The sequence below is a fragment of the Elgaria multicarinata genome, chromosome 3, assembly GCF_023053635.1.
Source record: "Elgaria multicarinata webbii isolate HBS135686 ecotype San Diego chromosome 3, rElgMul1.1.pri, whole genome shotgun sequence".
NCBI classification, from domain to species: domain Eukaryota; kingdom Metazoa; phylum Chordata; class Lepidosauria; order Squamata; family Anguidae; genus Elgaria; species Elgaria multicarinata.
In genome coordinates this window covers 80,192,843-80,337,021 of record NC_086173.1, presented here as the reverse complement: position 1 = coordinate 80,337,021, position 144,179 = coordinate 80,192,843, and the positions used below count along the sequence as shown (strand labels likewise).

General features: G+C 40.8%; 2 protein-coding genes across 2 annotated transcripts; both read left to right on the top strand.

Annotated features, from left to right (window-relative positions):
- Positions 1–26,497: 26,497 nt before the first annotated feature.
- Positions 26,498–85,013, top strand: SLC22A4 (solute carrier family 22 member 4). Its single transcript, XM_063120703.1, has 10 exons — positions 26,498–26,933; positions 48,375–48,478; positions 50,919–51,073; positions 61,841–62,012; positions 68,979–69,105; positions 74,999–75,096; positions 76,747–76,961; positions 78,429–78,611; positions 79,181–79,316; positions 82,303–85,013. The coding sequence occupies exons 1-10, from the start codon at positions 26,541–26,543 to the stop codon at positions 82,385–82,387; spliced, it is 1,668 nt and encodes a 555-aa protein (XP_062976773.1). The 5' UTR covers positions 26,498–26,540; the 3' UTR covers positions 82,388–85,013.
- An 11,820-nt stretch (positions 85,014–96,833) lies between these two features.
- Positions 96,834–140,042, top strand: LOC134394888 (organic cation/carnitine transporter 2-like). The gene is made up of 10 exons (XM_063120702.1): positions 96,834–97,404; positions 121,601–121,704; positions 124,340–124,494; positions 125,139–125,310; positions 129,105–129,231; positions 132,686–132,786; positions 134,083–134,297; positions 135,425–135,607; positions 136,835–136,970; positions 137,780–140,042. Exons 1-10 carry the CDS (start codon positions 97,012–97,014, stop codon positions 137,865–137,867), a joined length of 1,674 nt encoding a protein of 557 aa, XP_062976772.1. The 5' UTR covers positions 96,834–97,011; the 3' UTR covers positions 137,868–140,042.
- Positions 140,043–144,179: the final 4,137 nt, after the last annotated feature.

Sequence of the window (144,179 nt, the reverse complement as noted above, 5' to 3'; positions counted from 1 at the left end):
TAACATGAGTGGAGTGTGATGATGCACCATTTCCCATTGTTGTGTGCAGTTTCACACATCTTCTTAAAGTTCTCTGAATTACTGGCTGTTTTGCTCCCTCTCATGGTCCCAGGATAAAACCAGCTGATTTTGGAATACAGAAGGTTGCTCCGCTAAAATGTCAACTTGATGTCAGCTGAAGCTGATAAAGCAAATACTGTAAAATTGTCATTAAATACCAGAGTGAATCAATTTATTGAAGGCAACCAAATACAGGTTTTAGCCAATTACATAGACAAAAGTTATACGCAGAGTATAAAAGCGTGTCATGTAAAAAAGAATAGATAAAATGTTATAAAATGTTAAATCATACATGCACATACAACTAAAACCTTACATATTAAAATGTTAAAACATACATGCACATACAACTAAAACCTTACATATTAAAATGTTAAAACATACATGCACATACAACTAAAACCTTACATATTAAAATATTAAAACATACATGCACATACAACTAAAACCTTAGATCTCAAGGCAGGCCACATGAGTTTGTCTAAGCTGAGCAGCCTTCATAGCAAATTTGGCTGTGTTAAACATTACAAACCTGTCTGTACTGGACAGGAGATATTTGACCTTGTCCATATCACTGAGGGTAGGAATCACCCTTACAAGCTTAATACAGTTCTTTGCACACAAATATAAACAACTGATATGCAGGCGATGTGATGTGCATGACACAACACTCGAAAAACAAAACATGTGCTACTTGTGGTCATTTGTTTAGTTTTGGGAGAGAAATATAATTTTGATTCACCTACAGTCTAGCCATAAATTTAATACCAGTGCTGTATTCCCCAAAACACTTGCTCTGATGAACCCCTCAGCAGAACCTGGGAAGAAAGTGAAAATATTTTTTTAAAAAAACTGTCCCAGGTGATTCTATCTTTGCCCTCTCAGCTTTCTTCGGAGCATCACTCACAAACTCTGCATTCAGGATTGCACATCATATGAATCATATTGATGCAAGACGTTTTCCTGAATTTATTTAGACAGGCTAACAGCACCTCTGATCCCTAGTGTTAGTATATTTAGAAAAGCTAACATTACACCAGGAATTTCCACTTGTTCAGGAATCTGTTTTTCTAATAGTGAATGAGCCGTTCAAAAGAGTAAGACTCCCTTTAATGTCAATAAAAAGTTGTAAGCAATGGAGGCCCTGCCTGGGCATTTATGAGCCAGAAAATAGACCTTGCGTTTGGAAGTTCTTCGAGGCCCCTGTGGTATTCAGAACTGCACTGTAGGTCTGTTACAGTCCAATTCTAAACGTATCTACTCAGAAGAGAGCGATCCTAACCCCCTTCAGATGGCTGTCTGACAGGGGTTAGATTAGCACATAAGTGCCCGCCTGCCAGCAGAAAAGAGTTATACTGACAAGCAAACATCCACCCTACAAAGCTCACAGTACACCCTTGGAAAGCATGCATAAGTCTACTACCAGTGGTATTCATAGGTATTTTATTTATTTATTTATTTATTTATTTATTTATTATTAATTACATTTCTATACCGCCCAATAGCCAGAGCTCTCTGGGCGGTTCACAAAAATTAAAAACATTCAAAGTATAAAACAACAATATAAAACCATAATATAAAATACAATGTAAAAGTTCAACCAGATAAAAACAGCAGCAATGCAAAATTACAAATTTAAAACACCAAGTTAAAATTTATTTATCGACTGTTAAAATGCTGGGAGAATAAAAAGGTCTTCACCTGGCGTCTAAAAGCATATAATGTAGGTGCCAAGCAAACCTCCTTAGGGAGCTCATTCCACAGCCGGGGTGCGACAGCAGAGAAGGCCCTCCTCCTAGTAGCCACCTTCCTCACTTCCTTTGGCAGGGGCTCGCAGAGAAGGACCCCTGAGGATGACCTTAGGGTCCGGGCAGGTACATATGGGAGGAGGCGTTTCTTCAGATAGCCTGGCCCCAAGCCTTTTAGGGCTTTAAATCCACTACCAGTGGCATTCCTGTCAGCAGTAGGTGCTGAAATTGGCATTCCAGAGGCAGGATGGGGCAGAGGCAGCCTTGAATGCAGCACCTCCATTTCCCCCAGAAGGCCACAGGATCGAGCCCATGCCTATTCTGGCATTACCCTCCTGTTGCAACTGACAGGAGAGGAAAATGTTAAAAAGAAGTGCCAGGGACAATGAAAAAATCCCAGTTAGTGTCGCTCTGCAAGTTTCATTGATATTGTCATGGGTTGTTGTTGTTGTTGTTGTTATTATTATTATTTATTGCATTTTTATACCGCCCAATAGCCGAAGCTCCCTGGGCGGTTTCAGTTTCAGTTAACAGGACTATCACTGCAGGTATTGCTTAAGTCAATACCTGGCCAGCGTCTTGGATCTGACAACAGAATGTTAATAGCCCAAGATATTCAGGTGATGTCTCTAAAAATGGGAGCTAGTTGTTAGTAGATTGTTTCTCGACACAGGACCACTCCAGAATGTTTAGAACAGGAAAAGAAGGAGGCAGGAGGCATATCTTCCTCCCTAGATAAATGTGATGTGATCTAGGTCTCTGGGGTTGGGGTGGGGAAGCAGGTTTGAGTTGGAGAGTGAGAAGTGTGTGTGTGTGTGTGTGTGTGTGTGTGTGTGTGTGTGTGTGTGTGAAAGAGGGGGGGAGGGAGAGCTAAGCTGTAATATGTGGAAGCATTTTGTGGGTGCTGGCTGCCACATTGGAGATTTGATATGGGGGTGGGGGAATGACAGTGGAAGTTGATTGTATGTTAGAGAGTTAAACTGTGCATCAGCTGTTAATTTGAACCTGTTTAGCTTCAGAACCTACACTGTTTGGGTGCAAGACACCCCAGTGGGTACCAAGCCAAGTCAGAATAGGTAAGCATCACCAAAGACTCAGAATTTAATTAAAAAGTATAAAATGCTGTGAGATTATAAAACCTAAGAGTTTGAATGGTTGCATGAGCATAATTTGGAAGGATTATCTGAGTGTTCTTCAAAGATCCTTCATCTGGGTATCTTATCTAATGGACACAGTGTCTTACTCATTATCGTATTGGCATGTTTCCCACTGGTACATCTTCTTTGAGCATGAGGTCATGCTGCCTGTTGTTCCTACTGTTGTGATTTTTTCCCTGAACCAAGAGGCGTCAAGTAAGAACATTCAAGTCTTCTTATCAGCTAATAATGAGCTACTAAGCACAGTCTTTTTCCCTAGTTAGTATCTGAGTATGCATCAAAGCTGTCTTTCATATCAGCAGCTGTAAGGTGCTGACGTTGTTGTCCAAACAACATTTGTTTTTCATTCTCTGATGTTGCAGAAGGAAAAATTGAAGCATAACAAGCTGCACTAATTTTTGTAATGAAAGCTTTTTTCACAGCCTTTAGTTCAGAGATGTTATAATTCCAAAGCATTAAACACCAGAGATCAAAAGTCCAAAATCTTCTTGTACATGAGTCTGGAGTCTAGAACATAAGTCTGAGCAGTTTGCAGCTTCTTCAGAACCCAGTCAACATTATTCAAACTTTTCAGTACCAGAAAGACATCACTTATGCTCAACCTGTATAATTTGTACCTATGCTCAAGTATTACAAAACAAAGAGAATCTTCAAGTGATCCTTCCTTCCAAGGGAAAGCAAACTCAGATGAGCACTCACCACTTGAGAAAATACAGTGCACACAACAATATGTTTAAACCTAGGAAGACAACTATGGCTGACTGTAGCCTAGTTTGCACAATCAAAATAAGACAATCATAGCTTAATTAAATTGCAGTGCATGCCATGGGTTGTTCTAGGGTTACTGGAGGGTTGTTTCCCCATGCTGCCTGGGTACAGATGATAGGACAAGCTGCACCTGGGCGGTGATTATGAAAATTGCGCCTGTCATGTACCATGATTTAATAAACCACAGTGGGTTACTTTGATCATGCCGACCCGCCCTCTGGCTAATGCATTGGGATATGCTTAACAACATTCAACTTTGAGTTGGGGAGGGTGGTCTTCTATTATTATTTTGATGTTTTCTATGTTGCCTCAAATATATCCACTCGTTTCTCTCCTAAGCAGAATTACTCAAGAGCTTTATGAGGAAGTGAGTTGTGAAGGGTGACCACATTACACCAGTTTTAAAATCTCTTCACTGGCTGCCAATTAGTTTCTGGGCGAAGTATAAAGCGTTGGTTATCACCTTTAAAGCCCTACATGGTTTGAGTCCAGGCTACCTGCGGGATCGCCTTCTCCCATACAATCCGCCCCGCACACTCAGGTCCTCTGGGAAGAACTTCCTCCAGCCAGGCAAAACTAGGCTGACAGGTATTACCCAGAGGACCTTCTCTTCTGCTGCTCCCAGACTGTGGAATGACCCGCCGGAGGAGATTCATAAACGTAACAGTCTTTAGCATTTAAGAAAGCTATAAAGACTGATTTCTTCCGGCAGGCCTATCCAGTGGAATTTTAGGATGCTTTTAGTATGTTTTTAGGAAGTTTTAACAATGAATACTGTGTTTTGATTAATATTTTATGTATTTTGTACTTGTTGTTGTTCCCCGCTTTGATCGGGATGGAAAGACGGGTTAGAAATAAATTATTATTATTATTATTATTATTATTATTATTATTAAATCATCTTCCACTGGAACCCTCACAATGCTTTCAGGAAGCAATTTTGATACCACATGTTCATTACATCCAAAACTTTTTAAATATTAGTGGTTGGTTGATTTTATATATATATATTTCAGTATTTGTACCTCACCTTTCCAGTCATATCTAAGTGCTCAGAAGAGGTAACATAATACATTAAAAATAAAGAATAATGGCACAATTAATAAACAAATACAACAAAAGACGAAACTACAAAAACAATTTCTGGATGAAGAAAAGTCTTGCAAAGATCAAGCAGGCTACTATAGGCAAGCTACTGCTTGTGTCATTTGTCTTTCCTTGACAATAATCCTATAATTGTGAATCTTGTGTAAATAATAAATGAATAGATTAACTTAACAGGATGATAGAGCAAGCAGGGGCTAATTGTAGTAAATTTCCACAATGTCGTTTTCACGTTGCAAAATTAAAATCCTGAGGGTAAGAACCAGCCCACTATAATATTCTTCATTTGCGTCTTAACATGAAATGTCCTTTCACACTATGCCCTCAAGCAGAAGCAGTATTTCCATAGCATGAACATATGTTGCAAAAGAACAAACTCTTTTCCTGTTTTCTCAGAAGGGCAGGCCATGGCTTATTCCACACAGTATTGCAAAGATGAAATGTTCCCCAAAGGGATATGTAAAATAAAGCTTTTGGGGGAAACTACTGTAATTAAATCCAAGTGTTACAAAACCATGAGACCATTGTTCATCTCTAATAAAACTGGTGTCATATGAGCCCCATAGCTTTTCTTCAGGTTTTCAAGCTTTCCTTTTAAGGTGAACCATTTGTGAACCGCCCAGAGAGCTCCGGCTATTGGGCGGTATAGAAATGTAATAAATAAATAAATAAATAAATAAATAAATAGGTCAAGGGTTAAATCATTACATAGAGAATATCCTATGAGCATATCACTGTTTGCCAGCGACAAGTCCTATGACTGTGTCTGTTTACTCACCCTATCATCCCCATTCAAGGTGAACACAAGCTCTTATACCCCTCAACGATTCTGTATTTAGCTTTGCAAGGAATCTGGAATGCCAGGCTTTGCTTGCTGGAAAAGATCCCTGCATTTATTTCACTAGAATATGTGAATGGTGAACTATGGGATGACAACAGGAAGGGAACTAGTTGGTCCATATGAATTTTTGATGAACAGGATAGGGAGTATAATTTGAGTTGCAAAAAGATGCATTCTTACTTCTTTATTTAGTTACTCTGCATGCTGAGCATTATGTCTCTGGCTGGTACAGTGCAATTTCATGGCTCCAGGAAACAGGCCTTGAAGAAAAACAATTCAGATAAAATTAAACATCCTTAAGCTGTGTTGAATCAGTGAGATTTAAGTGTGCTTAACATTCTCTAGGTTCTGCCCTAAGAATGTGATGTTTGCATTCTAAAACACTAGATGATCCAATAAAGCACATTATTTTGTTTTCGCTCTCCATGAGATGAACCAGGCTACAAATACATTTATTACCATACAAATATATAAACAGTGTGACTTAAATTCTAATCGTACTATAGAAGTTGAAGGCACCAGGATCTACTTATTTTTGTAAACAGAATGGTGCTGTGATCCTAAACATACTCACTATGGAGTAAACCCCACTAAACACAACAGGGCAAAGATCCATAAGACCGTGTTATAGAGCTGTTTCTTTGCAGACAACAGGCATCACCCAAAGAACCAAGAAACTAGTTTCATCAACCCATGAGGGCTTTAGACTGATTTCTATTTAATAGTAGTCCTAATCCCCACCATGACAAATACGTGGTAAACTATTTTCAAGACTGAATTGATCTTCAAAGTTAGTTCAAAACGACACGGATGGCAAGTCGTTCACAGAAAAAATGTTGTACAATTTCATTGAGCTAGCACAGGCCCTCATGCAAGCCTACATTGCTCTTTGGATCCAGGCCCATAATAGCTAGAGGAAAAAATATAAGATATTGTTTTTACCAATTGCATAGACAAATGGCAGAGATTATATGCTCTAAGGACAACCCAAAACGAGCAGAAAAGCTTGGGATGGGTCAAGTCACATAAGGGAGCCAACTGGCCCCCTTCCAAAACTGAATGATTCTATTTATTTCAGGGCTTGCCCTTGGAAGCGCTAAATCTCTGTTGCACAATTTCTGATACTAGCAGAGACATGTTTCTATAAACTAAAGTGCAGACAGTGCAACAAATGGCAGATAATTCTAAGAATAGGGACCCTGCACATCCCAGATGAAATTAGCTCACAGAACACACACACACCCCAACACCACTTGAGTATCTCTAAAAAAGACAGTTAATCTCCTTTATTTCCTTTCACATTCACACACTACTAAATTATATCATCCTTAACTGGGTAGATGAGTAAGGTATGTTCCCAATGCCCTTTTATTTTATTATATTTATTTTATTTATTACATTTTTATACCGCCCAATAGCCGAAGCTCTCTGGGCGGTTCACAAAAAACTTCTGTGATCAGTTTTTTGTTGTTGTTTTTTCTATTCAGAAATCCCAGAATGGTCCTCTATCAAGAAGTAATCTCTAACAATTAGCTCCCAGGGCAGGGATGGGCAATTTCAGGAGGTCCAGTGGGGATTTTTGCCCCTTTGACATCCCCCTTCCCCATGGGCTGCACTCTGTGGGACACCAGGGGGAGAAATGGTGTTTGCAAGTTGAATTTGCAAGCTACTTTTGACCATTTTGGTGTTCTGCAGTGCTACAGATGCCATTTTTAAAAAAGAAAGAAAAAAAGGGGGGTTGCATTTGATGTTGTGGCAGGGGGCATAGCAGGGGGTGGGTGACAGGGGTCACATATGGCCTCCTCCTGCTGTCCCACAATAGCAATGATTTCTTTACAAGGGGATAGATAGAGGAAGCAGCAATGACTATGTGGCCCATTTTTATTGCACTGCTCTTCTTGCACACAGCAAGATATGGTGGCAAGTTTTGCTTAAAAAAAATAAGTCGGATTTGTCACTGAAAAAAATCCAGAAAGGGTGGGAGACACGCGGGAGGCAGATGGCGTCATCAGAAGGATGCACAAAAAGCCATGAGTGGGTAGGTACAAGCATGCAATAAAACACTCATCGAATGATGATGTTTAAGGTTAAACAATATAAAGTAGTGTATATTAAGAGGAATTGTTGCAGTTCCTTTATATATTATAATAACTGTACCAATGTTATTAACAGGCCCCCCATCTATACGACAACAGGATTGCTCCTCATTGAATATAAACCCGAATTTTCGTTTATTTGAATCTATGTAAAGAGCGTCACACTGCAGCAACAGCGATTTATCTCCTGAATTTTTTTTGTAGTGCAGTTATCAATGCACATTATCACATATACGATGCTATGGAGTATAGATGAGTGAAGCTATAAATTTTATCTGCGGAGCTCCGCAGATTCATAGAAGAGGAAAACCAAGGGCTTAAAAGAACAAGGCAACAGAGGATGTGAGAGGGGGACTGAACACATCTCCTCTCTTTTGCTGTCCGTTCTCCCCTCTTTGTTTTAATTTTAAAAGCTGTATATGCCAGTTCCCCTTATAGGAGGAAAACCGATTGAGGATAGGAACGAGGCAGCCAAGGAGGATGCAAGCGGGGGACTGGACACATCTCCTCCCTCTCGCTGCCCGTTCCCCCCTCTTTGTTTTAGTTTTAAAAGCTCCATCTGCAGACCTCCGCAGATTCATATAGTTCCACATGAAAACGGCGGGAAGGAACAAGGCAGCCAGAGGACACGATAGGTGGGAAGGCAGGAAATCGGCCAATCACTTTGTCCTGTCCTCAAAGTTATGCCCACATGTCAAAATGTGATTTAACTCCCCCAAGGACACATAACTCTAATGCAGTGCAAACTCGGACATTGATCCAAAAGTCACAGTAAATCGCAAAAGCAAATATGTGCATTATCATGTTAAAAACCCGGTACTGCAGTGAATGAACAGCTGCATCATGTGTCCTAAAACGTGAATCTGCACATTTACGTTGGGGTAAATAAGCCGTATAGACAACCCCCAGGTCAGTCCCTTTCTCCCTCTCTTTTTTGAAGCAAAGTGCATTGTGTCTTACTTCATACACTGATACCCTTGGGCTCTAAATAGAGTCCCCAATAAATTTTATTATTATTTATTATAATAAATTTATTATTATAAATTTATTATTATATGGTGTGGGTGGAAAATCAGACAGATGAGCCCCTGTCAAAGGAAGTGAGGCAGGTGGCTACTAGGAGGAGGGCTTTCTCTGCTGTGGCACCCCGGTTGTGGAATAAGCTCCCCAGAGAGGTCCGCCTGGCGCCTACACTGTACTCCTTTCGTCGCCAGCTGAAGACCTTTTTATTCTTTCAGTATTTTAACACTTAATTTTAACTTAAATTTAAATTTTACTGTTCTAACTCTGTATTTTAATCTTACATCAATTTTTGCTGCATGGTTTTATCCTGGTTGTGCTTTTTATATTGTATTTTGTATTTGTGCTTTTAACCTGTTTTGTGAACCGCCCAGAGAGCTTCGGCTATTGGGCGGTATAAAAATGTAATAAATAAATAAATAATAAAATAAACCTGTTGGTTGTTTTATTATGGTTTTAATTTTTGTGAACCACCCAGAGAGCTTCGGCTATTGGGCGGTATAAAAATGTAATAAATAAATAAATAATAAATAAATAAATAAAATGGTATGCTACTTCAGTCCATGTACCAAAAGCAATTTTGCACAGTAAGTACTAATTACGTGTAAGACTGGATAGCTATGGATGGTGATTCCACATGGGAATTCAGTCAGCTGCAATGTCAAATCATGAGCTGAAGAAAACGTTACCATATAAGTAGAAATCTGGTGAAGCAGAGTATGATGAAAAAAATTCATCATCTATCTGGCTGCCGCAGACAAGTTGGTTCCTGAGTGGCATCTGTAGTTATCCACTGAAGTAACAGCCATCCACTGAGTATTTCTATTGTTCATGATCTATGTGTAGAACTGTTAAGCTAGAAAATTATTGGAACCATCCAAGCAGTCATTAGTCATTGGAACCATTCACAACAAGTCACTGCAGGTTTAAGAGTTCTGGTTGGTAACCATTTCTACAGGGCAGTAACAAGAGCACGAGCATATCAATAGAAGTAATAAAGGCCCATAAGGTATAAAAAGTAGTTTATGATTATACCAGAGCAGCTGTAAAATTTTACGATAGACCAAGGGCCTTGCTAGACCTACCGGGTGTTCCGTGTTTGAGGAGCGGTGGAGCCTGTTTTTCCCGTTCAGGTGTGACACCTCATGATCCACATCTTCTTTGGATTAGCACGGTATTGGAGAGAGCTGGTTGCGGAAGTTTGCTGCGGTTGTGCTGCTGGCGCCTCAAGCACGGGTTGGCAGCCACACCGGGCTGATTTCCGTGGGTTTTGCGCACGTGCGAAAGACCGCAATCGGCGTACATCCCTAGCGCAGCCGACAGCGCTGCTGCCGCTGTCGGCAGCAGCGGTGGCTGAAGTGCTGCTGCTGCTGCATGCCACCCCCCTCAGGCTGGGCAGAGGGGACCCAGTTGGCATTGGGGGATGGCTCACAGGAGGCGCGGCCAGCGAGTGCCGTTGTTGAGCGGCAACATTGATGCTGTCACTTCCTGATGGGGGTCGTGGCAGGTGTACTGTGACCCGTGGTCAGTCATCTGCATGGCCACTCTGCGCCTACATATCCCATCATGCCTCGGAGTGTCGCTGGCGATGACCGGCTCTGTGCTCTCCCCCCCCCCAGCAAATGCACTCGGAAGGACAGGGGAGTGTATTGAGGCAGTTTAAAGGGCCTCCAGGGCAGGTGCCACCCCCCCTGGGCTGATGCTACCTTGACCTTCCGCCTGCCGCCACGTGGCCGCTGGAAGATGGCCGCCCACCCTCGCTTGTTGCCCCCTTCCAGCCAGCTGCCGCATACCCACACCAATAGGCACACAGCCCTTCATGCCTGTACCATCCCCCTCAGTCCCCGCTGGCCTTTACATCTTCCGCACAGCGTAAAGCACCGCCATTATACGGTCCCTGTGCCTGCCCACTGTGAGGAGTCACCAACTTCCCATTACTGTTGGATGCCCGCCTTTCCGAAAAGTGACCCACACAGAGGTTGCAATAAAAAAAACAGGTGCACATACCCCATACCCCCCCAACAACTCACCAGCCACTTCTCCGGTCCTCCGTTCGTGCGCAAACTGTAAATGTTGGTATATAAAAAAAGCTGCCGCTCCGCTCTGTTGCCACAGCTGCGGACTGGGTGCAAATGGCAGAGGCGGCTTGACCGAAAGCGCTAGCTACTCCCCTTAGCACGCCTTTTCCTGACCAGTGCTGACCACGCCGGAAAGCGCACTGACCTCACGTCCTCCCACACCTCCACCTCCCAAATCCAAATTAGCGCGCGCCGGCAGGAAAAGGCACACTTAAACTCACTTTTAAAAAGACGGGAGAAAGGAGGCTTCACCACAGGATGACGACGGATCCTGGTGAACGTCATCTGGATCTGTCGACACGACTACGGTATGTAACGCGCGCTACAGCCCCGTCTAGCAACGCCCCAAAAGGATAGACTGATAAGATTTGGCAGCATTTTGACAGGTTAAATACTGGTTGGTATAAGGGTGAGGAGGATGGTGGCAGCTGCTGCAGGCTCTGACCCTGTGGGCTCTCTGCAGCTGCCCACCCGTGCCAGCCGCTAACACCTGGCTTGGAACACGCAACTCCTGCCAGGGCTTGTCAATTAGGCTATACACATTAACCTGCGAGTAAGTCCTACTGAACTCAATGGGGCTTATTTTGGGGTAGATATTATAAGATTTGCACTGTTAAACTTTTTAAAATGTTTCATCATTACATTCTCCTCTATGTTCATTTATAGGTGTTTATTTTTCTCCCATTTTTTTCTTTTAAAAAAGATGAACCTTATATACTTAATGCCCCATGTTTTTACCTCCACAGGCCTCCATTAGCTACAAAAGTTGGGTCACTGAGGGACAATTCAATAAGAAAAGCAGCTGAATACTTTCATAGGGAGCATGAAATTGCAAACTTAGTGATCAAACAGAAGCCAAATGTGGATGTCCTTCATTGGTCAGTCTTATCACCAAACTGTGAAAAGGAGTAGGGGAGATATATAGACTTATTGCCTTCTCAAAAGCAGCATACTGGCCCTGTCTTTTATGACATATTTTTCAGAAGTAGAATTTTGGGAATCAGATCCCTAAATAAGTAATATAGGCTTTGGCTTAAAAGTTCAATAATGGTGGCTCCTCAGAATCAATGGGCCCTGCCCCAATGCCAGCCACATTTTGCTGCTGAGATTCACAGATTACTTTATGGATGTGATTTGGCAACTGCTTTGAGTGAGAAAGCAGCTCAACATAGCATGTGAACCATCTGAGCTTCCCTGCTTTGTTCCCAAAGCCAATTCCTGTGATGAGGTTAAACCATCTCACAGCCTTAGAAATTATCATCAGTTGCCATAACTAATCATCTTTATTTTAGTTCATGTATTTATTTGTCACCTTCCCATAAAACCTGCCATTAAAAAAATCCTTTTAGAAACAGCACTCTTTCACTCACTGTGAACTTTAAATTTCTTTCTAATAGCTCTCAAACGTGGGAATGCTTAGCTAATTCTCCTCCTCCCACCTAAACCGGCTTATAGGCTCAGAAGGTTTTAATACCAAAGTACAAGGCTAATTCTACACATGTAATTAGCTTTCTTGTGGAAATCCTGATTAAATATGGGGTACGCTAATCAGTAGAGATGACAGTCTTCTTCATGTTCAAGATGGTTTACTTAGTAGAAGACAAGAAACCAGTTTGCACAATCTGATTCTTTGAAAGAAGAATGCCATCAGAAGCCATACGTGTTTCTGAAGTGTTATGTTTCATGAAACATTTAGCATCTGATGCTTGCCTCATCTAAAATACAGTACTATTTTGATGTATTCTTCAAGTTAATATCACATGGGTAGTAGCAGTTCATAAATAATTTCAAGAACATATTTCTAAAGGAGAGAAATACTTTAAGTAGTCTAGGATAATGCAGTACCATAGCAGAAACTAAAAAGCCTAACAGCTCTATCCTATGCATATTTAGAGCGTCATCACATGGGGGGAAATTGCGTTTGGTTACCGTTGCTTCTCTGCCGGCCTATTTGTCCTTCATTACTTCCTCTTTTGAAAGAGGAAGTAAACAATGCATACGGCCCATTCAGTGGGCTATTTTGATCCCACTGCTTCTCCTGCACACAGCAGGAGATAGTGGCAACTTCTGTCTTTAAAAATAAGTCAGACTTACTGGGGTGTTTTTTTGTCGTGCAAAGAAGGCTAGAAGGGGCAGGAGGTGTTCAGGAGGCAGACGACGTCATGAGAGGGACCCGTCATGAGTGCCCAGTAATGAGTGTGCAATAAAACACTTGTCTGATGGAGCTCTTAGATGGGGAAAATAGTCATGCTGGCTGGGGAATGCTGAGCAATTAGGACTTTTTTGTCTAAACAAAAGTGCATAGGATTGTGCACTAAGAAGCACAGAGCCTAAGAAGGGTCCATCTAGTCCCGTATCCTGTTCCAACACTGACCAGCCAAATGTAACTCATAGTAGTACGGAGAGGTAATTTTAGACCCTGGACTTAATGGTATTTTGTTAATAAATCACTTGGAATTACTAACAGGAATCCTGCTAGAATCCTGGTAGTGCCTTCAGGAAACAATCTTGACACCACATCTCCATCACATCCCAAATTGCTCATAAACTATTGTTTTATTTTGTGTTTATTTAACTAAAGGATTTGTATCTCATCTTTCCATTCACAACTAAGTGTTCATGAGAGGTAACATAATATATTAAAAACAAAGAACAGTGTTTACAAATTTGGCATAATTGGTAAATAAACACAACAAAAGATGAGACTACAAAAACAATTTCTGGAGGGAGAAGAAATCTTACAAAGATCAGGCAAGCGACTACAGGCAAGCGACTGTTTTATGTCATTTGTCTTTCGTTGACAATGATCCCGTAATTGTGAAACTTGTGTAAATAACATATTGAATAGGTTAACTTAACACAAATCAAGCAGAGGCCAATTGTAGTAAATTGCTAGTATGGCACGTGTATGTATGTTTTTGATAGCCATGTGTATTATTTCAGTTGTAAAGCACACAACTAATATTTCTCATGCTTTAACATTCACTTCTATATTCATGATATGTCATTGCAAACAATAATATTAAAAGAACTATTTGTAAATCTGACAAACAAGAAATATTCTGTGCATGTGCAATTTCAAATTTTAAACTCACTTAAACCAAAGCACCATCATGAAAACAGGAATAAAATTGCTTCTGTTGCCCTGATGCTAAAGACATTTACTTGAGAATAAGTAATATTGTTTGATAGGAAAGGAAAATATACGTTTAGAATTAAAATGGTAAAATAAGCATCTGTAACCATATACATGCCAGGACAGATGGCTGCCCCCTGACTATAAAACGTTATTAAGTTGTCAGACCACTTGCCCTTCCCCAAAGGATAGTGATGGAGACCTTGGTAAAAATGTGCTCTAGGATTAGAAGGTGGACCTGTGAGCCACTGAACCACACACTCTCCCTCCTCCTGCAGCTCTTAGTAGAACTAAAGCAAAATATGTTATTTTGAAAGATAGACTGCCAAATTATCCTAGAGCTTCAGATTTGGTCTGAATTCTATGCACGCAAAGTTAGAAATACTAGAATTTGTTTACTTTTCACCAATGTTAGCAGCAGGGGTTGGGGGTGCTTTTGCACATGTCCTGCTCATGGATTTCCCATGGGCAGCCAGCTGGCCACTGTGTGCAAAAAATGCTGGACTAGATTAACTGTTTTTAACTTTTGTAAACTGCCCAGAGAGCTTCGGCTATGGGGTGGTATATAAATGTAACAAAAATAAAATAAAATAAACCTTCGCCTGATGCAGCATGTCTCTTCTTATCCTATGTTCTTAAATATGGACAACCATCTGTCAGGGATGCTTTAGGGTGGATTCCTGCATTGAGCAGGGGTTTGGACTCGATGACCTTGAAGGCCCCTTCCAACTCTGCTATTCTATGATTCTATTATTCTATATAGAATGCCTCTGAGCATATGCAGAATGCTTTTTTTTTCACTAAGCACTTGCATTCTCCCCTACTATGCAGTAAGCCTGTATACACTAGTTGCTGGGGAACATGGGTGGGAAGGTGCTGTTGTACCATGTCCTGGTTGAGAGCTGGTTGGCCTCTGTGTGAATAGAGTACTGGATGGACCCTTGGTCTAATCCAGCATGGCTCTTCTTATGTTCCGCTCCATATAGCAATCCTTCCTCATTCTACCATCCTCCAACAACTCTTCATAAAAACAGATGTCTTGTTTTGTGCAACTCCCTTCTACATCCTCCTTGTTATGCACAATCTCTCATTGTATATTCCTGCCCATAACTTTATTGTGCCAAAAGTGCACAAGAATTCAGCCAATAAATTTGTTTTCAAAAATAGGCTAAGTAATGGAGAACCTATGAGCATGCACTAAGTGCCCTCATAACTGAAGCTAATTTATGCAAAATAAGAAAACACAAATGACAAAATATTCATAGGACTGGGATATAAAGGAAGTCAATTCCTAAGGCCAAAAGAGGAATTAAAGCCCCTGAATTTAAGGCATTGGTGACCACACTAGAGCTCAGCTGATCAAGAAGAGATCCTGGCCCTCTGTGTGACAACCTTTCAAGTATTTGAAGAGTGCTAACATGTCTCCCCTCTGTCTTCTCTTCTCCAGGCTAAACATGCCCAGTTCTTTCAGTCTCTCCTCATAGGGCTTTGTTTCCAAACTCCTGATAATCCTCATTGCCTCCTTGGAACCCTCCAACTTGTCTGCATCCTTCTTGAAGTGTGGTGCCCATTACTGGATGCAATACTCAAGATAACCAGTGCCAAATAGAGGGGAACCAGTAACTTGCGTGATTTGGAAGCTATACTTCTATTAATACAGCCCAAAATAGCATTTGCTTTTTTGCAGCCACATCACACCGTTGGCTCATATTCAGCTTGTGATCTACAACAATTCCAAGATCCTTCTTGCTTGTAGTATTGCTGAGCCAAGTATCCCCCACCTTGTAACTGTACATTTGGTTTCTTTATCCTAGGAGTAGAACTTGGCATTTATCCCTATTAAATTTCATTCTGTTGTTTTCAGCCCAGCGCTCGAGCCTATCAAGACCACTTTGAAGTTTGCTTCTGTCTTCCAGGATATTAGCTATCCTACCAATTTTGTGTAATCTCTCATCATACTTTTACTTTCACGGTACCAATGTGTATGTATCTAGGCAGGGCAAGCTGCCTATTAGAAATCTCTGCTATTCATTTGTAAACAGAACGTTGCCCACAGGTTTTTCTCTTTTGTAATTTATTGAGGTCACTCCTCCAAGGCCATCTGCCAATTCCAGCTGTTCAAAAAAGGGGGGGTCTAGCAGGATGTGGATTAGAGAAAAGCCGCAGTGCACTAATACACTTGTAAAGACCCATTCACCTCCATTTTCACTTGCAGAAAACTAAATTTAAGCAAGGTTTGGGTTTAAGCATGTACTTTTCAACCTCTTGTACGTGCTATCCATAGAAAATATAGGATAGTGTGTATAGACCACAGTAACATGCTGAATAGGCTATTTTGCATGTTCATTCTCAAAGAATGATCACATCTCAAGCAAACCCCCTCCTTCTTCTGCTTTTTGGAATCCTGGCTGTCCTGATAGGCTGCAAAACCTTGTGACTTTCAAGCATTGTCTGCCCTTACCTCTCCCTCTGCTTTTGGCAAGGAGATGTAGAATTTCTGGAAAATTTGATGCCATGGGGGTCGGGGTGGGTGGATTTTTCTGAAAGGTGGTAAAAAAGAACATTTGGGGAAATTTTAAAAATATGCTATACTTATTATTTTTTTAGTGTTCCTTAGAGCTATAAAATCATTTTGTTACTTGATGAACCGTTTTATCCCAGGCTCGTTACTCCCCACTTACGGATGTTCGCGGGTCCTTTTGACGACGACGTCCACCTCCCATGCGTCTCCTGCTCCTTCTTGCCATCACAAAATAGAACCCTTTAAATCCAATATTTATTTATTTTTGAAATAGAATGCACTGCCATTTCCTGCTGTGTGCAGGAAAAGCAGCACAATAAAAGTGGCCACTGAATGACCCAAGCCTCAAAGTTCATTTTCTTTAAAAAAGAAAGGTCAGATTACTAACACATTATTCCATTGCATGTAGTAGCAGTGGCAGGACAGGCAATGTATTACATATAACTTGGTTTTTTCATAAAAATAATTTGTATTAGCATATCATAGGCTGAAGACCAACTGTTTGGCATCTATTATAAACTCAAGTATTCTTTGAAATATCAAAATATGCCATTATCCAAAAGGGCTCAAAATATGCCATTATATTATTGGAAACGAATGCCTTCAGGTTTGCTGTACAGGTGTCAATTCCCAAGATCTATTCCTGCTGGCAAATTCTCAGAGATACGTTATAGTAGTAGGAATGGAGATGAAACAACCAAGGCCATATTAGAAGCCCCATTTTACTTGCAAGTTTATACTTGCTGCATTCACACTTCTCAGTATAACCCTACTTCTTCTATCAGCAATCTTATCTAATGGTGGGAACCATAGGACTTAGGTTCATACAGAAGTGGAGGGGGGCAGGAATTCTGGCCTCAAAATAGCCTACCAAAACCTCTGTTCTTAAAGTGGGGTAGGGAGAAATCCAGTGATATAAAAACAAGAACTGGGGAGAGGGTGAACTAAAGGAATGCTCAGATAAATCAACAATTTAACACAAGTCTTCTAAACAATGAAATAGAGGTGGAGCCCAATCATTATATGATCCACAAATTTCTGGCTGCAAAGTCCAGGGCTCAGAGGTAGCTGTAAGCCTGATTCACTGACAGTTAATGGTGGAGCAGCTGCTAAATGGCCACTGTGGGAAGGCAGAACAATACTGCTGCTGCTCTCCTTCCCAGTCTTCCCTCTGTACTTCTCAGGATTTCTCTTCTATGTTCCTCTATCCCTCTTCTCCGTCATCCTCAAAAACCTTCTCTAGGGTGACCATATGAAAAGGAGGACAGGGCTCCTGTATCTTTAACAGTTGTATTGAAAAGTGAATTTCTGCAGGTGTCATTTGTATATATGGAGAACCTGGTGAAATTCCCTCTTCATCATCACAGTTAAAGCTGCAGGTACCCTGCCCTCTTTTAAATCTGGTCACTCTATTATAGCTCCTGCAGCTTTAACGGTTGTGATGAAGAGGGAATTTCACCAGGTTCTCCATATATACAAATGACACCTGCTGAAATTCCCTTTTCTATGTAACTGTTAAAGATACAGGCGCCCTGTCCATCTTTTCATATAGGCACCCTAAGCCTTCTCCCCCAGAACCAACCCTTTCATAGGGGTCAAAAAGGACTGAGCTCTAGGTATTTCCACCAGAGCGCTGCACTGCTGTAGGTATTAGATATCTCAAGTTGATTATCATCAATTCCACTTGATTCCAAACACAATAAACTCAGACTGAGCAACCCTATTAGTACTGACTGTGCTTCGCAAATTATGTTCTGAAAAAAGTTAGCAAAGAAAGGAATATCAAACTTTTTAGTTGGTAGCACTGAAGATCAGCATGAGTGTTAAATGCGAAGCTTACATCCCCATAGGCATAAATAAGTAAACACAGGTAGGTGAACTAAGTGGCGAGACAGGTGGGGAGAGGAGCCTCTCTTGAAATCACTACTAACTTACACTCAAATCTCAGACCCAATTTGAAAGAAGGTATTTATTAAAGGAATAAGGGAAAGCAGATTCGGTACCTGAAAATAAAGTTAAAAGCATAATGACCCTATGCTAAACTGTTTGGGGTAAAATACTCACAATGGAAGGGCCACCTGTAGAGTTGCAACATGAAAAGCATCTTTGGGTGGTCATAGGAGGAGATGATTAGAGTGACAAAGTGACAGACCAGAGTAACAAAGGAATAAAGAACCATATTTCAATGTTATGTTTGGTGAGTACCTGACAAGGACTGGCAAGTAAACAGGAAAAACCTCTTCTCACCTTTGGGACTAGGAGATGGACTATCAAAATGTTAATTGAAACAGAGACAGTTCTAGCTATTTCAGATAAAATGAATACATCCCATGGCATCCTGTTTTGTGGATCTCGAAGCCCCAGAAAAAAATATTTCAAAGTAGGCTATGGATGCAAACATCCTGGTCAAAGGTGCTTGTAGCTTTAAATAAACAGAGACTGGAAGGAAGCATAGAATATAGGACCTTCTAAGTGATATGATGTCTTTATAAGCCAGCCCTCCACAACCTGGTGTCCTCCAGATATTTAACTACAACTCCCATTATTCAGTCAGCATTTGTTCATTGAGCCATAGCACAGATTGATGTCCCTGTATCTATGAAAAGTTCTATTTCTTTCCCATGCGGATTTTGTGTCCTATTTTGTCTTATGTGCTGTAGATATGGTAAAAAGCATATGGGCCAACTCTAGGGTTCTCACATTCAGCAGTCTCTGCAAATCATGGAAGCATGTTGAGTCTAGTTACTCAGGGCCAGGACCAACTGTATTGAGAGTCTTCTGTGCCTTTGGATCTCTGTGGTGAGGTGGACTTTTGGAGAAGATGGCCACTGTGATCTTCAAGTTGCAGCAAAATGATTCAATTTGCCACATTTCTTACAAATATTTCCTTGGCGGGGCATGAAAGTATTTCCTCTACAGTAGTAGCAGAGATACATAGTTGCTGTGTTAACATATGAGAAGTCTGAATCTGGTTTTTGCCCATTTTAGGTTTAACAGTCAATGCAAATCCTTCTATGCTAGCAGCATAGTGAGCTTCCATTTGCTGGGCATGGTTTCTGCCTTCTCACAGGCAGAAGCAGTACACAGATTTTACAGAGTGGCACATCTGGATCCTTCAATTGCATTCTGAGATATGTAAGCTCAGACCTCTCTATGCTGCTGAATTCAAGGACATACCATAGGTAGACTTCTCTAATATGCATTAAACTCATTCATTTTGTTCACCTTGCTACTTTCTAAATCAACCATTATGGTCTAGTAGTCACTTGTGAAATCTAACCTCACCTCAATTTCAGGAGGAGGCTTATACACTCCAACCCCCAGAAAATAAAACATCATGGATTTTAGGGGTTTGCATGAACTGAAGCTGATGTGAAGAATTTGCTTTAAAAAGGTTGCAACCTCCAAAATATCATGAAGGTTGCTAACTAGTTTTGCTGACAGATACGATGCATCTGATCTAGAGGGGGATAAAATTGAGCTTTGTCTGGGCTGGAGCAACTAGAAGCCAGAAAAAGCATGCAAAGTGGCTCTTGCTTTGCTCCCACAGATCTTTCTGCTCTCTTTTTTGAGAACATTACTCAGAAAAGGAAACAGATGTCTATCTTGTATAGAAAGTGGAAACACTCTGCCTCTCTCTCTCTGCCCAATCACACCCCTTTATTTCATAAGAATCCAGGATGGGGTAAAATGCAAACTCTTAGCCAGAGACACAATTTGCTGGTAACACTCTAGCTAGCTATCTAGAGGAAAAAACAGGAACACAGCACACATTTAGCTCCATTACATGGGAGGAAACACGCTCCCTACCTCGCTACTCCGCCCATGCTTTCATTGCTCAGTTACTTCCTCTTTTAAAAGAGGAAGTAAGCAATGAGCATGAGGCCCATTCAGTTGGCTGTTCTAATCACACTGCTTCTCTTACACACAGCAGGAGAGAGCAGCAACTTCTGGGTTTAAAATATATCAGACTTTGTGGAGAGTTTTTTTGTCATGCAAGGAAGGCAAGAAGGGGCAGAAGGCACGTGGAAGGCAGACGACATCATGGGAAGGACCTGCAAAAAAATCTGTGAGTGCCCAGTAATGAGCGTGCAATAAAATGCTCGTCGGATGGAGCTCATTGTCAGCAGCATGTAAACTCCTGCTTCAGTCTAATGGGACCAACAGGTGCACCCACATACCTCTGTCTGCCTACTAACAGCCTGAACCTATATACATGTTTACTCAAAAGGAAGTTCCACTGCATTTTATTAAATTTATCACAGCTTTCCACCAAAAATGGTGCTAAACAGACAGTATCATTCTGCACAAGTGATATCGTGTTAGTAACACGATATCACTTGTGCTAGCAGAATAAGGGCCTTAGCTAGACCTAAGGTTTATCCTGGGATCGTCCCGGGGTCATCCCTGTGCATCTAAATCATCTTCTTGGCTCGCCGCTCTGACCATGTTACTCCACTGCTGAAATCTCTTCATTGGCTTCCAATCCACTTCAGAATCCAATATAAACTTCTATTGTTGACCTACAAAGCTTTTCACTGTCTAGCTCCTTCCTATCTTTCCTCTCTCATCTCACACTATTGCCCCGCTCGTGCTCTTCGCTCCTCTATGCCATGTTTCTCACCTGCCCAAGGGTCTCTACTTCCCTTGCTCGGCTTCGTCCATTTTCTTCGGCTGCCCCTTACGCCTGGAACGCTCTTCCAGAACATTTGAGAACTACAAGTTCAATCGCAGCTTTTAAAGCTCAGCTAAAAACTTTTCTTTTTCCTAAAGCTTTTAAAACTTGATTTTGTTCTGACTTTTATACTGCCTGTTTGGTGCATTCTCTTCCCCTCCTTATTGTTTTATTATGATTTTATTAGAATGTAACCCTATGCGGCAGGGTCTTGCTATTTATTGTTTTACTCTGTACAGCACCATGTACATTGATGGTGCTATATAAATAAATAAATAATAATAATAATAATAATAATAATAATAATAATAAATGACACACAGGGGATCCCGGGAACAGGCAGGAATGACCCCGGGATAAACCTTAGGTCTAGCTAAGGTCTAGGTTCCAAACTATGCGCAAGAGGAAAACCCAACTAAAGTTACATATGTACAAGCAGTTGTGCATTATGCTTTCACAACTGCTTGTGCAACAGAAAGATTCTACAGAGCTCCACTAGTGTTATTTGAATTTGCGGAATGCCACTGTTGGATGCTCAAGAAATCTAATAATAATGATAATAATAATAATAATAATAAAATCAAGATTAAATCAAGAACAATTAACAAAAATTAATTTAAAACATAACAATAAAAGAGGTAAACAACACCCAAACCATCTAAACCATCCTTCAGCAACAGATCAAAGAAGCACCATGGCTTGATTCAGTAGCTCAGTGGTTTCCAGAGCACTGCTAAGAAGCAGGAAATATTGCTTTAGCTCCTACTGTCGACAGATGCTGCTACTGCATCCTTTCAGTGCAAACTTTCTGTATTCCATGAAAATCAAGTCATATAACTAGTCCCCCAGTTCCAAATAATAGCTTTAATAGTTAAGAAGCAAACAGTTTTCTAGGTAGTAGGACTAGAACACTGCCTCGCCCTGCCCCCAAAGGCAATTCCATAAACATCTATAGCAACAGGTTGACATAGCACTGTAAAGCATCTTGTTTGTCATCTCCAAGGGGTCTGGTCTGTAAAAGGCTACCTTTCCTGGCCACTCCCTCTCAAACTGCTAGCCATGTTTTTCAGTTAGGAATCAGCCAGGCAGGGACCAAAGTTCAGTGTCAGAGAATGTGAGTAATGATCAAGACCTCAGATTCATGTTCTGGTAACTCCAGTGACAGAGACTCTGATGACAAGCATGCCAACGGACAGAGGACAAAGACCCATTCCTGAGATACTGCAGAGCTGCTACTAATCTCTAGGGGTGTGCACAGACCCCCCCGATCCGCTTCTCTTCCAGATCCGCAATTTGCGGATCGGGCCGCTTCGCTCTGCCCCGCTCCGCCTATAGTCCGCTCCGAATCCGGATCGGAGCTCCGCTTTTCCCCCCCATAGGCTTGCATTGAAATACAAAAAAGTATACAACTTTTTTTCTGTTAAAGTTAGAAACCTCAAGTTTGGCACCATGACACCTCATGGACGTATACACACGCATGCCAAGACTCAAGCCAATCCCATCATCCCCTGATTTTTGGGGAATTTATGAAAATCGGACACCCCATTTGCAGACATGGGCTTTTCTCCGACATTTTGACAGATAAAAAAAATTGAAGCAGGCACCCCCACAGATGCCATCTAGAGCCACATTCATGGCAAGACTCAAGCCAATCCCATCATCCCCTGATTTTTGGCGGGGCTCTAACCTTTTAACTCACCCCAATTCACACCCCTTTCGAGATCTCCGTCAATTTGCACATCAGAAACCTCAAACTCGCCACCATGATAGATTATCCAGGGATACACATGCATGCCGAGACTCAAGCCAATCCCATCATCCCCTGATTTTTGGGGAATTTATGAAAATTGGACACCCCAGTATCTCAGGGATTTAAAGCTGCAGACAGCTCAATGGGGCCATTTCAAAGGAAATCCCAACATGCCATGAATTGGGGAGTAGAGATAAACCTAAAATATGAATCTTCTTCCACACTTGAAAAATTGATTTGGAACTTCCAAAACTCTAAGTGAGCGCAGGAAGGACTTCTCCCCTGAGTCAAAGCAACACACACACAAACCATCCCTGCGAGGCAGGCAGGGGAGGAGGAAGGGAAGGCAGGCAGGCAGCAGACATTTCTGGGGGCATAAGGAAGTGAGCCAAGGTTAGTTTCAAAGCCAGTAATGCATATAAAATAGAATAAATAAATAAATAAATAAACAAAGGAGGGGTGGAATTAAAAGCAGCAGTGTTGCTGAATAAACAACAAGAAGAACTTTTTTAAAAAGGCTATATCTGTCTTTTACAAGTAAGAGGGGAGTGGACGTGCCCAGGGGGAGGGGGAATCATCGTTGCCAATTTGACTGTCCCTGTCTAGGGAACAGTCTTTAAGAAGCAAACTTTCACTTCAACTCATGATAGGCATTCTGTCCACAGGTTAACCTTTGGAGGGCTCTGATGGCCCTCCAAGGACAGGAGAGTGCACTGGGCACGTCCACATGCCCTAGGGGAGCTCATCCCCTTGCACCACATCTATTCAGTTGTTCCCAAAAGTTAGGGTGGGTAGCAGTGCTGTGTTTCCTATCTGTTAGTATATGATTTCAGGTTGTGTTTGTGCATTTGGTGGAGCTACTGTTTTAAAAAAACACTGGGAAAACTCCATTCAGAGTAGAAAGAGAAGTTTCCCAGAATCCCAAGTTACCCATTTTGCCTATCCCCTCCTCCAACTTTGGGATCATGTGATCATGACTGGGAGTTGACTCTGCCCCTCAGCCCTTCAAAAAGGTACATTTTCCCACTGTTTTAACCGGGTTTTTAAAAAATTCTAGCAAGCGAACCGCAGCACGCAGAGAGCTGAGAGTAGGCTCAAGATGACCCCCAGCCACGACTCTCTAAGCACAAGAAGTTTCATAAAGATAGCTTAAAAAACAACACAGTTAACCCCTATTCTTTTCCGCAATGCAATCCTATGGGTGAAATTTTTCAAAATGGCGATTAGATCGCGCCACGAAAAGAGAAGCGCTCCGCCTATGGGCGCTTCTCTTCGCCGTGCTTCTACGGGTTCCCGGTCCGCTTCTACTCCGCCTCTGGGCAAGGCGGAGCAGGCCAATTCACTTCTGATTCTCCGCTTCTAATCGGAGCGGAGCACATCCCTACTAATCTCTAACCATTTTTGACAGGGGGAGGTTTCCAAGTCTTTAGGATCAGATGCTACCCATCTAATCCAGGACACCTATGATTTAAGGCCAAGTTTTACTGGTATATATCCAATTATTAATTTATTATTATTATTATTATTTATTTATATAGCACCATCAATGTACATGGTGCTGTACAGAGTAAAACAGTAAATAGCAAGACTTTGCCGCATAGGCTTACAATCTAATAAAATCATAGTAAAACAATAAGGAGGGGAAGAGAATGCAAACAGGCACACGGTAGGGTAAGCAGGCACAGGGTGGGGTAAAACTAACAGTATAAAGTCCGCACAACATCAATTTTTAAAAGCTTTAGGAAAAAGAAAAGTTTTTAGTTGAGCTTTAAAAGCTGCGATTGAACTTGTAGTTCTCAAATGTTCTGGAAGAGCGTTCCAGGCGTAAGGGGCAGCAGAAGAAAATGGACGAAGCTGAGCAAGGGAAGTAGAGGCCCTTGGGCAGGCGAGAAACATGGCATCAGAGGAGCGAAGAGCACGAGCGGGGCAATAGTGTGAGATGAGAGAGGAGATAGGAAGGAGCTAGACCGTGAAAAGCTTTGAAGGTTAACAGAAGTTTATATTGGATTCTGAAGTGAATTGGAAGCCAACATATCACTCACAAATAGTTTGTAGAATAAGGTTGATTTGCTGTTTCATTTCTGTCCAGACAGTATGAACAACTTTGTAATTCCAATACACATCAGTCGGGGTGGCATCAAGTCTCCACTTCTCCAACAATTGGGGTTATCTGAGTAATTAAACAGTATTGTTGGAGGCCAGTGCATTATTAATAATACTTCTTTGCTTAATAATGCTTTAATGAGTCTGAGCCACAAGTCAAATAGTGTTGAATTTATTACATAATTGAGGGCCCATAGTGTACATGCCAAGTCTGATGTGCTGTAACTACAAACGCATGGGCACAATGCTGCCAGATGTACATCAGCCCTTTGGAGTTACTGACAAAGCTGGCAAGCACAATTTTTCAGAGCAAACTTGGCAAAACTACAGATGAGCAAGCCAGCCCTAAGCCAGTACTTAAACTTTTCCTATGAAGTTATTTGCTTCTGCTCTCTCCTTAGCTTTCTATAACTAGAGCAGCACTTACAGAGTTCACATCTCTTTTGGGTGGCAGAATATGGACCAGTGGAGGTTACTGATTTCCACACCATGCCTGGACATCTTCAGGACCAAGAAGGTCATTGCACCACATCCTGCTTATTCATCCCTGGCCGATGGCTGGTTAGCCACTGTGTGAACAGAGTGCTGGACTAGATGGACCCTTGGTCTGATCCAGCATGGCACTTCTTAAGTTCTTAAGGGAATGCCCACAAATGAAATGCATTCTGCAGATGCTCAAGAGCACTTTTCTCAAATGTCTTTTTTTTTTTTAAAAAAAAATGTTCCTGTTGACAGAAAATAACAATGCATACTCAGAAACATTCAACCTAAGGTGCAAGAATGTTCAAGGACAACTTTAGTGGGGTGATACAGAATTAATGCTTTTCAAGAATGTATTTAAAATCTGCCAGAAAATGTACATGGTCCTTTTTCTAACAGCGAAGTACTTCAGAGTACCTGCTTTGCTTGCAAAAGGTTTCAAGTTCAATCCCGGGCATCTCCAGGTAGGGCTGGAAAAAATCCGCCTGAAACCCCTGGGAACTGCTGTCAGTCAGTGTTGACAATACAGGGCTAGGTAGACCCATGCTCTGACTCAGTATAAGGCAGCTTACTACGTTCCTCTATCTTCAGCGGGTTTTCTGAGTAACAAACAGCCCTCACGCTCACATTCGCCCACACCGAGTCTGCTAGGCTGCCTGCGTATCAGCCCGTAGCTTGCTTTTCCCGCCCAAAGCGCCGGATGTCGTTACCAAGACGCCTCTGGGCGGGCCGACGGTGACAACCCCCACAGGCGGCGGGAAACCGCGGCTCACAGATCCAGCAAGGAAGGTTATCTCGGGCAGGGCGGGCGCCGGTGGCCCAAGCGAGGGGTGTGTGCGCGGGAAAGGCGGAGTCCGCCAGGGAGAGACCCCACCTCCGGAGGGATGACAGAGCCAGTCAGGAGGGGGCAGGTCGGCTGCTGTTGCCTAATACACGGACAACGGCGTGTGCTTCGCTGCGCCTCCATCAGCGACTCTTTGTGTGCTCCGCCGCCGCCGTTGCTATGCGGGATTACGACGATATAATCGCCTTCCTGGGCGAATGGGGGCCCTTCCAGCGCCTCATCTTCTTCCTACTCAGCGCCAGCATCATCCCCAACGGCTTCAACGGCATGTCCGCCGTCTTCTTGGCCGGCACCCCCGAGCACCATTGCCTGGTGCCCGGCGACGCCAACCTGAGCGCCGAATGGCTCAACGCCAGCATCCCCCTGGAGGTGCGCGACGGGCGGCAGGTGCCCAGCCGCTGCCGCCGCTACCGCCTCGAGGCCCTGCGCAACTTCTCCGCCGCGAACCTGGAGCCCGGCCGGGACGTCAACCTCAGCCAGGTGGAGCAGGAGAAGTGCCTGGACGGCTGGGAGTACAGCCGAGACCCCTACACCTCCACCATCGTCAGCGAGGTAGGGAGGTGCCTCCGCCCTCGGCGTGGGTGCGGGGAGGAAACAACCTCCGAGGCGGCGGCTGGTTGCTTCGGGGGGCTGAACGGGGATACAGGAGCTGCATGTGCTGGGCGAGGCGGGCGTGTGTGGAGGCTGGCGGCCGCCGCGTCCGTCATGGAGTAGGTAGGGTCGGGGCGAAGGGAGGCGGGGCCTCGCTGGGGCCATGTTGTGTAAAGCTTTCTGAAGAGGAAGATGCGCGTGGGAAGAAGGCAGAGCGCCAGGCTTGCCTTCGCGAGCAGTTCGTGGCAGCTGCTGCTGCTGCTGCTGCCCGTGGGCACGTGTCACTCGTGCGCTTACGGCCACGTCTTCTGTGTTTCCGTGCGGCTACTATTGTCTGGTTTCCCTAAAGGGGAAGAGAGAATTAAGGCGTCTTTAGCCTGCTCGGGTGCTGAAGAAGGGTAGCTTCTCATTCCTCAGCGGGGTTGTTTGTTACAGGGATAGCGAAAGTTTCGTCTGGCATCGCGTGGCTCTCTCCTCCAGATGGTGCGTTTGAACTCTTAAAACTAAACGGCGTTCTCCATAGCTTTCCTTCCGTACTTAGGAAACGTGGGGACTATGCTACTTCGTTTGCACGTGTGTGTGTGAGAGAGAGAGGGTGGGGGACGACGACGACGACACGACACGCGCAACCGACGTCTATGCTTAAATTGGGCCCTCTTGCGGGCGCTTATGATGCTTTCGTCTTTGTATGATAGGAAAATGCCCTTTCTTTATTTGGCCCGGTTTTAGGAGGGTGTGTAATCAGAGGACCCGAGGTGATTCATAGGTGCAATATCTTAGATTTTTAAAAATAATAATCACAGCAGATCAAGGTGGAATCATGGCTATGAAATGAAGGTACAGTAGACAAGAAATAAGAGGAAAATAAACGAATTTCAGAGAAACTATAATACAATGATTACATGAAAAGTGCAACGTGGAAAAACTTGGATGCAACAATAAGTAGTAGTTTTTACATACAAGACTTACAGTATGTAAAATTGGCTACAATTAGGCCTTTCTAAAACCCTACATGTACCCCTAATAAAAAAGAAGCAGAAATAAGGAGAACGGAAGAGAATCCTAGATTTGTGTAAAAATTACAAGAAGCAGTTCTGATAAGTGAAAAGTAAAATCTTCCAAAATAAGTAATGAGAATAATCAGAACTTCGCAAAGATTCTGTGGAAAACTCAGCAGTGCAATACCTAAAGTATTGTAAAACTACAAGTACAAATAATTAGATCTAAAAGCAAAATTCTGTTTTCTCTGTGTGGACCAACACACACTGCTTTATGAAAAAACAGAACAGAATCATAGAATCAAAGAACAGTATTGTTGGAAGGGACCTATAAGGCTATCAAATCCAACCCCCTGCTCAATGTAGGAAACCACCTTAAAGCATACCTGACAGATGGTTGTCCAGCTGCCTCTTAAATGTCTCTAATGTGGGAGAGCCCACAGCCTATCTAGGTCATTGGTTCCATTGTCTTACTGCTCTAACAGTCAGAAAGTTTTTCCTGGTGTCCGGCCAGAATCTGTCTTCCTGTAACTTGAGCCCATTATTCCATGTCCTGCACTTGGATGATGGAGAAGAGAACCTGGCCCTCCTCTGTGTGACAACCTTTCCAGGACTTGAAGAATGCTCTCATGTCTCCCCTCAGTCTCCTCTTCTCCAGGATAAACATGCCCAGTTCTTTCAGTCTCTCCTCATAGGGCTTTGTTTCCAGACTCCTGATCATCCTCGTTGCCCTCCTCTGAACATGCTCCAGCTTGTCTGCATCCTTCTTGAAGTGTGGTGCCCAGAACTAGACACAATAAGATGAGGCCTAACCAGTGCTGAATAGAGGGAAACGAGTACCTCACACAATTTGGAAGCTATATATTAATGCAGCCCAAAATAACATTTGCTTTTTTTGCAGTCACATCACACTGTTGGCTCATATTCAGCTTGTGATCTTACAACAATTCCAAGATCTTTCTCACTTGTAGTATTGCTGAGCCAAGTATCCTCCATCTTGTAACTCTGCATTTTGTTTCTTTTTCCTAGGTGTAAAACTTGGCATTTATCCCTATTGAATTTTTTTCTGTTGTTTTCAGCCCAGCGCTTCAGCCTATCAAGATCACTTTGAAATTTGCTTCTGTTCTGTCTTCCAGGGTATGAGCTATCCCACCCAATTTTGTGTCGTCTGCAGATTTGATAAACATTCCCTGCACCTCCTCATCCAAATCATTAATAAAAATGCTGAAGACCACTGGGCCCAGGACTGAGCCCTGTGGTACCCCACTTGTTACCTCCCCCCAATTTGAGAAGGTACCGTTGATAAGCACTCTTTGAGTCAACTGTGAGTCCAACTGTGGATCCACCTAATAGTTGTTATATCTAGCCCACTTGAAAGAGAACTTAAATTTTTCTCTGTTACATAGCACCCCAAAAATCTCTTCCTGCAGTCCAACTGGTTTCATCTCTTCCACCCGCTCCTTTATAATTAAAAAATCTGTTTGGTATTGATAGATAAAAGGTCAAGGGAAAAGGCTCATTATGCCACACTTTTCTCTACTGCTCCAAAGCAGGTTGCCTTTTATCTTGGGGCATGGTCCTAGTTATTTATAGTTAAAATATTTTTAGGCTGCCTTTTAGAGCAGGAGAACTAAGGCAGTGTACAATAATAAAATCCATATAATAAAACTGATGCGGTAATAAAAACAGCAAACATTTTCTTTCTAGGGTCTTATCAGTCAACACTCTACGCGTAGAGCCATTGGAAGTATCCAAGTTTGCAGCTTCTGCACACTAGTCTATTATTTCATAGCTTGTCCGAGACCTTGTCAGCACAGCAGCTATATCAGAATTCAGAGATCCAGGACTAGATAATCTCTTCCCTTTCTTCCAACAGGAAACAGTCATGCTGTTAATAAGTCAAACCAAAGATTTCCATTCCATACCTCTGTAGGCCTTGTCCCCAGTACACCTACACCTCCAGAATAGGACCTGAGTAACATGAATAACATCCAGCAGGAAAATAGAAACGTGTTTATGAATCTAATAGTAGCTTATAGTATCCAGGCTTACAGTCATTTGATGTCACGTCTTTCAATACCTTATTGTTAGATCACTCACTGCTCTATGGCAAAGTATTAGGTCCTAGGGCAGCCTTCCCCAACCTGATGCCCTCCAGATGTTTTGGACTACATCTCCCAGTTTTTCTGATGATTAACCATGCTGGCTGGGACTGATAGGAATTGAAGTCCTAAAAATCTGAAGGGCACCAGGTTGGAGAAGGCTGTCTTAGGAAATATGAATGTGTTGTAAGTAGGTGGGTAATCTGTGATGGCTGATTCATGCATGGAAATAAACTACTATTGGCCTGGTTCAGACAACACACTAAACCATGCTGCTTAACCACAAAATGGTTAATGGAATGCATTCTCATAACTATTTTGTGGTTAAGCAGCATTTAGTGTGTTGTCTGAACCAGGCCAATGAATTTATCAGAAGAAGTATGAATGCAACCATAACTCTTTGTGTTTGTACATTATGTATTTAAAGGGATTACAAAAGTTCATACATGTCGAAAACTTATCTGTGTAATGGATTGGGTCAGTGAACAGGCTCCTTGTGGGGTCTTATTCATACATAGATAGGTACATTAGTGAGTAATGTATGACCTGTAATTAGTCCCAACTTGTGGGTGGATGTTGCACTCTCCCTCCGTGCATACACACACATGTACTATCAAATAAAGCAAAATAATTGAGCTTTGGATAAGTTGGATGATTTACCCACAGAATGTTTCCACATGTAGACAGCATGGCAGGCATAAAAAACAAATCCTGACTACAAAACACGTTGTCAACTGGAAGCTTAAGTCATCCGGTGGACACCTGAGAAATTCATAAGCAGTCATGCTCTTCTGTATGAATGTGTGTGCTGTTTTAAGTTAAAAGCAGTTAAGGAGTTCTATGCACCAGATTGGGACCAGTGTTGCTGGAAAAGGTGTTCTTTAAGTTTCCCCCTCTACCCTGTTTTCGTGATTTAAATTGCATAGCCTTCCCAAGTTATTAATGGTCCCATGGGGAGAAAGTATACCACTCATATGATCAGCTACCAGGATACTGCATAAAGACTTCTCCTCTCAGAATGTGCAGCAGATAAGACTGCTCTGTAGCCACTGAGAAGGATGCTTTCAGTAAGAAAAATAAATAGCCATTGCTAGCACACTAATTGTGTCAGGTCAGATTAGATCAATTCCCTGGGGTTCTGTTAAACTGAAGTACATGCACTCATATAGAATAACATCAGTGTGGTAGCTAAGAGTGTGTCATTCAAAGGGTGTTGTCATATAGTTTTTAAAAAACACGTTTTACTTCCTCAAGTGGGAAAAGAAAAGAATGTAGAGCAGAAGTTGCCAAATTATAGCTCTAATCTAAGATAAATCTGGTAATAATAATGTTGAGCAAACCAGGCATGAAATAATCTAGAGATCACATCAGGTCTCAGTTTCTTTTTTAAAAAAATCCTGTTGCCATGAGCAGTTATTCTATTGGAGACTGCTCTGTAGAAGAGAGAGCTGAAAATCTGACTCACTGGCATTTAATAACGTAAGACATCTGCAGGATTCTGGGGCATGTTAACCCTATGCATACCTTTTGTGTATACCATGGTGATCTCACACTTTGCAATATTGACAGCACAGTCCTCTACATATTTAATCAAAAACAAGTCTCATTCAGTTCAATGGACCTTATTCCCAGGAAACAAGGTACAGGATTATAGCCTAAAACGATTCACTTTTTGTTTGTGGTAGTTATAGATGTTATATGGGGAAATATTTGGAAGTCACCTAATATCTTTTGGACATTACAAATATCTCAGTGACATGGAATATATAATTACTAATAAAATAAATATTTAGGCATGAACCCATTATTTTCTTTGTTTTGTTTTAGGTTGGGTTTTTTTTTAAAAAAAAAAACTGGATCCAACGGTACTCTCAGACTATGATCCAGATCCTTGGTAGCTTATGACCCCATCCAGAACAGACATATCCATGACAAGTCCACTGAATCCCCCACGATTATAAAAACTAATTTAGACTGACCTTCCTACATTACTCAACTTCACTGAGTGCACTACTGATTTCAGGCACAAGTGCAGAGACCTCACTGCCTCATCTGGATTTGACAAAAGAGAAAATTTGAGCCGGGCGTCATCATACTGATGAAATTGAACTCCATATCCCTTGACAAGCTCTACCAGTAGTTTCATGTAGACTACGACAATGACAAAATTAAATTCTGAGGACCCAATCCAGCAAAACAATTCCCATTGGAAGGAAAAGGCATCCCACAGTACTTCTTTCTTGAATATATAATCAAAAAAGGAGCAGACCAACCATAGTGTGGTGTCCGTAGTCCAAAAGGTAATCCAGAAGGATACCATAGTTAATGGTATTTAAAGCTGTTGAGGGGACTAGGGAAGTCATTGGTCACATTCTCCCTGACCTTCTCTCAACAAAGGTCACCAAACAGGGTGATGAAAGTAGTTTTAGATGCAAAGCCAGGCCTGAAAGCAGACTTAAATGTATCCAGCTTGTCACCCTATCCCATTGCCTTGAGCACCTTGCTTAAAAAACTGGCCAATAATTGTATAAATTGTGTTAGATCTGATTTTATATTTTAGTTTATTTTAAAACAAGGGCATTTTTAAAGGCTCTTATGCAATGGCATCTTTTTGCAAAACTATTTACCTGTCCAGGAACCTACAACTTTCTTCTGAGATTGTTCCCTTAGTAGGTTATATTGTTTATTAACTGATTAAGATTACCGTTCTTGACTCAACGCCAGCTACTTTGAAAATACCTTGTTTGGTTTAGTGTGAATGGCTCCAGCACAGGGACAAAATGACTCTGGTAGTAGGGAAATAAGACTTCTCCTTAATTTGGGGAGTAATTCTGCTCTTCTGACTTGAAGTACTAAAAGAAAGTTATGTTCGTGGCCTGAATAGTTATAGAGGAAAATATGAAAACATAGAGTTATGAGTAAAACTGTTTCATCATTGGAATAGACAGTGTAGGGTACTTTGGGTTGTAGTTAGCCTCCCTGTTTCTTGACTTCTCAGTGGGGCAAAGGGGAGATAAGAAAGAACTGCAATTCTCCTCTTTTATCACAGGAAAAGCAGACAGCAAAAAAAGTGTTACGGGGCTAGCACTGTACACTTTGTGAGGTGGAGTTAAGGAAGCATGAACATCTCGACTATCCTGTGCAAGCTGCTGTAAAAGATTGTTGCAGGATCTTTTGGTATTTGGGGCCAAACTAGTGCCTCTTTGCATCTAACCTGCAGGTATGAAAAGTTTGTATTGGGTGGGGAAGAAGCTACTTAACAGGATCAGAATAGGCATGGGGAGGGAATAGACTCAAAGAAGCTGCTTAGTTCTCACCCTTCAGGCCACTCCCTAGAGCAACTAGAAAGCCCAGTTACCTGTTTCTAAGCTTCACAAAGCCTGCATACCTGCTAAGATGTGTAGCCCCTTTATCCTCCATCCCATGCTTGCAGAAAATCAAATCCCATTTTTTGGCAGGGGTGGCTGTACCAGCCAGCATTATTTCTTTACTCCCTCTCAAGTTGAGTCAATTAGTGGGACAGGAATCAGGCAAGACAGTGAGGATAATGGGAACAGAAGAAGGAGCACTACAGCAAATCCCCTCCCTTTAATATCTCTTCATCCTAATCTACAGATCTGTGGATACAGCTGTGTATGAGGATTTTCATTTACCTCTAGTCCAAACAAAAAGCATATACCATGACAAATTTGTTAATCCTTTGCTTTCAAAACCTTTGCTTTCTTGCTTTCTTTCTTCTTCGCTAATATGACTACTTATTTGGAAACTGATAAGGGACTGACAGAACAGGAAGTTCTAGCTTTTCACATATTAGTGTGCAGCAAATGCTTTTTTGATGAAACTATTTATTGTCGAATTAGGATCTATATTTGATATCAGTCTGGTAAATTGTCCCATTGCTAACATGCCCTTAGTTTAACATAACTTGCAGCTGACTTTTTTATTTTTTATTTAATTTTTTGTTTTATTTATTGCATTTTTATATCGCCCAATAGCCGAAGCTCATTGACTTTAATCAATGAGAATGAGTTACTTCATAGAGCAAAATTGGGAACTAGAGTCACTGAGTTTGCATAGTTTGTTTCAAGGATGCTCAGGTAAATAGGTGTTACGCACTTTATGAGCTATGGACCAAATTTTATGAACCATGAAGCAAACTAATGTAAAACTTATTTGTATGATTTTGGGATATAATGAGTGTTTATAACATGTAAAGTCTCTGTCTTTATGCCAGTCTGTAGGTTTGCTCTCTCACACAAGGAGGTGGGTGGGATCCAGTGCTGCTGTGGAGACTGTCCTAAGTCATGCGGACAAGTCCCTATAGGATGCTAATAAGTACTTCTTTCCAGATACTTGGTGGTAATGGGGAACCACAAAGCACAAAACAGAGATATTATACACCCATTCTGAACAAATTGAGTCAGACAATTTATTTCACTACAAAGCCAAATAGAAAGAGGCACCTAATACAGAACAAATCTGAAAATAGTGCAGAAAAACTGCAGTCAATCCTTGGAAAATGAATATTTATTTATTTATTTATTTAGTATTACATTTTTATACCACCTAATAGCCAAAGCTCTCTGGGCGGTTCACAAAAATTAAAACCACGGAGAGCATAAAAACAACCAACAAATTTAAAACACAAATACAAAATAAAAAGCACAGCCAGAATAAAACCACACAGCAAAAATTAATATAGGTAAAAATATGAGATTAAAACAGCAAAGTTTAAATTTAAGTTAAATTAGGTGTTAAAATACTGAGAAAATAAAAACTGGTATTATATTCAAAAAGTGTCTGATATTAAGAAATAATTGACTACCTGTTTATTCCAGTTTCAAATTGCTTAGTTGTCATTGCTCCAAAGGATGTGGGAATCTTTGAAACTATAGTAGTATGAATTGCTTTGGAACCCGTTAAGAGAGAATCCTCCGCTCTGTTGTCAAAGTTCAATTGCAGATTCTTTAAGTGAAGCCATGACAATCAGGCTAGTTTGAAACAAGATTAAATTTACAGTTCATCATAGAAACAATCCAAATCTGAATACTGAAATGATTAATTCGCTAACACCACACACTGATCTTGTTCACACCATCATTATGGCTTATTAAACAACGGTGGGTTACAGCACATGCAGGCATCTGTTGTAAATATTCAGTCCTAGTGGGGGGGTTTCCATGGTTACCCAACCTAGGTGACATGGGTTGTCTGAGGGTTAAATAACCCCCAAATAACCCAGTTTAATCCTCAAACAACCCATGCTGCCCAGGTTTGGATGACACAACTAACCGTGTCAAAGCTCCACTGGGGGCTTAAATATTTAAAATGGATACTCACATGTGCCTCCACCAGCTGTGCTTAAATAAGCCGTGATGGGCTGCATGATCATGCAAACTGACTCTCTGTCTGAACTAATTTACAGTCCAAAATGTTGGCATCCACAGGGTACTGAACATCGTATATAAGCTTTAACCAAAATAGGTGTTTAAGTCATACCTTAATATTATTTATTTATTTATTTATTTATTTATATAGCACCATCAATGTACATGGTGCTGTACAGAGTAAAACAGTAAATAGCAAGACCCTGCTGCATAGGCTTACATTCTAATAAAATGTAATTTTATTACATTTTAATATAATGTAATATAATCAACAATGCCCAGGGATGTTATACAATTACAACACCTAATTTTATAAATTTTATGAGTCCTCTGTTCCAGGGGTAGAGAGATCTGCTGACTCCAAGGCTCCTTTGTTTCTCTGAGAGGGCCCGCTACACTAGCCTGAAGATGGTGTAGCTCATTTGCAACTGGTTTTGAAGTTGGGGGAGTGAGATTGTGAACACTAGGCTGTAAAGCTCAGTAAAGCCACTCTGTTAGCTGGTCAAGCTTTGAAAGTAGCAGACTATCCACGACTTTGCTCCCCACTTAGGATTGCTCTCTAAAGTATCATTTTATAAGTATTATTATTATTATTATTTATTTATTCATATAGCACCATCAGTGTACATGGTGCTGTACAGAGTAAAACAATAAAATAGCAAAACCCTGCCGCATAGGCTTACATTCTAATAAAATCATAATAAAACAATAAGAAGGGGAAGAGAATGCACCAAACAGGCACAGGGTAGAGTAAAACTAACAGTATAAAAGTCAGATCAAAATCAAGTTTTAAAAGCTTTAGAAAAAAGAAAAGTTTTTAGCTGAGCTTTAAAAACTGCTATTGAACTTGTAGTTCACAAATGTTCTGGAAGAGCGTTCCAGGCATAAGGGGCAGCGGAAGAAAATGGACGAAGCCGAGCAAGGGAAGTAGAGACCCTTGGGCAGGTAAGAAACATGGCATCAGAGGAGCGAAGAGCACGAGTGGGGCAATAGTGTGAGATGAGAGAGGAAAGATAGGAAGGAGCTAGACTGTGAAAAGCTTTATAGGTCAACAGGAGAAGTTTATATTGGATTCTGAGGTGAACTGGAAGCTTCTTAAGTAGCTTCTTAAAGAAGGTTTTTGGCATTTAGTCTTCAGAGTGGTCCAGTTACAAAAGCTCATTTACTGTAGGCAGCTTATACTACTGGTAAATCAGTTTGAAGATAAGGCCGTAACTCCTTGAAGTGCCTTGATCTATCAAACCTAGTTCTCATTGAGGTGGTCAAGTCTCTGTCTGGACAGACTGTATTGTTTCAGGCTGCAGATAGGGACTAACTTGACTGAATACTCATACAAAAGAAAATCCCTGCACATAGAAAACTAGATGTTGTGGGAAGGTGTCATAGCCTAGCCTTCTTCTAGGTGTGCTAGGTTTCTATCAGTAAGAACCTTTCTGATTTATTTATGAGAGAGCATATCCTCATGCAAGTTCTTGTGAAAAAGTAAAGTTATAGCAGGGAGTCTAGCCTCGCAGACAATCCCTGCAAGGTATCCCAGACAGATAGCATGGTTATCAGTACAGAAAGCCTCTAAAGGGTCCAGGAAAATCAAGAGGGTCACACTTCCCCCATCCATCTCTTTGTGATGATCATCCACCAAGGTGACTAAGGTAGTTTTTGTGCCCAAACTAAGTCTAAATCCAGACTGGAAAAGATCTAAATGATCAGTTTTATTCAAAAAATACCTGGAGCTTAGTTGCCACTCACTGTATGCTCAAAAACTGTCCAGAGATGGCAAATTAGATGCTGGACATACTTGTTAAGATCAGGTGAATGGTGTTGGACTGCAGATGTTGTTGTACTCCAACTCCCATCAGTCCTAATCAGCATGATTAGCAGTCAGGGATAGTTGGATTTCCTCATGTTGGTAACCCCTGTAGTATAGGGTTACCAACATTTCATGTATTATTTGTGAATTCTACAGCACATCAGTACAAAAGCAGATGGTCAACCTTCCAAAGAATAAGAGTCCCCAAAAAAGAAAGGTCCACTAAAAGTAGCCCAATTTCATTGTAAGTCATCAGATGACTACCACAAAGAAAACTGTAGAAATGCAACCTTTTTATTGATCTTCTGTATCCTGCCCTTTTGAAATATCAGAGCTTCATAGGTTAGTCATTTACTAGCCAACACGTTTTTGTCATTTCACTAAATGTTATCATGGGGCAAAGTCTTTAGATACTTAGAATAAAAGTGTGCTTTACTAATGTGGGATTGGGGGCTGGAATCTGCGATTACCAGATCTTTCAGCTTCATCATTCTCAGCTGCAGATAGGCTTTTCCCCTGCACTGCTAACCTGTTTGCACTCTCCCTCCCCCGTCACATGCATGGGGGTAAATACAGACAGCATGATGGGATGTTCCAAGAATGGGAGGTGTGTGCATGCCCCCTCCTCCCAATATCACAATCTAGCCATCTTCCTCCACTTAAGAGAAATTACACAAGCTCTGGAGTTCACACAACATGATTGAGCAGAGAGAGAAGGCTGGCTGGGAATAAGGGAAACTCTCACAGGCTTTCCCTGTGTCCTGGCACATTACCTGCACGTGTGCCGTTATGCATCCACGGGTGGGTGGGTGTGGAAGTGGAGAGAGAAGGGGGAGAAACAAAGATCTTCTGAGTTCAGGTACAAAAACACTGTATATATGGGACAGGACTATACCTTAGGAATTAAGCTGAGGTGACCTATGACTGAAGGTCGCAAGAGGAAGTTGTGCAGTTGTTTTCAGAACAATCTATCGAAAACAATCCGAACAAATCATTGCTGTCTTTAAAAAGAGGGAATTTCTCTTCAATTTCCTCATGGCTCAGTGAGACTGTATTCCATTACTCAAACTATAAAGTTACTAATTAGCCCACTTCTTTGTACCACGGTGCCACAAGCTGTCGTTCTGCGTTGTTGCATAATAATGCTAACACATAATCAGTTACCTAGGGAGGTTGTGGGCTCTCCCACACTAGAGGCATTCAAGAGGCAGCTGGACAACCATCTGTCAGGGATGCTTTAGGGTGGATTCCTGCATTGAACAGGGGGTTGGACTAGATGGCCTTGCAGGCCCCTTCCAACTCTGCTATTCTATGATTCTATGATAGTTTCCTATATTTACATATTCTTTGGACATCCCTAGATTCACAGCTAAAAGTATAACTTTTTAATTCTGAACTCTTTAACAATTTCTAAGGCCAGTGCCCTTTAAAAACATTGCTTTAATAAAAGCCATGATTCAATGTCTTGCCAAAAAGGGTTGGCTCCGGAGTTAAGAAAACAGCTGTAATTCCAGGCATGTGGAACTCAAAATAGCTATTGGTTGTCATGGCAGAAGGAAATCATTCATCATTACCACATGTGTTTACCAAACAAAAAGTGACATTACGTAGTGCAGTGTGTGTGTGCGTGCATGCCATGTTAAAAGTTACACAAATTAATGATAATGTATTAAAAGTAACACCTGTGGGTTATACAAGACATACACTCACACAGAAGAGCCATTTGGGTGTTTTTTTTTTAAAGACTTTATTTAGATGTATGATTAGGAAATCAGAACACTTTGCAATCAAATAAAAAAGAAGATATTTCTGAGAAGTTGTCTGTCTGGCAAGAGTAACTTACCTACCTGTAAAAGTTCTAGCGCTCTAAAAGCCATATATTTAGAACCTAGGAAGCAGATGATCAGACCCCAACTTTCACAAGCATGTGTTGGGCAAAGAGAACAAAGAAGCGGAAACAGGAATTTATGCCGAAACAACAGTTTCTCTAAATGAATATCCAACCCAATCTTTGAGGAAACTTAGAGTCTAATAGGCAAAAACCTTCAGAATTGAGGAAAGATGACCACTCACCACTTGTGACATGGACCAATCAATATCGTAAATGTTCTGAGATTCCAAGAGGCAAGCTTTTGAAAAGTCCATCAGAGAAGCCCAGTTTAGGAAAACATTCCTGTGGACTGTCTGCAGGTTTGTGTGGGCCCTCAGCAGGAAGCAACCCCACCATGCCAGTGGGCATTCTGTTGCAGTGGTCAGCCCTGGCTTCTCTCCACCTATCCATAAAGTCTGCTTGTGGCAGACAGGCAGTCAACTGTCACCTCCCTGAAAGCAGGAGGGAGGATGAGAAAGATGTTGCTCAAAAAGAGCATGAAATGGAAGCTGTGGGGGAGAAGAACACAGCACTAGGGAGATAGTGGCAGGTCTTTAGCAGCTGCTTAAGGCATCAGTGGGCCTGGCTTTCCCATTTTTTGCTAAATTGTAGTGTGTGGGGGGGGGAATCACTCATGAGTTATTTTAGAATAAATGGGTAATAGAGGCGTGCAGGTTAAGAGTTACATTTTTGTTGTGGTGACATATAACTCCTAGTTAAAACAACAAGGAATCTTGCAGTACCTTACTTAATTCATGTGGCATGAGCTTTCCTGGACTGACGCCCTAACCTCAGCTGACAGGTGTATAATATACATATAGAGGGGGGAAATGGTAAATAATGGGGTCAAATGTCAGTGAAATGCAAAAAGCACAGTGCAGTCAATTAAAGTATGTACTTACGCTTACTTCAAACCAGGAAGAAAAGAAGGATATTGGTGCGTGCCAGGGCCACCTGTGAATCCACAGCATTATTCCCAATAGCTGTAAGACCTGATCTGAGCTACTGTCAGAAATCTGGCAACTGCATGATGGCCAGAGACCAGAGAATAACATAAAATGTTATGGAGCCAATTTTTAACTCCCTGCCTTAGTGGGATATTTTTGAGCTTATACAAATATGACCAATGAGATCAAAATGTTAACAAAAGACAGTGCTATTATTATTATTATTATTATTATTATTATTATTATTATTATTATTAACATTTATATACCACCCCATAGTCGAAGCTCTCTGGGTGGGTTACAAAGATTTTGACGTTATGATACTAAAATGGCATATTGTTAGACCTTGACAATCTTGATCACCATAGTGATAATTCAGCCAACCACTGGCAAGTGGAACAACCCTAAGAGATTGAGATTATCCATGGCTCCTTCCCCAGCCCCAAAGTTGGATGGAAGCCTAGGATTTTTATTTTACTATTATTATTTGGCTTTCCATGTACTACACCACTATGCTCATCCTAGTGTCAGGCTTGGAGCTGACGAAGAGAGCAAGAGAGATGTCCATCACCTACTGCATTTTTGAGGAGCAGGGCAAGATAAGGAATAAGACCCCACCCCTTGAAGGAGGGACATGGACAGAATTTTTGTCTTGAAGATCCCTGGATATTTGTGTAGTTGAGTTAACCCTTGAATTAAGTGGCTCACACATTTAGAAGGTCAGAAAAATAAATGGGTTCTCAGGATGCAAAATACCTATTTTCACAAAGCCCAACGTGTTTTGGCTTATACTTTATTCAAAGGCCTTCCTCAAGGGTTTGTTAGAAGACAATCACCATAGATGATTACAGGAGACCATTATTTTGTTAGAGGCAATTCTGCAGACACTATCATCTAACAACTCCATGAAGAAGGCCTTTGAATAAATTACCGGCCAAAACACGTTGGGCTTTGTGAAAATAATTACCTTGCACCCTGAAAACCTATCTCCTTTTTCTGACCTGTGTTGCAGGCTCTCCTCCTTTTGTTTATGGTTTCACACATTTAGACACCTATGGTGCAAGAAGAAAGTATAGTATTAAGTTCTTGTTGGAACCACGTGAAGGAGTCTGCTTTGGATAATAATTATGAATAAACTATGAAAAAAAAGGGGTAAAATATTATGCATGTTGTGGAGAACATGGACAGGAAGACATTTTTCTCCCTCTCTCAAAATACTAGAACCCGGGGTCATCCCATGAAAATGATTGGTGGGAGATTCAGGATGGATAAAAGGAAGTTCTTCACATAACAGATAATTAAACTAAGGAATTCACTACCAGAAGATGTAGTGATAGCCACCAATTTGGATGGTTTTAATAGCGGGTTGGATAAATTCCTGGAGGAGAAGGCTATCAATGGTTACTAGTCCCGATGGCTATGTACTGCTTCCAGTACCAGAGGCAATTATATACACTAATTGCTGGAGAACATGGGTGGAATGGCGGTGTTGCACTCATCTACTGCTTTTGTGTTCCTGGCCGATGGCTGGTTGGCCACTGTGTGAACAGAGTGCTGGACTGGATGGACCCTTGGTCTGATCCAGCATGGCTCTTCTTATGAGTGACAGAATAGGTTTTAAAAAAGAGGACAGTGAAGTTAAGATTTTAAAATACAAACCTATGCACTTAAAATAATTTCCTGATGTTGTAGCAGTATAAGATATGCTCAACTGCAAACTGATGTACAATCACTGGGAATTTGCATAGTACATAGCAACTTACACCACTTCTAGAAGTCTTTTATTTATGGCTCACCTTAACAGATGCTTCCAGGTTTTGTATCTATACTAATATCATTTCAGTGCAAGGGATCACATAGCAACAGTGGGATTTGTGTGTGAATTTATTCCCCCTTTTAGATGTTTTGTCTGTTTGCTTAAATCTCTTTGTCATTTGGCTTTGGCCTGTTACTATTTCCTTTATGATCTCTTGGAAACAGATTTTCTTCGTGATGCCTCTCTGGGTTTTTCCCTTTTAAATCTCCTGAATGCCTCCTCCCGCCCAATTTGCTTTGCAAGGAGCTTTAATTTAACATGCATGCCTGTTTTCTCTTCCAGTGCAATAGTAGATGGAGCAGGGAAATGTGTGCTGAAAGATTTGCCATGGGTTGCTGCTGTGGTTTCAAAAGACTGCTTTTCTTTGTTGCTGTATGTATCTTGCCTTCACTCCCACCCCAACCCTCTGCTTTCTCACACCATCTTAATGTTAGGTTGCCTCAGTTTTCCCTTTCTGTGCAAAGGGTTCCTACTGCAGAGCAGAGAAATGTCAGCTCGAAGGAATGTGGGGATGTTAGGAGGAGGAGTCAAACACATGTTGAGGGCCCTAGATGGGAAAGGCTGTTCCTGGCAATGGTGGCTATAGATTCACTTCCAGTGTGAGAACTCTTAACATCTCCCCAGGAAAGGACCGCACATTATCTTGGAACTTTAATTTGGGAATCTATTTTTGTTGGATGAATAGCTGCTAGAAACAAAACTAAGGCTTTTGAATGTTGCAAAATTAGAAGGTAGGCATTGCACACAAACCTCACCTTGATTTAATTAAAGGGTTTCCCTGCAACTGGAAGAGATAAACAAATAACTACTTAATTGTCATCCTGAAGCATTCTCACCTACCTAACAGTTCAAAGCTTGAAACAAGTCAAAGCACTTTATGTACCTTTGATGACTCTTTTCTTCTAATTTAAGGTTAGCACTTCATACATCTGGTGAAGTGGGCAGGATCCATAAAAGTTATACCAGAATAAAAGTGTTAGTTTTTAAGCTGTAACATGACTCTTTATTCCATTTGCTTTGAATATTGTGGTAAGATACCTTGAATAGGCTGGAGCACTGGGCTGAAAACAGAATGAAATTTAATAGGGATAAATGCCAAGTTTGACATCTAGGAAAAAGAAACCAAATGCAGTTACAAGATGGGGGATACTTGGCTCAGCGATACTACAAGCGAGAAGGATCTTGGAATTGTTGTAGATCACAAGCTGAATATGAACCAACAATGTGATGTGGCTGCAAAAAAGCAAATGCTATTTTGGGCTTCATTAATAGAACTATAGCTTCCAAATCGCACAAGGTACTGGTTCCCCTCTATTCAGCACTCATTAGGCCTCATCTTGAGTGTTGTGTCTAGTTCTGGGCACTACACTTCAAGAAGGATGCAGACAAGCTGGAAAGAGTTCAGAGGAGGACAACGAGGATGATCAGGGGGTCTGGAAACAAAGCCCTATGAGGAGAAACTGAAAGGACTGGGCATGTTTAGCCTGGAAAAGAGAAGACTGAGGGGAGACTTCAAATTCTTCAAATACTTGAAAAGTTGTCACACAGAGGAGGGCCAGGATCTTGATCATCCCAGAGTGCAGGACATGGAATAATGGGCTCAAGTTACAGGAAGACAGATTCCGGCTGGACATCAGGAAAAACTTCCTGACTGTTAGAGCAATACGACAATGGAACCAATTGCTTAGGAAGGTTGTGGGCTCTCCCACACTAGAGGCATTCAAGAGGCAGCTTGACAGCCATCTTTCAAGTATGCTTTAAGGTGGATTCTTACATTCAGCAGGGGCTTGGATTTGATGGCCTTATAGGCCCCTTCCAACAGTACTGTTCTTTGATTCTATGATTCTATGAATACCTAGCTGGATCTAAATGTAATCACTGCACTCTGTATTCAGTAGCTGGAGCCAAACCACTTTGTTTTTACCCATCCTGAGTCCAGCCTCTGAGAAATCAAATCCTTTGTACTTCTTATGTGAAGTCCTATAACTGCCTTGATATTTGGACAAATTTCACACTGATGTGTTTTAGCTCTTAGAATAATCTTGGGGTCCAGCTGATTTTCATTATCACTTCTCTTTACTAGCATGGTTCTCTACTCTATCAAACCCACATTTGCCAGGATTCCCCTTGAATCGTATTCCTGTTTCCTATTGAACTGCCTTATTAGTTACATTTTCCTAGAACAGAGATGCTCAACTTGTGGCCCTCCAGATATTTTTGTGTACAACTGTAATCCGGCCTAGCTAGCATAACCAATGATGAGGGATGATATGAGTCATAGTCAAAACATCTGGAGGGCTACAGGTTGCCCACCTTGTCCTAGAGAGACCTGATACACCCACGGAGAACACTTTACCAATTCTGATATGGTAGCTATTGCTGGATTTCATGCGGTGAGAAACAGTTTGGCTTACGTTGTGTGCATTGCCAGCTCTGGATTCAAGGGAGGTGGTCAAGAAAAGTGTGTAAGGTATTGGGAATCAGCTGCTAACAAGCTTGAGGGAGCTTGAAATCTTTTGAATTATATTGGGTACTCTAAAGTAAACACCAAAAGCTAAATCTGTTTTAACAAACTGTGGTGACTCTGGAGTCCCTAATAACGGCATGGCCTCCATTTGATCTCCCCATCATTCCCTTGAGTATCAGGAAATCAAGAGTCTGAACTCTTGTTGGAGCTATCTGCTATCCGTCTGTCTCTTGATAGGTTGGTACTCAATAGTGCCTAAAGGAACTGAGGCTATTACCCTGTTTTTTGTAAAGTGGTTCTAAGCTGAGAAACCTTAGGGTAGTACCTATAGCAATTTTATAACTTCTTGCAATCAATCCTTTGGGCTCCCTTTCCTCTGAATTGGGTAACTAATAGCTGTACCTTACTTTTCCCTCCCAATTTTATCCATTCCTGTCGCCACAGTCCAACATTCATCCGTATCTAAGCTATAGATACTGATGAATCGAAGGTATAGCCTCTGGACCCCTTCTGCCATTTCCCTAGTGCCATTTCACCTCCTTATCTAGTAACACTTAATTTCTCCAAGTTTTCACTAATCTTTGTCTTTTCTGCTCTAACCTGTCAGCCTCCAGATGTTTTAGATCACAACTTCCATCATCCCTGCCCTTAGCCATGCTGGCTGGGGCTGATGGGAGAAGTAGTTCAAAAGATCTGCAGGGCATCGGGTTGGGAAGGATGTGCTGGGGGGCGGGTACGCTAACCAAGTCATTTTTCTCCGCTGTACACATGTGTGTTTGAGAATAACCTTTGTAATAATACATCTTGTTGTTTTGAATCTAATGAGAGTGTGTGTGCGCATTTCCCCCCAAACTAGATTTACATTGTAAGGTATATCTGAGCTAGGAACATACAAAGCTGCCTTAATCTGAATAATAACATTGTTCCACTGATTGGCAGCAGCATTCCAGGGTTTCAGGCAGAATTCTTTCATAGGCTGGGGATTGAAGCTGGGACCTTCTGCATGCAAAGCTGGTGCTCTACCACCGAGCTATGGCTATTTCCTGGTGAATAACAACATAATGCATAGGTCTGCTGTATGCACATCATACCTTTGGCTAAAGGCTGCCATAGATATATACATGCTGCTTGTGTGACAACAAGGACATGTCAACACACAATTTACCCAGCTTTTGCCCTATAGAGATGTTTTCCCATTTATTTATTTATTGCATTTTTATACCCCCCAATAGACGAAGCTCCCTGGGCGGTTCACAAAAATTAAAACCATTCAAAGTATAAAACGAACAGTATGAAAACCTGATATAAAATACAATATAAAAGCACAACCAAGGATTGTGTGTAGGGGGACATATGCTCTGCCTCCAGTATCTCTGCACACCTTATCCAGTTGAACTTTCACACGTTGAGCACAAAGGTCTGAAGAGAGCTCTGTGAAAGCGGAACACACTTACAGAGTTCCCGTGATCACCTCCCTTATCAGAGTTTCTGACAGTGGGAATTCTGTATGCTCATTCAGCTGAATATGTTGACAGAACTCAGCGAGCAAAGGTCATCCTGTAAACTAAGGTGCCTGCAGACTTAGGGGCTGGGGCCAGCATGCATGGCTCCAACCTGCTAAGCACGTTAAGCCCTCATGCATTCAAGCAAATGCCTGAACAGGGTATTGTGTTCTGTACTCAGAGGCATCCCTTAAAGCAAGAGCAGGCAAGCTATTTGGCTCTTGGCTGCAGTTTTGTGGTCTACAACACTTCTGGCAAAGAGTGCTTTGGAAAACAAGGGTCCACTTTCCAAAAACCCCTGCGGTACATGCTTTTCAAAGCCGTGTGTATGTGATGTGTGTAAGAGAGAAAGAGAGTGTGGTGATCTTAAGATCCTCACCAAGCCACATTGTTTCGCTCTTTCGCTTTTAAGATTCTTAAAACTGAAAAAACACGGTGAGGTGGCAGCGATCTAGAGGGAGAGAGAGAGAATCTGTGGCTCCTGCCCCAGCTACCACCAGTTGTAGTAGGCAGCATGCTACTCCCCCATATTCCTTCTGAATGTTGTCTACTCAGCTTCAAAATTGTGGTCAACACATATCATGGTTAGATTGGTCATGGAGTCACATGCACACAGCAGCATACAGATTTTTTTTTAATGTTCTTTTAAAAATTAAACATACCTTTCTTTTTTAAAAAAAATCACTGCTTGACCCATTTCCTATAAACTCTGCTGCCTTCTCTGAAATTTCCTCGCTTGCCTTAGCAAAGATATTTATCTGGGTGCTTTCCTTTCCTTTTTACAAGCTCTTGGTTAGCTCCCTTCATTTAAAGATCTTGGGGGAATGAGTATCCATGAGTCAATACAATATTTCTACTAGGGCCCCAGGAGTAAAGATATCTCTAAAAACAGTGGGCCTGGATTCACTCTCCGCCTTTTCTGGTGGCACTACTATTGAATTCAGCTTATAAGTGTAACATTTGGATGACACAAACTACACACCAATCTCCATCACCTTCTGCATCTACAGGAAGGAATAAGACCAGCCGGATTCACCTCAATCAGTGGATTATGTTTTATTTCAGTTATGATTCTTGGGGCAGGGGATTCTAAAGCTACTGTATATTTATATTTTTCCTCCAGCTCCCCTTCTCCTCTCCAGGTTGTTGTTGTTGTTAAATCAGTGGAAAGTACATGAAATACCTAAATAGTACAATTGGAGAATTAGAAATGAGTGGTTAGTTTCTTCTCTGCTGACAGTGATTTGACATTTGGCTGATATTTTCCAATTGGGTGCATTGTGCAAGGCTCTTACAAAGATGTAATCCATGTTCTGTGGGAGTTAAATCTGCCTGTTGGCATTCCTCTGCTCTCTTTGGTTTCATCTGAAGTGTATTTGGCCTAGATTTGTGGAGTATTGATCTTCTCTTCAGGAGATGCCATTGAACTCTGTACATATAGGAAAATTAATTGAAACACAGCTAATTTCTTTTAAACACAGATGATGGTTATAAAAGTGAACTTGCTGGCATAAGGTAAATTGCAAGGCAGTGCCCAGAAATAACATCAAATTAATTTGTTCAATATCGTGGGTCACAACCCCACAGTTGTGTTGCACCGGTAGCAGTGTGCCATGACCAAGAAAGAGGAAGACAGATATATTACACATGCGTACATACATATAGGATTTCTCAAATTTTAACTGGCCTTAGTAGCAAGCCAAAATTTACAGTTCCGACCAAGATTGTCTCTTTCACAACTCAGGCTGAGTTTCTTAGTGTCTTCAAAATCCTATTTTAATGTCATTCAAGCTGGTTGCTAGCACTACGACTCATAAGTGCAAGTTTCATAAATTAATTCTGCATTGTTTGAAAAAGTAATTTATTTTGTCTGTCCTGAATCTACTGCGAGTCTATTTCTTTTCTCTTGCTCTTAATACTAGAATGGGGAATAGGGATGCATTAATTGATGTATTTCCAGTTTGCATCAGAGTTATATGTATTTAATCATAAGTCTATTGTGTCCAATTTTTGCATTACTCTGAATTTTTTTTAATCACATAAAAATTCATATATTTTTATAGGTAATGTAGCCTAGTATATGCATTTTTGTTCACAATTTTTGAGCTCAAAACTGCATTGCAAAATTTGGAGGAATGCATAAGTTAAAGGGCAACTATATACTAATTTGCATGTAATCTAGGAAGAGTTAATTAGGTCAGTTTACTTAAAACTGCAGACCAAACAAAATTCTCCCTGATCCTTAACTGAGGGTAATCCAATAGAGAGAAAAAAAAACCTAAGCTAAACTAAACAAAACTACAAACACTTTAACATTCCCTCATAGGAAAGTGGCTCCACCTCCCTGATCAATTTTGGTTGATCTTTCCCCACCATTCCAAGATCCCATTCCTTGTTAGTCACTGCCAATTCAGACGCCATCAGTGTAGTTACTAACAAATTTAAGTTTATACCCTAAATAATTGCAAAATAACATAGAATTTGCTTTGCTGTGTTTCTCTTGTAGTGGAATCTGGTATGTGATGATGACTGGAAAACCCCCTTAACTACATCTCTGTTCTTTGTGGGTGTGCTGCTTGGATCCTTTATATCAGGACAGCTCTCGGACAGGTAAAGTACATGCATTCAGCTAGCTGTCCTAGGATTTTGTTTTGTTTTTATCTTTTGTATTGCGGTTTGGTGGAAATAAAACAATTCTAGTCTGACAGTGAATTCCAACTTTGATGAACAGAACCAAAACCAGTCTTACTCACTCAATATGGCAGCAGACTTGGAACAATCTGTCAGGCTTGGGATGATTCATACTTTTACTTTTTAGACTCATGGGGGCGCATACTTCAGTAAAAAAAGCAAAAAGCAAAAAAAGCACACTTTTCTGGCTGCTACATCCTACACATGCGTGACTCTGTACAAGTGTGAAGCACATGTATTTCCAAAGGAAATGAATGAAAATACACTAGCGCTGGCAATTGAAAAAGAAAGCTAATGGTGGTAAACCATTGCTATAAGTTTTTTTGGAATCAGGGTTAGAATTTGAGCACCAAAATGCAGCAGTGAGGACATGCTACACATATAACAAAGCCCCAACAGTTTTGTTGGGAGATTTTTGTTTTAAATTATGAAAAGCGACCTTGAGAAAATGTGATCTTCAGCATATGCTTAATCTTTTATTACTGGGCAATTTTTGCTGCAAATCCTGCCCCCTCCCCCAATTGCTTTCCCCCACAGAGTTCCAGATGCACATTTATGAAAACAAATGTGCAACTGGAACCCCAGTGAAGCTCTTCAGGCCACTTTTCATTTAAAAACAAAAGTTGGGGCTTCCGTACATATATTTGCATTAGGACATGTTCAACTGTGTCATTGAGCTGATCATGCACATTACATTGCACTAGCATAAGGACCTCTAGCACAGTAGCATTTGGAATCCCATTGCGCAAGCTAAACTATTGGCTTGTGCTAGATGTTTCTTACGCCCGCGCAGTGTAATTTGCATTAGCACTATGACATGATTAGATACTACCAACAAACCAGTATGTTTTCTTCATGTAAATTGTCTGTGTGTTTTATGTAAATGTTTTTTTAAACTTCGTCTGCTGTATTTTAATGTTTTTTATCTTTGTAAACAGCCCAGAGAACCTCGGCTATGGGGCAGTATAGAAATGCAATAAATAACAATAATAATACCTATCATGTATAGCTTGCCTTTAAGTTGTTGGTGCTTTCTGTATTATTACCAAAAATCCAAAACAGATTCATGCATGCTACTGTCATGTGCCAGCCATGTTCCAATCAGTAACCTGGAGTTTGCCTTACTCAGTTTGTCTAGCTGAATATCAGAATATCTGTATGTTCCACGGCTACAGATTTGCATTTCTTATCAAGAGAAAAACAATCATGTAAACAATGAGGATAACATGCTGCCACCGTGTGTTCATCTAAATACATTACTGAGAAAGGCAAACAGTTTTTTGTCAGTGAGTCTTCAGAATTGTTAATTGTAATGTTATTACATGATATCAGCTGATAACTACTGATGACTATTTTCCAAGTGCTGTTATCTGACCGGATTTACTAAGCAGTGCTTTCATTACATAGGAGGCAGAAAAACACAGAATGTTACCTATACACTGGTAGTTTTGATCAGTGCAGTAGTATAAATAAATATCATGGTTTTAAGTAAGGGTATTTTAGTGTAATGTGCATAACGCATTAATTACCATCTTAACTTGCACCTATGAGTTGCCATTACTGGATGCAGATTATAAATTGGTGGTGGTCACCCTTTTAGCAGTTATGTCATAAATTGAATCCAAAGTATATGATATATTATGGAATGTATCCAACTCTCTTTGGATCCGTTTGCCATTTATCTACTTAACTGGGAAGGAGACAGCAGTGTAGGATTGGTGAAGAAGTTAAGAATTTATACTCCTTTCCTCCTAACCTGGCGTGCCTCAAACCCCTGTTGCTGGTGCTGCTTGTAACACGGGTGGCCAACATGCACTTTGGCATGCTTCCATATGGATTTTTGCACACTTTTACCTTCTATTGAACTAAATAAAATATTCAGATTGAATTAAAATTCAAGGTTCTGTAGGTACAGATGTGGCAACACTGTTAATAGTGATTCTTTAGCGTGTACGTCCTTTGTTACTATTTTTGTAAAAAATTAAAGGGACATAAAATGTTACAGCAATTACATGTTGTATCTCATTCTGTCTGTCTGCTGGTAAAACAAAAACACTGCCCTCAAAGGGGAAGTCCTGTTGCACAAGCAGAAGTCTACTTGTGTGATATTGGATGTACCCTTTTTGTTCTAGTTTTTAGTGAAAATAACGGACGATGCAATGGCTGGAGACAAATGTTGCTCTGGCAAGTAATATGTAAGCTTTCCAAAGGTAGACTACTTTCTCCTTTGCTTATAGCACATTGCCAGAGGAACATCTGCTGGATGGACCTGCTAAGTCTTTCCTGCTGTAGCACCCAGAAATAATTATAGTGTGGATTCATTGACAGTAATCTTCCTTCTTTCTCTTTCCCCCAAAAGGTTTGGCAGAAAGGCTATTCTATTTGCAACCATGGGTGTACAGACAGGTTTCAGCTTCCTGCAGATCTTCTCAACCAGCTGGGAAATGTTCACTGTACTGTTTGTTATAGTTGGCATGGGGCAGATTTCGAACTATGTTGTGGCCTTCATATTAGGTAAGATATTTTTTTTATAATTTTAAACTGATGTAAAGCATGGTGGCATGAGTATGCCTAAGCAATATCCTTTAGTAAGAAAGGAGTCTATGTTATAGAGAATCCCATACTTAAGCAGTGAAACTGTTTTTTAGGAAAGCTAACAAAATTAATAGAGATAAATAAAAAGTATGGATCAGCATTTGGGAAAGCTGAGGAAAGCAATTCAAAAGTTGGATGGAAGAGGAAAGCTTCTAAATTTGCCAAGTGAGACAAAACACTTTCAGCTGGTAATGGTTGTCAAATGTCTTAAACTTGCAAGAAGACAATGGTTTTAATGTATGTGTCTTTTACAGTTGACGCCAATGGACCAAAAACATGGTCAGGTTCAAGAACAGCTTTGGTGCTTTCATTTTATTGCATAATTCACTTGTCATAGTTTATTTTGACATCTTTGCTATTTCATTAGGAGCAGAACTAGTTCCTACAAGTGAAAGACCGCTGTTTCTTTATAATACAAATGTGGAAAGGAGGTGTTTGCAGAGGAGAATTGCCAAGTAGGAAGAGGCAACTTAACCTTTCCTCCATCCGTGGATGCCGCACAGCCATTTTGGAAAGTTTTCCCTCCTCCTGGCTTCCCAGACTAGAAGAAACCCAGCTGTGGGGAAACTGCCTTGGAAAGCATTTAATGGGAACAATTGATAGGTGCAGGAAGTGTTAAACACCTCCTGCATTAGTGTTAATTGGCAGGCACATCTTTAGGAAATTCATATTTTGATGGTATGATGTTTAAATCTCCCATGGGGCCAACTTGTAATATGGCAAAGGCGGTGGTGGAAGTAGGTTGGGGTGGGTTGATTATTTAAGGAAGAATGTTTATACAATAAGTAATAAGCTTGTCCAAATTGTCTTTGTCAAAAGAAGCAACTCTATATCATGGTCCTTATAACCCACCAAGCTGTTTGCAGACTACCAGCCTTTGGTTGTAGCCCAAGTACATTAGATTTAGAATGTCCCTGTTTGTACCATCCCAGGCAGGCTGCTAAAATGTTTATTCTGTCCTTAGTTTGCTTTGTTTGTGCATCCCAAGTTATGCAGACATGTCATGTTCAGATAGAAAGAGAGTTCATTTCACCCTCTTTCACATGGTCTAACATAGGCTGGCTCATTAACTTCATTACTGCAGTTTCTTTCTGTTAGAAATATTATATTGCTAACTATTAATTTTCTAAGCAATCAGCTGATTCCTAAGAATGGTCAAGTTTACAGTCTTTAATGCCAATGATTCAGAAAGAGAATTAATAGAAATCCTTTTTTCAAGCAAAATTAGACAAAGCATTCTTAAGGTATTTAAGACTATCTGTTTCTGCTATAATAGCAGCCCTGAGGATCAGAGTACTGAGGCTTTTGCCTTTGCGCCTTCTCCCCGTCCCACTTCATGGGGAATGAGGTCAAAAGGTGTAGCCTGGAACTCTGTGGTCACAATAATCCTGCCTTTATGGAGAAATGTTTAGGCTTGAGATTCCAGACCACTGTTTTACTGCCATGTCAGCTAAAGGTTAAGGATTTAGACATATTTTTCAGGGCTAAACTAGATGAGATGACAGAGATGTGCCTTTTTTTTCTTTTTTAGAGGGAATTTCAGTAGTGACATGGAAATTATTTTTAGATATTAAACTTCCAACAATTTGGTGAGAAATGTGTCAAGCAGAGGACACTTAAAAAACTGTATTTCACCAAAATATGCTGACAAATATTTTGGATATGTGAACTAAAAATAAATTGAATAGACTATTTTAAAAAAAATGTATTCCTGTGGATACTAGACTGGCATACACCTGGAAAAAATTTCAACACAAAGTGCTAAGATAATTTAAATATTTTTTCTCTTGTTTATGTATTCCATGCTATCAGTATTTATTTATGTAGATAAGCAGGAGAGAAAGAGTTCTGCTCCAAAGACCATTGTGATAGTGGGGAAGGTAACCAAGCAAGGGGAGGGAGACACTAAAGTAACAGTCAAATGGTTTAACTATGCAGAATAAGCCTCCATATGGTGCAGTTTGAAAGTAGTTACCAGACCATGCCTGCTTCCATGTATCCACCCTCAGAACAAGCTGCTTGGAAATTCAGATTATTGTTCTTTGATTCTTCCCTCCCCCACCCCATTCCAAACATTACTACCCCTCTACAGATTTGATTATAGTTATCATTGATACCGATTTAAGCTTTTCATGTATTAATACAGTCTTTTTTTCTTCTGCTGCTGTTTTAAAAAGAAAATGCCAGAAAATGTTCGCTTCCTTTTGAAATGTATGAAAGCCTTCATGGTGAAAAGTTTTAAAAGAAATGTTGACACCAGAATTATTATTTTTCCCCACTTTGACTGTGTCTGGCTAGGTAGCAAATGTCTGTGCAATGCTAGTTATTTGGCAATTTACCATAGTTACTTTAGAGTATTGAGGTAAGTGGAAGCATTCTTAGTGGGTTTAAATGAAAGATGCTTAAGCTGTTTCTCATTTTCATTCTCTGCCCAGCAATATGAATGGAGAAATAATATATGGAGGTCTTGGCATATGCCTACTTGTACAAATTTTCTGTTCTCATTTTGCTAAAGAAAATTCAGGTACTATAGCCACAAACATCTAGCATGTAGTGGACAGGGGAGAAGAGCTGTGGAAAGGTTTGTACTAATGGTGAGCTTGTCGAGCAGAGGTATTGGTTTAGCCAAGTAGGGAAACATGAACTACGGTTGTGGGAGACATGGCTGGTTGGCATTCTATATGGCAAATTTACACCTATGGATTACTACAGTCCCTTCCATTGGACATACTTAGGGTTTCCATATGCTCATCACAATAAACTGGAGCAATTAGTTTCCTTTAAGGAGGACTTTTGGCCTTTTCTGGACTACGGGGACACATTTAATCAGTGATTCACTGTGCAAGTTTTCTTTATTCTCCAAATCTGTTCCCAATCCATGCAATCTCTTTGCTTCAACACCTAGCACACTTCTATTACATGTATGTTAGTGGCTTGCAGACAGAGTTCCTAGGAACCGTGAGGTTCTCAGAAGTTACTGAGCAAAAAGTCTAACTTTAATCCCATTAATTTCAAAGGGTCTGCTCTAAGTAAGATTTATGTTGGATTTTACCCATTGAGAGTTCCTTGATGAGGACATCGTAACAGCAGAAAGCCGTGTCTGTTTTTATGAATCTTCCTCTTGAGAAATATTTGTTTCTGAGGAAATCATTAACACTGAGTTCAATGAAAAGAATTCTCTCTTGGCACCATCAATTTCTAAAAGCGTCTTCTCTAAAACTGTTCTATAAAAGGCATTTCACTTCCTATTGCTCTGCTAAACTCAGTTTTGATTATTTTTGGGTGCCTGTAGCTGTCTCTCATGCTGATATAATCTGAATTTGGACACTGAAACTTTTGAAGCACAGCATAGTTTTGTCTCAGGTGTCATATTTGAGTCGATTCACCTGTAAAAGAAACTTTAATCCCTAGTGTGGATCTCAAGTTGTGCAGGTGCATCATACCTTGTTTATTGGATAAAAGAGTTAAGTTCACCCTGGTTTTTTACCGGATCAAACGTCACCCCATGATGCTCTTTATCTTTATTACTACAATTTCTTTATCACTACACCATGTTAAGAAAACTATATTGCCAAATATTAATTTTCTAAGCAAACTGCTTACTCCCTAGAATTGTCAAGATTATAATCTTTAATGGTAGACAGTAAGTGCTTCAGAAAGAGAATTAAAATAATGAAAGAGCATTCAAGACATTCTGTTTCTGCTGTAATAGCTGCACTGAGGAACAAAGAATAAAGAATACTGATACTTTTCCTCTTGTAACTGGATGTGTCCCACCCATGTTTTCACCATAGTTTATGTGGTCACCTCAGATGAAATGTTTAATGAGATAAAAAGCATACTGCAAGGCATTTTAGGAAGAATCCCTGGAGTGTTAACCAAAGATCATTGTCCCTATATGTACTAGCACTAGCAAGTGGAGCTTAACTGCCAAATTGGGCCTAATCAGACATTGATGAAGTTGTCTATCATTGTGCTGAAGTATGAGTCAGAAGTAGAGATATAATATTTCTGAAAATTTGGAACCATAGGGTGGGGGGAACAGTTGTTTCCTAGGGGAATTGGGGGGAGGGGGAAACAATTTCAGAAAAACTATGCAATGTTTTTTTTTAAGCATGCTGGGTAGTCGGAAGCCTCCAAGGGGTTGGTGCTTCACATCTCCCATTCTGCAGTTTAGCTAGATGATTTTTGCCCATCTAGCAGAGACTTTGGGAAGGTGGAGGGAAGGAGGCTGTTTCTCAGATTGTTCTCTAAATGTATTATGTATAACTTAGTTTGCTAACAAAATGATTAAAATTAAAAAAAATTAAAAGTAAAGTCAGTACATTTGTAATTATTGTTTGAATAAACAATAATTGTAATGATTAAAGGTTTTATAACTGAGGCAGAGTTCCCTAATGATAAGGTCTAACTTTATTAAAAACTTTTACAGTGAGTTCCATAGTCCCAAACTTCAAAGTGTTTGTTTGTTTGTTATAAAAAGAAACATAAGTGCAGTAACCTACATTGTCCCATTGCATGTGGCAGCATAACCTGAGTGTTTGAGGATTTTAGAACTACATTGATTGACTGCCCAGAATTAAACAACTCTAAATTAAACAAACCCAAATGATCAATAAATAAATATTTTCTTCACTTATTATGATATGGTGACTTTAGTCATATGTTGGGAAATGGAGCATGACTTGGAGGCGGAGCATCCCTAAATGTCTCGCCGTAAAAAATACGTTAGATCCAAAGTTTTAATAAGGAATGAAAGAAATAACTATACTGGGAATTTTACAGAGAGGGTTAAAAACCCTCCTCCCCGTGTCTTCAAAATTTCCAGACATTTTACATCCCTAATTTTATATAAAAGTATTCCGGATTTTTAGAAATTTGTGGGGACTAAAGGCCAAATAGAAATGTATGAAATACAGGAGGATGAGCCTAGTGGCCCCATCAAGAGTATCTGGATTAAAATAAATGGGGCAAGGAATAAAAGGAACATGATAGTCGGAGTATACTACTGACCACCCAATCAGGGAGAAGAGGAGGATGAAACTTTTGAAAAGCAAATTTCTAGTGTTTCAAGGAAGTACGATGTAGTAGTGATGGGGGACTTCAATTACCCCGATATCTGTTGGGGGACAAATTCTGCCAAAAGTGGCCCTTCCAAGAAATTCCTGACATGTGTAGGTGATAATTTTCTGCTACAGAAAGTGGAGGAAGGAACTAGAGGATCAGCTATCCTTGACTTGATACTGACTAATAGGGACGACTTAGTGGATAAAGTGACAGCTACGGGAACTCTGGGGGAAAGTGACTACGTCATACTTGAATTCTTGATTTTAAAGGAACCAAAAGCTGAGTGTAGCCAGACATGTACTCTGGATTTTAGGGAAGCTGATTTTAATAAACTCAGAACTATGATAAGTAAGGTCCCATGGCAAGTGGCCCTAATGAGAAAAGGAGTCTAAGATGGGTGGGAGTTTTTTTTAAAAGTAAATTTTAAAGGCACAATTACAAACAGTTCCAACAAGGAAAAAAGATAGAAGACAACAGAAGAAACCAATGTGGCTTCACAAAAAAATTAAAGGTGACCTGAAAATAAAAAAGGATACATATAGGAAGTAGAAGGAAGGCCAGGCTACAAAAGACGAGTACAGACAGGCAGCACAGAAGTGCCAAAATGGCGTCAGGAAGGCTAAAGCTGAGAATGAGCTGAAACTAGCGAGGGATGCTAAAAGCAATAAAAAGGCTTTCTTCAGATACATGAACAGTAAAAGACAGAGGAAAGAAATGGTGGTTCAACTGCTTAATGAGGATGGTAAATTGATAACAGATGACAAAGAAAAGGCTGAAGTGCTCAATTCCTACTTTGGCTCAGTCTTCTCCCAAAAGCAGGTCTATGACCCCCCTGGAAAAAGTGAAGTACAAGCTAAAAAGGCAGGATTGCAGTTTGAGATTGATAAACAAATGGTCAAGGAACACCTAATTTCTTTGAACGAGTTCAAATCTCCAGGACCCAATGAGCTGCATCCTAGAGTAATAAAGGAGCCGGCAGAAGAACTCTCAAAACCACTGTTTATTATCTTTGCAAAATCATGGAAGACGGGTGAGGTGCCTGACGACTGGAGGAGGGCTAATGTCCGTTTCTTCAAAAAGAAGGAACCTGAGAGCTACATCCATCCCTGGGAAAATTTTGGATCAGATAATAAAGAAGTCAATCTGTAAGCACCTTGAAAATAATGCAGTGATTACCAGAAGCCAGCATGGATTTGTCAAGAACAAATCCTGTCAGACTAATCTGATCTCATTTTTTGATCGGGTAACCTCCCTTGTGGACTGTGGAAATGCTGTGGACATAATATATCTTGACTTCAGCAAAGCTTTTGACAAAGTGCCCATGATATCTGATTAACAAACTAGTTAAAAGTGGGCTAGATGGAACAACTATTAGGTGGATCCACAGTTGGCTACAGAATCGGACTCAAAGAGTGCTTATACTGAGGAGAGGTAACGAGTGGGGTACCACAGGGCTCAGTCCTGGGCCCAGTGCTCTTCAACATTTTTAATTAATGATTTGGACGAAGAGGTGCAGGGAACGCTTATCAAATTTGCAGATGACACAAAATTGGGTGGGATAACTAATGCCCCGGAAGACAGAAAAAACTTCAAAGTGATCTTGATGGGCTGGAGCGCTGGGCTGAAAACAACAGAATGAAATTTAATAGGGATAAATGCCAAGTCCTACACCTAGGAAAAATAAACCAAATTCACAGTTACAAGATGGGGGATACTTGGCTCAGTAATACTACAAATGGGAAGGATCTTGGAGTTGTTGTAGTTCACAAGCTGAATATGAGCCAACAGTGTGATGTAGCTGCAAAAAAAGCAAATGCTTTTTTGGGCTGCATTAATAGAAGTATAGCTTCCAAGTTGGGCGAGGTACTGGTTCCCCTCTCTTTGGCACTGGTTAGGCCTCATCTTGAGTTTTGTGTCCAGTTCTGGGCACCATACTTCAACAAAGATGCAGACAAGCTAGAGCGTGTTCAGAGGAGGGCAATGAGGATGATCAGGGGTCTGGAAACAAAGCCCTATGAGGAGAGACTGAAACAACTGGGCATGTTTAGCCTGGAAAATAGAAGATTGAGGGGAGACATGATAGCACTCTTCAACTACTTGAAAGGTTGTCACCGGCTGGATAGCAGGAAAAACGTCCTGACTGTTAGAGCAGTACGACAATGGAACCAATTGCCCAGGGAGGTCATGGGCTCTCTCACACTAGAGGCATTCAAGAGGCAGCTGGACAGCCATGCTTTAAGGTAGATTCCTGCATTGAGCAGGGGGTTGGACTTGATGTCCTTATAGACCCCTTCCAACTCTACTATTCTATGATTCTATGAACACATTGTTATTTTAAAAATCATTTTAAAAGAAAATATTTTACAATCCATTTTTTTAAAAAAAACAAATGAAAAAGATCTTTGGGGGGGGGCGGTTTCCAGGCCTTTAACATCTTTACTCATACATCTAGGATTTACTTTAAGCCATGTGGCTTAAGGAACTGCTTTTCTTAGAAACACAAGTTACCCTTGGATGCACAGCTCTAGCTATGCTGTCCTTTGGATCTCAGTCAAAGTCTGTATCCTTCTATGAACAGTGTAATTGGGTTTGCTGCATTTCATTGGCCTTGTTAAAATAGGCCAATGGAAACTGTGATTTAAGTGCTTTAGACTAGGAGTACTTAGTCAGTGGACGTAATAGGTAATTAAACAGGTAATTAAAACAAAACAAAATTTGTTTTAAATGAGTACCTGGATGAAGGTAGGTGTTTGTGTGTGTAGATCTTTTTTTCCTTTTTTTTTTTTTTTTGCCATTCATGTGAGACATCCAGAATTCACTGTTAGCTCTTTGTAAAAAATAATAATAGTGGTCATTTGAAATTTAGATTCAGTAACAAAACCTGCTGCTGGACTTAAGATCCTAAAGACATTGTTTAAAATCTCATGACCAGAGGAATGTATTTAGGCATTTTATTTCCCATAAATTAACTGAGAGATTGTTTGCAGAATTGATGAAAATAGTGAACAAGTTGCTGCACTTTAGTTGGATAAGGAAATCTTATCAAGATTTATAAATGGATTCATACCATGGCTTTCTTTCAGGAGTGGGGAGACCTATCGGGATGAGATTACTATGAAAGGTAGACTGATATATAGGTCCAATATGCATTGGATTCCCTAGTCTACCATACATCTGACAAACTCACTTTTGAACTTGCTGAGTGTTTGAATGGAAGATAGTAATGTGACTCCATCTTTACAGAAACGAATACATGATATTGTGGGTGAATAAGTAACAATGGCAAGAATGGAGGAGGGGTGCAATTAGTCACCACGCTGCTCCCATTTGTCACAGATTGCTGCATTTGCTATCTTTTTATTTAATTTAATTTAATTATATTTCTTTACTGCCCAATAGCCACAGCTTTCTGGACAGTTCACTAAACCAAACTATAGAATACAATACCGTAATAAAAGATCACGTTAAAACATTTTAAACAGAACAAAAGCTTAAGTAAAAGCCAGTAGCAGTGTAAATATTTTAAAACACACTCACATTTTTTTAAAAACTGAAAAACAAAAAAGAGAATAAAAAGGTCTTTACTTGGCACCAACTAACACCTCACCCCCCAACACATATACACAGAGTAGGCACCAGGTAAGCCTCATTGGACAAGTGCACTTGGACAAGGGCTTCTGAAAATGACCGTAAGGTCTGGGCAGATATATAGATATATATGAAGGAACAACCCTCCAAGTAACCTGGCCTCAAATAATTTAAACTGTTAAAACTTAATACCAGTACTTAGAGTTGGGTTTGATAACGGACTGGAAGCCAGTGCAGATCACAAAAACCTGGCATAATATGATCATATCACCTAATCCCCGTTAAAAATTTCACTGCTCTATTTTGAACCAACTGAAGTTTCCGAACCATTTTCAAAGGTAGCCCTGCATATAACACATTGTAGTAATCTACATAAGAGGTTACCAGAGACTGGTAATTAATCCATTTAAATTGGCATAAACGTGCATATGAGTAAAAACACTAATTCTAAAGCAAAAGCATTCATTCTTTGCATTTAAATTATTATTATTATTATTATTATTTATTTATATAGCACCATCAATGTACATGGTGCTGTACAGAGTAAAACAGTAAATAGCAAGGATGCACCTCTCTTGTAGTAAATCACATTTACTAGGGTGACCATACGGAAAGGAGGACAAGGCTCCTGTATCTTTAACAGCTGTATAAAAGAGGGAATAACACCTGCTGAAATTCCCTTTTCTATGCAACTGTTAAAGTTACAGGAGCCCTGTCCTCGTTTCCATGTGGTCAACCTACATTTTCCCCTCCGTGTGAGAAAAAGTGAAATGCCATCCATGATTTTTATTGGTACTTGTATTAAAAGGGATAGTTTTTAAAATCTTGTGCTGAGCAGGCCACCTTTTTATGTAATTAATTTTAAAAAATCAATAAAAACTGTTTTTTTATATAAAACTATGAGTAATGTAGAGAATTGATTTTTTCTCCTCTCTTCCCCAGTAATACTCAGTGAAGCTGATTTGCAGTAGGTTTAAGGACCAATAAAAAACCCTAGTACTTCACACAATAAGCTGGTTCGCACATCACGCTAAGCCACCCTGAGAATAAGCCATGATGGGTTGGTGACTTGTCCATTACACACGACAGGCAACTCTAGCCATTCCCAACAACCCATGATAAAATGCCATGCCGGGTTCAGACGTCACAACAAACCACCCTAAATCCTTCTACAAGCCATGTGTTCTCAGCATGGTTTGTTTACAAAAATCAACAACCCATGATAGAAATACCACCTGAGGTTCAGATGTTATAGTAACAATAATAATCCATGGTGGCTTAGTGTGTTGTGCAAACCAGATCAATCCATCATTAACTTATGGAATTCATAGGGTATGTTGATGGTCGCTAGCTTCGATGAGTTGGGATTTTTTTTAAAAAAAAAAAAGATTATACAAATTCATGGTGAATAGATCTGTCAGCGCTCCTTAGTTAAATGGAGCCTCCATATTGTCAAATTGTGGGTGCTGCAGACAAATGTAATGACCATCATTTTCATACCCTGCTTGTGATTGCCTAGAAATGGGAACCTGTAGCCTTACAGATGTTAGACTACAGCTCCCATCAGCTGCAGCCAACATGACCAATGGTCAGGTTGTTGGAAATTGTAGTCCAATTTCTGGAGGACTACAGGTTCCTCAACCATGGCCTAGAGGTATATGACTGGCTCTTGTTGGATTCTTATGTGACCAGTTAGATTGGTCAAATCTAGCAAAGGCAATTCCATTATTTTTATTGCTGTTGAAACATATTCTCACTAATAATAATGGCTGTTTGATAATCCCCTCCAACATACCTGATTTTTCTCCCTCCACCACCAAAGTTACATCATAACTTAAACATTAAGCAACAGTTAGATCAGGAGAATTCTTTAACTAGGCTTGTTTTAAGCGTACTCTAATTTTGGTCCATGCTGTAGGACAAATGGCTCCATTTTAAAGGCTGTATTTATTTTTCAAAATGCAATAAAATATTTTGGGTAACTTTAAAAAAAGAGTTAAGATGCTAACCCACACTCCTTGTTTTGAACAGGCACAGAAATTCTTGGCAAATCAGTTCGTATTATATTCTCTACATTAGGAGTTTGCATATTTTTTGCAATTGGCTACATGTTGCTGCCACTATTTGCTTACTTCATCAGAGACTGGCGGATGCTGCTACTGGCTCTTACTGTACCTGGGGTGTGCTGCGTTCCACTGTGGTGGTGAGTTTAACAATTTTGAAAGGTGTTCAGCTTCAGAAACGTCCCCTCTGTAGCTGATAACCTTCAACTTGCATTGTTATATAACCAGCTGGATTTTTACAGCCTTTGGTTGCTGTGAATATATTTTTCCCCTCTGGCATTTTGGTTGTAAAGAGCAGAGAACAGTCTTGAACATCAAACAAGTTCTCATTAGATAAATAATCTTTATCTTGAGCCCAACTGACTCTGCTGGTTTAGCTGAACGCATCCTGTTCTGGCGCTCCAGCGCTATTTAGACATTCTTTCTGGGTTATTATATTCTTTGACTTCTAACCTTTTAAATTGCCTTTTTTTGAATCTTGATTATTACTAGATGAACTCTCTTGTACAACCTTTCCCTTTCTTAATCTTCTTCCGTCCCCATTTTCTCTGTGGGTGCAACTACAAATCTTACTGACAGGTAAAGTGCATAATGTAGGTCACATTCTTTTTTAAGCACAGTCATAGAAAAGCAGTGTGTTTAAATCTATACCGCTTTTTCTGATTCATATTACATAACTTCAGTCGGATACCTGCTATATATTGGGCATCTATCTGCTGGATCTACATAACCATGTTCACAATAGCTTTGACATGTCTAGGCAGAGTGAGGGATAGGGAAAGGCATTGTAAGAAAAGCAAATTCATCTCTTGGAATTGTTCTACCCCCATAAAACCACAGAATGACCTAATAATTCTTGTGTTATTGCAAGAAACACAGGATGGAATGGGGACATTGGAGGGAATTTTTTTAGGTATTTGCTCCTCTGTTTGAGCTCTTTGGTGTGTGATCTTCAGTTTCTCCAATGTAGGCTTTAAAACACCTTATAGTCCTATTAATGTGTCACACACATGTCAGCACTCATGTGTTGAAGTAGGCATGAGGCTGTACTGTTGGCCGTGTCCCAAAGTTGTGTGCCTGGCCCAGCCCTGCCTTTCCCCACCAATGTCTGTGCATTGAGTGTGAATGTCTGTAAAGGAACCCCTAATGTTTAGAATCTCTATGCATGTGTAGGAGATCCTTTGCAATGTCCATGCTCTGCACAGATGTTGGGGGTGGGGCTATCCCAGAGATGCAACCTCAGTAGTGGAGCCTAGAGCATGGCTCCACTTCACCTCTTCCCCAATGCCCATGTAATGCAGGAATAGAGCTATAGTGCATTCCTCCTGTCTGCATTCTTATCTTCACTACCAGCATCGTAGTGTTGTTAAATATTTAAGTAGTAATCATTCTTCATTCGTCCTACAGATGGTGCCTGTTCCAAATACCATGAATGCCAGTAAGCGCCCTGCCCCCCAGCTAATCTTTTTTTTTAAAAAAAAAAAACTCAACTAAAAACGCTATTATGTAATACTGTGAAACTGGGCTATACAACTCAAATGTCTCTTAGGGACACTTTTACACTTCTATTATATCAAGAAGGCCACATCACTGTTAACTGTTGGAAAGCATTTTTATTAAAAACTTAAAACTGTGTTCTAAACATGCATGTTCTCTCTCTCTCTCTCTCTCTCTCTCTCTCTCTCTCTCTCTCTCTCTCTCTCTTTGCACCACTACAGGTTTCTCTGAATCACTCTTTCTGCTTAGCCTCTCGCCTTCTCTTTCATCACCCCATAGACCTCTTTCTTTCTTTACTCCACAATGCATGCTCCTTTCCCTTCCTTTTCACCAACCACAGGTCTGCATTCCCATTAGGCCTCTCTGTCTTTGTATTATGCACCAACCAGTCTCTCTATATAATTCCTCTTTTCATCTCTGTTACCCTCACTCTTTTTTCTCTGCACTTCCCTCTCTCTCATTTCACACAGTGATAGTGGGTAGTGTACATGGTCAGCTGGCTCGAAAAAGTAAGTGCAAATTTTGCCATGCTCCCCAGAGGGAGAGGAGAAGCAATCCTGACCTATGGCTATAGGCATTCACCCCTCCAAACTCCCATTTTTAAGGGTTTGAATGGGCTTTAGATAATCTCACTAAAAGATGATAAAGGCCATAAACAGTATTTGAAATTCCCTAAGAGATCTCAATCAACTTGCGGATTGACGTTACGCAAGAAACTTCTGTTTTGGGAGTTTATAGTTCTGTTTTGAAAATTATGTGTGCCTTTTTTACTTGTTTGCTTGAAATAACAATTCAGCAATGGGCTATGACATCACACTGACTTTTGGTGCCTCATATGTTATTAGTGACTATAGAACTACTCCAAACCTCTTTGCTTAGTCCAAGAATTGAGTGACTTTCCATTAAAATATCATTTTCTTGCAAAGATCTATTTCACTAACATGAACACATGAATTTCAGCGCTTAGGATCATTAGGGGACCTGTGTATTTTGAAAAGGTATTTAAGAACCTGCTGCTCTGTTAAGAAGGTAAAGACCTATTTTTTCTTGCTAGGCATGAGGAAATGTGTATCGTCAGTCTCTTCTCCAGCCATGCTTCACTCTTCCCAGTCTTACTTAGCTTCCCACTTTGGCTGCTAAAACAAAAATATTTTGTTATAATCTGTGCTTTCCAGTCTGCCAATCAGTTTTCCAAAGTATTGCAAGATTGCACAATGGAGCTGACTGTTAGAGATTAGAAATGTGCATTGGGGTTGACCTGACTTCCTGAAATGCCGTTATGTGTTAGTGTTTATTCTACAGAGAAAAAAATGAGAAAATTATATTCAAAACTCTTTTACTTACCACATGCATTTTTAATATGGTAGTTGCACTATAGAGCTTTTCTTCTTTCCCTTTATTAATTTTCCTTTCCACTACATTTTCTTACATATACTTCTCTTTCTTATATCCTGCTCCTTGGGTTTTTTTTAAATCTTAATTGAGCTTGTAGCTATCCTGTGTCCATATGATTCAGCAGCTACAAACTTAAGGGAGACCATTTTTTTGTAAAGTCACAGGTATATTTAGCAAGCCACCAAAAAAAGGTTCGTTTTTGTTTCCCTGTTTCGGCAGACAAAGAACACAATATTGAAGGGGACCCAGCTATGATTTTTGCTCCCAGTTTGTCTGAGACACATTAGCTTGCTGAATCAGACTAGAAGAGTATTTAAGCCAGGAGCCCTCAATACGGTGGCTGCAGGGCCATGGTACCTGCAGTGAACTCCAATGGGGCCCATGAAGCTCTCTGCCACCTGTGACCTTCAAAAAATTATTTTCAAAAAATAATAATTTGAAAACCATTAGGGCTTGCATGTTTTTATTCCTGTTCCTGGTGCTAATCTTGAGAGGTAAATTCTGGTTTGTATTAATAGTATTAATCAGGCTGCAGGAAGCTGATGCCTCACCAGTAGACTTTGAGTTGAGTAGCCACATTTTTAGGCAAAGAGAGCAAAGTGCTCTCCCTTTTATTTAGTTTTGTGTATTGCCTGCACTCTTCTCTCATGTTCTTTCCAGTATAAAATCAGTTCATTCTTAAACTTGACCATTCCAACACTCGCTAACTCCCACATGCATGTGCACAAAACTCCCCCTTTCTCTCTTAACTGTTCTCAGTTATTTGACTTCTGGAACTCATTTCTTTTATGCCTTTTAAAAATTAGTACAAATTTAAACAAATTCTCCTTTAACTTCTGGCTGGTTATGTGGTTTCAGTGTGAAAAAAGAACAAAAAGTATATGATATTAAGAAGCCTGTTCATGTGTCCTTGACCTGTTGAAATAGCATATAATGAGGCGGCAGGGGTGGGGGAGACACTGTTGCACTTAGGTTGTTGCTCAGAGGGTGGCTCTGTAAAGTAAATTATACCAAACCCCAAAGATCCTCCATTGCTTTTCATATAGATCCTAATCTATAAAATTATATCTCGTTGATTAACCTCCCTTGTTATAATCAGATACCAACAAAAATGTATTTTTATAGCTCTAAATAAAGTATATACTTTAAATATCAGTGAAATGCCTTATTGTTACTATTTTTCTCCTTTATATTAAATTAATAAATACATGGGACATGATTCTTCCCTGTGGACACATAGGGAGACCCATAGGGTATAGAGCTCTGCTTCTCCTCGGATATACCCCCTTGGTGTGTACGCGGGAGCACACCAGGCTGTTATAGGAAATAGGGTGCTTTTGTGTGGCTTCCATATCCTTGTTCTGCCTCCCCTCTTTAGCTCAGCTAATGAACCAAAACTCACGTTCATTGAAAAAGTGAATTATGGAGAGCTGGATTGGAAAATAGGGATATACACACACATGCTCTGTAAGGGCTTGGTACTGTACTTTTGCACATGCTCAGGAACACATACTGAGGGTGGGGTGGCAGAACTGGGCTAGTCTACTATAGAGATTTCCCTGCAGGTACTGTTCCTGAACAAGTAAGTGTCAGGCCCATGAAATAAAGCTTTTATGATATTTTTTCAGTGCTGGTTTGCTGTAAAGTTGATTCCAATTTAAATACCATCTTTATATAGATATTGAAATATTTAAAAGTCAATAATTACAGCGCAAACCCAGTTGTCTTCCTTGCAACAGAAATCTCAATATTCTGCACTCTTACACACACTTCACTGGGAGTAAGCCCTGCTGAGATCAGTGGGATATGCTTCTGGGTACACTTAAGTAGGGTGCTGTTGCTGATTTTAAAATTCTTAATCAGTACTAACGTATTTATTTTATTGTTAGCCACTTTGGGGGTAGCATTTGATTGAAAGATGACATATGAATTAAATAACTAATTCAGAAGGAAAATAATGGTTCTTTTAAATTTCCATTGAAAATGTGGCAATGAAAAGCTATTGGTTGAAAGCCCATTATTTCTGACCAGGTCAAAGAGCACTTGGTGGAAATTGTATTTTCCTTTAGCAGTCATGGGTGACATTTCCTTCTTTTTAGAGCCTGCTAGTAATGTATTCAACAGAGATTACACAATGCCTGCCAGAACTATTGATCCTTAGCATCCCCGTTCCATAGTTTGGCTTTGTTGTGTACCATGTTAAAAGTTCCTATGGTTGGCAAGTAAATATTAATTACAAAAAATCAGTGGCACAGTGTTTTGTCACTGATCCCTGGCATGTCAGGGGCAAGCCCTGATTTGGCCCAGATAAATCCTTTGTGTGACGCAGCCTACAACACAGGGAAAGGTGACCAGGGCTGTTAAGTGTTGTTGTGGTACAGGTAGCGATCAGATCAAGTTCTGGTGTTACCAGAAGGGGCTGTCCTTTTGTGCCAGCACTATGACGCTTATCACCAATCTGGTGTGAATTGAGTAATCCTAGTGCAGGAACATAAAAGGATTTGAAATATTCTCCATGAACAAAGTATTATTGTGTCACAACATCTACTGGAGTGAAAACATTCTTTTTGCTATCAAAATCTTGAGTAAAATTAACAGTTCATATGAAGTTTGCATTGGGCATTCTATATCTTTTATTTCTTTTGTAAAGGAATTAACTTGTGCGTTTATCTCCAGCATTACAAAAACACTAGTTTCTTATCACTGATTCAGGTCTTTCAACAGACATCAGGTTATCTAATTCCTGATGTGTTTTCCTGGGGACAGATTCCACTAAGAAAACAAAGCCACTACATATAAAAGATAAACAACAAATTATAATGAAGGAGTAAGGACATGCGCTTGGATTAATCCCCTACTCAAGTCCTGGGTAATCACACTTGAATCTTGCTTGTGAAACAGTCATGTCCACAAGATGGCACTGCTGTTATTTTCTCACCTTGCATATCAGACTTGCGTTCTCTTTTAAGTTGTGTTTAGATGACAGCTTTTCAAAAAAATGGGAGCTGTCATTCATCTTTGAAATTCCACATAATTCCACATTGCAGAGGGTTGGACTACATGATTCTTGTGGTCCCTTAACAATTCTATGATTCTACGATTCCTGTTGAGATGTAGTTTTGTAGGTTTTCTCACCACTTTAAACAATGCCTTGGAAAAGTCAAAGCAAGCTCTTCCTTCATATTGTAACTAGCATTGGTGTGTACACACACTGTACCTGAAATGTGTTTGGATATATGTTTCATTTTATATGTAAGGAGAAGCATTTATAGACATATGTGCTCATGAAGCTCATTTCTACGTTGCATGTGTTCATCCGTACCATGCCACTGATGTTTAATCAGGGATCACAAGATACTAGACTAGAGGTATAATATCTGTACACAGCCTTCATAATGGTTGATTGTTGTACATTAACATTGCTTCAGATATGAGCATGTTTACTTGGAACTAAGTTTCACTGAAATTAATATTAACTTCCAGGAAAATGTGCTTTAAAATTGGGCTATAAATTGTATTTTAGACTCTACCTTTTAACATAATTACATTAATTCTAAAGCTTTGATGTGTTTCATTCTATTGCTGAAGAACTCATCTTTTTTGTTTAGCATAAAAATAATTAAGGAACACCTTATTGGCTTATTTTTTAAAAATCTCTGACATACTTATCCTAATATATGCATTTATTCATAGAATACCCCAATCCAGGGGATTACATGCATGAAAAGATACCAAACACAAAGTTGTTATGATGAATTAGAAGAGGCAGCCATATGTATGTATTCATATATCTACTCTTTTCACATAGAAAGTGGTGCAGTGTGTGTGAGGAGGTCTAGTTTTTCCACACGAGTGCATGACTAAGAAGAGCAAAACCTTCTTCACTGAGTTCTGCTGCTTAAAGCACTTTTCTCTCAGTTAACCTCTGATACCAATAGTGAGCAGGGCTGGGAAGAAAAGTACTTGAAGGAGAAGAGTGCAGTGAGATAAGGAGAGTTTAGCTCCCCTCACCATCATGCTTCTTTTCGTGTCAAAAACAGACCCCACATCTTGCTCTGTCTGCAAACAGGGCAGACACAGGAATAAACACATCTACACTGGCACTGGCCCTCAAACTCCCAACTAAGGAAACAATCAGCTAGTGAGGATTCTTTCAACCAGCTTGTTGGTAGTTGCTGTGAAAATATCAACTGGATTATTTGAATTTATTGCAGGCTTATCCCTGAGTCTCCCCGGTGGTTGATCTCTCAAGCAAGATTTGAGGAAGCTGAAATAATTATTCGGAAGGCAGCAAAAATGAATGGGATTCCAGCCCCAGCATTACTTTTAGATCCTAGGGAGGTAAATATGATATTCATGTGCTTGTATATCTGTGCTATTATTTTACTTAGTGCAAACCAGTAGAGTAACAGGCCCCAATTAAAACACCTGGCATATTAATAAACATAAACATACTTGGCACTGGAAGCTAAATAAGGCAATTGGTGGCTCACATGCACCAGTGCTTACACCCAGGCTAATTATTACTGTAGCAGCAAGAACTCTTCATTTGCTGAGAGACTGACGTGTCTCAAAGCAAGGCTGTTCTGGTATTAATGGAAAGATTTTTGAAAGTATTGAACAAGTAAGTGGCAAGGAGGGTAAAACAGCCACCTGTATCTATCTATTGCCCCCTTGAGTACAATCTGTCACAAGCAGAGCGTGAGAGCAAACAAGGTGCTTGTACCATGAATTCAAGCCTGATTGTTCTACCTAAATGATTTATTAAATCTAGCTAGCTTAGATTAGTAAGGCCAATCAAACCTAGGTGAAAATGTCTTTGTCAAGGGTTGGCTTGGAGCTTCTTGATTTCTGCTGTTTCTTTTGTGCTTGCCAGTTGTGCAGGACACCTGCAGCTGAGTCTAGGCTTTGCCAGTGACATTACTACATCTTCAGTCTTGCCTGAAATGCCACAATGACTCTATACCGTAATCACATCTGTGGACCTTACCACTATAACCAAGCATGCCATCAGTGCTATTTGGACAACTGTGTTATGGGCTTCCCACCTTTCTGTTATGCTTAACAACTATTATTATTATTATTATTTGCATTTTTATACCGCCCAATAGCCAAAGCTCCCTGGGCGGTTCACAAAAACGAAAACAATTCAAAGTATAAAACAAACAGTATAAAAACATGATATAAAATACACATTAAAACGAATTAAAACATACCATACATGATTAAAACATCCTGAAAACATTCTAAAATTTCACTGGATAGGCCTTCCGGAATAGATCAGTCTTTATTGCTTTTTTAAATTCTAAAAGACTGTCAAGTTGACAAATCTCCTCCGGCAGGCCATTCCACAGTCCGGGAGCAGTGGAAGAAAAGGTCCTCTGGGTAACAGTTGTTAATCTAGTTTTTGCTAGCTTAAGTGGATTCTTCCCAGAGGACCTGAGTGTGCAGAGCGGATTGTACGGGAGAAGGCAATCCCGCAGGTAGCCTGGACCCAAACCATGTAGGGCTTTCAAGGTGATAACCAACACTTTGTACTTTGCCCGTAAACAAATCGGCAGCCAGTGAAGAGATTTTAAAACTGGTGTAATGTGGTCACCCCTAGGTGTACCAGTGACCAGCCTGGCTGTGATATTTTGGACTAATTGAAGTTTCCTTAATTAAAAGTTGCAAGATAGCTTTATGCAGCCTTGCCATTTGCCTCTACATGTGAGCACCTGAGTAGTTTACTGCATCTGACCTTGCTTTGGCAACAGCAATTTCTATAGCGCTTCGTTATGGTATAGGGGTTGAACTTGTGGCGCATTACCTCATCTAACATTGAACAGCCTCTAGCCCTTTAACACTTGAAGTGGTCTAGAGAGAAAATGTGCAGCCTAAAGTTTGTGGCTCTGCATTCGGCACAAAACTGAGAATTGAGGCTGCACGTGTAGCTGCTCTGGCTCTTGCTCTCCTTCCTAACTTTTAAAAGGCTACTGCACGTGCTCTTATTTCTGCTTTACTCTTGCCTAGGTTTAAAGAGCTCTTGTTTCTTTAACACTTAGAGAGAGGGTTGAATGTGATGCTCTCGATATTAGTATTAAACATAGCCATTTTGGAGGTAGCAGTACTGGAGTTCGTTGGAGCAAGGGACAACTGCATTCAAAGTAATTATTTACTAGGGTAACTTTGTGGAGTAGTTACTTTCTCTCCCAACCTTATAATGTATACATGGTTAGAAGGAGACAGCAAAGCAGACAAGCATGTTTAGCTAAAGCAGGGATGGACACAACCCAGACACCTAAGGTCGTCTTGAGCAGTCAACCCAATTCCACATAAAAGGAAACCACCCACATAAATGGGCTCCATCCATTTGTGGTGCCTCCTCCTGCCCACCATGAGTAGTTTTAATATCTTAACTAGATACAATAGCGCTCTACATAGGGCTACCATTGTACCTAGTTCGGAAACTTCAACTAGTTCAAAATATGGCAGCCAGGTTGGTCACCGGTACACCTAGGGGTGACCACATTACACCAACATTAAAATCACTCCACTGGCTGCCAATTAGTTTCCGGGCAAAGTACAAAGTGTTGGTCATTGATGGTGCTATATAAATAATAATAATAATAATAATTTAAAGCCATAAATGGTTTGGGTCCAGGTTACTTGCGGGATCGCCTTCTCCCATATAGTCCGCCCCGCACACTCAGGTCCTCTGGGGTGAACTTACTTCAGTCAGCTAAAACTAGGCTGACATCAGTTTCCCAGAGGACCTTTTCTTCTGTCGCCCCCAAGATTGTGGAATGGCCTGCGGGAGGAGATTCGTAAAATTAACTCTATGTGTGATTTTAAGGCAGCTTTAAAGACTAGCCTTTTCCGGCAGGCCTATCCAGATCAATGTTAAATCATGAATTTTTAAGATGTATTGATTCCTGTTCTAATGTTGTTCCCCGCCTCGATCTAAAAGGAGAGGCGGGTAAGAAATAAATTTATTATTATTATTATTATTATTATTATTATTATTATTATTATTATTATTACAATAGCATGACTTTGAGAGGCTGAACTCTGAACATGATCAAAGTCGTCGTCTCCCCCCCCCCCCCCGTCCTGATGTCTCTGTTTTCTCAGAATCTGCAGGACGCATGCGCATGGCCTTTGGGAGAGGAGGCACTCTGGGCATTCCCAGAACCAGGCCCAACGAAGGGGGGCCGAGGTAGTCCCAGCAGGACTTGGCCGGAGCTGAGCCGCTTACCTCCCCTCCTCGGCGATGCTACACCTCAATGCTCTATTGAGGAGCAGCATTCAGCATCGAGAGGAGGAAAGCTCTTCTCAGAGGACATGGGCACCTGCAGGCCACCAAAGGCATGTTGGGAGGTGTAGTACCGGCATGTAGAGTGGCTGATTTTAAGTAAAGTATCAGTTAGCAAACCAGGTCACAATAATAACAACAACAATATATTTATTCCTTACCCGCCTCTCCCTCTGGATTGAACATAGAATACAAAATATTATAAAATACACAAAACTAATCAATCCGAACTCAGCTCCCACTTTCCTGACCTCTCACTCACTGTCTTTGTTCTCCTTCTACCTGACTTTCTCCAACTGCTACTAATCCCACCCCCCATTCCATTCTAGGCTCAGGTATCAGTCATTCCTTCATTCACTCTTCTGTATCCATGGTATAGTCAGGCTTTTTCATAAAAAACGTAAACTTTATTCAGTAATTCCTGCATCTGTCTTGGGATGTTGTGGTTTAGTTATAACAGAAAAGTGGGGGAGCAGCATAAAAAAATCTCATCAAGTTAAAAGGCCCTGGAAAATAAATAACCCTAAAGCCTGCCTGGGAAAAAGAAATCCATAAGCAGGGTGCCACAACTAAGAAGACCCACTCTACAGTTGTCTCCCACCACACCTCAGATGGTGTTCAAAGATTAATACATTATTCAGGGACCTAGTCTTATGCCTACAACTCCCAGCATGCCTTGGGTGAGAGGGAAGATTTACCAGGCTTTGGCAGCCATCGTCTTGAAATGGCTCACCATCCTGGGCCTGAGGGGAGAGCACCTGGGGCCAGCCTAGCACCAGCGTACCTTGCTAAGTTGTTGTGAGGGTGAGAGAGGAAAAAAGAAACAAATTAAATTCATTTAAAAGTTAACTCACAGGCCTAGCACAGGCCTACTTTAAGATGATTACTTCGCAGACATATATCTTAGGGCAGCAGTCCCTAACCTTTTTGGCACCAGGGACCGGTTTTGTGGAAGACAATTTTTCCATGGACCGGGGTGTGTGTGTGAAGGGGTGGTTTTGGGAAGCCCCCCCCCTCCAGCATCCTGGCTTCACTTCGGCTGGGTGGGCACCCAGCCGAAGTGAAGCCAGGATGCTGGGGCAGGCGGGCGGCTTCGGAATGGCGCACCCAGAAGTTACTCTCCCAGAGTGGCTTCCGGCTGGGCGCACCGTTCCAGAGCCACCCCACCCCACCCCACCGTCCTGTCTTCGCTTCGGCTGGGCAGGCAAGATGGTGCCCCGTGCCCAGGTATGTTGGGGTGGGGGTGGGTGGGGTGGGTGAAAGCAGCTCACCTGCACGGCCCAGTTCCTAACAGGCCACAGACCAGTATTGGTCCGTGGCCCAGGGTTTGGAGACCACTGTCTTAGGGGGCCCAAGCAACACTGGGTATATCAGCTAGTGCATAGATAAATTAAAAGTATCCATAGAGCAATCTTTATTGAGGTTATTCAACATTGTGATATTGCTAACAATATGTGCATGGCAGTCTATACCTGTTCATTTTTCAGTTTGATAAATGAGCAAGTTTATCCCTGTAATTGAAAGAGTTGATAACTTGCAGTTGGAGAAGTAATTCATTTTGTGCATGGGGTTAATATACATATATAACTTGTTGGAATTTTCCCAAATAAAAGGGGTTTATTCCTTGCTACAGAATCTTCCAAGCAGCCAGATCTGGCACACTTGCTCCTTCTACTCAAAAATAATTTTTCAAGGATGAATTGCAAGTGTTTGCTCTTCATCACCCACAAAGGAAAGACAGAATGCACATCTGATCAGCAAACCCCTGTTTGGTACTGTGTTTGCAGAAGAGTATAATTTCATAATATTCTCCAATAAATGTTACATTTTGAGTGCCATACATTTCTGGATAGATTAAATACCAACTAGACATGTCCAAGCATGGGGTAAGAAGCTACTTCTTGAAGAGACCATTTCTGGAACTGAGAATTGATGTCTATGTCCACATCTTGGCCTTTCCGTTTACTTAATACTAAATTGGTTTTGATTCACATGGTGCCTTTTCTTATTGTAGCAGCACATGTATGTATGTTAAGCACTGAACTAAAGCCATCAGGTCTCTTTTTTCCAATGATAATAATTCTGTTAATGCGGTCTGGGCCTAAAAAGATGGGCTGGATTTCTAGCAATGAAAATAGAACTTCAGCTACTGAATAGTATAAAAATGAAATAAAATTTGAAAAATATTTGGATTCTGAACTGTGCCCCAGTTTTGCCATTGCTAAAAAGAAAACTAGAACCATTCAGTTCTAGCCTTTTGTTTGTTTTACACTGAAAATAGCTATTTGCATGCAGTGGACAGGAGTTTACATTTGCTAATGGGTTCACCATTAAGTACGTTTGTATAAAATGACAGAAGGGACAAAAGTAGAGCAAAAACAGTCAAAGCAAAAACATGATGTTATTTCAGCGCTGCCCTTGCTCATGAGTTGGGGATTTCCCTGGGACAAACAACCGATATTCAGCTTGTTTGAACCTTAAATCATGGCTTCAGTTACTTGGACTACCAGCTTGATCAAAATGGCTTCCCATGCCATAATTTGATTTTTGGTAGGGTGACCATATGAAAAGGAGGACAGGGCTCCTGTATCTTTAACGGTTGTATTGAAGAGGGAATTTCAGCAGGTGTCATTTGTATATATGGGGAACCTGGTGAAATTTCCTCTTCATCACAGCAGTTAAAGCTGCAGGTGCCCTGCCCTTTTTTAAATCTGGTCACTCTAGTATAGCTCCTGCACCTTTCACTGTTGTGATGAAGGAGGAATTTCACCAGGTTCTCCATATATACAAATGATACCTGCTAAAATTCCCTTTTCTATGCAACTGTTAAAGATACAGGAGCCCTGTCCTCCTTTTCATATGGTCACCCTAATTTTGGGGTACCCAGGGTTTTAAAGTTTGTTTGTTTTTGGAATTGTTTTCTCTTTCCGCCCTTCTAAGGTAGAAGATTTCAAGGCCAAGCAGCAGCAGGGCATGCTTCTGGACTTGTTCAGAACCCGAAACATTGCAATTATCACTGTCATGTTTCTTCTTTTGTGGTAAGTAACTGGTAAGATTCTAATAAAAGCGCTCACATCCTTAAGAACAGCGAAATGGCTAGCTAGCACAAAATATCTACACCAACTTGAGAAATACCCATGAAAATGGAACACCGGAAAGCCCTTAAACTTTTAAGGTTTGAACAAATGGATACTGTGATGAAATGGGGGAGATTCGATGGCATACCAGTAGAAGACAGGTTATGTGTTTGTGGAGAGCCAGTTCCAGAGGACATAACATACTATGTATTTGACTGCCCCTTATATATAGATATAAGGAAAAGTTATTTAGAGCCTTTTTTAAAGAAAGTGAAATACTGGGGTGCTAAGGAAAAACTGAGTTATTTATTATATTCAACCAACCCATATGTGATACAAAGGGTTGCACTATTTGCAGTGAAAGCTAATAGATGTAGAGCAAAGTTTTTAGATTCTATTGGTGTGTGTTGTTATAAAGATTCAGAGATATAAATGAAATGTCACTGAGAAGCAATTAAAGGTTTCTGTATGTCCGCTGTGCTCCTATCTTACTGTCCTTTTAGTAATGTATGTTATGTTTTTGATAGCTCTAATTTTTAACCATATGTAATTTTTATCATGTATAGTCAAGTATAGTCATGTAAATGTCAAGTTTGTATGTGTTGCAGTGATCTGTGGATTGAGCAATAAACATATTGATTGATTGGTAAGATTCTAAGGGTCATAAGGAGCATTAGACTATCTGATTTAGGCTCAATTTCAGCAGACACCAGATAAACTATCCCTTCATTTCCAACATGTATGCTATCAGATTCCAACAGAACATTTTAATCTATGTACGAAGTTAATTGGTCAAATGGCTCCTTAGTGTGTAAATAGCAGATCGTGAATTATTATTTATGTTGCTAAGTAATCTGTGCATGTCAGAAGATTTATGTGATCATTTTCTACTTCCGTGATATTAAATGCATCTTTTATAGAGTTGTAAGTGATGGTGCTACTGTCCTCAGGCAAGCAAAAGCATCCCAGCAACAAAACTATCTCTGGGCCTTTGCTAATGCTCTTATTTTGAAATAAATTACAAAAAATGTAGCTTTAAAAAAAGACAATCACAGCAGATAACAGCAATTTTAAAAACAACAACAGATCAGCCTACTAAAAATTATTCAGTCTGGTGGATCAAATAAAAACATCTCAACTAAACAGTGAGCAGCCAAAAGAGAAGGGGCCAGATTGAACTCATGAGGCAGGGAGTTCTATCATCTCATAGCAGTTATTTTCCCCATGGCTTTCTTGCACTTGAGCAGACAGCTTCCTTTCCATCAGTTCATATTATTAAAGCTATTAAACTTTCATGAGCATTAACCAGTACAACATGGAAATAAGGGGGGAAGCCACCTATTTTAAAGGGCTATTGAAAAATCTTGACCATTTAAACATTTGGAATCCATTGAAAATGAAAACATTTCTTAGACAGGGTCATAACAAACCCTGGCACTGCATTGAGGATAACAATGTATGTGGGCAATCAGAAGGTTCAGATAATATGGCATATAGTATACACCATTCTTTCTTTGTATTAAATTCTTTCCAAGTATACGTTTGATTGGCTAATACTATGAAAATGAATGGTTTTAATATTTGCTAATCTTTCTCCCTTTTTCCTTTCAGGATGTTTACATCTATTGGCTACTTTGGTCTGTCACTCAACACCCCCAACTTGCACGGAGATGCCTACCTCAATTGTTTCCTGTCAGCAGTAATTGAAGTTCCAGCCTATGTGATTGCTTGGCTTCTCCTCCGAACCATACCTCGACGTTATTCAATATCTGGCACACTCTTCTTGGGAGGAGGGATTATTCTGTTCATTCAGCTGGTACCTCCAAGTATGAACATGCACCAGAACTGTAGATGTATTAACATTTGTCAGTGTTGTATAAGGACTCTAGTAAAGGATTGAATACTGGAAAAGATACATATGAACTAGACATCCAAGAGTTATGTTGAACTCTGTGGGGCTGTTAGCACAACATACTAACCCATACAGTTGTTTTGAACCATGAGGTTTTTGGTGTGTGTGTTTTTTACAACAACAATTTATTGGAGTCAATAGACCATTCCAACAAAAATTACATACAAAAAGACTGAGCGTACAATTAGCTATTAAAAAGACAAGTAATCATAGAAGATCTAATAGAAATGGCCAAGTTCAAGAACTTGGCCACTTGCTCGGTGATTGATTTGTCTGAGTTCCGAAGTAAAAGGGACATTAAGCATTCAGTTGGGTGACCAGGAAAAGATTGTAAAATGGGGTTCAGAAGATCATTCCTAGCCCCTTGATAAAATCTACAGAATGTGATACAGTTTCCACCTCAGTATTGTTACAGGGACAGCATCTGTTGAGCAGTGGGATTTTGTTGTATCTGCCATCTAAAAGTTTAGAGGGAAGGACGTTAAGTTTGGCTAGTGAGAATGCTCTCCTGTATTTGGGAATTGTTAACCAGTTGTTTGTTTAACCGTGGGTTAACATGTTGTCTGAATACAATACTTTTTCCACAGACTGGGTTATTGTGTTGTCTGAATGCAGCCAGGTGGCTTGTTAACCACCCTGAACAATTCAACAACAAACCATGGTTCTCAAGGGGCGTGTTCAAGAAAATAAGCCACACTACATGGTTAACAATCCACCCTGGATACATTCAGATAACACGCTAACCCACGGTCCAAACAACCCATACTCAACCACTGAATGTGGGTTAGCATGTTGTGTGAACAGCCCCTAAGTCATCTTGGTCCCTCCTCTAGTTTGCCTCCGTGTTCCAGGAAGCCTCATTGTGCATTTATTTTAAACAGGGATCCAGAAACATGGAAAATTGTAGCTATGTCAGCTTGAAAGCTTCCCAGTACTCAACATGTAACTATTGGACCAGGGCTTTGATGTCTTAGTGCCTTCACTAAGAAGTGCCTTCATGTAGCATTCTTGCAGAGAGAGATAAGTCTCAATTACGGTAGATGTCATGGTTCTACATATGGAATCATACTACACTTCATTAGTTAAGAAATTTGCTTTGGTGACATGTTGGAGACATGATCTAAATTTACTATCTTTAGTTGTTGAAACTATTGTATTTACAGCATAGTCTCATTCCTGTGTTTAAATCAAGTATTCACAGGCATAATCTACAAAGAAGGCACAAATGTCAACGTGATTTGGTGTGCTTAACACTGCTTAAAAACAATGTGTAGAATATGGAAAAATGATTGGGGTAAAATAAAGAATTAGTAGTTAATAAGTAATTGATAAAGTAGTTAATAAAAAGAGCTTTGAGACCTTACTTTTCGTCTTTCCACAGACCTCCACATCCTGTCTGTTATCTTGGTGATGTTGGGGAAATTTGGGATTACATCTGCCTTCTCCATGCTTTATGTCTACACCGCAGAGATCTACCCAACCATAATAAGAAACATGGCAGTGGGTGCCACCTCTACGTCATCTCGGGTGGGCAGCGTCATTGCTCCTTACTTTGTTTACCTTGGTAAGAAGTATCCGATTGTTGATGTTGTATTTTAAAGATGCCCAAAAGAAAACACTCCAAAGTTAGAACATTCTTTTAAATGATTGAAGAATATTCTGGCAGGTTTACCTGTGATCTCTAGCTAGCAGTCACGCATGTCCTGTGTTTATTATCTATACCTGAGTCACTCCTTGCTTCAAAATTTGCAACACAAAATATCATTGTTCTTTTTGATGCATTTGCGTAGTCTTACATAGTACACTTTAAAAACAAAATTCAGTTCCCAGTCCCCATCCAATGTAGGATTATAATTTATTGTTAGTTATTCTGAGTAGAATTACTAAACTGTTTACATCTTAGTGGCATAGTGGAGACCTGGACTCCAATTGTCTCTCAGCCATGAAGCTCACTGAGTGACGGTTGAATCAGTCACTATATTTCAAAACAGGATAATTTTTGAGAATAAAATAAACCAGTGCATGCTGCTTTAAAATCTGGGGAAACGTCAGGATTCAAATATGACACATTAATTGTACCTCAAATTCCGCGTAACTGTGTAATAAATGTTGCCATTTTCTATGTTTCACCAGGTGCCTATGATAGATTTCTGCCTTATATCCTCATGGGCAGCCTCACTGTGCTAGTAGGCATTCTCACCCTCTTCCTCCCAGAAAGTTTCGGAAACCCTCTGCCAGAAACATTCGAAGAGATGCTACAAGTTAAAGGGTAAGCAAATGTTACTGAAATATAGCTTCTCATTGATATTATCATGCCCAAGCTATGAAGTCTAAGGAATTTCAGGTCAAGTGGCAAAATGACCAACATGGATTTTATATAAAGTGTCAACAAAATGCTGGAAACAGAACAAAACCATAAAGGAAAGCATTTTTTCCCCTTTAAGATTGGTTGGATTGCGCAAAAGGGAAACTTGCACTCTTTGGAGACTTTTATGAGGAAAAATTGGTAGATTGTTTTCTTAATCGCTCTAGGATAAATGAGAAGCTAATTGAACCTCTTTGCCACCACCACCACCACCTCCATTATGTGGACTACCTAGCCAGAATTGGGCAAATATTTTGCACAATAAAGGACAAAGGCTAAATCATGTTCAGAGGCAAGCCTATCCATCTGTACACTAGAAAAGGAGAGCATGGGATGGTTCTTTGGGCTAAGGTCCAGGCCTTGTACTAGATGTGAGCAAAGCTTGTCCAGTTACCCTGAGGTCCAGCAGGACTCACCTCTTTACTATGGGCATGATCTTCAATTACTTGCAGTGATTGAAAGTGCTTTGGAATATTATCCAAAAGCAGCACCATCAATTGGACTCTTTCTTCTTTCTCTGTGACTCTTGTTTACAAAAGGATCCTTTTGTTCTGTTGTCTTTTTTGTTCAAGTAAGATCTTAGTGCTTCTGAAAAAATTGCAGATTTTTCTTTCTGGAGGCAACACAACTTCTCATTCATTCTATAATTCTCCATTTACCAGTGATACAATTATGAGAAATGGAAGGTGGATTTCTCTTCCTGGGCTTTGCTTATTACATGGATCACTCTGATGAATTAACATGATCATGGATCACCAATGCATACTTTAACAGAATCCAGGTGGTGTAGTAACTCAAGTGTTGGGCTCTGGGGACCCAGGTTCAAGTCCACACTTGGCCATGAAGCTCACTGGGTGACTTTGGACCAGTCACTGACTCTCAGCCTAGCCTACCTCACAGGGTTGTTGGGATGATAAAATGGAGAAGAGGAAGAACATGTATGCTGCCTTTGGGCTCCTTGGGAGGAAAAGGTGAAATATAAATGTAACATCTAAATTATATAAATAAAAATCTCTGAGAAAAGGTGCTAGTTATTAAGGCTGAAGCCAGTTGAGAAATTGGTGGAATGCTTCAGAATAATGGTTTTTAAATCAAATTAAATTATACCTTCAGAACCAAGAAGAAATGTTGTTAGGAACCTCATGCAGTTAAAACACTTTTTGTTGTTTGCGTGCATAAAAGGTGATATTATCTTTTGTAAGCTTTTGATTGATTGTACCCTGGAAAATTCAAAACATCTTACCTGTGGTCCCCAGGCAATCTCAACTTACAGAGCCAGACATGTTTGGCTTCAAGAAAATTACAACATTTGCTTTCCGACCATCCTCTGGACCAAGTGACCTCAGTGTTAAAATGAGGAGCACACTTCCATCTTTTTTATATTAGTATTTCTGTATCTGCAGCTTATATAAAGAAAGATATTTGTATATAGATGTGGTGGAAAATTCAGTAGAAGCCTAACTAAACACAGCTAAGAGCCCATTTGAAGGCCTGGTCTGAGACAATGATAGTGACAAAGCAATCTTACTTCTTTGCTAAATGGCAGATACAATGGTGGCAAAGTTATTCTAAATAGTTAAAGTCCTGTTTCATTTTGGGCTTAGCTGTGAGCAGGCTTGACTCACTGCGATACGTTGGCTTAGCACTTTGCAGATAAAATCACTTGCAGCCACTCCAAGCTAGATGCCACTACAAATGGGGATATTTAAACAGGAGGTTTCCCCAGCTTTTGTCTGCAGAATATGCTCAGCATAAGGTACAAATCCTTCAGAGTGGTACTCACCCAGACCAAAGACCCAGGGAGGAAACAGAATTCCCCAACCCTCCAATTTCTGCTGCTGTCCTAAATACCCAGCTGGGCAGAGTGGGAGAGACTAATTCCTCCCAGCTCTTCCATCCAGGTCCCATTGATACAAACCAAACAGCCAAGTCCATTATTAAATCAAGGATGACCGAAATGACTTCTGCATTCAACAGCAGGTCATAGGACAAGTGCATAAGTTAACCAGGAATCTTCCCATTGGGGAAAAGCAGGCATAAGATGTCAAATCATTCTTTGCATCTCCTGGCTTATCTGGTACCCACCACCATATCTCCCCCTATCCATGCTTACTAGGTCACTGCAATCCTTTCCCAGATTAATTAAATCACCCTGCCACGTAATATAGCAGTAAATCAAACTGAGTAACACCCTCAAGGCTCCCAAAGGGGAAACACCCTTTGGTATCAAAACTTCCACCAGCACTTTCCTTTTAAGCTCATTTCCATTTCCAGGAAACTGATGCATGATGGTGCAGTCTGACAGGAGCTGTTGGAAACTGCTGAGTCAGACCTGAGACTCTGGGAAATTTACCATTCCTAGGAAAGACAATGGAGCACAACTTCAGAGACTTCTAGGTGAAACTGATTATCTAAATCCCAATGCAGTGGAGATTGCAAGCATAAAAAGAAATAAATGTCCCATGACACAGTCCAATTACCTTGGCTTTCTTCATGAATGCAACATAATATACTAAATCCACAGGATCAGTAAAATAATACCACTATTAAGATGCAATAATGTTCCCAATATGGAACACAGGTTTTCAGATCGTACAAAACTTTCTCATTGTGGATATTTAAAGATAAAAAAGATGTCTTAAGTGCTCTCCTGCGACATGTTTCAATCCTAAAATAATCCTAATGCTCTTGCAGCTTTACTCTATGTATGCTGACTTGGAAATAGGTCCCACTTAGATCAATATGACATATTTCCTGATTAGAAGATTGCCTTAACTAGATTAAAGCTGTTCCTTGCTTAAATACTTCATTTTACATGGAAGGATATTTGGACAAACTAGTAGTTTACCATTGCTGTTTCTAATGTACATAATTTCCTATTTGTTTTCAGATTCAGAAACAGAAAACACAGCTACAAAATAGGGAATTCAAAGCAGAATGAACTGAACACCAAGAATATGAGAACATCATTTTGATTATATATCGGTGACTTTTGATATAATAGACTACCAGGACTTGTTAAAATGTAATCCTTCATATAAATTAAAAGTTATTAACACTATGAGGGAGGGGATTGTCCTAATGATCCTACAATTCACAACAGTGGTTTACCAAATGTGTGGGGGGTTTGTTAAGTTACTGTCAGCATATGTAAGGCTCCTACATCAATAGTTATTTTTGTGCCTTGGTTTTTGGGCTTGTTTGGTGTGTTGTTGTTTTTGTAAAGTCTTGAGCACTTTCATCTCCTCCTTGAAATTTAGGTATTATGTTTTGTTTGTTTGTTTTTTTAAAAAAGGCCATCAGCGATTGTTGAAAGAAGTGAAGTACTGACTATATAGAGTCTCAAGGGTTGTAGTTAATGACACACTACGTTCCTTTCAGCCCCACATGTCACATTTAAAAGTTCCTAAGAAGAACTGGACGTATTAAGAATCCACTCATCTCTTGTGTTGTGTTGTGCTGTTTTTGTTAGGAAATGAATGTTTTGAAATGAATGAGGCATTTTACCAGCAAAGTACTTATAGAAATGGGATTCATTAATGTAGGCTCATTTTGAAAATCTCTAAAGGGAATAAAATGTTTGACCCTAATAAAATGGAGGTATAAACTTTAAAAGACATTTTTTAAATCAAAGCATCTTCTTTGGACTCTACTTAGTTGTCAGGAGTAAACTTTGACAATATTTTCCTCCATCCATCACACTAGATGACAGCACCCAAATCCCACACCCTTAAAACCAGGTGACAGTAAACTAGTTGTACTATTTCTTTAGGAAACTTGCCAGACTGTAAAGAGAGACCAATGTCTACAAGTTATTCTTTAACCGTCTTTCTCTTTCCTCCTGCCTCCCCCCAGCACAGCTCCTCTCCTTGCCCACCCCACATTCCCCATATTCTTACGTTTTACTTACTTGTAGGATATACACCAAAGCTGTTCACTGAGTAGTCCAAACCAACAGCTTTAGAGAGATGATAATTTCCTGGGACCAGGACTAACGTGAATCATATCCTACATTCTTCTTTTGCTTGTGCCAACCTGCACAAGAATTCTGAAGCTGGAACTTCCTTGTTTTTTTGTTATTCCATGTACTGTAAAATTCTATTTTTAGGGCAAAGTATAACAATTATTTGGAAGGGTGTTTTAGGCAACTCAAGGGAAGGGTGTGTTGCCTAAAACACTTTTTATAATTATTTTATAAACACTTTTTTATAATTATTTCCTCATGAGCATTTGAACAAATTCTTTGCTGAGAAAAATGTATTAATAAGATAGTGATTTAGAAGGCAGGTATTGTACTGGCATGTGCCCAGTAAAGCTCAGATAACATTTTTTTACCCACTTAACCATGAAATTCCTTCCTTTGCCAATACAAGGCATGTACATTGCATAATGCGCTGGCTTCATAACTCAGCGTGAGAGTTGATTGACAGTTTTAAGCGATTCATATATTAGTATTAGGAGAGACTGTGGCGTCCTGCTGCTTCCCTGCTGTAAATGCTCCTGTGCCATTGCTGGTAACGTATAAATCAGATTTTAGTTTAAAAAAATTAATAAATCTACAAAATGCAGCACAGCTAAACTAACAGATGATCAAGGACTAAGATGGAAGAACCTTATCTATTCCTAAAGCTGTCAGTATGCCACACAGTACATCCTGGTTATGTTTTTAATATAATTAATCCAGAATAACCTGTTTCTTGACCTCAGACCTTATCTGCAGTAGTGTGAAAGTTTGAAATATGGCAAGGAGAACGTTGAGTAAATTGAGAACGTTGAGCCTTTTACTCACCCACCTCTGTACAATACTATAAGGGCCTGATACCCCACGTTCTACATGGAGGACCAGTGTCTTCATTGCAACAGCAAAGTGTGCATGGTGGTGACAGGGAGACACACTGTGCACAGAGTTCTTAAATGGGATCACCCTTCCTGATCTGAAGACAACAAATCCAGGTCTAATAGCAAGCAGCCTAACAAACTGTTCTTGTGAGAGAAAACTGTTAAGATTGCACCATTCCAGAATTGGCTAATTTTTCCAAAAATAATTCATTTGCCATTGAATCCTAACCACGAAGCCATTATAACACTGAAAGGAGGCTCTGTTATACCCAGTCTGCTATTTACCATTTAACTGATTATTTTAATATTTGTTAAGTTTTTTAAATTGTTTTGCCATAACAAATCTCAATAGCCTAATATGTAGCATGACTCTTTTAAGTGTCTCAGTTGCTTGTTAAGGTTGCCGGTTTCTGAGCCAGAGGCTATAGTTACTGCTTGTTCAGTCAACATTTTAAAATCGTTTTTCCCAAGCATTTTTTTATTGTAAGGAATACTGTAAAGGTTTTGTCCACAACCAGCCTGGTATGTATATGGAATGTTCTATTTATCATAGCTGAATGCTACCTTTCTGACAGAGAGCTTTTAAGCAACAGCTACAGTCTCTTGGCAAGTAACTGATGATCCAAATTGCTTTCTCAGTAATCTCTTCGTATCTGTAATGGATGAAGTTGTTTACATAACTTGTTGTAATTCGGCAGTCTGTAACATGGCATATATTTATGTAGATATTTTATACAAAATAATAATAATTTTGACCCAGTTTTACATTGTTATAACTTTCACTATTTCTGAAGTTACTCATATTGTGGTATTTGTCTGTCTGTCTGTCTCTCTCTCTCTCCCCCCTTCTCCCTCTGTATGTGTGTTTGTAAAGGACCTAGTTTTACCAGGGTTTCTTTGACAATTTGAGATTCTCTCAATTTTTAATTTGTCCGTTTCCAATTTAGTTCTTTAGGCAATGATATCTTAAAAAATAAAGCTGCACTTTCTAAAGGATTGTGACATTGTACATTAAATTGTTTTGAAAGGGAACATTCTGTAAAGGTTTTCCCAATATTACTTAACAGTGCAAGTCATGGGAGTATTGTAGTGGTAGTGCAGTGACTGAGTTCATGTACATTACTAGAGACTATGGATTTGAGTGCCCTGCTTGCTCGCATGTAATATAGATGCCTCAAGTCTGATGTTGTAAGTACATATTCAGCTGAAGAAATGCATCATAGTACTTCTGTGTGTATTACACATGCTATAAAACCTGAAGCCTGGTTGGGACTGGAATGGATTTTTACATGTTAAATCTTTATAGTATTAATCCTAGAAAGAGTTGCTTTATTTGCGGGGGGGATTGTTTGCAAGTAAAATGTACATCTTCTGCCAATAGATTCTCTCAGGGATTTTCCAGGTGGTGGTTGCAGTAGTCCAAAAATCATAAATGAAAGAAGGATTAAGATGAGGAGACTTCTGATGTTGGCACCTTATTTGTTATTTGTTTTTCCTTCTTTTATTGTAAATCCTCCAGATGGTGCTGGCCCAAACTTTGATTTACTGTTTGGGGTCTAATTTGCCTTTCTAAAGGCCAGTACAACTGTGGTCCACTCAGTGAAGCCTATATTGGTGGCTAGGAAGCAGCACGATAAAATACCCCGATTTTGCTTCCTGCCTAGAATGACTTGGACTGGAAACGTGTCAGGGACCTAGCAGGTAGCAATAAAAGGCTGTATTTGGCTTATGCTGAGAAGGCCTGTTCTAATGCAACCTTTGTAAAGTGCCTGCTGGGCAGGTTTGGTGCAGGGTGGTTCTCTGTTAGAAGGAAAAAAGGGTTGCCTTTCCCACTAACCTGAGTGGGAGTCATCCTTTCCCTAGACTTCACCTAGCTGCTATTTGAGATGCCCCTCTCCTTTCCATGTTATATTTGAATAATGTACGGTATTGTTTAGATTGCAAATTGTTTGTTTGTGATTTCTGAAATATGCTATGCATCACTATATAGCTGTTGCCGCTTTATTTTTTCCTCATTGACATTAAAAAAATTGCACTAACCAGTTTTCTGTGTACTAAAATGGGTAGTATATGAAACCTATGCACTTTCTAAGTTACTGATGAAATTCTTCCTATTTGGTAGAAGTATACCAAAATAGTGCTATTTGTGTGAAGTAAGGACTTAATACAATAGCTGAGCAAACGTGAGGGTCAGAGGAAACCAGTGGAAATATCTCAGCCTGAAATGGAAAAACTGGTATTGATTTTATGCTAAATATAGATGCATCTATCAGTATGAAACAATATTCACTCTTAAGTAGTTCTAGTGGATTCTAAGTAGTCATAGTGTGGGGACTGCAACTAATATTCCACCATTTGTGTTTCTTTTGTGTTTCTTTCATAGTGTACACAATAATCAAGTCCCAAAATAAGGGGCTGATATTATCTTGTAAAAAGTGGACAATTGACACATATTTTAAAGAAGCATCTTTTTCTACCATTAAGATTTTTGGCTCTTGGAGCCAAATTGATTTCTACAATTACCTCTCAGAGTAAGAAGAATTTACACCTGGGTCCATTAGTTTATTGGATAAGTATTCTAGAATCCAGAAACAGCCATCATATCGAGTGACAAATTCCAGGGTGTTGCTGTGTCAGTCTGCTGTAGCAAAAAGAAATACAGTTTTCATGTCAGAGATATGATGAAACAATAAAGTCCAACACGTGTCAGCCTGTACTTTATTCAAAGGCCTTCCTTGGGGGGCTTTAACATTAATAATACAATAAAATATATTAAGATAACACATAATATTAAAATATGTTTTTGTTATTAGGTTAATTTCCGTTCCTAAAGCAGCCCTCCCCAACCTGGGGGTTGTCTTCACAACACTAGCTGGAGCCACTCCAGCACCAAACTCCATGCTATTGCTGGTGCACAGTGGTGCCAACTTGTCCTAATGAGGGGAGGCAGCGTGGGCTTTCTGGTGGCCATTAGGCTTGCTGGGAAAGTCCCCTCCCCCACTTGCAGCTTCCAGCGACCAATATGTCACCTTCCCCCCGGGAATGCCCCTGGAGTGGCTCCAAGAAAGGACAGACTGACAGAAGAGTAGGGCTGACCTCGCTCTGGCTGGAATAGTTGGGGTAAGTACCTGACGTTTCAGCCTTCCATCTTCACCCCTTTGCTCCGGGGTGGCTTCAGATCTGCAGCTGTGTCATCTAACTGATGCTGCGCGGATTTGGACCCACCTCAGATCAAAGACGACATCAAGACATCCCCCTGGTGCCTTCCAGAGGTTTTGGACTACAGTGCCCAGAATTCCTGACCTTTGGTCATGTTACCTGAGGCTGATAGGAGCTCAAGTTCAAAACATCCATGGGTTGTGCCCTGGATACTCTTAAGCCACTGACCCCAGGGGCTTATGAGTATCCCATGCAGAGCAGCTGCAGGTTGGTGCTGCCCTGCTTTTTCTGCTAGACAGCCGATTTGGGCTGTTTAGCTGACGGCTGGGAGGGTTGGGGATGGGAGGAGGCTGCACGGTGCTTAGGAAGCTGTGTAACTAAGCTTCCACAGTCTCTTCCCTCATTGCCCTGGGAACACCCCCAGTTTACCAAGCACGGAGAAGCTGTGACACTGTCTGTGCCTGTGATGTCTTGGTTTCACCTGAGACACCCACAAGCTACCTGACAGGACTATCCACTAGCACTCAGGACCACTTCAATCCCCCCCTGTGCTGATGACGTGTGGGGGGGTTTAGGCCTACTGCTGCCACTCCTGTCACGTCTTTATTCATACAATCATAGAATAGCAGAGTTGGAAGGTGCCTACAAGGCCATCGAGTCCAACCCCCTGCTCAATGCAGGAATCCACCCTAAAGCATCCCTGACAGATGCTTGTCCAGCTGCCTCTTGAATGCCTCTAGTGTGGGAGAGCCCACAACCTCCCTAGGTAACTGATTCCATTGTCGTACTGCTCTAACAGTCAGGAAGTTTTTCCTGATGTCCAGCTGGAATCTGGCTTCCTTTAACTTGAGCCCGTTATTCCGTGTCCTGCACTCTGGGAGGATCGAGAAGAGATCCTGGCCCTCCTCTTTGACAACCTTTTAAGTATTTGAAGAGTGCTATCATGTCTCCCCTCAATCTTCTCTTCTCCAGGCTAAACATGCCCAATTCTTTCAGTCTCTCTTCATAGGGCTTTGTTTCCAGACCCCTGATCATCCTGGTTGCCCTCCTCTGAACACGCTCCAGCTTGTCTGCATCCTTCTTGAATTGTGGAGCCCGGAACTGGATGCAATACTCTAGATGAGGCCTAACCAGGGCCGAATAGAGAGGAACCAGTACCTCACGTGATTTGGAAGCTATACTTCTGCTAATGCAGCCCAAAATAGCATTTGCCTTTCTTGCAGCCATATCGCACTGTTGGCTCATATTCAGCTTGCAATCTACAACAATTCCAAGATCCTTCTCGTTTGTAGTATTGCTGAGCCAAGTATCCCCCATCTTGTAACTGCATTTGGCTTCTATTTCCTAAATGTAGAACTTGGCATTTATCCCTATTAAATTTCATCCTGTTGTTTTCAGCCCAGCACTCCAGCCTATCAAGATCACTTTGAAGTTTGTTTCTGTCTTCCAAGGTATTAGCTATCCCACCCAATTTTGTGTCATCTGCAAATTTGATAAGCGTTCCGTGCACCTCCTCATCCAAATCAGTAATAAAAATGTTGAAGAGCACTGGGCCCAGGACTGAGCCCTGCGGTACCCCACTCATTGCTTCTTAGTTTAAGAAGGTTCCATTGATCTTTACACTCCACAGCCCTGCAACCTAGCACTCAGTTTCCCATTCTGCTGCCACCATTAACTGTTCTCTCCTCAGTCACTTCTCCACAGATTACACCAGTGGTTTGAAAGTAATTAGAATTTACTAACATAAGTGTGTTTACTATTGGTTTCCTCAGTTGAAATGCATACTGTTACATGGCTTCCAAGCGTATTGGTTTCTAACAGTTCTTTCTTACAAAGTTGCACTATATAATTCTATCTATTCTCAAACACAATAACCCACACAAAACCTTCCTATTCAGTTATTACAGAGGTGACTCCCTGCTGAAAGTGAGCCTGCCGAGTATTTTTATTTTACTTATATAGTATTATACTTGAATACGGTATGTTATATAATGGGTTGTTATTCTTTTATTCCCACCTCGTCACGTTTATTCATACCTCACCTTCACATCAGTTATTACTCTTTTCTCCCAGTGATCTCTGTCCATAGCCAAGAGAATTACACTCTGGCTATGTTTATGTACCCCAGGCTTGACCTCAAGATGACACATCTTTGTACTATGGCTTTACAACAGTCTTTCCTGATTCTTTGCTTACTTCATATACCTTTGTGCTAGTTGCTAGTTCTCTTTTCTGAATCTCTTTCTGTCTCTTGTCCTCAGAGTTACTACTTCCTCTTTTTTATTTAGCCTGTTTTACTTGAAACTTTTAATTTATAAAGGCCCCTTACTAGGTTCAAGGCAAACTTTGGTCTATTCTATAACTATACTGGCCTACAACTAGCAGTGTCTGCTCCAGTGGTAGAAGGTCACTGTTGGATACAACCCAGTATTTTGGTCTTGCTGGTTCATCCAAAACAGGTTATATAGAATCCTATATCTTACTCTCATATATCTCTTTCATTTTTCCTTACTGTCAAATATCCATTAAGGAAAACATGGAATTGCTACACAATGCCTTATAATTGGTAATGCTTGGAACCCTGAGTTCCTTCAGATGAGTGTTTTATTGCATACTCATTACTAGACACTCGCAGATTTCTGCAGGTCCCTCATGATGTCGTCTGCCTTCCATGCGGCTCCCGACCCTTCTAGCCTTCTTCGTGCAACAAAGTAACACCCCAGTAAGATGGAAGTTGCGGCTATCTCCTGTGCAGAAGCAGCACTATCAAATCGGCCCACTGAATGGGCAACGTGCACATTGTTTACTTCCTATTTCAAAAGAAGTAATGAGGGGCAAGCAGAGAAGCGACGGGAAGCAAACGCAACCTGTCTGGAAGAGTGCTTTCATTTTAACTACAATTATCAACAAAAGTTTTTGAAGAGGACTAGTGGCAGCCTCCTTAACAGAGTCTTTCTGACTGATTTCCCACTCAAAATCTCACCCCCACCTCTCAAGCTGCCTTTTGCTCCATGGGGAAAAAGACAGATACTGCTAGTTCCCCCCTGCCCCCTCTGCATCTTGGAAACGTAACTGGCAAAACAACCTTCAGAAAAACAAATTATGGTGGCCTTTGGTCTGCTAAAATTCACAGAAAAAGTGGTGACGGAAAGAACATCAGGTGTAGCTTGGTGTCTGAACAACCAACTCACATTTTTAGGTGTCTGCCCGCCCCCCCCCCCCGCCCCCGGATCCTCAAAAGGCTCTTGATAGTTTCACCTGGTATTTTCAAGGTAGAAAACAAACAGGAAAACCAATGTACATCATTTTTATTGTGCCTTTTCTTTTGCTGTTAAAATTGTGTGTTGTGTGTACTGAATAAAGAAATGTTAAATATACAGGCGTTCCCACTTCACCTTTTACCTTGTAGCTAAGAGAAACAGCTTGAAAATGTATGGCTAAGTGTGCAAAAGCCCAAGATTTATTTAAGTGGTTTATCACTTTTTTCCTAATCAAACGGTTTGAAGTAGAAATTTCTACCTTGGCCCTAAGCATATTCAGATCCTGTGCAAACAAATCAGGCTGACCTTATAAAATGTTATCATGTAATGGGCTTCAGATTGAGCTGATAGGCATACACAACAATGTTTTGGTGATTACATTGTCTTCTGGGGTCCTACAGCATTGCCATTATGGTGTTGTCATATGATACTTTCTAGATATTAAAGCAGTCAAGATAAAAGGTTACTGCACTGATGAAGTAACAATTATCTTTAAAGTAATTACCCTTTGAATTGTGTTAAGATGGACTCAACAGAAGATTCAAACAAAGCATTCTGTACTATAAATATAATCCCACAAAGCTCTTTCAATGTCCCTGACTTTGTCACCTCAAGAAGAGTCTCAAATCGATTGAACATGATAATTTTCCACAGGAATCAGTGTAGAACTAAACTCCACATCTTTTTAATTTAATCTTATGTAGCCTAGTAAAAGGACATGATTGTATTCTGTAAGTACATGCAGGAAGGAAGTATGTACTATTCATCAGTAAATTCACAACTGAAGAAACAAATGTGTTCAAGAAAGTATATTTCTGAGACCCCACTCTAGTCTATTACCATAAGTTAAACAAGCCATGCCCAGGCTCCCTCCATCCTCTAAGCAGAAACGGATTGTTAGTCAATTAGTCGAACATTTTATTGTATATATTTATTGAATATTGTATATGACTAATAGCCATTACAAACAACAGAACTTAAAACATCATGTGATAATGGAACATATATCAGGTGAACATATGGCCTGCACAGTCAACTGCAATAGCATTCAGAGTGATTGCACAACTGTTTTGCAGACCTAGCAAACAAAGCTGTTTTATATGTAGCATAAGGATAGCAAACTTGCAGTAACCAGTAAATCTTCACATAGAGACTGTTACCCTGCAAAGATCTGTCCCAAGAACTTCTCCCATGGGATTTAATATAAAGGGCAACACAATAAATAATGTGAGATGTTCTATACCTTTCCCAGACCACAGAAATAGAGCTACAGTTTTTTTGGAATCTGCCTAAAATGGAAATGGATTACTACTAAGAACAGAGTAGAATTATGGAATGTCTTCATATCACTTATGTGGTCAAAAAGCAGAGAAAATATGCTGTGTGAATGTTACAGGAATTCTTTGTGGATTAAAAGATTTGTACCCACCTCTCAAGTATGAAATCTATCAGAGTGCCAACAATAAAAAATAAATAAGGGCCCAATTCTGTCACTTGTGCCTTTGAAGATTGGAAGCCCCCAAACTCAAAGGCATCCAATCATCCAATGCAGGGCAGGAGGAGCAGCAGAGGCGACCTTCGTTTCCCCATCCTCCCACCCTACATATTTCACTAGATGGACTCATTCTAGTGATGACGTTTTGGAGAGATAGGGAAGGGGGGCAGAAGAGGCTCAGGATAGCTCATATCCTGGGCTCCTTTCCCATGTGGAGGATTCCGAAAGGGCAGGTTCCCTTGGTTCGCTGAGTGGCGGTCAAAGACTCTCAAGACACAATTTCTCTCATCTTGGAAAAGTTTTATTGCGAGCAGCCTGCAGTGCTGCAAGGTGGCAAACCCTAGAGGATCTGAAGGACTGCCCACTAGTTGCAGGCAAAGCTAAGATGCTTATAGGGTAACATCCTCAGAAGCAACAACAGAACTTCCTCATATAATAAAACAATCATAATACAGTTTTGCAATACAGTAACCAATGATAAACAAGGCATTTATGCACGTGCAGAGTGCAGATAATTCTAAGACTAGAAAAACAATACATAGATGGGTATTGCAATCCTGGAACATCTGTTCCTTTGTGGTTACTACTCTTCCTGTCCTCGCTGGGAGGTTCACACTCTGACTAATGTATCAACACTTTTTGTTGGTTGAGCAAGTGTTGCTCAATATATTTTCAGCTACAGTTTGGATCAAATTGCTATAGAACTTAATTTCTAATAGAAAGGGCTTACATCAAAACAGGGTGGGCACAGACAAAACAGCCCATTCACACATTTCCTCAACACCCATCAGAAAAAAAAACCTTTTTCTCTCCCTCTCTGAGGTCAATTTCCAACCTTGAAGGGCGGCTGGCACTGTTCTTCCCGCACCAGCTGTAAGGGCCTCGAATCTCTTCCAGGGTCAGAGTGCTGAATCCCCAGTATCCTATGGCCCGTCAGACAATGTCGAGGGGCCATACGATTGCTCCCTCCAAGTAATTCAAAATAAGAATTAAAAATAAAAACTTAGCAGATTTGAGAAGCAGAGTAACAAATAAAATCCATTTCAGCTAACACGAAAGACGGGAAAATAACTCTTGACCTGGTACAAAATAAAATAAAATATTTGTTTCTTACCCACCTCTCCCTCTGGATCGAGGTGCAGAACAACATTAAATACAAAATCACAATAAAATGTATAAAACTAGTTAAAAGCATATAAAACTGATGCAATATTTAAATAACAATTGGACATGTTAAAAAAACATCTGGGTAGACACAAGAGTAAGCACGACACAAACCTATACCAGGAAGCATTCCATAAATGGGGCATCACAGTCAAAAAGGCAATCTCCTCTGTTGTCACACACCCAACTGCACCAAGAGAAGGTCCTCTGTGACTCTCAACAATCTTAATACATGGGTGGTAGGTGCATGCAGGAGAAGGCAACTCTGTTTTTTACCTATTGAATGCTCTGTTCTTTCCCTATTCTGATTTCTATATAAGGAAATTATCTTGGCACATCTAATGTTCCAACAAAGTTTTAAGACCAAATTTAAATAGGTTGATTCTGTGTTTGCCCACTCAAAATTAAGCCCTATTAAGTTTACAGTTAGATTGGTATGCATAGGATTGCAGATTAACTCCTCATACTTTTAGCCAACTTTCTCATAAAATACACTCCCTGTGCTCCTTCTAGATCTTAAATAGTTTGCTCCACATGCTTGATTTGGAGCAAATGCTATGAAATGCTTTGTATTTGAAATAATGTTGATCAGGAACTCAGCTGGAGTCTCAAAACCCACAGATTTGGCTGCACTTTGAAGAAAGGTTGCATGTCTTGTGATTTGAGGGCACTTCAAAAATAAAAAAAAATATTAACATTAATCACAGCTTTTATTGTTTCAAAAACTAATCCTGGAATCTGGAAAGATCCGAACATGAAAAACACAATAGCTCAAAACATCTAACAACTATGTAACTATCTGTGGCACCAGGCATCAACTGTGTATTATGTGGTAATCTGATGATGCGATCCTGTATCATCTTGTGGATAATTTGTAAGAAAAACTTGACAAATTCTTTTAAGAGGAAAACTGTAGGTTTGAAAAGGACCTAGGGAGACAACAAGATACTTGGCCACTTAGCAGATAATGTGACTATCCCAAATTAAAAATACTGATATGTTGGACATTTATGGGCGTTCCAGATTTACACCGACCTCTATAACACTCCTGTATTTTCCCACCATATCGTTCACCGTTTTTTCTCACCATACACACAAAAAATCTGTTAAAGAGGGAAAGACTGAATAGCTGCACAATGTCTTTTGATTCATTGCGCTAGGAGCTCTGTCTGGAAGCACTCCTAAACACACGAGGGACTAAGCATAATTGAACACAATGTGATTTGACTTCTGAATAAACATGCATTGAATTTTGTGACAACTTCCATATGGTTGCAGTATATACATGATACATCTATTATCTCCTAAATGTGCAAACATCCAGATTTTCCCAATTCTCTCCACCACCACCACTCCCAAACCTACCATCTTCCCCTTGAAGAGCCTGCATAGTTTTTCTCTGGACATAAAAGGGCACAAGAAGGCAACGAATAAGTTTGCTTTCCCTCCCAAACCTGTTTTCATGTCTGTTGTGTCTTTTAGATTGTAAACCTGAGAGCAGACACTGACCTTTTTAAACAACTCCAGGAACCCTTTTCAGCTCAAGAGTGAGGTAAAAATCCTTTAAACTAAATATAATGGGAGTCAGCTAAACCTTTGCTTTTGGAATGGGAAGAAGTTTTTGATTTTCTTAAATACTGAAGACTACTGATTTTTCCAGAAGGGAAATGAAATACTTTTATGCCTGTTTGATATTCCTCCTTTTGTCCAAGGTCAAGGAGCACAGAGCTAGGGTGACCATATGAAAAGGAGGACAGGGCTCCTATATCTTTAGCAGTTATATTGAAAGGGGAATTTCAGCAGATGTTTTTCGTATGCACGCAGCACCTAATGACATTCCCTCTTCATAATAGCCAGTGACAAAATGCAAAACAGGGCAGGGGTCCTGCAGCTTTAATTGTTGTGACGAAGAGGGAATTTCACCAGGTGCTGCATGCATACAAATGACACCTGCTGAAATTTCCTTTTCTATACAACTGTTAAAGATGCAGGAGCCCTGTCCTCGTTTCCATATGGTCACCCTACATCACTAATAGCTACTGACAGCTTTTGCAGCACACTGGCTGAGTTCGGACGGCATAACGGTTGACTTCCATTATGTTCCTATCCCTCCCCACCCTCACCCCCCTATTGAATAGCATGCCATCCGAACTATCATACTGGCTATGAAATCCCACCCACCCCAGCATCTGTGTTTAAAGCACTTCACATGCATTGCCAAACAACCCATTTTGCTCACAAATGCTTTTTCTATGTTAAGGGCATGAGGGCTCTTTAAATCCGTATCTAGAAACTACCTCTTTGGGGGGGTTGACTGTTTTTTCGTTTTTATTTTTACTCCAGAGTAGGCACAGAGGCCCCTATATGAGGGGAGGGAACTTTAAACTTAACATCCAGTGGGGACTGTTAAGGGCAAAACTTTGAGTCAGAAGCCCAGGGCCTCACTCAGCAGAATGAGCGAGGGAGGAGGGGAGAGACGGCAAACACTGCAGACCTGCTTGCCAGAGTTTAAAGTGCGAGAAGTCGTTATTATCTAAACATTACTATCTGGGGGCTGGGTGGGGGGAAGACACCATTAAGTCACAGGGGTTGGAAGCTTGTGACCTTTCAGATTTTGGGGAGCCTACAACTCCCATCATCCCTCACCATTGACTATGCTGGCTACGGCTGATAAGAGTTGTAGGCCAACGCATCTGGAGAGCCAGAGGCTGAGTTCGGACGACATGCTAATCAACTGGGGGGGAGGGGTAATAGGAACAGAATGGGAAACAACCGTTGATAAGCCTGTCGTATGAACTCAGCCAGTGTCAAATGACCTACCTGCACCGCTGTTACCTGTAGGTAATTGTTGCGGTTGTGTTTTTTTTGGTTGTTTTTAAAGAATACCGGTTAGAGGGGTGCTCCAGAGAGCCGTATACACCATAGGAAGGAGGAAACCCTGTTCAGTGTCACGTGTGAAACCCCTCTAGATGCATCGGTTGGTAGAATCTGCTAAACACAAACACACGCTAGTCGTTGGGAATGAACTTTGGCCTATATACTGAGCATATATGGAGCTTTGAACTATACTATAGCGGCTGAGCGTTGGCTGCGCTTTATACTGACGATAGTCAAACTTCTCGCGGTCATTGCTAGCCAAGCCCTGGTGTTGCCTAGGCGATGCTATGGTGTCCATTTTTGGAGCGAAGTTCTGCCAAGCGCTTAGTTACGGCCTGCTAGCCAAGCCCCAGTCCGGGCTTGTTCTCGAGGCTCCTCCTCTCCAGGGCTCCTTTTCATGATAATAAAGCAGGAGCGTGAGCCGCGTTCAAAGCGACCGAGAAATGTTGGAAGGGGGAAACGGCCCCTCTGGCCGGGCTTCCGCCGCCGAGCGCGCGGAGACCGGCCTGCGTCTTGGCGCTGAGCCCAGCGCTGCTCTAGGCCTTTGTGTAGAAACCACACCCACAGGCTTCTTAACCAGCCCGTGCAGAGCACTTGCTGCCGGGGTTGTGCTTTTTACGCGCAGCGGTGGCTGCCGCAGCAGCAGAAAGAAGGCTGTTCCTTGCCCAGGCCAGAAGGGGCTGCTGCATGTCCTAGCAGGAGTACCTGCTTCGTCCTTGCTTGGTGGTTCTTAGCCGGCCGGCCGGCCGAGCCAGCGCTCCATTCGCCTGCCGCTTGTTCCCGTTTTGCACTGCGCCCACCCGCTATGTTTGACTACGACCAGGTCACCGCCTTCCTGGGCGAATGGGGGCCCTTCCAGCGCCTCATCTTCTTCCTGCTCAGCGCCAGCATCATCCCTAACGGCTTCAGTGGACTTTCCGCCGTCTTCTTGGCCGGCACCCCCGAGCACCGTTGCCTGGTGCCCGGCGACGCCAACCTGAGCGCCGAGTGGCTCAACGCCAGCATCCCCCTGGAGGTGCGCCGCGGGCGGCAGGTGCCCAGCCGCTGCCGCCGCTACCGCCTCGAGGCCCTGCGCAACTTCTCCGCCGCGAACCTGGAGCCCGGCCGGGACGTCAACCTCAGCCAGGTGGAGCAGGAGAAGTGCCTGGACGGCTGGGAGTACAGCCGAGACCCCTACACCTCCACCATCGTCAGCGAGGTAGGGACGGGCGGCTGGCAATGTTGTTGCCTCCGGGTAGTCTAGCGTGAGTGAGGCTGTAGACCCAGGTTCAAATCCCCGCTCACGCCTGACCTTGGGCTAATAACTGTCCTTCAACCAACAAGGTCAGATCTACACGAAGCAGGATATGACACTTTGAAAACGGTTTAAAAAGTGCATATGGAGTGTGTCCAGGGGGGGATCTACACTACTGCTATTAAAGCGCTTTAAAGCACTTTGAAAACATTTTGAAACCTGTATGTGCAGTGTGTCCTGGGCCCCAACAGTGGTCAAAACTGTTATAAAGAGCTTTAAAGCAGTAGTGTAGATCCCCCCCTGGGCCCCAACTGTTGTCACTACTGTTATAAACCATTTAAAAGCAGTAGTGTAGATCCTGCCCAAGCCTACCTCACATGGGTGTCTTCTTAGAGCAGCCCTCACCAACCTGGCGTCCTCCAGATGTTTTGGGCTATAACTCCTAGAATTCATGACCATGAACCATTCTGACTGATGGGAACTGAAGTCAAAAACATCTGGAGGGTACTAGATAGAAGAAGAATGGGATAATCTGATAGACATATGTAATCTTTTATCTAAGGATAGCTACGCTTGTGAGAAAAGTTGTTCATTTTATCATACACTCCATCTTGCTTGGTATCTGATTCTAACTCTTATCAACTACAGGTCTGACTGGTCTTTGGTATATTTCCTGCTGCTACCCACATCCTGAGTCGGACTGCTTTTTCCTTGCTTTGTTGTTTTTAAATAACTTGCACATTTCTCAGCGAACAAAGTTGGCTCTCTATTCTTCCCCCAACATTTATAAAACTCACAGGCCTCCTTCAGCATATGACATCTTCTTGAGCACCTTTCTCTTCATCCTCTTAGGTATTGTCATTTATGACAAGTAATTCTTGTTTTTTTATACCCAGTGTGTGCTGTGATGAGGGAGCATAACTAGGCATCACACAGAGGATAAAATGACAAGTTGGCAACGTCTAGCCTTGCCTTTAAGGGCAGGTTTTTTCTCTTTTCCTTTCATTTCTCCTGCGGGGGGGTGGGGGGGGGCTTGAATTGTTTTTTTGCGCTTGTAAATTTGAGAGGAAAAGGTGAAGAGAGCATTGTGGAAGCAAAGTTTTCTGAGCTTTGTGGAATAATGGCAATCTCTCTCTCTAGGACGGCATCGTTGGATGGCCGTGATCCCATCATCCACTTTACATGGCAATCTAGGCCATGCATTTGTATGAAGAATGCTTTCCTTTTCTCACCGTCTGGCGAACAAATGAGTACTAATTTAGTGATTCCAGTTAGCATAAGAATGTTGAAAGAGCTGTGCTGGATCAGACCAAAGGCCAATCTAGTTCAGCATTCTGTTCCACAGCAGCCAACCAAATACCTGTAAAAAAGACAACAAGTCGGACCAGAGTTCAAAAGCATCAATCCATTTGTGTTCCCAAGTAACTGGTATATCAAGCCATTCTGCCTCTGATACGTTTTTGTAAGTTACGCTTTTTGAACGGTTGTGTATTACTTATTTATTACATTTATATCCTGCCTTTTTTCCTCTAAGTAAATCATAATTACATAATCCACTTCATCTTCATTTTATCCTCACAACAACAACCCTGTGAGGTAGGTTGGGCTGAGAGTTCAGAGTCACCCAGTGAACTTCCATGGCCAAGTTGGGACTAGAACCAGGATCCCCCAGACCAACCCTCTAGCCATTACACCACAGCTATACTAATGCAGCTGTGGGAAGATTGCTACTGAAGTGTAGAAGAATTGACAGAGGATGAACTTTTTCACTGCCTGGGCTGGCCTGTCACATGACAGAAAGTTCCAAACACTCATTCTCATGTGATAGGAGATGAATGGCCACTTTCTTCATTTATTGGGTTTGTTTGCATGCTCCAGGTAAGTTTGAGGTTATTAGTACATTAATGTACAGCTTTACTGTCTCCTGTAAAATGATGAAAATACTTCTCCCTACATACTTGTGTTGCTTCAATTATTTTAGGCTCCTTCCTGTTTGAAGTTTATCCCTCTTGAAGTGAGAGATTAAAGCCGCAGAATTTATTTTGCTTATTTACTAGCAGAACTTTTATGCTGCTCATTAACAGTAGATTATCTTGGTGTTGTACAAAAAAATGAAACCATAAAATATAAAAATACAGAACAACCATAAGATTAAAAACAAGTTAAAACAACATCAGAATGAAACCAGCAATGATAGTGCCCAAGATCTAAAAAGGACTGAAACATTTTTTAAAACTGAAAAGCCGGGTTTGGGGGAGACCATCACCTGGTGCGAAAAACTGTTTAGAGATATTTTAAAATATGTTCAGTGGTATACAAATCTATTAAATAATCAAAAAGACCATGACATGGGTGCCAGGTGAGGCTCTTTGGAGAGGGTATTCCACAACTAAAAGGGTCCCCTTCTTTGTAGCCACTTGCCTCAACTTATTTGATGGGGGCACCTGGAGAAGGGCCACTGAAGAGGAGCTTAAGAGTTCAAGAGAGTTTTAATGTGTTAAGAGCACAATCCTATGCATGTTTAAACAGAAAAAAGGCCTACAACTGCCAGTATTCCCCAACTAGCCATGCTGGCTGAGCAATGCTAGGAGTTTGAGGACTTTTCTCTCTCTAAACAGGCATAGGATTGCACTGTTACTGTTGTCATTCATTAACTAGTAAAGCAATCCACTTAGTTTTCTATATTTGCTATTCAACTCAAAACATTTAAGTGTTTCAGTTATCCTGCGGTAGTATCCCTGCCTATATTGTTTGTATGTATAATATTTTAATAGATATATGTATGCATTTTATTAATTTATATCAGGGTGGATTTGATTTAAATCACTACTCAAAAAGACTTGATTTAATCATGCGACTCCCCCCCCCCCAAAAAAAGTGCACTCTTCCTCGCTGTATTTTACACAACTCAGAGTTACCAAAGACTCATTCTTGCTGGTATAATAATATTTACAACCAGATGAAATTTCATTTTTAGAATAGCAACTTTTCAGGTTAGGTTTACAGTTATATCAAAAAATACTGATTGGTTATTCTATTAGAAACACATCATAGATAGATAATTATGAAATTATTGCGAGGTGAACTATTTCCAGTTTAATAGGTTAATCATTCATATTTGGACAACTTTTCTGCTGTACTTTATCGGAAGGAGAAAAATAACAGAAACCTCTGGAAGAGCATGACATTGTGAATGGATTAATGGAATTCATTTATCAAAACATTTAAACAGCCTCATGCTACATAATTAAAATGAATCCTTATTTCATGATGAATAACCTTTGGACTATAATGTATCTTAAATAGAAAACTATCTTTAGATAGATTTTTCTTCAAAAAGCATTTTATTAAAAAAAATCCGATTTAAGTCAAATAATCCAATTTAAATCAAAAAAATCCATTTATTTATTTTTAAAATCATTGATTTTTATCCACCCTGATTTATATACTGCCTTCCTTCCACTGAACTTAAGAGACCTCATGTACTAGAATTTCAAAATTCCCTGCTGCAGTGAACTGATAATTCACTCCGGACTTATTCTGTAACTGGGAGGCAATGTTCAGGTTAAAAAGAAAAGTATGCTACTTAGAATCATAGAATCATAGAATAGCAGAGTTGGAAGGGGCCTACAAGGCCATCGAGTCCAACCCCCTGCTCAATGCAGGAATCCACCCTAAAGCATCCCTGACAGATGGTTGTCCAGCTGCCTCTTGAATGCCTCTAGTGTGGGAGCGCCCACAACCTCCCTAGGTAACTGATTCTACCGTCGCACTGCTCTAACAGTTAGGAAGTTTTTCCTGATGTCCAGCCGGAATCTGGCTTCCTTTAACTTGAGCCCGTTATTCCGTGTCCTGCGCTCTGGGAGGATCGAGAAGAGATCCTGGCCCTCCTCTGTGTGACAACCTTTTAAGTATTTGAAGAGTGCTATCATGTCTCCCCTCAATCTTCTCTTCTCCAGGCTAAACATGCCCAGTTCTTTCAGTCTCTCTTCATAGGGCTTTGTTTCTAGACCTCTGATCATCCTGGTTGCCCTCTTCTGAGCACGCTCCAGCTTGTCTGCGTCCTTCTTGAATTGTGGAGCCCAGAACTGGACACAATACTCTAGGTGAGGCCTAACCAGGGCTGAATAGAGAGGAACCAGTGCCTCACGTGATTTGGAAGCTATACTTCTATTAATGCAGCCCAAAATAGCATTGGCCTTTCTTGTAGCCATATCGCACTGTTGGCTCATATTCAGCTTGTGATCTACAACAATTCCAAGATCTTTCTCGTTTGTAGTATTGCTGAGCCAAGTGTCCCCCATCTTGTAACTGTGCATTTAGTTTCTATTTCCTAAATGTAGAACTTGGCATTTATCCCTATTAAATTTCATTCTGTTGTTTTCAGCCCAGCACTCCAGCCTATCAAGATCACTTTGAAGTTTGTTTCTGTCTTCCAGGGTATTAGCTATCCCACCCAATTTTGTGTCATCTGCAAATTTGATCAGCGTTCCCTGCACCTCCTTGTCCAAATCATTAATAAAAATGTTGAAGAGCACTGGGCCCAGGACTGAGCCCTGCGGCACCCCACTCGTTGCCTCTCCCCAGTTTGAGAAGGTTCCATTGATAAGTACTCTTTGAGTCCGATTCTGTAGCCAACTGTGGATCCACCTAATAGTTGTTCCATCTAGCCCACTTTTAGCTAGTTTGTTAATCAGAATGTCATGTGGTACTTTGTCAAAAGCTTTGCTGAAGTCAAGATATATGACATCCACAGCATTCCCACAGTCCACAAGGGAATATGGACTATCAAAAAACGAGATCAAATTAGTCTGACAGGATTTGTTCCTGACAAATCCATGTTGGCTTCTAGTAATCACTGCATTGATTTCAAGGTGTTTACAGATTGACTTCTTTATAATCTGCTCCAGAATTTTCCCAGGGATGGATGTCAGTCTGACTGGTCTGTAGTTCCCAGGTTCCTCCTTTTTGCCCTTTTTGAAGATAGGGACAACGTTAGCCCTCCTCCAGTCGTCCGGCACCTCACCCGTCTTCCATGATTTTGCAAAGATAATAGACAAAGGTTCTGAGAGTTCTTCTGCTAGCTCCTTCATTACTCTTGGATGCAGTTCATCGGGCCCTGGAGATTTAAACTCATTCAAGGAAATTAGGTGTTCTTTGACCATTTGTTTATCAATCTCAAACTGCAATCCTGCCCCCTCAACTTCTGCTTCACTTTTTCCAGGGGGGTCATAGACCCGCTTTTGGGAGAAGACCGAGGCAAAGTAGGAATTGAGCACTTCAGCCTTTTGTTTGTCGTCTGTTATCAATTTGCCATCCTCATTAAGCAGTTGAACCACCATTTCTTTCCTCTGTCTTTTACTACTCACGTATCTGAAGAAAGCCTTTTTATTGCTTTTAGCATCCCTCGCTAATCTCAGCTCATTCACAGCTTTAGCCTTCCTGACGCCATTTCGGCACTTCTGCGCCACTTGTCTGTACTCTTCTTTTGTAGCCTGGCCTTCCTTCCACTTCCTAAATGTATCCCTTTTTGTTTTCAGGTCATCTCTAAGCTTTTTGTGGAGCCACATTGTTTTCCTCTGTTGTCTTCTATCTTTTCTCCTTGTTGGAATTGTTTGTAACTGTGCCTTTAAATTTTTATTTTTTAAATACTCCCACCCATCCTGCACTTGATCCTAAGCATTTTTCAGGAAAGCCCCACTGTGTTAAATCGGGCAGTTAGGGGGGAGTATCTAACACTGTCACAGAAGTGCCAGAAATTACTGCTAGCTCTTGGTAGCATGACTCCGGGAACTAGCCCTAATTAGCACTTCTGGAATGGGACAAGTATTTCTATTGGCTAACATAGGAGCTGTTGCAGCGAGCTCACTTCCCCTCCCCGCCAGAAAGAACAGTTGGCTCCAATGGACAATTGCCCCTGGGATTGCAAAAGTAAGAGGAAAGGATGCTCTGACCCCATCCATCGTCCAAAGGAGCAAGAGCCTCATTCAGGCAAGAATATCAGCACGGGCAGAGCAACCTGACCCAGAGTGCATTGAAATGCCTGGTTTATAGCTCAGTGCCTTGTTCTGGACTTGAAAACTGATCCCCCTCCTCTTCCTTTCCCCTTTGCTACTTTCCCCTTCCTTTCCTTTCCTTCCCCTTCATATCATTTATTTCATTTCTATACCTCCCCCCCTATCCAAAGCTGTCTAAATGGTTCACAAAAATACATAGTAAAAACAGGATATAAAATCTTTAATATACAAACATTTAAAACAATTAAAACAGGGACCTGTTATAATAAAATACTAGGACCTAATTTTTTTGTAAAAAAATGTGTGTCTTGTCATTTTAGTTTGTAAACCTGGTGGCAGGTCCCCTCTCTTTTTTAAGATGCTTTGGGAAACAATAATTGTCTGAAAACCATGATAAAACTGCAGTAAGTAAATAAATAATAAATAGACTATAAGAGAATGTCACTACAGTCCTGTACCTCTTTATTGAAAACTGCATATAAAGAGCAGGAACTGTAGAACTCACAGATTACCTCCCTTATTTCATATGTCTAACTGTTTATTATCAAGTAATTACATTGAACTTTCATTATGTTATCCTCACAATTGTCCTGCGGCATATTTCACCATTAATAATAGTTTGTAAGGGATTTGTAAAAATATTTCAGGAACATGCCCTTCCCTGTGGTTTGGGTCTAATTTTCCCAGACCAAGATGAATCTGTTCAGGTAACCTCTCCTAAGCCTATTTACTTGTAAATAAGTTCCATTAGTTTCAGTGGAGTGTACTTCAAAGTAAGTATGCTAAGTTAGGGTAGCAGTATATGTTTATGTAGCTTTTTTTTAATCAGTTTTACATACTTGGTAACTTATTGGTATTTATTTAACACATACCGTCATTTTACGTAGTCCATAGTACTGCCTGAGTGTATCAGATCTAATTGATTAGAATTGACAGTGGGTCATTTAAGTCTAACTGCACTCTTGGTTGACACTGTATGCCAACTTTGTTTTGCAGAACTGAAATGAGCTAAAGGTCCACCTGGTTCAGCTCCCTCCTGCCAGGCAGAATATTCACCAGCCTCCTTCCTCCCACCCCCATCTTACTTACATAATTCTGATTTCATAATTCTGCTACAAGCAGAAAGCAAATACTCTTCAGAAAGAAGAAAGATGATTCAGTTCAGATAATCATGTAAACCTGAAGTTTGTTCTTGAAGTAATTGGAATCTTATGAATTGCTTGCTTATGTGTTTCCACTCTCTTAGTTGTGGTAAAATCCTTGTCCTAGACTGTGGGCTCTAAGTGGCTTCCCCAACTTGGTGCCTCCAGATATTTTTGAACTTCAACTTTCATGTCATCTGAACCTGGTCACAGTGTTCTCCAATTGTGACATAGTTGATCACGGTAGCCTTGCCGCTGGTTTGGTAGCCTACTGAAACTGAATGTTGGCAACTGACAACGGTGATAAGTAGGAGTTCAAATTAGCATGATTTTCAAATCAGTTAAAACACGAAGGTGTATCATGCTTTTTGTAGGAAACACAAAGAATAATGAACCATGGAAAGTAGTGAAGGCATGAGGCATGAATGAGTAATGAAGAAGAAAGGAAGGATTGAGTAGGAAGGATTGTTTAAACAAGCTGCAGGCAACAGAGTTATAACAGAAGTACCATTGAGGCATATGTCATAGGCTATAAAAAAGAGAGCAAGAATAGGGTGTGGAAAAGTATTTGAGCGGTTGTACTTGTGGGGATAGACAATAGGAAAGTGGCTGGAGCAAAGTGCATAGAGTTAATAGGATGTTCATAGAGGTATTCAATGGGAAATGATGATACCTGGTACATGAGGATCCATTCGTTTTTTCAGTCTAGTTTACAAAGTTGTGTCACTCAGAACATTCCTCTCCATTTGTGTCATAGGTTCTAACTTGAGTAGCAATATTTTCAGCCCTGAGGGCAATTTGTCTTTTTTCAGTCCTAAGGGGACATTTGTCCTGCAGACATTTGGGCTTGATGGCATTTATTTTCATTATTCTCTCTTTTCTTGCTTGCCACCCCCCTTTTTTTGCTGGATTCTCTTTTTTCTTGCTCCCCGTTCGTTGGATGCTGCGTTTCTTGCTCTTCCTTTTATTGGATTCTCCCTTTCCTTGCACCACTCCTGTGTTGGATTCTCTCTTTTCTTCTTCCCCCTCCCTTGGAATTCTCTCTCTCCCCGCCCCCACTGCTGCCTCTCCTTCCTTCTTCTTTCTCCCTCCCCACTGTTGCCTACTGCTGCTTTCTTTTCCCACTTCACTCACCTCCTTCCTTCCCCACCTGAAATATCCTCAAATATCCACCACAATCCAATCCATTGCTCTTTTTGCGGGGGACCCTTTCCAACCACTGCCACCACAGAGAAGAGGTGAGAGGAGGGAGTCATGGTGGGTACCAAGTTGCCAAGACCTACTGTAAGCCTTCTTTTTATTTATTTTTATACTACTGAATAGTCAAAGCTATTTATCTTGATACTAGTTTCCTAAAGCACAGTTCTGTATACACACTTTATTCAGTAAAAATGTTTATGAATCTGTACACATTAATGGTACACATTTGCTGGTCCTCTGCCAGGGCATTGTCATGTTGTCAAATTCAGAACCCTTTAAATTATGTTCAGAACAGATAACTAGAAATCTCAAAGAAGAGTCTTGGAATTATAAACATTAATAAGTCTTGTCTTTTTACGCATCCTACTCTAAAAATCTTTTTGAAACTATTTTGTTGTTGAGGCCTGCATAGCACATTTTTCATATCCTGCTTTCAATCTTGTGAAATCTACTTCCTTCCATTCCTGCATCTTTCCTCCGTCCATTCCCATTTGCAAACTCTTTATAATACCTTTAATTCAGATTCCATAAATGTATCCCACATATTTGGGGGGGGGATAATGAGCACAGAGGAGGTCTGTACTATGCAGTTTCCTTTATGTCTTTTCAAACTGCAGATCATCTTGACTCTTATTGATTATTTCAAGAGAAGGAGTCTGTTGCAGCAAAAAATCAGAGTCTTGTAGCACTTTAAAGACAAAGTTATTATGGTATAATACTGCAAATTGAGGTACACCCACAGTCCGGATAACATTCAGTGTCTGTATTGCTACCTGAGATGTATAGATTGTTAGTAAGTCTCCAAAAAAAGATCACATAGCCAAAAGCTTGAAAATCGCTACCCACCCATCCCCCTGGTTTCTGGTAAGTATGTGCAATACTCACACTAACTGAGCACAGCAAGATCTTGAGTTCCCTGGCTGGAACCTGACTTTGCAAACTAATCCTTCTCACAATTCATAATAAGGGACCCTGTTAGTCTTAGGAACCAGTTCATACTAATGCATTTCAGTGAGATCAAATGCAAGCCTGACAGTTCTGATTCAAAGCCAGATTATCTGTTCTTAAAGTTTACTAGAGGAATTCAATAATTAATTTTTAAGATTAAAACTTCTTAACCAAATCCCAGGTGGCAGTAGCTGATATTTAGCTACATTGTTTGTACAGTTTGGTAAACAAAATTTTGAAACAATTTCCAAAGGAGTAGCCATGTTAGTCTGTTGCAGCAAAAACAAAAAAGAGACTTGTGGCACCCCTCATCCCACACACACGCTATACATAAATGTGTTTGTGGGGATATTTTACTACCCTAAACTATTTTCTAATAAACCCTGGGTGGTAAACTGCCCTACAACCAGAAATATGTAGGGTATTTTTAAACTCCAAACATTAGACAGGTATCATAAGTATCAAAGAAAGGTTTTAGGTAAAACTATATTTTTTACTAAGAACTAAAATCTTTGGTCATATGGGATATTTTTTTAACCCTTATAAGAATTGTGTCTCCGATGAGGTAATACCTGTTCAGACAATGCACTAATCCATGGTTGGGCCACTAACCCTTTTGCAGCAAGTGGTTAGTGAGCGTATTTAAACTGTAGTTATGTAGCCACCATGATTAGGTATGGTTCGCACAACACACTAAGTCATGGTTCACACGACACCTTAACCCTAGCCAAAAATCCTTAATATGTCGTTTGAATAGGGTCACTGTTTGTGCCAACCTACTCAACACCGGCAGCAGACTTTGGGGGCCCACAGACATTGTGCTGCCAACTGCCCCCCATAACAGCACAATCCTGTTTAAGTTTAGTGTCAGTTACTTCCAAGTAAGTGTTTGCAGAATTTCAGCCTTAGATATTCTGCCTCCCCTTATCAGAATGAAGTTCTTAGGCTGCAGTCCTTATGCAACTAAGCACCATTGAGAATAGTGTGACTTATTTCAGAGTAAATAGGCATAGGATTATGCTGTTAGGTGTATGATCTCTCGTATTACCTTGTTTCAGTAATGTATTAGAACTAGAAGATGTGTTCATCCTATTTGTTTGTTTTTTATAGTTTGCCATAACTCATAGGATCAGGACTTAGAAACTACAGTTTCGTCAAATAGAACAGAGCCAAATATGAATGGCTCACAATCTTAAGTAATCAGAATAGAGGATTTGGGGAAATTCTCTCTCTCACTCACTCTCATGCGCACATGCACGTACACCTGAATTAAACGTTATATGATATGTACAGATAAAACAACACAGTTCCCTTTAACCTACTTATATTTCTTTGCATTTAAAGACTTGTCTTACCCCGCCCTTTCAGTTCTCTGCCCTTAAGTAACATACTTTGTGCCCCAGGTTTTTTAAAATCCATTTACCTGCTCCTAACCTCACACCTAAATGGTAGGTATAAAAGAAAGTATAAAAAATAGCTTGATAAGAAACCCACACCACCTAATCTGGGCCAGTGCAGATTAAAATAACTGGCTAAAAGATAACAGCTGGGTGACCTAGAGTTGGATTTCATGAAAACCTCTTGGAGTTGCATGTTTGGCTGAGATTGCTTGCCTCCTGCCCACCTGCCAAAGCTTGCTATAGTTGGCACTTGTCAACCAACATTGACAAATGTAGTATGTTTATGTTTCCTGGAGCCATTGTGTAAGTTCTGTAGCCTTTCACCTACTTTCAGACTTTCAATTTCAAACTTGTTCAGCTCTCTAATCTGTTTGCTCAGGCCTGCCAATTTGCCTCCTGCTTGGCTGCCTATCTTACCTTCTCTTACCTTTGCCTGAGAACCAGCCTATGTAACATCTAGGAGGGAAAGTTTGGATTTGATACACGTTGTGTTATCTATATTCATCAAATCCCTCCCTCCAGCTTTTTTCTGTGGGGAATTTGGAAGTACCAGAATCGTATGTCCATGCCTTCTTTTCTACAGGGAGTGAGGAATGTGTTGTGCTTGGGCTGACATCTGGAATCCAGACTGATACTGCAGGTACTAAAGGCTCTGCATTGCCAAAGGCTCTGCATTGCCAAAGGCATCTGGGGAAGAGTTGAGTGAATGCCCCCTTTCCTGAAAGGAATATTTCTTGTATCTCATGTTAGTCCTTTTATGTTGCAGTAATGCATGTTGCATGAGCAATTCTGATTTTTCTGAGAAAAGCAAACGTAATCTCTTTCCATTAAATAATTAATGACAGGAAGTGCTTAAGTACAAAGGTAAACCAAAGTCAACTTTTTTATTAGCCTTTTTCTTTATAGTAAGGTTTACACTAATGTCATGTGAAGGCTTGCGTTTAAAAACAAATATAATTTTTTCCATAGCATAGGGGATGTAATCTAAAATTAGCAGGAAAATTGATAACAGTAATGTCAACCAAGTCCCAAATCTTTTGTCAATATGTAGTTAATAAGATGTTGGTTTTGTGTACTGAGTAAAATGTGTATTAGTTGTTGTTTTTAAAATCAGGGTTTGCTTATAGGATTATGGTTAAGGTAAAAGGCAACTAGACAAACTGCCAAACCAATGAAATGTGAACTATCCCAACCTTATTAGTTACCATGCCATGGTGTCCGGAGATCCAGTAGTACATTTCAACTCTCAACCCCCCTACGGCGAGCTTCTGGCTGTTTTTCCACCTTCGTGTCCACAGCTACCTTTTGCCCTGAATATTGTAAAAGTAAAAGTCTCTTCAACCCTTGCACCTGCCCCATGCTTTCCCCCAGCCAATTGCCTCCACTAATGTCTTTTTTTCTACTTAATTAGTGGAAGAGTGCTTTGTGAGGCTAGGGGTTTGGCAACATATGCTGAACCCAACCTACAAAATATATATATATTTTTTTGGAGAAGCTTTTTCTCCATGTAATGACCAGTCTGTGTACAAGTTTTAGTAGGTATAGGGAGGCTTGTGGACTTTGCATTAGAACTATTTCAATTTTTTAAAAAGATGATCCGATAGTCTACCAGTTCAACTACTTTGTTACCATATGTGCTCCTCTAAACTCACATTTAAACGTGTGCATGTTTTCAAGTTAAGCATTCATTATTGGACATTTGTTGAGGGACTTTTGACTTTGAACATGGGATGTCTGGCAGGAGGAAATAAAGTGACTCTCACTGGCTTTTTCAAGAACAAAATAATTTATTAAAGAAAAACAAGAATTTAAAATGTACAGTCATTAATCAAGGAAATTAACTTGGTAGAGGGTTTATTTATTTATTTATTTATTGCATTTTTATACCGCCCAATAGCCGAAGCTCTCTGGGCATTTCACAAAAATTAAAACCATTCAAAGTATAAAACAACAGTATAAAAACATGATATAAAATACAATATAAAAGCACAACCAGAATAAAATCAGCAGCAGTGCAGAAATACAAATTTAAAACAGCAAAGTTAAAATTAATTTATAGACAGTTAAAATACTGAGAAAATAAAAAGGTCTTCATCTGGCGTCTAAAAGAATATAGTGTGGGTGCCAGGTGAACCTCCTTAGGGAGCTCATTCCACAGCCAGGGTGCACAGCAGAGAAGGCCCTCCTCCTGATAGCCACCTGCCTCACTTCCTTTGGCAGGGGCTCATGGAGAAGGACCCCTGAGGATGACTTTCAATTCCTTCAAATAGCCTGACCCCAAGCCGTTTAGGGCTTTAAATGTTAATACCAGCACTTCAAATCAGGCCTGGACCTAGACTGGCAGCCACTGAAGTTGGTAAAGGACTGGCGTGATATGGTCCATTGGCCAGTCCCTGTTAGTAAACGTATTGCCCTGTTTTGTACTAGTTGAAGTTTTCAAAGGCAGCCCCACGTATAATGCGTTGCAGTAATTCAAACGAGAGGTTATGAGAGCATGGATAACTGTAGCTAGGCTATCTCTGTCCAGATAAGGGCACAGTTGGTATATCAGCCTAAGCTGATAAAAGGTACTATTTGCCACTGAGTTCACCTGTGCCTCGAGTGACAGCTCTGGATCCAAGAGCACCCCCAAACTATGAACCCGATCCTTTAGGGGGAGTGCAACCCCGTCCAAAACAGGGTGAACATCACCTAGCCAGACAGGCGAACCACCCACTAACAGTACCCCCGTCTTGTCTGGATTGAGTCTCAGTTTATTGGCCCTCATCCAGTCCATTACTGTGCTCAGGCACTGATTCAGAACAGCCACTTCCCCACCTGGGTTTGATGAAAAGGAGAGGTAGAGCTGGGTGTCATCTGCATATTGATGACTCCTCAACCCACATCTCTGGATAACCTCTCCCAGCGGTTTCATGTAAATGTTAAACAGCATAGGGGATAAAATAGAGCCCTGTGGAACCCCATGGCCTAAATGCCATGGCACAGAGCAATAATCTCCCAGCACCGCCTTCTGGAATCGGCCATCCAAGTAGGAGCGGAACCACTGCAACACAGTGCCTCCAACTCCCAGTCCAGACAACCTATCCAGAAGGATACCATAGTCAATGGTATCGAAAGCCACTGAAAGACCCAAAAGAATCAACAGGGTTGCACTCCCCCTGTCCCTCTCTCGGCAAAGGTCATCCCACAGGACGACCAAGGCAGTTTCTGTTCCAAAACCTGGCCTGAAGCCCAATTGAAATGGATCTAGATAATCCGATTAATTCAAGAGTGCCTGGAGTTGTCCCGCAACCACCCACTCAAGCACCTTGCCCAAGAAGGGGATATTAGCCACCGGCCTTTAATTGTTAACATCCTCTGGGTCCAGGTTAGGCTTTTTCAGGAGTGGTCTGATTACTGCCTCTTTTAAAGTGGCCAGCACCACTCCCTCTCTCAGGGAGGCATTTACAACTTCCTGGACCCAGCCTGCAATCCCCTCCTTATTTGATATAATGAGTCATAAGGGGCAAGCACACAGGTGGTTGGCCGAACTTGGCCAAGCACCTTGTCTATATCAATCAAAACAAGAACACACATGCAAACATGCAAGAAACCTTCATTGTATGTGAAGAGAACCAGATTTCGGGAAAATTAGGTTACTCATAAGAGCATAAGAAAAGCCATGCTAGATCAGACAAAGGATACATCTAGTCCAGCATTCTGTTCACCCAGTGGCCAACCAACTAACAACCAGGAAACCTACAAGCAGGACATGAGTGCAGCAGCACCCTCCCAACACTGTTCCCCAGGAACTAGTGTACATAGGCTTACTGCCTCTGATACTGGAGGTAGCAGAGAGGCATCAGGACTAGTAGCTACTGATATCCTTTTCCTCCACTGATAGCGCCTCCCAGTAGCTGAATCCAAAGGCTCTGGTGCTTAAGGTTAGACCATGGACATATGTAAACAGCCCAGCCTGATCTACATTGAGCTTTTGAGTGTGAAAAGGAATAACTAAATCGGCATCCCTAACAGTCTCGAGAAGGTTAAAAAAACGGGTTTCAGGTGAGTGTTGGAAGAATGGGGGGGGGGGAGATTTGAGGAGGTTTGTTCTAACAAAAGCTAATCCTGATGCACAGTTATAGTTACAAAAGGGGATGAGGGAAGAGATTATTTAGTTGTAGCCAGACACCCCAAAATTCTGCTGTTTTTGACTTGGAAAGGGAGGTTATCCTAGAACTCAAAATACATTCATTCCAATTTGTAGCACTTAGTGTGCTTTCTCCAGGCTTATTTGTTCCTCTTCCCAATGGACTACAACTTGGTCAAATCTACTGGACTACAGAGCTACAAGAGAGGGCAAACAACAGGGACCTGGTTGCAATCCTTCCCACAGAGTCTAGTTGGGCAGACTCAACGAACAAAGAGGCCACTGGCCTGGATCTCTGGTAGCAATGATCTCTTTGGTTCCCCCACCTTCAGGGACTTGTCCTGAGGCCAGCTGGTGTTACTATGGGCAAGGAATCCCCCTCAGCCCAACCCCAGCAACAAAAAAGCACATTCAGCACAGTTGCAACCTTTAGTGAACAGCTTCCGGGAGTTCTGAGAATAAACATAGAATGAAAATGTCAACCCAGTGTGCACCCCCGCTGTAAAGAAGGCAAACTCTATGTTAGCATAATTAGAAAAGGAATCGAGAATAAAACTGCCAGACTCAAACTGCCTTTATGCAACCACACTTAAGAATACTGTGTACAGTTTTGGTCACCACACCTAAAAAAAGATATTGTAGAGCTGGCAAAAGTGCCGAAAAGGGCAATTAAAATCCATCATGGTACTGGAGCATCACCTCTATGAGCAAATGTGCAGCTTGGAAAAAGGAGGCTGAGGAGAGACATGATAGAGGGGGACAAAATTATGCATGGTATGCAGAATGTGGATAAGGATATATTTTTCTCCCTCTCCCAATATAGTAGAACCCAAGGTCATCCCATGAAGTTGATTGGTGGGAGATTCAGGACAGATAAAAGGAAGTACTTCTTCACACAGCACATAGGTAAACTCTGGAATTCACTACCATAAGATGTGGTGATGGCCACCAATGTGGATGGCTTTCAAAGGGAGTTGGATGAATTTCTGGAGGAGAAGGTTATCAATGGCTACTAGTCCTGATGGCTAAGTGCAACCTCCAGTATCAGAGGCAGTAAGCCTGTATACAACAGTTGTTGGAGAACATGGGTGGGAGGGTGCTGTTGCACCATGACCTGCTTGTTGTTCCCTGGTCGACAGCTGGTTGGCCTCTGTGTGAACAGAATTCTGGGCTAGATGGATCGTTGGTCTGATCCAGTAAGGCTCTTCTTATGAAACTGTGTATTCTCTTAGAGGGAGACCATAGCTGAATCTAGTAATGGGTTATCTTTGTAAAAGCTGCAATATGGGAATGTTTGCTAATATCAAGACATATTCTCCTGTGCTGGGAATTGCAGTGTCTGTAATCTGAGAAATATGTCCAGTTCATAAGAATCCCCGCATGATCATGAGTGTGACATACTGTTCCTGTAACTTTCCAGTCCAAGGAAAATGTGAAGCATCCCACACTGTTATTTTATACAGTGAGATAATTTTGACTATAGTCTCTGTGGAAAACCTGTGTCTGTGTAACTAGAGTTGCAAGCTCTGCATGAATTCACTGAAACATTCTGGAGATTCAGTCTATATTAAAAGGCTGTTGGCTTGTTGTAAACTGAATATCATTTAGTTTCACAGCTGTTGAATTTTCCAGGGCTGTAGCTATGATGCCTCGAAAGTATGAAAAAAATCATACTTTTGTCGAATCATTCTTCTGCCATGTTAAAGAAAAAGTATGTATAATGTGCTCTGATTAAGATATCACTGGCTCGGAGAGTTAGAATTTATTTATTTATTTATTTATTTATTTATTTATTACATTTTTATACCGCCCAATAGCCGAAGCTCTCTGGGCGGTTCACAAAAATAAAGATGGCCAACCTGTTTTATCACCAATAGCCACATTGGGTGGGTACATACTATGAGCATCTGGAACAAGAGGGCACTTTGCAGATTTTATTTATCTGTTACATTTATATCCTGCCTTTCTTCCAAGGAGCCCAAGGTGGAATACATCCTCCATTTTATCCCCACAACAACCCTGTGAGGTAAGTTAGGCTGAGAGTCAGTGACTGGCCCAAAGTCATCCAGTGAGCTTCTTGGATGAGTGGGATGCTGAACCCAGATCTCCTGAGTCCCAGATCCCAACGCTCTACCACTAAACCACACTGGTTCTCAATATTTTAGACTGCAATCCTACACCCATTTACCTGGGAATAAATCCTATTGAACTTGCTATGTACCATTATTAACAGTTTGCTTCCTCCCCCACCCAATTAATGTGACAGCTGCCAGGCTACAGAAGGCAGACATGCTGCAAATACTTGTCCATTCTGGAATTGTGAATCTTTCATATGAAAACCTCTCTTTAAAATTCTGAAATTGATGTGGGATTCTTTTGGGGTTAAAGTTACACACATGCAAAGCAGTTGCTTTCATTCTCCATGAAATCCTTTCAGGGTAGAGGGTTTCTTGGTGAAACCTCAGTGTGAACTGGTCTGTATGTAGGATTGGAACCCACATCTGTGGCTATGGCAGCTGCCAAATGCTATGTCTCTGTGTGATGCCTTGCACAGATGAAAATATTGGAAACATAAAAAATAGGGTTCACATCCAGAAATGGCCCTTTATATACCTCTTTCAGTGACTATAGAAGACTATCTCATCCTGAATATGCAAAGTTAACTTGGATGTGCTATTTCTGTACAACTATATGCAGAGCTGGTATCCTGTATTATCTGAGTCATATGTGGCAAATTTTAACATGTCCCTACTATCTTACATTTTCAGTCTACAACAGATTTATGTTTCAACTTTAGTTGAGTGCCATGCAGTAAGATATTAAAAATGTTGATCCAACAGTATGATGAGATTTCATCCCTGGTGCACTTTTCATTGCAGATTTACACAGAAGTAAAGCTATAATGTAGTCTTCCAAGGAGATTGTCATCTGCATAATGTCTGAATTTTAGGCACTAAAATGCCTGGGACAAAAGATATCCCCCAAAACCAACTGAATACTTGGTTTTAGGATTGTTATTATTATTTAGTCTGAGCCAGTGAAATATGTTGGAGTGAAATATTTACAGCAGAACTGATCCAAGGAAGCAAATTTAAGCACCCACATAGAGTTTTCTTTCTGAAAACCAAACAGAGCCTGGGACAAAATAAAATCCCAAGATTTCTGTTTATTTTTGTCATTGGGCTGCTTTTCCCCCCAGCCAATAGAAAGAATTGGGGTAAAAACAATGCCCCGTGTAACCACACACAAGTCTTTCTTTTGGGGATATTTTTCTACACTTGAATGCGGCTTTGGATAGTAAAATACCCAAATAAACATTTATGGTGGTTTGTTTTTATTCCATGAAGGTTGAGGCCTTTGCTAGGGGGATCCCGGGCTCAGGCAGGTATTAACCCTCCCTGGCCCCGGGATATAGGCCTACCCTTTGGCCCCGCTTTTTCTCACGGTCTTGAGCTGAGCCCAAGACTGCAAGCGTGTGGCCCGTTTCCACAGCTTTTCCACAGCCGTGCATGGGGCGCAGCGTTCCTAGGGTGGGGGGAGCAGGGAAATTTCACGTTATTCATAACACGAGGTCTCCCCTCCTCTCCCCCAGATTTTCAGTTAGGTCTAGCAAAGGCCTGAATCTCAGCCACATCCTGAATAACCATCTATATCACACCTTGTTAATAAGCTGTTATCACACATCACCATCAGCAATGCAATACCCTTCTAATCTCTTTGACTTTATTCAGTATCTGGGATGAGAAGCAGCAGCTCAGGACTGTCAGGATTTGCTGTTTACAACTGTGCGTGGATTCCATTAGCTGAATGGCCATGCTGGCAGGGAATAGTGAGTGTGCATGTGTGTGAAAGAGGGAGCGAGATCAGTGAAGGGCTGAGAACTGCAGCCAGATTGCATTTCCTTACTGTTCCCAATATTTTACAAGTTCTGCCTGAGAAATAGCATTGAATTTAACATTATAGGTGGCCTTCAGCCTAGCCCAATGAACTTCAGTAACCTTGCTTAGATGGAATTGGAGAATGAAAATAGCTCTCACATGAGATGGTTTGCTATATTCAGTACTGAATCAGTCCCAAGCAACACTAAATTAACTAAATGAAAACTTTGTTTACATGGCAGTGGCACAACTTCACCTGTGGAAACACAACTTTTGTGGCAATCAGTATAGACAAACCATAAGAATGCTATTTGGGTTTGTAACAAAGGGTGATTTCTGGGCTACAATTCAAGAAGCATTTCTACATGCCTCAGAAAAAGTTGAAGTTCCAGTATTCATTTTTAGTGTCAACTTCTTGAGCTGGGATGAGAAGCAGGGGCGAGTTAGGTAAGGGGTGGAAATCACCTGAGGTCCACATTGTTCTCATCTCTGATTTCTACTCCCTCATGTGATAAACATAAATCTCAGACTCTGCTGTTGTGATAGATGTCTGTTTTAAATTCTTGCTGGAAAAATATGCATACGATTCCAAAAACATCTTGGCTTGGATCCTAACTTTCCATGAACGGAACATAGTTTGTGTTTGTAGAACAGGGCTGTCTCACTTCCCTCTAGCCTCTGCACTCCCCCCCCCAAAAAAATATGTCCCTGGCATTTGGGGGGCATTCAGGTCTGCAGAAGGAGGGGGTTGGTAGAAAATTCTCTCTTATATGAATCAAGGAGCAATGTACAATCCAAGCCACTATGCTTGCTTTTATCTGGGGTACTGTGATATTGGCATTTAAAAGATCCATCACTGCCCGTGTTTTCCTTCCTCAGATACTTCCTCTTTTCAAAAGAGTAAGTACCCAACAAGCACAAGGCCCATTGAGTCCGCTGTTCTAATGGTGCTGCTTTTCCTGCGTACAGCAGGAGAGAGCAGCAATTCCAAGTTCAAAAAAACGTCGGACTTAGAAAGAGGGGTTTTTTTTGTTGCGCAAGGAAGGCCAGAAGGGGAGGGAGGGGCGCGGGAGGCAAACGACGTCATGTGAAGGACCTGAGAAAACTCTGTGAGTGCCCCATAAGGAGCGTGCAATAAAATGCTCGTCGGATGGAGCTTTAACTCTTACAACATACTACTCTTTTGAGAATTATCAATTATCTCTTTTTCTACTGTGGATTTGATACAGCCTTCCCCAACTGGATGTTTTGGACCAACTCCCATCAGCTCCAGACAGTATGGCTAATGGTCAGAAATGCTGGGATTTGTAGTCCAAAATATCTGAAGGGCACCAGATTGGGAAAGGCAGCACTAGAACATACAAAGTTCTGCATTCAGTAATTCTGTTCCTTCCTCCTGTCACCCCACACATCAAACCTTATCTGGATCAACAAAGAAAAGGTTAGTCCTACATAGGTGCTCTCAATATTTTATTTATTATTACGTTTCTATACCACCCAGTAGCAGAAGTTTTTAGACAGGTTTTAGACAGTTGCTGAAAATGAATAAGCTGTATGATCCATTCTCTGTTCTTGTGCAAGATAGCTAAAAACAAGAGACCCACTGGCTGGGTTCACACAACAGGACAACCCACACTCAAGGTTGAGTATGGGTTGAAATGTAGGTTGTCACTGAAATGTGGGTTGTGCAAACCAAGCTACGCTAACAAACCATGGTTTGTTAACCATGAATAATCCATGATTAGAACCCATAGTTCGTTGTTTGGTTGTGAACTGTAGGTTGTTTGTGATTAGTTGGCGAACCTGGGTTCACACAGTACAACAACCTATGGTTCAGTAACAACCCACAGTTCAATGACAACCCACAGTCTTCTTCTCTAAGTGGCAGGGCCTCCAGCAAGACCCCAGCCAGCTGGATGGGAAAGCCTCGTGGACCTGATCCAGCCCACAGGCCAGAGGTTCCCTATCCTTGGGGTAGACAGATTTGAGCTAGATGGACCAATGATTTGATTTAATATAAGGCAGCTTTCTATGTTCCTATTTCTTAATCTACTGTTCTGCCTTGGACTTCTTGATTACTGAGACTGCCAGCAGAAAATTGATAGTAATTTCCTTCCGTTCTTGAACATGTTAATCACAGTAGACATACCATCTGAGTTGTGCCTTGTTGTCATTGTACAATGGGAAATTAGTTAAATCTTCTCATTGACATTTTCAAGATGAACATAGAAAGCTGCTTTACACTAATTTAGACGATTTGTCCATCGTGCCCAGTACTGCCTGCTCTGATTGACTGTAACTCTCCAGGATCTCAGGCACCTGATACCAGATCCTTTTAACTAAAGATGCCAGTGATTGTACCTGGGACATTCTACATGCAAAGCATATGAACTACCATGGAGCTACCAAGAAGATGATTGTGGAGTGAGGGGCTCCCTGAGGCAAGAGACCACCATGTCTCCTCAGTCTTGATGAATGCCAATATCTTGCAAGGGTGTGAGTGGACAGTGTGTTGACTATGTGTGACAAAGAAGTCTTCTAATCATTGCTTCTCTACAGGAACAATTTATTGCATGCTCATGATTGGCCATTCAGGAAGGTTTGTGGGTCCTTTACTTGACGTCTTCCGTGCTTTTCCCCAGTAATCTCGCTTTTTAAAACATGGAGATAAATCTGTATTTAAATTCTCGTAGGTCTAATTCCGCCACCAGATGGCATTGCCCAAAGAGGAAGTTTGCAATCCAAAATCACATGGTTGCTGTTGGTCGCCATCTAAAGGAGCTTGTAGTGAATGTGGAAAGACCTGAGAAAAAGAAGGCCTAGTATCGGTGGTTTTCCCGTTAATGTAGAGACTCCCCATATCTCATCATTTTGAATGAAATGATTTAGTGACTGTATGACAAAAGCAGCAGCCAAAGAGCAGGAAAGGAGTCTTGGGGTAAGGAGGAGAAAATGGGCCTTAAGTGGGACCCACTCTGATAGAGTTTGTTCTGCTGCTACAGCCCCCTCAGCTGCTCCTGCTTTTGAGTTCATGTGCCAACCAGTTTGCTTATTGTTAGAGGAGGGAGGAAAAAACAGGGTTTGACATATGGGTGAGCCATGCAGCCCATGGGGACGACAATGGCAGGCTCTTGGACTGCAGGCAACTTCTGCTCCCATCTCCATCCACATTTTTCATTGCCATTCCCTAGTCTTTTTCTTCTCTCCTGTTTAATGAAGCTTTTAATCTCTCTGGGCTGGGACCATGTTACTTCTGTATTCTGCACAATCCCTAGAGTATAGTTGGTTCTAAGTCAGAGCATGTACTTGTGCTGTTGTTTCTGAAAATGCTAAAGATTCTAGAAAACTGATGGGTCTCTCTCTATAGGCTGGCTACACAAAATGGGAAATAGGCCTTTCCCCATACAACTAGATTTTTATTTTTTGTTCTCTAGCACCTCCAGGTGGCCCACACTGACATATCTTAAAAGAAATGAGTGAACCGATTAGGACTGCTTTGTGTTTTTAAATGTAGGTCACACACATCTAATGATAGTGATGATGGCAAAGGAAACTACAACAGATTATGCATATATATTCCTATATAGCAACTTGACAGATAAGTTTGTTTTCCTCTGTATAGATTTCACAGGTGAGATTTCTAAATCTTTGTTCTGGGCCCATTTCCTCATACATGTAACCCCATATTGCAAGTGTATTAAGTATTTAAGCCTAGGCTTAAATATGCTGTATTGTATTTGGAAGAAGATGTATTAAATCTAAAGAGTTATTTCTAAAGGGATGTGTTAAATCTGTATTAAAAAGTAGTACATGTGAGATAAGCCCAAAATGTTGTAGTATGTCCCTACTCCCTAAGAGGAGTGCTACTATTCATGACAGTCTGCATTATAGGACTGTTCAGGACTCAGCAGAGGGGTGAGTGTCGGGAGCAGGAAAGACTAAATACAGTTTCTCTTCCTTCCCCTGGACCTTCCCCTGATGTACTATATAGAGTTAGAGGACTGCCAGTCCCAAACCTGAGAGCCAGTGTGGTTTAGTGGCTAAAGCGTCTGACTGGGAGTCAGGAGATCCAGGTTCTAGTCCCCACTCGGCTTGGAAACCCACTGGGTGACTTTGGGCCAGTCACAGACTCTCAGCCCAACTTATGCCACAGGATTGTTGTTGTTGTGAGGATAAAATGGAGAGGAGGATTATGTATGCCGTCTTGCGTTCCTTGGAGGAAAAAAGGCGGGATATAAATGCAATAAATAATAATAATAATCCTGAGTATTTTGATAGCCATATAGCAAGGGGTGCAGGAGCAAGGGAGCAGTTCTGGAGATAGGAAAGCCATCTTTCCCTGCCCTGATTTTCCCCCTTCCAGGATATTTATTTATTTATTTAACCAAAGTTCTCTGGGTGGTTTATAAGTCAGTTAAAATATATATAAAATCAAATCAAAAATAAAATAGCACAAGATAAAATCAGACAATGTAATATCAGCAACAGGGAGTAAAAACAGTGTAGCAATAACAGCCTACATAAGACCATGAGCAAAAGATAAAACTGGTTTGGACTTTGGAGAATAAAAAGGTCTTCAGCAAGGAGCTGAGAGGACCGTAACATTGTTGCCAGGCGACCCCCTCTTACCATAACGTTAGGGTTGGCATGAGTCTGTTATCCCTTTTCCTCTGCTCTCCATTTTACTTTTTATGAGGAGGTGGTTTAATTGGCATACAAACATTGTGTGTCTCAAACTGCTCTTAGCCATAGATTTGATTTGTAGGTTCACCCAAGCACTTCTCAGGCGTTATTCCTGAAACAGGGAATTGCAACTCACATAGGGGGTATGGGACCATGCTTGCCAGGCTTCACCCCTTCAGTCTCCACCCATCCTATATTGAGTGGGATGGTCTGAAGGGGGCTTCTCTACATATTCCTGTGAAAGCTTGTATATGGCTCTGCAATCAGGAACCCTAACAGGGGCTTTTACAGAAGTCCTCCCACTCAAGGCAGGAAGGCTGGGGGGTGGAATAGACATTGAAGTGGAGACAAGGACAGCAGTTTGAATCTATCAACTGAAGCCAACGTAAAACAAAATAGTTTCTTTAAATGACTGAGATTTGTTAATACCTCTTTGCGGTACATCTACCCAGTTACAGAAGCAATAGATATTTGCAGGCTCTCATGTTTATCTGAATCATCATCATACTGAAGAATTTGACTCTGGTATTCAGTTCTCAAAATTAGATTCTGTTTGGAAGTCTATTTGGTGAAGGGCTAATTTAGTAAGTAAACTAAACAAGAATTTAGAGAAACGTGGATGAAAACATTGAATTTTAGATAATCTTTTTAAACGGTTTCCTCGCAGCGAGTGTATTCCAATACATTATTGTTTGGTCATTTGAGAAAATGTATCATATATATTACATGCAAGTTAAAATGCTAAAACTCCTTTTTCTTGCAGTGGGATCTTGTCTGTGACAACGACTGGAAATCACCCCTAACTACCTCTTTGTTCTTTGTGGGTGTACTGATTGGATCCTTCATATCTGGACAGCTGTCAGACAGGTAAAGTGTATATATGATTCTAGAATTGTGTTTTGTTTTTAGTTAATCATGAGGTATGGTCTGCTCAGTTTTTTTTATGAATGTTGTTTCACAATATACCTTTGAGCAATTTAAAATAATCCAGATGGCAGCCAAATTAGGCTGCCAGCAAAACAAAAACCAATATATTTTGATATTTTACTTTATATAGCAGACGAATATATTACAAATATGAATGATGCCATTTTGATATTATGGAGAAGTTAAAACAAAGGGCCATTGTAATGTGCTGTCGGCTACATGAAGAGTGGCCCTTGTTTAACTTGCAATCTGTACACATGCATTTTCTTCATTGATTGGAATGAAATGTGGTGAATATATTCAGGATATAATTTTAATTTTATCTTGGAGCATTGAAACATATTGGGCCAACCACACTTCTTAGCTTTTATTCTACTGTCGGACTATTTGTCCACTGGTATTTTCATCATCACATTAGCAATGTGGACCAATCAAAGCCTTGTTGTGCCTAATGTGGCCTAATTCACAATAAGTCTTGTTTTCCACTTCCACTAAGGAAGAATTTTCAGCAAAATTTGTCATATGAATGTATTTGCAGAGATTTGGATCTAGTACATACAACCCGTGAGTAGAACTCTGCTCGTGGGATGCCCCCACTGGAGATAGATGTGACTTTCACTGCTTCTTTCTTCCTCCTGGGACTCCTGAAGAGCTGCTCCAGAGGGCCATGGGACCCTCCAGAACAACATGGGGCTGCAGGTGGAAAGGGCAATTAGCAAAAACCATTCTCCTCCTACAAACAGAAGGAGTCTGGATTCAACCGCATATATTTTTTCTTTCTGAGAAATTGACTTTTGGGTTTTTATGGATGGGAGCGGGCTTCCTTGGCTGGGTTTATCTCAGTGATGTGTTCTCCATAATAGACAATCTGCTCTACCGTGTACAATAGCAGACATCTTTTCTCAGGTTCCCAGCAGTCACCAAATAACCTGAAGAGCAACTGTCAAAGCTGTTTTTGATTGTTTCTCCTTAACAAAAACATTCAAAAGTACTAGTTCATACAGCAAAAAAGTGGTGGGGACAAAGGTTTGTATCCAGAGGAACATTCTGGTAAGGTAGGTTAGGTTGGGAGATCGGGTCTTGGTTGTCTTGCCCAAGCCTATTCACTGAGCTTCATGAGTGAGCAGGGATTTAAACCTGGGATTCTCGACTATAACCACACTGTCTTTCTATTCCCCCCCCCCCACACCACAGCCTCCCTTACTTTCCTGGCATGTCATCATGTCTACAGTAGACTTTAAGTCTACAAGCAGTGACTACAAGCAACCTCCATGCTTCTTTTCCCCACCCTGCATGTGCTGCTCATCTGCCCATCATTCTCCAAATTACCTGCACCTCGTGTCATCTGAACCCAGCAAGGTGCATGGCGGGGGTGGCTTCCAAACCCATGGCTTGTAGTAGAGGTCAGGGGGTGGTTTGAAAGCCATGCCCACAACAAACCTTGCCAGGTTGGGACAACCTGACAACCCACACTGCAGGGCAAGTAATTAGAGAAACTGCAGGGACCAAGCAGCACGCGTAGGTTGGAGTGGGGTGGGGTGGGTTCTTTTTCTCCAATGATTGTCGAACACAGCCTGTGTCTGGTTCTATGTGTGGCACCAAGTGTTGTAGCTGCATGGGGAGAAAAATATCTTCTATCTATTTATAGCCCTTATCTTCGAATGTAGTTGGCGAGAAACTACATGACCTCCCTTTTCCTTGCCCCACAGGACCACAAAAATAGGTGTAGGTTGAGAACCGGGCATGTTTTGTTGGCTGTTGCTCCCAGTAGAAATCCCTGGCAGGAGAGACCAGTGGGCAGGTGCAAGCCCTTGGCTGGCCAAGGTGAAAGGAAGCAAGTGGCCTACCAACCATTAGCTTCCCTGCAGCTCAGCAAAAGCTGACACAATCGGTATGGGGCCAAAGGGGAAAAGCTTACTCACTTCACTCCCCCTACCTTTCAGCCCTAGACCCATTGTGGAACTAGAGCTCTGCGGAGTCAGGGAGTGCTTGATATGTTCATCCCCTAAGCTTAATTTAAGCCCCTTCAAAGGCCCCATGGCTGAAAAGGAGGGAGAAAAACAACCTTATTGCAACATTTTGACTCTAAAACCATCACCAAGGGTAGGTGAGGGGACTCTGCGGAGGCCCAGTTCATGCCCCAAGGGCATTTGGGATACAGCACTAGCCTCCACAGGGTGGCCTTTTCCCCTAGACAAGGAACTTTCTGGTGAGGAAACAATATTTGGCCTCTATCTAACTTCACCCTTTTTACTTCAGTCTATTTAGTAACACATAATGTAGAGAGAAACCAAGGATAAGGGAGGAATATGCTGGAGAGTGGAACAAGAACAAGACGGGGTCTTTGAAAATTCACAAATATGTATTCCCACAAATGTGATCCTTCCTTCATGTATCAGTGGGGGTGCTATTCCAGATGTTTGAATGACTGTTTTTGAAATGGCCTTTCAAACGTGTTTGAAAGTCTAAAGACAATTGGTGCATTGATTAGTTGATCGCTGCTGTTTTAGTGTCTTCATAAAGTCCCCTGTGTTTTTTGTTTGTTTGTTTGTTTTTAATCTTTGTCCCATGGTAGGTTTGGTAGGAAGAACGTGCTGTTTATAACGATGGGGGTCCAGACTGGCTTTAGCTTCCTCCAGGTCTTCTCAACAAGCTGGGAGATGTTTTCCATCCTCTTTCTCATCGTTGGATTGGGGCAGATCTCTAATTACGTGGCAGCATTTGTACTTGGTATGTGACCATCTTAAGTGAAGCAGAGCTTCTCAGTATCATTACTCAAAGAGTGGCCTCTCTTTTTAAGCCCCCTTCCCCAACAGCATTGCAATTTTGCTGAGTAAAACGTAAGTTTGATTTTTTAAAAAACAACAAAAAACAACAACACACCTCCAAATAAAGTAAAAACTGATGGTTTATTGTAAAAGTAACTTTAACATGCTACCATCCACAGCATCATCCAACGAGAGCTTTATAGCACGCTCGTTACTGACCACTCATGGATTTTCACAGGTCCTTTTCACGATGCTGTCCGCCTCCTGCGCATCTCCCGCTCTTTCTGCTCGTTTATCCATCACAACCCACCCACCCTGAAAAATCTGGGGTTTTTTTGGGCTGTAACGAAACTTGCTGCCATTTCCTGCTGTGTGCAGGAGAAGCAGCACAATAAAACCGCCCACTGAAGAGTGCCAAATAGCCAAAGCTCTCTCAGTCATAATAAGCTAATACTCCCCTTGATCAGGTATAGAACTGAAGATATATCTCTTGCATCTGAAGAAGATGCAACAATCCAGAGCTTGGGTTTTCTCATTTAAAAAACTCTTATATAGTCTTGTTGTTTTAAATTACAATGCTAATTAATGCTCACTTGATTTGAACAGGCACAGAAATCCTTGGCAAATCAGTCCGAATTATATACTGCACATTAGGCGTTTGCATATTTTATGCATTTGGCTACATGTTGCTGCCGCTGTGTGCTTACTTCATCAGAGGCTGGCGGATGCTGCTAGTGGCTCTTACTTTACCTGGGCTGCTATACATTCCACTGTGGTGGTGAGTATATCTTACAATAACAGGTTTACATTTTGAAAGGCCCGCCAAAACTAATATCACCTAATGCCCTTAATTGGGAAGCTCTAGTTGACTTAATGAGGTTTAAAATTGTGGCTCTTTATCCTTAATACTTCTTATTTGGGGATTTTAATTGAAATAGCAGTTAAGTGTTGGTTAATGTATTACTCATTTGTGGGTTACTTAAGTGGGTTCACTCATTCCTTATTTGCTATCACAGATGGGTCTGCTCCCCTAAAATGGCTTAGATGGACCAGATTCTCAAGGGAATGAGGATTAAAAACAAAAGAAAGCAGTTCTCTTAAGGATATGTAGCCATAAATACATGCTAGGATTTGCACGCTGAGCGAATTAACCACAAACATACCATTAAAAGTGGGACTGCCGATGTTCTAAATTAAAAGAGAAATTCTGATACAAATCACAGATGTTTCAAAATGAAAAAGACCAATAACACAGAACCAGCATTAGAATTGATAAATGTGCACCCTTGCATCAAGATTATGTTGGTGTAGTCTATCCCTCATCCAAATTTCACCATTTTTGTTCCTGGTTTTACTATGACAATAGTGATTTCGTATCACAAATCATGATCAAAGTATTCACTGCTTATTCACTGTGTATTTGTTCTTTCTTGAGCTGTAACTTCTGCTATATAATTCTAGTTCTTTCCATAGTTCCATCTAATGATAAAGCAGTATCCTGAATTTAAATCGTTTATACTTAACAGTAATCTTCCCATCCATGCACTGCCATAAGCTATGGGTGTGGTCGTATAAAAACAAAATAAAAATAATCATAAGTCCTCTTCTATTTTAAGGTTCTGTACTGCACAACATACAAGGCCAGTCTCAAATCTGGCCAATCTGTCATGACTACCATGATCTTTAACCTATTTTAGACTGCTGGTTTGCTTTTTAAAAGTGCATCCACACATCACGTCCCAGCCGTTTTAACTTCTATGGCTTCTCTGAGGGAACTCTAAGGTTCAGTTCAGACAACAAGTTAGTCAATGCAGTATGAAAACTCCACTCAGTGGTTGAGTTTTTAGGGGGTACTCCCCCACATACAACATGTTCTAACTCCACTATTGTGTAACTGTGAGCTCCTATGGAGTTGAGTAAAAGTCAATGCAATGTTTGATTGACAGTTCCTCTGCCCTCTCTCCTCTCCAGTCCTCCCAATGGTATCTCATCAGCCATTGCTACGAAAAAAATAATCCTGGTGGCTCTCCTAGAGCAACACTCCTGCCTTTTGCCTCTGTTGCCAGAGAACTCTGTAGCCAGTGGGAAAAGTCAACTCAACACATTGGAAAACTCCATGGAGCCCTCCACACATGCAACACAATGGTTGTGCAAGAACTCTGCACAGCATGGGTATTCTGTGTGGAGTGTTTTCTAAAAATAAAAAAAACATCGGGGTAGAGGTTTCCCGCCAGACAACACATTTCTCAATGATGGTGTAAAAACTCCACCATGGAGTTCTAAAACCACCATTGACTAATGTGTTCTCTGAACTGAGCCTAACAGTGCAATCCTATACATGTCTACTGAGAATTATGTCCCATTGAGTTCAATGGGACTTACTCTCGGTAAGTGAGTATAGGATGGTTTGTTGTTTTTTGAAGACTAGTAAAATGTTCTAGGCATCAGTAGCTCTTTCCTACAATTGCCGTTCTTGGTGTTCCTTGGGAAGCCATTGGAAAGCAAGCCCATGAGCTAAAATGAACTAAAGACTGATGACCTCAAATAATTTAGAGAGCAATCCTATAGCCCCTAGACAGTGTCTGGGACACCATAGGATGCTGTGGAGCTCCTCCTCTGCATTCATAGACAAAGCTACAAGCATGTACGAGCATGGATCCAATCGTGGATCTTCCCACCCACCCAGCTGCTATGGAAAGCTTCTCTTACAGGATCACAGTGGCCATTCTGAAGACTGCATGTAGTAAATTTAAGGGTTTTCAAAAATTATTGATTTATTCAAAGAATTTTTATCCGGCTTACAAAATTAAATATTTCCATTTAATATTAAAGCACATATTTGAATTTATATTTGCTATTTCATTATTTAGCAAAGCAGCCAATTTGTTTGTTTATGTAATTTATTTATTATTAATTCTAATATGGCACTTAATTATGATAAAATACCTAAGCAGTTTAGATATAACAATATTAAAATCACAGGTTAAAATAAACTATTAAAACCAATTTCAGCTATAACAACAACAAAAGCAATCCGAAACAATACACGAGCATGATTAATTATGATTTCTTACAAACAAAGAAGGCCTGTTTAAACAAGTGTGTTTTCAGGAGGCATTAAAAAATGCCACATTGTTTAATAAAATAGCTTAAAGCCATCAAGCTGGAAATATCCTATGCATGGAAGGTCATGGACCTTTGTGCATTTGTAACACTTTTGTCCAATCCTTGATTGTTTTTGGGGAAGGGAATGTCACCTGTGTCACATTTTTTGTCGAATGCTCTGTATGGACCACATGTAGGCCTATACCCCACTGTGTTTATTTCGCATTTGCTAACTGTGTGAACAATCACCGATATAATGAAGACCTCCTTGGTTTTCCTTTCCTCCATGAATCTTATGTTCTTCTCCCATATAAGAGATCCACCATCCTTTCCAAAATTCCAAAGATAAAATTATTTTTCTGGCTCCTGTTTGTCCTCTTTAGTGTCTCTAATCTGGGATCTGGTAATGCTGTGTATGTTATCTCCATTATGCACTTCTGTGGCTTTTGCAGATCACTTTACATTGTGGGGGCATTTTCAGTTCTTTGCAAGTTTGAAGCATGAAGAACTAAAACTCTCAATGAAGTGAGCAGTAAGAGTCAAATTTGCAAGCATGATGTTGATCCTATTGTTGAAATCCACACAATACAGATAGGTGCTGCTACGTTTTGCCCCTGGGTCATATGACCAAGGCCTTAGCTAGACCTACCTGTTATTGCGCCACAGAGGGGTGAAGATCTCACAATGTTTTTATCACAAGATCCCCCCTCTGTTTGCACACGGCGCGCGATGGTCTCGGAAGGAGAGGAAGTCACGCCCGCCATTTTGGTTTTTTTTAAAGAAACAGAAGATGCGCATGAGCGTTCGTGCGCAAAAGGTAAGTTTTTTTTTAAAAAAAATTAATTTTCCCCACTCCCTCCACCCCAGCCCAGCCCCGATGGGTGCAGAGCTCCTGAAGAGCTCTGTGCCCCATGCGCGGGTCCCAGCTCCACGCGAGGAACTGGGACAAACCGCAATGCCCACACACACGTTCCTCGGTCTCGAGCTCAGCCCGAGACCATGGAAAAAGCAAGCCTAAAGTGTAGGGCGGGATCCCGGGGCAAGAGAGGGATCATCCCTCCCTGATCCCGGGATCCCTTGTACATCATGTGGACACACAGGGACGATCCCGGGGATCGCCCCAGGATTTCGCCCCGTTTAGCTAAGGCTCTAGTTTCCATCTAGTTTAGTATGGTACTTTTTGCTGATGCTTTTTCATAAGGCATTGATTTTCATTCATGAAACATCCCCCTTTATACAGAACAGATTAGAATTGTAGTCTAACTTGTTTAATACTTCCAATCACACAGTGTTGATTAGTGGCTTCCTTGATAGGCAGTTGTTTTCCACGCGAGAGTTTTCTCGAAAGTGTAGGAAGGGAGCAAGATGTAGTATGGCATTTAACGTTTTTATTATCATAGTCGTGTGCATGGGATGGAGGCTTTAAAACTTTGGATGTTCTATTGAAGTTGCATTGAAACACGGCAGGTTCATTCCAGAATCCCCTCGGTGGCTGCTCTCTCAGGGAAGGATTCAGGAAGCAGAAGACATCGTTCAGAGGGCTGCAGCTAAGAACCATGTGACAGCTCCAGCGGTAATATTTGATCCTATTGAGGTAAACATGCAGACGTATTACATCTGTTAACCATTGCTTTTCTAACCCCTGTGTTTACCTATGAAAACACTCTGCATCCTGTGATAAAGCCTTCCAACCCCCTTACATGAAATTGCTGGATAAACATTTACTTGCTATGTTGCAGCTACAAAGAAGAGAATCTATACTGTATCTTGTGATTGGCAACAGCCTGGATTTGTTTCCCAACTTCCTAAAAAAATGAAGCTCCATTCCCATAGTCTTTATGTTAAGGTGGTTTATAATGTTAGGATCTTTCCAGATTATCTGTTTATAGTGCAACATATGTGCAGGTGTTGCTTGTTGGTTACAATCAGGTTTATAGACACCTTCCATATTTCAGGAATATTGTATATTCCCAAGACACGTAGACCACAATAATCCTGATTATGGGGAAAATATAACTCTTTCCTAGTTAAGAGACTGTTGTGAGTTGGTGCTGACTAAAATGAGGCTGTGCAAGTATCTCAGGAACATACTGGATAGTGTTCTTAAAACCACTATAAATAACAGTATTCCACAATGTCTATGCCATACTGACACAGTGCATCTTCAGATCACTGCTGAGGTGAAACTTGAGTGGGGTTCTCCATATTTTACCTTGAGACTAGACAGTTTCTGACCTCCCCACTGGTGCCAGAGCATACAACAACCAGCCATTGGTGTTTGTGTTTTTTTTTAAAAAAAGAGGTGATACAGTGAACCTATCCATATACACAAGCACAACAGCAGCAAAGCTTCATCTTCCACAGGATATTGTGCTGCCAGCTTTTAATCAGAACTGCAAAACTGTTTTGTAACACCTAAAATTGAAGTTTAGGTCATGGTTTGAACTGGCCCTCAGGATAAGCACCTAGGCAACTAATAATTGACTGTAAACCTTCCAACCCAAACATGGTAGCTGCTATTTAATAACACACGTGCCTGAGAAGTCACACTTACTCTCCAGCTGGCTCCTGCCTGTGAATATTTCAGATTCTTGGCTTAGTGAGTGAGATCTGATTTATTTTTGGGTAAAAAATAAATGTCAGAAGCATATCTCTGAAAATTCAGTGCAGGGATACAAGAGAAGGCAATCGTGTGCAAACAAATACACATCCGTCACTTCATCTTAAAACAAGAGTAAGTTGGAAATATTTTTGCCTTACACAGTTTCACTGCAGTCGCCCAGCTGACTTATTAAATTATTGATCCTTTGCCAACAGTAATGTAGCTGGTAAGGTCAAGAGAAGAAGGCTTTTCAGTTGGGGACGCCTAAACTGTGGAACAGCCTCCTGAGAGAGATTCATTGCCTGCTTTTGAGTGGGCTGTTAAGACCATTTTATTCTGGCAGGCATTTTTAGCTGAGCATGTGAAATGATTTTAGTTCCAGTACTGTTTATCTTTTTCCAGTTGTAGGGGAGGATTTTTTGGCATGTGTTGAACTTGTATATACATATTTGTTTCTAATAAACATACATGCATCTGCATATCTTCCCCAGCAGGGCAAAAAGCAGTTTGGTGGCATTGCAATGTTCTCCAGCCAGTGCTGCCCCTCCAATCAAAACCAGAGCACCTCCGATTTGCTTTCAACTAAAAATAGAAATGTTGGGAGATCCAACCTCGTGTGCTTTGGCCCTGAGTCAAATCCTTTATTTGTTGGCTGGCAGTAGTAGAGTGGTGATTGAACTCGAAATTACAAAACAACCATTACGTAGCACTCTGGGATTATTATTATTATTTTTAAAAACATTATTTGGTTTGTACCATGAAAAATGGCAAGATGACTAAAATGGCACTCAAGGCGGCTCTCCTATAATGCCCTGTACATTGGGATGTCCTGTACATTGATATAAGTATTATGTACCTTGATATCAATTGGCCTTACACATGTTACACATTTTTATGGCACCTTCTGCTGTTCAACATGTGCTTAGCAGCCATGAATATGGCAGTCTAAAATCTTGCCATTTTAAACTTATTTTTTGGTTTAAATCCACACATTAAACTTGCAGAATAACTTTCACGCAGTGGCTACAGTTAAACTTGCTGAATTACTTATTTGAAAAGTTACCTGACTCGAACAAAGAAGCACTGAGTCTCAGGACACAGCTTGAATCATGGCAATGCTTGCACATGAGAGCTAAAATAAAGGTTCCCTGGTATATCCCTACTTAGATGAAGAACCATGTGCACTTAGGTGCATGTGCAATGTCCAGCATAATCCACTATTGAATAGAATGCATTCTCCAACCTTCTGAGTGTTGTGGGCGCCATCAAAAAATGGCTGCACTGCAAGGGTGCCCATTCACGAAATGGCTGCGGAAACACCCATTTCACAGAAAGACCACACCTGAACATACTCTCACACCCCACTCACCTGGCACACAAGATCCACTCACCCCAATAACTTGTTTCTCTTTTATTTTGGGGGATCACTCCCCACCCTTGTAAACTTACTCTACCTTCCTGTCTGTCTGCCTCTCCCTCCCCCCCTCTCTCTCCCTTTCTCTCTCTCTCTCTCTCTCTCTCTCTCTCTCTCTCTCTCTCTCTCTCACACACACACACACACACACACACACACACACACACACACACAGGTAATCTGCTGTTATGGATAGGAAACAAATGGGTAGTAGCACACATGTTCCCTCCCCACTAAGCAGTTGCTTGATATGATTCCAGTCATTTACTTGGGAGTAAGTTCCATTTAACTCAGTAGGACTTACTTCTGAATAGACATGCTTAGAATTGGACTCAATGACACAAAAGCAACCCTCAGGGGGGTCTGTGTAACTTTACCTGAAGGTGAAAAATCTAATTTGCAGTATTGTTACAGAGAGAGCATTGGATGTACGAAGGAAGAAGGGTTTTGATCAGAACATTAGGAAGCCTTTTCAGGGCAGCCATGAAAATGTTAAGATAACATCTATTCACAGAAATCCGGAAAATGTGTCCATCAGATCATTTTGATTAAATGCCAAGTTTTCAAGGAATTATTGTTTAATATATTTTTTAAATGGCCTGTTCCTGCATTGATCATAAACCATTTTAAACAGCAGCAACAATACTGCAAGAAAGCATTCTTTCCATTAGATATTTCCTGCTGCATGCCCAACCACTTCTTTTAAAAAGCCACTACACCATACAAGAGAGCCAGTGTGGTGTAGTGGCTAGAATGTTGGACTAGGAATTGAGAGATCCAGGTTCTGTTCCCCACTTGGCCATGGAAACCCACTGGGTGACTTTGGGCCAGTCACAGACTCTCAGCCCAACCTACCTCACAGGGTTGTTGTTGTGAGGATAAAATGGAGAGGAGAATTATATATGCTGCCTTGAGTTCCTTGGAGAGAAAAGGGTGGGTTATAAATGAAAATAAATAAATAATTTTAATTACTTGTGATTTCGGGGGAAAGAAACAGGTTTTCACAAACATATGTTATTTTATTGTCCGTAGCTACAAGAATTGAAATCCCACATCCAGAAGTCATACAGCATTTTGGACATAGTGAGGACTCAAAATATACGTTCTGTCACTATCATGTGTGTAATTTTATGGTAAGCCACTGATGAACAGATTCCTAGAACTCACCATGGCTCAAGAACCACATTTCTGAAGGGCTGAAACTCCGTTTTCATAAAATGACTTTCTTTACTTTCTTTGTAGAGTAGCAATCTATGCAATCTAAATCACATCATTTATTACTCCAGCTACCATTGTCTTTGGGAAATTATTCCAAAGTTTCACTCATAGTGTCATTAGAAAAAAGCTCTGTGTGTGTGTGTTTGCTACAACAGATTCATCGTGCTGTTCCTTGGAATTTGAAGCAAATGATCAGTAGCCTCACATGATTGGTCTCTTGCCGGATTGTACTGTTTCCAGTCGCAAGTTTAAATTCTTCTCATATACAAAATTACCATGGCAGGGATATTTTTAGGATTCACCTCCTTAATTTGCTAATTTCACATGTTCAGAAAGATTTGCACCTGAGGAAGGTACAACATTACTCCCCCCACCCTCCAATCTGAGGTGGCATTGGCCATTAACATATAAGGCTGCCGACCATGTGTGAGCCCTGGAAGCCACTTGATCAGAATGGTGATCTGTTCACATAGTGGTAGAATTGATGGGCATTCTTGCCCTCCACTATGCACCTAAAGCAAGGGTGGGCAGCTTCAGTGGCTGTGGGGCGCAATTTCAAACCCCCCTGCATACTTTGCCAAATTTGGGCAGTGGCGGCAGCAGCAAAACAATAGTTAATTTGCCACTGAATTTCAGTGGCAACTCACAGTGGTGGCCTTAAAAGGCCAAGTTTATCTTTAAAATGAAGCGCGTGCCTTGTTTTAAAATTAAATTTGGTCTTTTCAGGCCCCTATCATGGTTGACCACTGAAAGTTGGCAGCAAACCGCCAGTTCTTATGCCAGTGCTGCCACCACAGCAGCATGTTGGGGGGTACTTAAGGGTGGGGAGGCGGATGCAGCCCTGACCTAAATTTGAGGTGAACATTCTGCACAGAAGGCCTGCATTCATGTAATTCTTCCTCATCAGAAAAAGAAGGGAAACTACACAAGCAGGCCACTGCGTGTCCAGACTTGCATGCCCATCTCTCATATTGCTTAAGAAATGTGGTGTAGAGGAGGGGAAGGGTGCATGCCCATCAACAGGTGGATTGAATGCTGCTCTGAAAAGGTATCTCATGCAAGCAGCAACCGCCAAGGCAGATGGTTTTCTTGATTCTTGGGAATACTTGCTGCCACATGTTTTGCCACATTGAAACAAAATGCCCTTCTAGTCCAGTGCAGCACTGTTTTGAGACCCTACACATTTATTACAATATAGATCTATCTTTCAGGATGGTCATTTCCATAGGCTACTTTGGCCTCTCTCTGGACACTCCTAACTTGCACGGAAACATCTATGTCAATTGCTTCCTTTCGGCAGTAATCGAAGTCCCAGCTTACACCATGTCTTGGCTGCTTCTCCAGTATCTGCCTCGGCGATATTCAATGGCAGGAGTCTTGTTCTTAGGAGGCTGTGTCCTTCTCTTCATTCAGTTGGTGCCTACATGTAAGAACATTTTATTTGACATAAATGTTTCCCTCCTTTTGTAGAGGTAATCCACAGGGACACCTACCTTGAACTCTGGGTGAAAGGGCCATGATCATAAGTCATACAGGGAGCTAGTGACAGCCCATGCCGATTAAAACATAAAGGAAAATGGAGGCCTGTTCCATTTTGTAGTCATTGACTCAGTTCATACAACACGTTTCTCAATGGTGGTTTTAGTGCTCCACAGTAGAGTTTTTACACCACTGTTGAGAATTGTATTGTCTGGTGTGAAAACTCCACGCAATGGTGGAGGTTTTTTTAGGAAACATTCCACACAGAGTATTGGCACTATGCAGAGGAGAGTTCCTACACAGTGGTTGTGTTGTGTGGCAGGCTCTATGGAGTTTTCCTTTGCGTTGAGTTAACTTTTCTCACTGGCTACAGAGTTCTCTGGCAAGAGTGGAGAGAGGAGGGAGTGCCGTTCTAGGAGAGCAGCTGGGATCATGTTTTCCCCCCCAGCAATGGTCATGGGATACCATCAGGAGGACCAGGGAAGGAGAGACAGCAGAGAAACTGTCAAACGTCACAATGGATTTTACTCAACTCTACGGGAGCCCACAGTGTCACAAAACAGTGGCGCTAGAACATGTGTGGGGAATATCTCCTAGGAACTCAACTGTTAAGTTTTCACACTGCATTGACTAACATGTTGTCTGAACTGAGCCATTATGTCAAGACCGAAATAAAACAGAAAGGGAACTCACAGTGCTGTGAATGTGCTGTCAGCTCTCTTTTATATTAATCTGTCCCTAGTATACCAACAATTTGAGCACAATATGTCGGTCTATTTTTATTTTATTTGCAGCTTCACCATAAACTGAATTCACAATAGAAAATTGGTCATCAGATTCATCTGATGAAGTAAACCATTGTGCTATGAAGTTTATGTCACAATAAATAGCCTTTAGGGTGCCACAGGATTCTTCGTTGTATTTTGTTGAAATAAAGTAGCATGGCTATTATCTCTTGATTTACAATTGAAAATTTATAAAAGCTAGAATAAAGTGAACAGTAGAAGCAGGAGACAGATAACTGATTGACTTGGTAGCAGGTTTTATGTCACATAGCTTTGCTGTCACTTGTAGATCTCAATGTACTGTCCATTATCCTGGTGATGACTGGAAAGTTTGGGATCACATCCTCCTTCTCAATGGTTTATGTGTACACTGCTGAGCTCTATCCAACAGTTGTAAGAAACATGGGAGTTGGTGCTTGTTCAATGGCCTCCAGATTTGGCAGTATTCTCTCACCTTACTTTGTATATCTTGGTAAGTTACCAACCATCTTATTTCCTCTCAGGCCAAGTTTTATTGCCCTACTTTCTAGTGTTACAATGAACTTTTCCCTTATCAAAGCCACTTTCTGATACTCAGTTCGTCATCATGCCTGAGAAGTCCCATCTCTTCTACTGCATGAGAAAATCAATAGAGGTGGGGAAGTTGATCTACATTAATTATCTTTCTATTGAAGGACTCCTGAGAAGCTTCCAAGTAACCCCAGGGGTTCTCCATTTGAAAACAATTGGTCTATGTAAAGCATATTGACATTAACCACTCATTGACACTGTTCAGACGACACGCTAAGCCACAGTGGTTAAACATTTTGAACTAAACATTGTGGCTTAGAGTGTCATGAGAACCACTCCTAGCCATGGTGGTTGCATAACCATGGTTTAAATATGCTCACTAACTATTTGCTGCAAAAGGCTTAGTGTATCGTTTGAACAGGCCCATCGTTATACGAGTCCCAGGATTTTAAGATTTTCAGGAGAGGCCCTTCTTTTGGTACTGCCACAGGCAAAGTTTTTTTTTATTATTATTCAAGCAGGCCTTTAGCGTATAAGAGAACAATCCTATGGTCCCTGGGAGAGCATCCCAGAAACCATGGGATTGGTCGGGAAAACCCTTCTGAAGTTGGAGACAAGTGCTCTGACTTTGGAAGTGGGAAACAGAGTTTCAAACCCCCTTCTGCACCGCTTTGCAGGTGGTGCAGAAAAGAAGACGCCAGCTTTCCTCCAAGGTCAGAAAAGCAACCTCAGAGCAGCAGGAGGGCGAGGATCAGAAAGGGCAGGGTACAAGATATCCTGCCCTTTCTCCAGCCACCTTCCCTTCCCCTTCAAATCACCCTAGCAAAATTGGCAAAGATGGGGGATGGGAAGGCAAAGGTTGCCTCTGCTGATCCTCTCATCCTGCTGGCTTCAGCTTGGCAACGCATAGGAATCTTGGAAGCCTCCGAGTTTGGAGGATTCCGAGCAGCGAAGGTGCAATCAATAGGATTGCACCCTAAATTAATCTGTTGGGTGGGGTGCTATTTATTTTTTTCTGTAATTGTTGTGTTTTTAATGTATTTGGTTTATTACTGTTTTAATCAAGGTTTTTATTTTATTTTTTATTTCCCATGTTTGTAAGCTGCCTTTAGTGCCATGTTCTCAGTAGAAAAATGGAGTGCAAATAAAATTAATCAGTCAATCAATCAGTATTGTTGTCCTCTTGTAGGTGCCTATGATAGATTTCTTCCCTACATTTTAATGGGGAGCTTGACAGTGCTTGCAGGAATCCTGACCCTGTTTCTCCCGGAAACCTATGGCACACCTCTCCCAGATACTATTGAAGATATGCTAAGGGTTAAAGGGTAAGATTGAAATATTTGTTGCACAGTCAAAGTAAACACAGACTCCAGGCAGTATTGGTGTGGTTCTTGTTGTACAAACATTGGGAACCAAAAAGATTGTAGAAGAGATTAGAAGAAAATAGTACATTCCTAGCCTGTGTGTGTGTTGTGGCAAACTAAAGTGAATTGCATGAAAAATAATAAAAAGGGGAAACTATAAAAGGCTTAAGTCCTGAGGATCAGTATTATGGTATACAAACTAGATAAATTCTCATTGCTTATTTCTGATGTGGCTTTTAGTGGTCACACAACACATTTTGTTAAATACTCTTTTTAAAAAACATGTACAAGCTGGCTACTTTATTCTGAAGGAAAAACAACCGTGTGAGGCTCCAATCCAGATCACACTCCCAATTCAAATTGGAGTTCTGCAGCAATTTCCCAGTAGAAATCTCAGGGGCTGCTATTTGCGGTAAACAGCAGCTTTAAGAATAAATAGCAGGAGTGGGGATGGTATTCTCCAGGAAACTGCCACAGGGGTTTTGATCCAAATTGGGAGCACAATCCTGATCACTGCTTCACACAGCTGCTTTTGCTTGAAAATAAAAGTGGCCAGGCCAAATTAAACACACATTTAAAATGTGTGTTTTTAACATAACATGTATCTTTGGATCTTAGTTCTGGGGGGAAAAGCCAGACATTGGTTTTACATTTGAAATTTCATTGCCAAATCTGCCTTTTCCTTGACCATGAAGGTGAAATATACCACAGCATTTTGAAGGATTTTCCTATTACAATTTCCTTCCCCCCCCCTATTCATTTATTTACAGAATTAAAAACAGAAATACATCTAAAAGCCAAACAAGTACGACAAATGAAGAAGAAAATCCAGTGATTCTGAAGGCCGCATCTTTCTGATGAAACTGCATTACATACTATAGTATGAACTAAAAAGTGCCCAGATGGATCCTTTAATTTACTTCCAGAAAGGACTAATGGAAACACTTTTTCCTCTAATGATGAACTTATTTATTAAACATACATTCATTTTTGTGAGTGTATATACTGTATATTCCACTGTGGGATCTCTGTGAGCAACTGTGTAAGCTACATGGAACAATGTCAGGGGAACCTGTTTGTCTTTAGGACTGTTGACAAATACCCCTTTTATAAGATCAAGTTTTTTAAAGATGCTTAAAGATGCAAACTCCTATTCAGTGTACACTGGCAAAAGGTGAAAATGTTCTGAAGTTCAAATATTGTCACGTGTCACCGCCCAACTTGGGATGCTGCTTCTGTTTGTTCAGAAAACCTGAAGCTTGAAATGGTGTGAATAACATCAAGATTAGCACACATGAAATAAATACTATACAAATGATTTTAAGCAATAAAATCAGAAGAAATTGATGCTGAATCTTTTTATCAACATTTGATGTAGAAATGGAGAGAGGGAGAGTTTTCATGTGTAAGACATTGGCAGAATAGTTTTGTTTGCAAAACTACTTATTTCAGATGTAGTTTTAAATAATCACTACTAGGTTCAGTTGTTTACGTCTGGAAATGATGTTTTGCCTTATTTAGGCATTTATTTTTTAAAGAACAATAAGTTCTTTAGCATCTGAAACTCTTCCTTTTACTTTCAATATTCCATAAGCTGATTTCCCCTAAGTTGCCTCTAACTCTGAGATATAGTGCAAGCTAATACATACCTGTAGTTCAAAATTCTCTAGTCTTTACCCAACTCTGCCTGAAATACTTTGAAGTACATACTATCTAAATAAAGCTACTTTAGAATACAGAAATTGTTCTGTTAACTAAATGTGATTCCTTCAATTTGCCTAAGGTCCTGCTGCCTTTCGAGTAAGCACAGCGTTCACTATTTTAAAGGAGTATCATGAATTATAAAAACAAGTCTCATGCCTTAGCGAATCTACCAAGAAGCACTGTTCACTTATGCTGGGAGCTATCTTGATCACATTTGTTACTCTTTCCTTTAAACCCAGACTCTAATTTGCACATTTAATTATATTGTGATAAGAGTTAAAATTATATTTTTGTGATCCATAATGGGTGCATTTTAAAATAGTTTAAAAATGCAAAGTAACATCAGATTGTATTTTAATAATTTGTTACCTGCCTTGGAGGTTTTTAATGACAGGTGATACATAAATATCTTAAAATAAATAAAATAACTTTGTTTTATATCCAGAGTTGCTAGAAAGCTTTTCTGTTGACACACCTGCTTGCAAACATTCCAGAAATCAGGGTATTACATGAAAATCGTCATCACCACGTAAACCTAGCACTCCTTCCCATTACCCTGCTGAGTGCTGCTGTCTCCAGTTTTTATTGATCCCAAACGATAATAAAGGATATCAGTCCAGTAAGTGCTTGTTAGTACCTTCAATAGAAAGTTGGGTTTACATATTTAAAATAAATGGTGGGAGTAGGCAGGACTGTAGATTTCCCTGTACTCAAGTTTCTAAATCCAGTTCGTTAGAAACTGATATTCTTGTCCCAGCAAGGGAAACTTCTCTATCTATGGGTTACTGTGGTAATAGCATTTGCATTAATGTTGAAGGGATCTTCTAGATGGTGCTCATGGCATCACTGCATGGCAGTGATGTTCACTTATCTGCACTATCTTGAAAGTTCAATAGCAACTCTATAGTCAGTGAGAGGGCCATAGTATACTGTGGAGTCCTCCAGTTAATTGTAGACACAACTATGACCTCTGGAGGGGAAAGTCCAAGGAGGTATTTCCCACCCACCTCTTAGAACCACCACAGAAAGCTCTGCGGCAGCTCCTTTCCAGAGTTTGCTGTTGTGACCCTGAAGAGGGTCAGGAAGGGAGGAGAGGGAGAGTGGGCGTGAAGGGGAGGATCTGCTCAACCCACAAACCTCTGTCACCTTCCCTGTCCACTGAGAGGTAAGAAAGTGAGATGGGCTCAGAGGCTGCGTGCCTAAAAAGTGTTCTTGAGATTATGGGGGCTTTATATGAAAGTCATATTTTCATCAAATATCTCTGTTCAAATATTCAATGTTGATTTTGAAATAGTTTGTAAAGGAAATATTTTCATATTGATGGGATGCAATATTCATTCCAAATAAAACAAATTAAAATTCTTCTTAAATAAACCTCGTGATAGTGTCTTAAAAACCATATTCCTTCATGTGTAAAGTATGGACTACCTGGGTTACGTTTAAACATTCCAGGCTTCTTATTTCACTTGTCCCTCTTCTGGCTCATTGTTTCAGCCCTTTTTGCTCTATAACCACTATGCTTTTGTATCTAATTCCTCTTGTTATTCCCTCTCACTTCCTTGTCCTTAATGGATTATCTGGTCTTTTAATGGCCCAGAGGTGGAAGACGTGGTTTTGTGCCTTACTGGAGCACCTGATGGATTCTAGCTTCTGCAAGTAGGAAGAGCATAGGAACTCATTTAAAATTAGGATACTATATCTTCAGTATATAGCATTTTTAAACCTAAGTCACCATAAAACTATAATGATAGTTTCAGTTGATTTATTCAGCACATTAGCTAGTTGCACATATTACAACAAATTTTTTTTTAAAAGTTCTTGGCAAAAAGAACCATAACAAAGAAGCATAATTTGATAAATGGCTTATTTGGAGCAGAGAGGTAGTCAGAGCAAGGTTTAAAAGTGCATATTCATCATTGGATATTGTTAGTAAGTCAAAGGAGCTATTGAAGAAAAGAAGGCTTCCTTCAAAAAATGGAAATGCTGCTCAAACAAGGGTAACAAAAGAAATGCAAGGAGATAGCAACTGGGTTCACACAACCTGACAAGACTGAGTATGGGCTGAGTTGGGTTGTTCAACTGTGGGTGGTTGTGTTGTGTGAATCTGAGACAAATGGGTAACAAGAGATGACGTTCTAAACCTTATTGACAAACAAAACAAATCATTGGGTCCCAATAGTACCAGTCCAAAAACTCAAATGTGAAATTGTTGATCTTCTAACAAAAATATGCAATATGTCCCTAAAGGGATGTAAACAGTGGGTCCCACAGTTAACTCTATTGGGACCAGTGTTTTTTAACTTGGTCATACTGCATTCCTATCCATGTCTAGTCAGAAATAAGCTCCATTCAGTTAAATAGGATTTACTTTCAGGTAAATGTGCATAGAATTGCAGCCTAAATTATTTAGGATAGTTAAAACAGAAAGAGTCAGCAAAGTATTTCAAAAGCGTGTCTTCAAACTGGGGAAATGGACATTAAATGGCAGATGCAGTTTAATGTAAGCAAGTGTAATGTGATGCACATTGGGGCAAACATGCTCAGGGAGATTAAGCTGATAGTGACTGACCAAATAAGAGATCTTGAAGTTGAAAGTATCAACCCTGTGTGTGACTGCTGTAGAAGAGGAAAGGAATAGAAACTAAAACTACCAACATCATAATGCCTTTATACAAATATATGATGCAATCACAGTAGGAATGCTGTGTACAGTTCTGGTCTCTGGACATCTAAGAGGATATAGCAGAGCTGGAATATGCATAGAAACAGACCGCTGAAATTATCAAGGAACTGGAGCAGTTCCTCCATAAGGAAAGGTTATAACATTTGGGGTTTCATAGCTTAGAAAAGCAGTGAGTAAGTAAACAGAGGGGATATTTATTTATTATTTTATTTAATAATAAATAATAAATTCCGCCTTTACACCAGAAAAGCTCTGCTCAAGGCAGCTAACAATAAAATACAGATTAAATAGAATACAGCCATGAGTGAGGTGTATGAAAGTACATGTGGGATGAAAAAAATGGATAGGGCCTCTCAGTATTAGAACCCAGGGGCATCCCATGAAGGTGGGTGGTGGGAGATTCAGGACAGACAAAGTATTTCTTCACACAGCACCACTATGGAGCTCTAGCACCTTCCAGTAGTTCGCAGTAAGTCTAGAGCAGGGTGTAGGTCCTCAGAGGCTCCAGTTCTTGTTCAAAGAATAATCCACAATGTGCTGTTTCTTTTTAAGATCTATAGTCACACACCGAGAAACATTAATAAAGTAATCAAACTGGCTTCTATAAACAAGGCAGATTATAGATTTTGTACAAAATATGTGAAATGCCAGCTTGGATGCATGGGTTGAATCGGGTCTGGTTTCTTTTTTTAGATGGCTGTCTAGAGAGCTTTGGTGCATTTGATTGAATTCATACCTGCGGAATTGTGAGCTTGGGGCTACTGGGGAAATATGCATTTGCAAATGTTTTCTTTATTTTTGCTCATCTTCCAAAATATGTGTTTCACCCGCTTTTTGATGCACCCTGGATTTTCCTTTCCCCAGGTGTGATTGCCCAGGTTTTTGAAGGTAGATTAGGTGCCTCCCCGCTAGGGGAGGCTGTCTATGAAGTTTGGTCCTGATCCTACAAACGTTCAAGGGTTTATTAGTGTCACCCCTTTTTTGGTGCACCCAGGTTTTTCCCTCCTGTGGATGTAATTGTGCAGGATTTTGTTGTTGGATCAGGTGCCTCCTGATTAGAAGAGGCTGTGTGTGAAGCGTCGTCCCGATCCCACAAAGCCTCAAGGTTTTATAGCCATCCCCCTCTTTTTGGTGCACTTGGGACTTTTGCTCCTTGGTGAGTAGTTGTGTGGGGTTTTGATGTTCGATCAGGTGCCTCCGTATTGCAAACTTCCAGCACTTTAGAGGTGAAACAGCACCACTGCTCAAGCGGGAAGACTGCAGTAGGACAGGTGGCTGGGCTGGGGGTGGTGAATCAAATTACACACAGTAGCTTAATAAGCTTCTGACAGTAGCTTATTACCTTGTCTGTGTGGCAGGGGATCGTAGACTATTTCAAAAACAAGCTTCTGTAAGTAGGTTTTTAACCCATCATGGGCTATCGTGATGTCCAAACACTGTCAATGATTGTGAAATGGACAAATTCAAGCTCTTTATTTCAGGCTAGTTCTGAAACATATAATACTACCAAGTGCAGCAACCTGTGAGCTTCATTTTTCTTTAGTGCTGTGTAATGGTGCAGGGACCAGGATTTCAATGGTATGGGCTGCAGATAGACCACGTGTAGTTACAGTCAATAGCCTGCTGAAATTCCCTTTTCTATACCACTGCTAAAGATACAGAAGCCCTGTCCTCCTTTTCATATGGCCACCCTAAGAAAGTGGTGCCCTTCTTGGCCATGGTTCTGCCTTAACAGACAAATAAATCCTGGTTCTGGCCTAAATTAAGGCACATACACTTTGGATTTCTCAAACCTTTCTTCCTATGTTAGCTTTTGCCTCTTTCTCTGATGAATGGTACAAAGCAGTGCAAAAAGAAAAGTGAAAGCGATAGTAATTTGCTTTTTGTTTTCATCTGGCAGTCTGAGGTTTTCAGTCGACTGCGTTGGATATGGGAGATGAGAGCGTAATGGAGACTGGGCTCCTTTAAACATTTAGAAACAGTCAGACCTCTCAGTTCTGGCTGGATTAGGGTTTGCTAGCAGCTCCTTTCTCCTCTGCCTGAAGGATCTATGAGGACCACTAAAGAGAAGAAGAAATGCATTGGTCGGTAATGTGATGGTTTCATGTGGCACTAAGAAAGCAAAAGCACACAAGGATTATTCTGGAGTTGGAGACCATCTTTAAAAGCCTTTCAGAACAGAAGAAGCTCTGGAAAGATAAGTAGCTAGTAGATCCAGAAAAAGCTGGGGAGGGGAAGCAGAAGTGTGTGTGGGGATATCTTATTTTTTCTCTCCCTCTCACCCCCCCCCCTATTATTTTGTTTGACCCTGATGAAGAGTTCTGTGAAATCCAAAAACTAGCTTATTGCTTTCTAATCTTGTTGGTTCTAGTCACGTTATGATGATACTTTCCCTCTTTGGATTCTGTCTTCCTGTACAAGGGAAGAAAATATAAAGTAGCCAGAAAGCTATTTGCCCCTATCATTCTGTGTTTTTTTCTGGGAATCAGTGAGGTTCTCAACTATCAGTTTTCTGACTTTATGATCACTTTTTTTCCCCTCTGGGCTTAGGCAGTTCAGATACTTGTTTAAGATGAGTTTGTTTGCCCTGATGTCTGAAGTATTTCTGTGCTGTTATTTTCATGTGTATGTGTGTTTGGAGGAAAGGTCCAGTTATCCTTTAGTCTCATTTTTACCATGGGTAACTTTGGTTTTGTTTACAGTATTTGTGGCCTTTGTGCAGTGATTTGTGTAGCTTGTCTAATAAAGCAACAGCAGTGTTTTATTTTTAACTTTCTGTAAAA

Coding starts and splice junctions, on each gene's coding strand:
- SLC22A4 (XM_063120703.1), top strand. CDS start 26,541: ATGCGGGATTACGACGATATAATCGCCTTCCTGGGCGAATGGGGGCCC. Junction 78,612..79,180: donor TCCTTACTTTGTTTACCTTG/GTAAGAAGTATC, acceptor ATGTTTCACCAG/GTGCCTATGATAGATTTCTG. Junction 79,317..82,302: donor GAGATGCTACAAGTTAAAGG/GTAAGCAAATGT, acceptor ATTTGTTTTCAG/ATTCAGAAACAGAAAACACA.
- LOC134394888 (XM_063120702.1), top strand. CDS start 97,012: ATGTTTGACTACGACCAGGTCACCGCCTTCCTGGGCGAATGGGGGCCC. Junction 129,232..132,685: donor TAATATTTGATCCTATTGAG/GTAAACATGCAG, acceptor TATTGTCCGTAG/CTACAAGAATTGAAATCCCA. Junction 135,608..136,834: donor ACCTTACTTTGTATATCTTG/GTAAGTTACCAA, acceptor GTCCTCTTGTAG/GTGCCTATGATAGATTTCTT.